The 121896-nt window shown below is 45.8% G+C and overlaps 5 protein-coding genes across 9 annotated transcripts; 1 reads left to right on the forward strand and 4 right to left on the reverse strand.

Annotated features, from left to right (window-relative positions):
• The first annotated feature begins 8020 nt into the window (after positions 1–8020).
• On the forward strand, positions 8021–20920 carry Akip1 (A-kinase interacting protein 1). Of its 3 annotated transcripts, none has more exons than XM_045146553.1 (7): positions 8021–8372; positions 9354–9434; positions 13882–13989; positions 17161–17220; positions 17459–17539; positions 17790–17916; positions 20495–20632. In XM_045146553.1, exons 1-6 carry the CDS (start codon positions 8151–8153, stop codon positions 17892–17894), a joined length of 657 nt encoding a protein of 218 aa, XP_045002488.1. In that variant the 5' UTR covers positions 8021–8150; the 3' UTR covers positions 17895–17916; positions 20495–20632. The 3 variants fall into 3 exon arrangements, with proteins under 3 accessions (XP_045002488.1, XP_045002489.1, XP_045002487.1); XM_045146552.1 differs by lacking the exon at positions 17790–17916 and adding an exon at positions 20741–20920 and having other exon boundaries at positions 8029–8372; positions 20495–20639; XM_045146554.1 differs by lacking the exon at positions 20495–20632 and having other exon boundaries at positions 17720–17856.
• A 2015-nt stretch (positions 20921–22935) lies between these two features.
• Positions 22936–38287, reverse strand: C3H11orf16 (chromosome 3 C11orf16 homolog). The gene is made up of 5 exons (XM_045146483.1): positions 38161–38287; positions 35434–35590; positions 31679–31976; positions 29465–30121; positions 22936–23236 (listed from the first exon to the last, which is right to left on the reverse strand). The coding sequence occupies exons 1-5, from the start codon at positions 38247–38249 to the stop codon at positions 23043–23045; spliced, it is 1395 nt and encodes a 464-aa protein (XP_045002418.1). The 5' UTR covers positions 38250–38287; the 3' UTR covers positions 22936–23042.
• A 4608-nt stretch (positions 38288–42895) lies between these two features.
• Positions 42896–43426, reverse strand: Ascl3 (achaete-scute family bHLH transcription factor 3). Its single transcript, XM_004650686.2, has one exon. The coding sequence runs from the start codon at positions 43424–43426 to the stop codon at positions 42896–42898; it is 531 nt and encodes a 176-aa protein (XP_004650743.2).
• Positions 43427–58167: 14741 nt separating this feature from the next.
• On the reverse strand, positions 58168–79303 carry Tmem9b (TMEM9 domain family member B). Of its 2 annotated transcripts, none has more exons than XM_045146593.1 (5): positions 79171–79303; positions 75971–76062; positions 65753–65861; positions 64722–64856; positions 58168–59301 (listed from the first exon to the last, which is right to left on the reverse strand). In XM_045146593.1, exons 3-5 carry the CDS (start codon positions 65834–65836, stop codon positions 59146–59148), a joined length of 375 nt encoding a protein of 124 aa, XP_045002528.1. In that variant the 5' UTR covers positions 65837–65861; positions 75971–76062; positions 79171–79303; the 3' UTR covers positions 58168–59145. The 2 variants fall into 2 exon arrangements, with proteins under 2 accessions (XP_045002528.1, XP_004650936.2); XM_004650879.2 differs by lacking the exon at positions 79171–79303 and adding an exon at positions 78696–78803.
• Positions 79304–89996: 10693 nt separating this feature from the next.
• Nrip3 (nuclear receptor interacting protein 3) lies at positions 89997–117393 on the reverse strand. Of its 2 annotated transcripts, none has more exons than XM_045146471.1 (7): positions 117159–117393; positions 98868–99008; positions 97897–97979; positions 94940–95079; positions 94272–94324; positions 93740–93834; positions 89997–93115 (listed from the first exon to the last, which is right to left on the reverse strand). In XM_045146471.1, exons 1-7 carry the CDS (start codon positions 117330–117332, stop codon positions 93100–93102), a joined length of 702 nt encoding a protein of 233 aa, XP_045002406.1. In that variant the 5' UTR covers positions 117333–117393; the 3' UTR covers positions 89997–93099. The 2 variants fall into 2 exon arrangements, with proteins under 2 accessions (XP_045002406.1, XP_045002405.1); XM_045146470.1 differs by having other exon boundaries at positions 98868–99029.
• Between the last annotated feature and the right edge of the window lie 4503 nt (positions 117394–121896).

Raw genomic sequence — 121896 nt, forward strand, 5'->3', positions numbered from 1 at the left:
CGTGCCTCAAAAACACAGTGAGGGGCAAGGTCTGACCCCCAAGGTTGTCCTCTGACCTCCACAAGCATACCTGGCATGGGTGCACTTGTACTTACACACCAGACCACACGTGCAGACACACACACCGTGCACGAGAGAGAGTAAACTTCTTTCAAATCATTCCTGCACTGAAAGTGATGTTTTTAACTTACAGTTTTATCAGGTTATGAAAGTTAATCCTCAGGTTTGCTTTTCTTTAATCTACATAAGCAGGATGACGTTTCTGATAGTGAGTTTCTTTCATTCCTCAGTAACCCAGTGAGTTGATGTAACCAGGGAACATGAATGGCCTGATGACTCAGACTTTACACTGCTTTCCAAAGCAGCAATGACTTTAAATCCCCTAAGTCGGCTAAAGAAATAAAAATACCACCTGTCACATAAAATGATTTATACATTCTCTGGTATGTACGATATAAATCATTGTCTAACTCTGGCATGGTACCCACCTGTGACTCCTGGATTTTTAACCCTTGTTCGTCTCCCGTCACATAAAGAAAAAGATTTTACATTGATTGGTCTTGATTTTACATTGATTGGATTTGTTTTCTTTTCCTCATCAAAAACTCCCAAAAGGAGAGATGGCTCAGAGGTTAGAGGCCCTTGTTAGCAAAGCTTGTCAGCCGAGGGTTCAATTCTCCAGTCACCTGGCCAGGTATCTGCTTGCAGCAGCAAGAGGCCCTAGCGCACCCATACACACATACAAATAAATTTAAAAAATTTTTTAATCCCAAGCAAATCAATATAGTACCAATCTTTTTCCTTATTCCTCAACAATAGAGATTTCTTCTAAATCTTCTACCTAGACAAATGACTTTTATTCTTGGCAGTGAGTGTTCTCTTGGGAAGAGACTCATACTGGCAGATCCTGGTGTTGTAGCCAGGCATCTTCCCAATGAGCTGCTCTTCCAACATTTCCAAGATTCAAACAGTGGTTTTCACAAGTACCTGGCTTGGGCTGATAGCAGGTCATCTTCCAATCAGTCTTGAAAAAAAGAAAAAGAAGTCTCTCAAGTCTTGGCTTACAGGACGAACCTTGAAATTATAAATATCTAAATATGTTTACAAATAGAAAAATAGATATTTCAGGATCAGTTTTATTCTACATACTTTTTTTTTGAAGTAGGGTCTCATTCTAGCCTAGACTGACCTGGAACTCATTCCATAGCATAGGCTGGCCTCAAACTCACAGTGATCCTATCTCAGCCTCCCAAGTGCTGGGATTAAAGACATAAGCCATGCCTACCTTTCAGCCTTCTTCCTCATGTATTTATAAATGTTAAATTCTGGGGAAATAGCTGGTCTTGGTGACGTACACCTTTAATCCCAGCATTTGGGAGGCAGAGGTAGAAGGATCTCCGTGAGTTCGAGGCTACCCTGAGACTACATAGTGAGACTCTACCTTGAAAAAAAAAAAGAAAGAAAAAAAAATCTAGCCATTACATTCATTAAAGCAAAATAGACAGTTTTTGTTTGTTTGTTTGTTTGTTTTTTGAGGCAGGGTCTTGCTTTAGCCCTGGTTGACATGGAATTCACTATGTAGTCCCAGGCTGGCCTTGAATTCAGGGTAGTCCTCCTACCTCTGCCTCCCAAGTGCTGGAATTAAAGGCATGTGCTACCACACCTGGCTAAATAGGCAGATTTCCCCCACCCCCTAGGTAGGATCTCACTCTAGCCCACACTGACCTGGAATTCACTATGTAGTCTCAGGGACTATTGCAGGTGGAAAAAAAGGAGCCAAGGGAAGGGGAAGAGTGATTTACAATACTGTCTTCCAGACATTCAGTGGCTGTTGCATTCATTACTCCACAGTGGCTAACTATTTACACAAGACCTGCATAATATGAAGGCAAAAACAAAACAAAACAACAACAACAACAAAAGCATCAAAATGGAAGAGGAACTAGATGGAAAGAAGGGTTTGGTGGAGGGCGGATGAGGGGACAAAAGAGAGTGGTGGGAGAAGATTATGGTCAGGGTATATTGTGTATAGGAATGGATGTGTCAATAAAAATGAGTTTTTTGTTGTTTTTTGTTTTTTTAAAGGAGCAACTGGCCGAGCATGGTGGTGCGCGCCTTTAATCCCAGCATTCAGGCGGCAGAGGTAGGAGGATCGCTGTGAGTTTGAGGCCACCCTGAGACTCCATAGTGAATTCCAGGAGAGCCTGAGCTAGAGTGAGACCCTACCTCGAAAAACATAAAAAAAGGAGCAACTGGAGAGACGGCTTAGCAGTTGAGGTGCTTACCTGCGAAGCCTAAGGACCCAGGTTTGATTCCCCAGTACCCATGTAAGCCAGATGCACAGGTGGTGTATGCTTTTGGAGTTCGTTTGCAGTGAGTGGCTAGAGGCCCCGGCGTGCCCATTCTCTCTCTGCCTCTCTCCCTCCCTCTCTCCCTCTCTAATAAATGTATAAATAAATAAAAATAATTTGAAAAGTAGCAACAGTAATTTGTTGAACAAGTTCCTGACCTCAAAGAGCTGACAGAAAAGAGCCATATGAGGTGAGTGTGGCTACAGGGCTGGGTGAAGTGAGGATGGAAGGAGAGACCAGACTGACGTTTGATTACGATGATAATTCTGCCAGCTGTGGTGGCACATGCCTTTAATCCTAGCACTCAGGTGGCAGAGGATTTCTGTGAGTTTGAGGCCAGCCTGGGATTACAGAGTGAGTCCCAGGACAGCCTGGGCTAGAGTGAGACCTTACCTTTAAAAACAACAACAACAGGGCTGGAGAGATGGCTTAGCGGTTAAGCGCTTGCCTGTGAAGCCTAAGGACCCCGGTTTGAGGCTCGGTTCCCCAGGACCCACGTTAGCCAGATGCACAAGGGGGCGCACGCGTCTGGAGTTCGTTTGCAGAGGCTGGAAGCCCTGGCGCGCCCATTCTCTCTCTCTCCCTCTATCTTTCTCTCTGTGTCTGTCGCTCTCAAATAAATAAATAAATAAATAAAAGAATTCCTTTCAAAGTATTTATAAAAACAACAACAACAACAACAACAACAAAAGATAAATGATAATACTGGCTAATACTTATTAGGTGCCAGTTCCACTAAATCACTTCACAGGAACTGTCTTACCTGACTTACAACAACCCTACAAGGAATGCGCTATTATTATTCTCATGATGAGAAGATTGAGGTGCAGAAAAATTAAGCAACCTGTTCCTGGTTACAGGCAGAGCTAGAAGTTATGAGATGAGGATTTTGAAATCAGTAAGTAACAAAGGAGCCAGGCATGGTGGCACATGCCTTTAATCCCAACACTCGGGAGGCAGAGGTAGGAAGATCTCTGTGAGTTCGAGGCCACCCTGAGAATACACAGTGAATTCCAGGTCAGCCTGAGCTAGAGTGAGACCCTGCCTTGAAAAACCAAAATAAATAAATAAATAATAAAGAAGTCCAAATTCGGTGTTGGCTTTGTTGCAGTTTCCTTCACATTGCTGGCAAAAGCAGCTTGTGGGAGGAAGGGGTTTATTTTGGCTCAAGGGGAAGCTTCATGGCGGCAGGGAAAAGGATGGTATGAGCAGAGGCTGGACGTCACCTCCTGGCCAACACCAGATGAGCAGCAGCAGCAGCCTGCACCCCCCCCCCCCGCCCCAATACCACACATGCTCCCGTAAGGCTCTAATTCCCAAATTGCTAGCAGCTGGGGACCTAGCATTCAGAACATGTGAGTTTATGGGGGACACCTAATTCAAACCACACAACCCTCAAATGCATGTACTGTAAGAGCAGTCACCAGATTTCTTACTCATCTTTTCTTTCATTAATTTCCAGGCCACTTTTTAAATATTTTTAGTTATTTATTTGACAGAAAAAGAGGAAGAGAGAGAGAGAGAGAGAGAATGGGCTTGCCAGGGCCTCTAGCCACTGCAAATAAACTCCAGACGCGTGTGCCCCCTTGTGCATCAGGCTAACATGTATCCTGGGAAATTGAACCTTGGTCTTTTGGCATTGTAGGCAAATGCCTTAATCGCTAAGCCAGCCCAATTTCTAGGCCAGTTTTCAAGGTCTAGCTCAAATAATACCTTCTCTGCAAAGCCTTTCTTCATCCTCCCAGATGATTCCCCAAGCTTCACAGAATTTTATCTGTATTGTTGTATGTTGTATTTTGTTCCTGGCATCCCATGCAGCACTTTTAAAAAAATTATTTATTTATTTGAGAGAGAAAGGCAGATAGAGATAGATAGAGAGAGAATGGGCATGCCAGTGCTTCTAGCCATTGCAAACAAACTCTAGACACATGTGCCACCTTGTACATCTGGCTTACGTGGGGTCTTGGGGAACTGAACATAGCTTTGCAGGCAAGTGCCGTAACCACTAAGCCATCTCTCCATTCCTCACTTATTTTTTTTAAATTTCTCTTTAGTGTGATCAACTTTTTACTCTCCCTAACTCCCAAGACAGTACAGCCACAAATTCTGCTAGCTAAATTTATGGAACACTTACTCTGTGTTTTTTTTTTTCTTTTCAAATTTTTTTAACAACTTCCATGATCTTAAAAAATATCCCATGGTAGCTGGGCGTGGTGGCGCACGCCTTTAATCCCAGCACTCGGGAGGTAGAGGTAGGAGGATTGCCATGAGCTCGAGGCCACCCTGAAACTACATAGTGAATTCCAGGTCAGCCTGAACTCCAGTGAGACCCTACCTCGAAATTTTGAAAAACAAACAAATCAAAAAAATATCCCATAGTAATGCCCTCCCCCGCCCCACTTTCCCCTTTGAAACTCCATTCTCCATCATATCCCCTCCCCTCTCAGTCTCCCTTTTATTTTGATGTCATGATCTTTTCCTCCTATTATGATGGTCTTGTGTAGGTAGTGTCAGGCACTGTGAGGTCATGGATATCCAGGCCATTTTGTGTCTGGGCGGAGCACGTTGTAAGGAGTCCTACCCTTCCTTTGGCTCTTACATTGTTTCCACCACCTCTTCCGCAATGGACCCTGAGCCTTGGAGCCCTGCAATAGAGATATTGCAATACTGAGCACTCCAGTCACTTTTTTCCAGCACCATGATGCCTTCTGAGTCATCCCAAGGTCATTGCCATCTGAAAAGAGAAGATTCTCTACCAAACGTGAGAGTAGCATTAATATAAGGGTATGAACATTAGGAGAAGTGCTTATTGGGCAGTTTGATAAGCATAGTATATACATTTAGCCAGACAGCAGCAGCAGTTACACCCCTAGAGCTCATGACTACCCCTGTTTTAAGTTTTCAGTATCAGGGATGTATTCCCCCCCATGGTGGAACACTTATTCTTTACAGGACATTGTGTTAGTTTTTTTTTTTTTCTTTTGAAATAGGGTCTCACTGTAGCCCAGGCTGACCTGGAATTCACTATGGAGTCTCAGGGTGGCCTCGAACTCACTATGATCCTTCTACCTCTGCCTCCCGAGTGCTGGGATTAAAGGCGTGCGCCACCACACCCAGCATGTTGGGCATTTTAAAGAAATTATCCCACAAAGCCTTACAGAGATCCAACTCCATAGCTATTTCCAGCTGCTACTGTGACAGATAAAATAGCAGATGCTCCTTAAGCTGGGTAAATAAGAAAAACATGGCTCCAAACCTCTAGAAGCAGACAATCTAGGGATGTGAGTAAATCAGCATGTGTCATCTTTATACCATGTGTAAAGATGAATAAAAATGAATCCCAAAAGTGTTTGTCTAGAATCACAGGGAAAAAAAAACAAAAGCCCATGAAAGAGCCAGAATTCAAACCAGCTATCCAGGGCTGGAGAAATGGCTCAGTGGGTAAGAGTATTTTACTCGCATGAGGGAGGTCAGAGGGTCTGAGTTTGATCCCCAGATCGAGTGAAAAGCTGGACACGGCCTGGTCCACCTGTAACCCTAGTGCTGTGCGGCATCCAGTCTGACTGACACAGCAGCTTCAGGTTGGTTGCAAAACCTTGTCTCTTGAGGAAGCAGAAGAGTGACAACTCTCCATGTTGTCCCCTGGCTTCTGTGCATGTAAACCCACACATCTGCACACAGGCAAAAAACAAAAACAAACAAACAAACAAAAAACCTCACAGTGGGCGGGCGTGGGTGTGGTGGCGCACGCCTTTAATCCCAGCACTCGGGAGGCAGAGGTAGGAGGATCACTATGAGTTCGAGGCCAGCCCGGGACTAACTACATAGTGAATTCCAGGTCAGCCTGAGCTAGAGCAAAACCCTACCTCGGGAAAAAACAAGCAAACAAAAACAAACAAGCAAACAAACAAAAAAACCCCACAGCTATCCAGACTGGATATTCAGAACTTTATACACATAACATCTATGTTTTAAAGGCTGCACCTGATGCACACTTATGGGAAGGAAAATTTTGGGGATGCTACTAAAATGAAATGTCACCTCAAGGATAATGGCTTCCCTAGGGTTTTAGGCAAGTGCCGGCCAAGCAGGACATGAGCCAAAGTAGAGCTGGAAGTTATAGTTTTAATAGTTGCCTGGTAGATTACCAATGCCCACCTGTGGATACTAAGGCTTGAGTTTTTCCTTGTGCCCTCTAAGTGCCCCCCATTGGGCAGTGTCCCTTTAAGAGGCCCCTCTGAAGCCCCCCCTTTGATGCTGGTGGGAGGCGCAGCTGAGGCACTAATTAGCGCAGAGACTTTGGGTTTTTCTCTCCCACAGCCGAGGGGCAGAGGTGCAAGGTAGCTAGCTTACTTAAAAATGATGCAATTCTTGAAAAAAATGAGGCAAATCCCAAGAGAAAGAGGTCTCCAGAAATGCGTGGATCCGACCTCCCCGTGGAGCGAAGAGAGGATGAGGACAGCTTCCAACTCCTGGGACGGGGGTGCAGGTGGGGGAGAGGGGGCGGGGGAACTCCAGCCTGGGGTTGGAGAGACCTGCTTTCTGCTGACAGCCGGGCCCCTGTCTCTCCTCCATCCCCAACTGCTCCAAAGGCCACCTAGGCGGCCTCATAGTTCAACCCACGCGGTCACTTCAAACAAACGTTGTTAGCCGGGGTGGCGCACGCCTTTAATCCCAGCATTTGGGAGGCAGAGGTAGGAGGATCGTCGTGAGTTCGAAGCCACCCGGAGACTATTCAAGGTCATATTCCAGGTCAGTCTAGGCTAGAGCCAGACCCTACCTCGAAAAACAAACAAACAAACGAGTTGTAGTAGTTTAGAGGGGCTGGAGCGGTGGTTTAGCGGTTAAGGCGCTTCCCTGAGAAGCCTAAGGACCCAGGTTCGATAACCCAGATGCATCTGGAGTTTGTTTGCAGTGGCTTAGAGGCCCTGGCGCGCCCATTCTCTTTCTGCCTCTCTCTGTCTCTCAAATAAATAAAGTAAAATATTTAAAAAGTGGTCCTTAGTAGCAGTACCCCAAAATGTGGAATGAAATGGGCGCTGGAGGCACTTAGCTCTCGCAATTTTAATTTTTAAAAATTTATTTAAGAGAGACAGACAGAAAGAAAGGCAGAGAGAGAGAGAGAGAAAAAATGGGCACACCAGGGCCTCCAGCCACTGCAAATGAATTCCAGATGCGTGCGCCCCCTTGCGCACCTGGCTTACGTGGGTCCTGGGGAATTGAGCCTTGAGCTGGGGTCCTTAGGCTTCACAGACAAGCGCTAAAGCCATCTCTCCGACGCAACCCTCGCAATTTTGGAGCCACACCGGTGACTTTACGCTGGGTTCTTCAAGCTAACAGACGGAGACCTCTAACCACCTGTCCCACTGAAGGGGCTCCATCCGGGACCTGATGTTGGGTGTGCCTGGCCCCGCCCACCACGGGACCACGCCCACCGCCGGGTCCCGCCCCCCCGCGCTCAACAGTCAGCCTGGCAATCCCCGCGCAGGCGCCGCGCGCCGTCGCCCCGCCCCTTTCCGTCTCCAGCCAATGGCCTGCTTGCTGCGCCGGCGCGGAGGGGGGGGGGAATCACTGGGTCGGCCTCCCGCCGCCGGGCGCATGCGCCTGGAGGGCCGGGCCGGGTGAGGGCTTCCGTACCCTGGGCGGGGAGGCGGGAATGGAATCGGCCCGGCTCTCGCTGGGGGCGCCCACGGCGGGCGGGGGGAGAGCGGCGGTCCCCGGGGAGACGGCTGCAGAGCGGGGTCTGGGTCGGCGGGCTGACGCGCCCGTGTCCGTGTGTGTGTGCGCGCCCAGGGACACATGGAGAGCTGTTGGGCGGCGGCGGTGCTGAACGGGGTGGACCGGCGTGCCCTGCAGCGCTCGGCCCGGCTGGGGCGAGAAGTGCTGGAGCGGGCCAGGAGGAGGGCAGTGAACTGGCATGCGCAGGAGCACCCCCGAGGCAGCGTGGGGGTCCTGTACCGGGAAGGGCCCTGCCAGGGAAGCCGGTCTGTCCCGGGTCCCCAGCGCCTCCTCCCGGCAGAGGTGAGGGCCGCGATTCTGCCGGCGGTGACCTGCAGGGGCCGGGGCAGGCCCCATGGAAGCCCCCGAGGGTACCTGCCCTTGGCTGAAAGATGGAAGGTGCCAGGGCCATGGATGGGAAATCCTTCGAAAACTGCTTTTTTGATGGATGGAGTCTTGTGGAGTAGCTGTGGATTAATGACAGCGCTGGGGACTAGGCTACTAAAAAAAAAAAAAATTCTTCGTGGTCCGTGCACGGTGACCTGTCACCATACCCTTTGGGAGGTGGAGGACAGGGATCATGGTCATTGTTAGCTACATATCCAGTACGAGGCCGCCTGTACCCTGTATCAAATCATTTTTAAGTTCTTACATACTACCAACTGTTGCTAAGACAAACCAGGAAGTATGTATTTTACGTCTGAATAAATTATATGCCTGTCACATTCAGTTAGAAGTCCTAGGAAGACCCATCTTACCTGAACCTGCAACTTGCAGAGGGCTTTACAAAGTAAAGAAAGGCTGTTTCTTTTTTCTCTTTTTTTTTAAAAAAAAAAATTGAGAATTTTAATACAGCAGCATACTACAATTTGGTCATAATCCTTTCCCATTACTGTACCCCAAAGGCTATTTCCAAAATGATGTGGGCTGGGTTGATGCCTCAGTAAGGTAAGGTACTTGCTTTCAAAATCTGCCCACCCAGGTTCAGTTCCCTAGTTCCCACGTAAAGTCAGATGTACAGAGTGGTGCATGTATCTGGAGTTCTTTTATAGCAGCAAGAGGCCCTGGTGTGCCCATTCTCATTCTCTCTCCCCTCTCATATATGAAAATATTTTTTTTTTTGGAGAAAGAGATTTTTTAAATAACTTTCATGATTGTAAACAATATCCCATGGTAATGCCCTCCCTCCTCCCCCCCCATGAAAACATTTTTAAAAAGTTAAGTGGCATCGTTCTCAGTGGGGAATCCTAGATCTTACCTGTGACCTGTCATTTATTCAAATAGAGAGAAGAAAGGCTCCCAACCCTTAGTGCTTCCTTCCAAACAATGGCTGAATTCATGGACTATACTTCAAGTCAGTGTGGGGTAAGTTGGTGTGAACTGAAGCTGTGTCCCTGACCACTTGTATTTGGGGAGAATCTGTCTCCTGTATACCCTGCCCCACAGGCCTTCATGATAATTAAACCAGGCAGTAAGACTAAGTTAGGATTCATCCAAAAAATTTGTTGAATTCTTAATTATTGAAAAGCTGCCCGCATTGAGTTTTCAGTTGGAGGTGAGAAAGTAGTGGGGGGTAGCTTATTCGCTGAATTCCACAAGTGGAATTTGAGGGTGTTTTTTCCTTTAAGCTTCAAACTGAAGTTACAATCTTCAGGATCACTCTAAAGGAAACTTGAGTTTCTTTGTTTTCAAAATATATTAAATCAGAGCTGGAGAGATGGTTCAGCAGTTAAGGTACTTGCCTGCAAAGCCTAAGGACGTGGCTTCTATTCCCCAATACCTATGTAAAGCCAGATGCACAAGGTCGCACAAGCGTCTGGAGTTCATTTGCAGTGGCTAAAAGCCCTGGCATGCCCCTCCCCATCTTCCCCTTTCTCATAAATAAGTAAAATAAAAAAACAAGTCAAAAGCTGAAGTTTACACAGTAGATCTAATAATCTTTAATGTTTGTTTCAAGTTCCTGGTGACATAGCTTTTAAGTATGTCTCAGTGGTTGTTGGTGACAGGAGATAGTCATGTGAAACAGAGTATGTCCCTGGTCAAGAGTGTGAGTTTTTTTTTTTTTTTGTTTTGTTTTTTGTTTTGTTTTCTAAGGTAGGGTCTCATTCTAGCTCAGGCTGACCTGGAATTCACTATGTATTCTCAGGGTGGCCTTGAACTCTTAGCGATCCTCCTACATCTGCCTCCCGAGCGCTGGGATTAAAGGCGTGCGCCACCACGCCCGGCAAGTTTTTTTTTTAAATACTTTTTATTTATTTATTTATGAGAGAGAAAGAGAAAGAGACAGAAAGAGAGAATGGGCACGCAAGGAGGGCGAACTCCAGAAACATGTGCCACCTTGTGCATCTGGCTTACGTGAATCCTGGGGAATAGAACCTGGGTCCTTAGGCTTTGCAGGCAAATGCTGTAACTGCTAAGTCATTTCCCCAATCCCTGAAATTTTTTTTTCAGGCAAGCCCAATAATCTGGCCTTTTTTTAAATGCAAGAAAGTGAGAGTGAAGGGGAGGGATGAACAGAGAGGGAGAAAATTGGTGAGCCAGGGCCTCCAGATACTGTAATCGAATTCCAGACATGAGCACCATCTTGTGCGCATGTGCAACGTTGCACACTTGTATCACCTTGTGTGTCTGGTTTATGTGGGATCTGAAGAGTCGAACATGGGTCCTTAGGCTTTGCAGTCAAGTGCCTTAACCACTAAGCCATCTTTCTAGCCCAAGAGTGTGTTTTTTTTTTTGTTTTTTTTTTTGGTCTTTTGAGGTAGGGTCGCAATCTAGCTCAGGCTGACCTGGCACTCACTATATAGTCTTAGGGTGGCCTTGAGCTTACAGCAATCCTCCTACCTCTGCCTCCCAAGTGCTGGGATTAAATGCATGTGCCACCACACCCGGCTTGAGTGTGTGATTTTTTTGTTTGTTTGATTTTTGTTTTTCGAGGTAGGGTTTCACTCTAGCTCAGGCTGTCCTGGAATGATTTTTAATGGCATGGGCTACTTCTTAGACGTCCATATCCAGCCAGCCTGTTGGTCTCACTAGGCCTTACCTAAAGCCTATGACCAGAGCAGTGACAAATGGGAAATGTGCTCTTGGGCATGAAGCTTCATAATGTATTTTAGCTTCTCATTGTAAAATGAGGATTGAGCTGGGCATGGTGGCACACGCCTTTAATCCCAGCACTCAGAAGGCAGAGGTAGGAGGATTGACATGAGTTTGAGGCCACCCTGAAACTACATAGTGAATTCCAGGTCAGCCTGGGCTAGAGTGAGACCCTACCTCGAAAAACCAAAAAAAAAAAAAAAAAAAAAAAAAAAAGTGAGGATTGATCTCTCTCTCTCCCCCTCTCTCCTCTCTCTGGTTTTTTTGAGGTAGGGTCTCACTCTAGCCCAGGCTGACCTAGAATTCACTATGTAGCCCCAGGCTAGACTCAAACTCCTGGGCCATCTTCTTACCTTAGCTTCTCGATTGCTAGGATTTATAGGTGTGAGCCACCATGCCTGGCTAAAATGAGGATTTCAAAAGCCCCATTCCATATAGTCTATTTCTTTGGTTTCCACTGAGGGAAGATTAACAGGTTAATCAAAAATTAAAACATGAAAGATTTAAATGAGGTTTTTGATAGAATTCATTGAAATGGGTAAACGAGAGTGTTAAGTCCTTCACACATGCTTAGGTCATCTTTAATTCAAGTTTCATATATGAAGATCTCCAAAAATGGTGGTCTGTGTTTTCTTTTGCTTTGCTTTGAGATAGGGTTTTATGTAGCCCAGACTGGCCTTGAACTTGCTATATGTCCAAGGCTAGCTCTGAACTTTTCATCTTCCTGCCTCTGCCTTTCCATATGCTGGAATTATATGTGTGCCCTGCCATGCCCAAACTCTACATTTATAAAAAATCCCTGTGGCTCCAATAATAAGATTCTAGCCAATGAGATATATGACTCAGACATTTTTTAAAAATTATTTATTTATTTATTTATTTGAGAGCGACAGACACAGAGAGAAAGACAGATAGAGGGAGAGAGAGAGAATGGGCGTGCCAGGGCTTCCAGCCACTGCAAACGAACTCCAGATGCGTGTGCCCCCTTGTGCATCTGGCTAACGTGGGACCTGGGGAACCGAGCCTTGAACCAGGGTCCTTAGGCTTCACAGGCAAGCACTTAACTGCTAAGCCATCTCTCCAGCCCACATTTTTTTTTTTTTAAGGTAGGGTCTCACTGTAGCACAGGCTGACCTGAAATTCACTATGTAGTCTCACAGTGGCAATCTCATGGCAGTCCTCCTACCTCTGCCCCCTGAGTGCTGGGATTAAAGGCGTGCACCACCACACCCAGCTCAGAAAATATTTTTAATGTTCTTCCTTGTCCTAAACTGGTTGTAGAAAATCTGTAACTTCAGCTCTGCTGTGAAGTGATTAACCTCAGCACTTGGTTCATGGTTCAGTAAAAGGAATAATATCTGTGGTTTGGGGTTTAGCAAACTGGTGTTCTTCACCGTGGTCTTCAGTTCATGCTTCAAGTCTGCTATGGAATGGAGCCTCGACCTTCTAAAGACTGAGAATAGTGTTCTGGGTTTGCCTCCACAAATTTGAGGAAGCCCCTAGAATGTACCATTAGATCCCTATGCTGAGTGCTTTCCTGGCCTCTCGGCCTTCTAGTCACATGCTTTTGACACTGCCCCTTCAGTGTGTCCCAAACCAGCAGGCTTGCAATGTCTTCATCATTACTCATAATCAAGGGCCAACCTAAGGTTAACTTGGAAGGAGGAGGGGGAAACACAAGGGAAAAAAAGTAACTTTTCTGTTACACTGAAGACCATTCCTTCCACTCCCAGGCCTGGGGCCCCTGAGGAGCAGGGCTGCGCAGCTCTTGGGCTTACGTTTCATCTCCTGCTGTCTTTCTAAATCTCAAGGAAATGTTCCCCTTGCTTCCCACGTCTCTGTCTAAGACCTTGGCAAGTAAACATGGAACTGTTGATCCCTATTTGTCAGGGAGGAAATGAAAGGGCATGTGTACTTGACACTGGGGCAAAGATGTGAAAAGTGTTTAACCTGGCAAAGAATGCCATCCGGCCCACCTCTAGCTGGCTGGGCTTCTTGCCCCACAGAGGCAGTAGATGGCAGCAAAGCCATGCCAAATGCAATGTCTGTGCCCACTCTGCTTCAGCTTAGCCCTGTCCTCTGGTTTCAGACACCTGTCAAAAGGAAAGGTCATTTAGCTTTATACTCTTGCCTCCCTCCTATCTCATGTTCCCTATTAGTGGGTGAACAATCCAACCTTTGGTGAATTCTGCTTCACAGTGATAGGAAGAGCTGACATGGAAGGATCAAAAAGCGACGTTGCTGTGAACACTTGGCTGCTACAAGGCAGTTGTCCCTGTGGTAACTTTTCTGACACTTCCTGCTTAAAACCCCAAAGGCCAGAAGGATCGTGAGGCCCTGCTTTCACAGTCTGTATTTATACTGAAAGTCAAGATCAAGCGAGCTTTTGCCCTGCTTCACAGGAGGTTTCTGTCCTCCCTGAACTAGCCTTAGGACAGAGGGTATATTCAAAAAAAGGTGTTTTTTTTTTAACATTTATTTATTGGGGAGAGAGGAAGAGAGGGGCAGATAGAGAGGAAGGATGCACCAGGACCTCCAGCCCCTGCAAATGTACTTCAGCTGCATGCGCCACCTTGTGCATCTGGCTTACGTGGATACTGGGGAATTGAACCTGGGTGCTAGGTTTCACAGGCAAGCGCCTTAACCACTAAGCCGTCTAACCCTAACTAAGTCCCCAACCCAAATTGGTTACGCGGTGTCTTCCCCGTTACTTCTCTAGAAATACTACTCATCTGTGCTGGAAGAAGGAGGGGCAACCCATGTCTATCGTTACCACAGAAGGAGGCTGCCCGAGCGGCATGCATCCTCCGACGCGGACTGGGGCCAGGTGCGTATCTGCAGCTGTCCCGCGCTGTGCCTGCCACCGTGCGTGCCTGCACCCCACGGACGCGTCAGCCCCCAGCCCTAGAGAACTCCCAGCAGCGAGCACGCGCTGCGGGTCTGTCCAGAACACAAGGGTGTAGGCTCTTTACTTGAACCGGTAAGGATTCCCGGACATGCTGAAGAACCACATATCCTCTTCTGTAAGTAGGGATTGATTGGAGGGCTTTGTAATCATTACATCTTACTGAGATAGTGATAACTATCATGTCTTTGGGAAGTTTTTTTAAATTTTTTTTGTTTACTTATATTTATTTGAGAGAGATAGAGAAAGAGGCAGAGAGAGAGAGAGAAAGGGCGCACCAGGGCCTCCAGCCGCTGCAAACGAACTCCAGACGCATGCGCCTCCTTGTGCATCTGGCTAACGTGGGTCCTGGAGAATCGAGCCTCAAACCGGGGTCCTTAGGCTTCACAGACAAGCGCTTAACCACGGGTTGAGGGATTGGTCTCATAACAACAACAAAAAAAAAAATGTGCTTTTGAGACAGAATCTTGCTGTGCTGTCTAGGCTGGTCTTGAATTCCTGCACTCAGATTCAAGTGATCTTTCCATCTCAGTCTTCAGAGTACCTGGGACTTCATGCCCTCTCACAGAATCCTTCCCTAAAGATAATACCAGGTGCAGGCCTCATCTCATCGACATGTCATGGGGAAGCCCAAGGCTCTGCTTACTCAGTGGGAGTTGTCAGTGGTGGCAGTTTTTGAGAAAAGTAGGTTTTTTGTTTTGTTTTGTTTTTTGATTATTCGTTTATCTTTGAGAGAGAGAGTGGGGGTGTGCCAGGGCCTATAGCCACTGCAGACGAATTCCAGATGCATGTGCCACCTTGTTCATCTGGCTTATGTGGATACTGGGGAATTGAACCTGGGTCCTCAAGCTTCAGAGGCAAGTGCCTTAATCACTAAGCCACCATCTCTCCAAGCCCAGTTTTTGGCTTTGATATTTCTTAAACTCTCCTAGTTGCACCCAAAGATGGCAAACTTAGGTCCAAGGCCTAATCTCCAAGTTGAACTTCTGACTTCTCTGGCATATGGGTGGTTCTTCTTCCTCCTCCTCTTCTTCCTCTTCCTTCTTCTTCCTCCTTCCTTCCTCCTCCTCCTCCTTTTTCCTTCTTCCTCCTTTCTTCTCCTCCTCCTCCTTCCTACTTCTTCCTTCTTCTTCTTTCTCCTTCCTTCTTCCTCTTCCTCCTTCCTTCCTCCTGACAGGGTCTCACTCTAATGAAAATTCACTCTGTATCCCAGGATTACCCCACTATTTATTTATTTATTTATTTGACAGAGAATGAGGGAGAGAGAGAGTGAGAGGATGGGTGTGCCAGGGCCTCCAGCCACTGCATACAAACTCTAGATACATGTGCCCTCTTGTGCATCTGTCTAACGTGGGTCCTAGGGAATTGAACCTGGGTCTTTTAGCTTTGCAGGCAGATGCCTTAACCACTAAGCCATCCCTCCAACCCATTTTTTTGTTTGTTTGTTTTTGTTTTCTGAGGTAGGGTCTCACTCTAGCTCAGGCTAACCTGGAATATACTCTGTAGTCTCAGGGTGGTCTTGAACTCACAGCGATCCTCCTACCTTTGCCTCCTGAGCACTGGGATTAAAGGTGTGTGCCACCATATCTGACTCACATATGGGTCGTTTTAAGAGATTAGCATAAAGAGGTTTAAGAAAAATGTTGGGTGGGCACAGGGCTGAGAGGGAATGGACTAAAAAAGCCCCCTACAGTATTTTCTGGGATGTGAAGGGCCACCAGATTCTGTACCCTGGATTCCTCTTCAGACATGGCCTGAGTGCCCCTTAAGAAAGTATGTGGTGGGCTGGAGAGGAGGCTTAGTGGTTAAGGCATTTGTTTGCCTATGAAGCCAAAGGACCCAGATTCAATTCCCCAGGACCCACATAAACCAGATGCATAAGGTGGCACATGTATCTGGAATTCATTTGCAGCGGCTAAAGGCCCTGGTGCACCCATTCTCTCCCTGTCTCTCTCAAATAATAAATGATAAAACTAAAAAAAAGAAAGTGTATGTAGTGATGGAGAGATAGCTCAGTGGTTAAGACATTTGCCTGTAAAGCCAAAGGTCCCAGGTTTGATTTCCCAGGACCTGGCACATACAGCAGCTGAAGCCCTGGTGTGCTCATTCTCTCTCTCACTCCATCCCTCTCTCTCAAATATTTTTATTTCATTTTATTTTTTTTTTTAATTTTTTTATTTATTTATTTGAGAGCGACAGACACAGAGAGAAAGACAGATAGAGGGAGAGAGAGAGAGAATGGGCGTGCCAGGGCTTCCAGTCTCTGCAAACGAACTCCAGACGCGTGCGCCCCCTTGTGCATCTGGCTAACGTGGGACCTGGAACCGAGCCTCAAACCAGGGTCCGTAGGCTTCACAGGCAAGCGCTTAACCGCTAAGCCATCTCTCCAGCCCTATTTTTTGTTTTTTTGAGGTAGGGTCTCACTCTAGCCCAGGCTAACCTGGAATTCACTATGGAGTCTCAGGGTGGCCTCAAACTCATGGCGATCCTCCTACCTCTGCCTCCTGAGTGCTGGGATTAAAGGTCACCATGCCCAGCAATAAAGTATTTTTAAAAAGAAAGAAAGAGGGCTGGAGAGATGGCTTAGTGGTTAAGCGCTTGCCTGTGAAGCCTAAGGACCCTGGTTCGAGGTTCAGTTCCCCAGGACCCACGTTAGCCAGATGCACAAGGGGGTGCATGCGTCTGGAGTTCGTTTGCAGTGGCTGGAAGCCCTAGCACACCCATTCTCTCTCTCTCTCTTTCTGCCTCTTTCTCTCTCTGTCTGTAACTGTCAAATAAATAAATAAACAAAAGAAAGAAAGAAAGAGTATGTGGCAGGCATGGTAGCACATGCCTTTAAATCCCAGTAGGAGGATTGCAGTGAGTTCAAGGCCAGCCTGAAACTCCATAGTGAATTCCAGGTCAGCCTGGGCTAGAGCAAGACCCTGCCTCCAAAAAAAAAAGGAAGGGAAGGATATGTGTGCCTGACCTTCAGGGGCACATGTGGTAAAAAGTGGTTGTTCTCCTTCCCTATAAAATGATGTAAGTTGGTACCCTGAAGGGACACTGGTCTTATTAGAAGTACTAATGGGCATTTTTACTTTTCTTTCCCAGAATCCAGGAGTCCCTGGTTACACTCTAGGAAGCCAAGTCTCAGAGAAGTCGTCTCTGTTAGTAAGTAACAGGAACTAGGATTTAAACTCAGCTTCATCAGACCCCGAAACCCATAAGGATAAAAGTTATGGTGACAAACACATGGTGTAAAATATTTCTAAATGCATCAGAAAGAACCTAGTAATTTATATGGTAACTGAGAAAAAGCATACAAAACAATTCTAATGAAGAGGACATTTCTTTACACTCCAGAAGTCAAAGTGTGGGTCCTTACCAATATCTCTACTTGTCTTGTCAGGGAAAAGACAGAGAAAAGGCGTCCCTTGGCCTAGGAAGCGTCTGTGAAACATCAGAGTCTGCACAAGAGGCATCCCAGCCCGTGAGTACGGGGTGCTGGGCTTCACTGTCTCTCTGGACAGTTGACCTTTCAAGCATAGGGGCTATTTGTATGCAACATGTAGCACTCTTAAACTGCGGTGTTCTTACACTTGGTGAGAATACACACAATTTTGGCTCAGTGTAAAATTGTGCTTTCTTGGTATCTTTCCTTCACTTGAAGCTTCAAGGATGCTCTTTGTGCCTCAGCTCATAGTTGTGGTTGGAAAGAATTTGAAGTATTCATATCTCAGTTCCTCCAGCTCAGCTGGGCTGCCCTGGGTCCTGCTGGAATTCCACCATCTGTTCAGGCAGCAGGGAGGCCTGACCACCCGCTTACGAAACGCGACCACTGCTGAGATTCTGAAACATATACATTTGGTGAGATATCAGGTTCCAAAACATTTGAAGGCATGTGTTCCCATTTTCTACAAGTGTTTTTCTAGTTTATATACATATATACACACATAACGGTGCATTTTTTCATTTTTAGGATATAATACGTACTAGTTCATGGGCCCAGGGAATGCTTTCAAAACTTGGAAGGGTTAGAATTCTGAGGAAAGGAATTTTAGCATGTCACCCCAATAAATTCCTTACTTTTAAAAATATTTTATTGAGCCGGGCGTGGTGGCGCACGCCTTTAATCCCAGCACTCGGGAGGCAGAGGTAGGAGGATCGCTGTGAGTTCAAGGCCACCCTGAGACTCCATAGTGAATTCCAGGTCAGCCTGGGCTAGAGTGAGACCCTACCTCGAAAAACAAAAAAAAAAAAAAAAAAAAAAAAAAAAAATATTTTATTTCTTTTTATTTATTTGACAGAGAAGAGAGAGACAAAGAGAGAGAATGGGTGTGCCAGGGCCTCTAGCCAGTGCAAACAAACTCCAGATGCATGTGCCCCCTTGTGCATCTGGCTAACATGGGTGCTAGAGAATCGAACCAGGGTCCTTTGGGTTTGCAGGCAAATGCCTTAACCACTAAGCCATCCCTCCAGTCCAGTTCCTTTTTATTTGTATGCAGTCTTTTCCTCACCGGGATTTGGATTATGCCACAGTGAGTAGCAACCACACAATTCTGCTTCTGGCACAAACACAAGTTGTTGGGCTTAGACGCCACCTCGCTGCTGACTCTGGTCCTGTTCCTCTTCCCGGTGCTCCAGGGTCAGTCACAGAGGCGCGTCTCTCCTCAGTGTCACCTTGCACGCAGACCCGTGGGGCGTCCCTGGCTGCGATTCGGATGCAGCTGTATTTTCTTAACGTCACTGTTTACACAGCTGACAACCAGCACGTAGCGGTGGCATTGCCAGGTTCGTGGTATCCATTAGATGGTGACAGACCTTAAGTTTGTCAGAAGTGACACAAGAGAATGTCACATAAAGCAGCTTTTGAAAAGCTTGGCTTCACATCTATCCTAAAAGTACAGATATTATCAATTATTTCTGCTCATAGAAGTTGCAGGCTGGGAGTTTGTTTGTCCACGCGTGGTGTTAGAAAGGACAACTTCTGTCTGTGGCTCTTGAGCAGTGAACACATTGTGGTCGTACCCCATTTGTCACTGTCTCACTTAGCCCAGGCTGACCTGGAATTCACTATATAGTCTCAGGGTGGCCTTGAACTCATGGCGATCCTCCTACCTCTGCCTCTTGAGTGCTGGAATTAAAGGCGTGCACCACCTCGCCTAGCCACTTTACTCTTACTTGCTTTCTCCTGGCTTGTGACTTTGTCCTTTTGCCTTATGAACTGAGACCCGTCCTCTGCCTGCATACCTACCAAGACCCTCTTCCCAGTCAAGTCTGAAGTCCAGCCTTGGACGGTAGCTTGCGCTCATTTCACTGTGAACACCAGCCTCCCCGTACTTGGCTCCCAGGGCTTTACTGTGTAGGAAAACCAGTCTTCCAAGGGAAGGGCTTTGCCAGCAGCTGACTTGCTGCTTCACGACAAATGGTGTCCATTCCTATTGTTTTTAGCTTTAGGAGGAAGTAGTACTTCACCTTTTCTGATAAGGAATCCCACAGAGTGCACTTAAGGACGTGGTTGTTGGGGCTGGAGAGATGGCTCAGTGGTTGAGGTGCTTGCTTGCAAAGCTTAATAGCCTGTTTTTAGTTCCTGGGTACCTCCATAAAGCCAGATGCACAAAGGGCACATGCATCTGGAGTTCATTTGCAGCGGCAAGAGGCCCTGGTGCTCCCGTTCTCTCTGTCTCTGCTTGCAAATAATTAAAAAAGAACATGGTTCTTGGGCTGGAGAGAGAACTTAACTGTGCAAAGCCAAAGGACCCAGACTCGATTCCCCAAGAGCCCCAAAGGCCGGAGGCACAAGATGGCGCATGTGTCTGGAATTCATTTGTAGGGTCGGGAGGCCCTGGCACACCCATTCTCTATCTGCTTTGCCCCCCCTTTAAATAAATAAATTTAAAACAAAAACAAAATGAAAATTTGTTTTGGGGGGTTTCTTTTTCAAATTTTTATTAACAACTTACATGATTATAAAAAATATCCCATGGCAATACCCTCCCTCCCCCACAAAATGAGTTTTTTAAAAAACATGGTTTTCTATTTCAGAGGACCTTGCCATTACTACCCATCTCTGCTCACAAGTGCCCTTGTCTGCTTTGATCCCCAAAACAACAGCCCTCAGGCTTTCACTCTGCTTTGTTCTCCATCCAACTGGGGTTCTTTTTATAGCCTTCCATGTTCCTGTAATGAAAGCGTCCCCGCGTGCTTACTTGTGAGGTAGGTACTAGGGCCGATTAGAAGCAAGGCCGCCCACACGACGGAGTGCTGCGAGTTATTGAAAGGACAGCACTGTTATGTGACCAAGTGAGCCTTGTGAGGAGGACCCCCATGCCCCATCTTGGAACCTCACTCCTTCCCACCTGTGGCACACAGAGTAGCCGGTGGGCATGCTGTGGTGGCACTGAGATGAGGCATCTCTAAACTGCTCTGCTGCTTTTCCTTCCAGGCTGAGGACACTGCCAAGGACCTCTACATAGAAGTCTATCCAGGGACCTATTCTGTCACTGTGGGCTCCAGTGCCTTAACCAAGAAGACTCACGTGGTTGCTGTTGACTCAGGACAAAGTGTGGACTTGGTCTTCCCCGTCTGAGGTCAACATCGCTGCCATTACATTGCTTTTTTTCAGTAGTGAGAAGAATAAAGCCACGATATAATTTTCTTAACGGCACGTTGATTCCGTTTTGCCTTCTAGCTGGGGAGGACCAGCCTTTTTGGGAACTGGAGTCTGTCCCTTTCAGAGCCCGTTTTCACCTGAGAACCTTGAAGGCCCGCACGCCTGCAAGCAATGATGAATTGATGCCATGTACACATTTTTACTGCTGCTTTCCACGTAAAGTCAATTATGGTAATAAAGGGAAAGATTTGAAACAGAGAATTTGACTTTATTGGTACTAAAGAGAAATAAAGCACTGTCTCCTAGGTACAACTGTAGACTTGATGAGACTGGACACATTTACCCAAAGCAGATGGAGCACACCATGTCACTTCTGTATAACAGGCAGCTTTAGCAGTGTCACCAAGCCCTGGCAGGGAGTGCCAGGACAGGACGCCCAGTTCTGTGCCCCTCCCAACTGTGCCTTCCTGCTCATCTTCAGAGAGCTCTTAGTGGGGTGAAGGTGCTACTGTGAGTCACCCCTCACCTGTGACCTATGACCTATGCTATGCCTCCTTCCATCGAAGCAGGCCGTGTTGGCTGCGCTGTGTAATCCCTCAAGTATTTAACCATCATTATTCCTTAACCATCCATAAGAGATGAATAAAAATCCCAAATCTAAAAGCTGGGTGTGCTGGAGGCAGAGACAGGAGGAGCACTAGGAGTTCAGAGCCAGTCTGGGCCCGAGTGAGACTGTGCCTCAAAACAAAAATTCTGAACTTTGCCAGGTGTGGTGGCGCACGCCTTTAATCCTAGCACTTGGGAGGCAGAGGTAGGAGGATCACTGAGTTCGAGGCCACCCTGACACTACATAGTGAATTCCAGGTTAGCCTGGGCTAGAGTGAGACCCTACCTCAAAACAAACAAACACAAAAAATCCTGAACCTTATGCTGAGTATAATTTTAATGATCAAAAATCATTGATTTGAGGGGGCTGGAGAAATGGCTCAGTGGTGAAAGCACTTGTCAGCAAAGCCTAACGGGGCTTGATTCCCCAGCACCCAGGTAAAGCCAGTTGCACAAAGTGGCACATGCATCTGGAATTTCTTTGTAGTGGCTGGAGGCCCTGGCTTGCCCATTCTCTCTGTCTCTGCTTATAAATAAATACACACATAAACTAGTTTCTAAAAATCACTGACTTTACAAAGTCACTGAGAGCTGGGGATAGAACTCAGCAGAGTGCTTGCCTGGGATGCACCACGGGAACCCCAGCACTCAGTAGGTAAAACAGGGGAATCAAGTTCTAGGACACCCTTGGCTACATAGCTTGAGGCCAACCTAGAAGGAAACTGATATATCCCAAACTTTTGACGGTGTTGAAATGGGCTCACACTATAGCTCAGCCTAGCCCAGACCTCACTATATGTCAACCAGGCTGGCCTCAAGCTTGCAGCAAGCCTGCTTCAGCCGCCCAGATACTAAGATTGCAGGCATAAGCCACCACACTCCAAATTTTTTACAGCCAACCCACCAAGTGCTGTTGTAACCTCCTAGTTCAGTTGCCTAGTATATCACTGCACCAAACACAGCAAGCCTTTCCTCAGGAAAAAAAACCAGTAGGCCATGAAAACTGTTTGAGCTATAGTAGTATTCCTATGAGGAATGGATGCCCACAGGCAAAGCTTAGTAAAGCAGACCTGCGCCTATTGAAGGAATAGCATATATCTAATATCTATATCTGATATCTACTGTTTCCAGCTTGTATTAGATTAGATGGAACTTAATCAGTGTATCCATATGAAATATAAATATGCGACAGATGTCGCACTTCCCTCCTCTGAAGCTGCAGCAGGGGAGATTCCTCTGATGGTAGCGAACAAGAATTCTGTGACTCTGAGTCCGACCCCTTTGGACAATATGTAACTACCTTATCTCAGGAGACAGCTGCCTGTACTTAATCTTATTTGACAGAACCCTACACTCACAAATGTAAATCTCTCTCCTCTCCAAACGCGGGAAAATTCAAACAAAATATTGTAAAAAAAAAAAAATATATATATATATAAGTCTAACACAGTCCGAGTTCAGGGCCTCTGTCAGTTTTTGACATTAGCCAACGAAGGCCCGTGTGTAAATAAAGGCTCTCTCTCTCTCTCTGCAGTGGATTTTGCCTGATTATTCTCAACTCACTTATTCCTATAACACACCTAGATCATTTAAACCGGGATCTTCTCAGGAGTCCTGGACTGTATAAGCTTTCAGAAATGATAGAAAAAAATGTGGGTTGTGGTTTAACCATTCTCAATGGAAATGTGACCCCAGAAAGAGCCTCTTAAGGAGTCTCTCAGAAACCCCTTCCCAGACATTTTGCTTTACCTAGTAGACCTTTGGGGCTTTTAATTTAAGAAGAATTCCTGCTCCTCTGATGTGTGGCGATGCCCCAACTTGGGGTTCTGTGATGAGCTCCCTGCAGCGTCTGTTGTGGCTTCTTGGTTGCTTTCTGGGCTGGCTCCTGGGTTGTCCCTGCAGGTGCCCTCTGTACTCTGTCCTGTTCTCTGTCCTTTTCCTTTTCCTGGATGTGGAAGCATCTTGTTCCTAAATTCAAGATCAGTTAGTTATGTTGGCTATATGTCACCAATCATGAGATTTGTCCTGATGACAAGCAGAATTATAGCAAGGATAATCAACTCTCAAGTATCTGTTTTTAAAAAAAAATGCACACACAGTGATCCTGAACTCACGGTGATCCTCCTCTGCCTCCCAAGTGCTAAAGGCATGTACCATCATGCCTGGCTAATGGCTTAGTGGTTAAGCACTTGCCTGTGAAGCCTAAGGACCCCGCTTCAAGGCTCGATTCCCCAGGACCCACGTTACCCAGATGCACAAGGGGGTGCACGCGTCTGGAGTTTGTTTGCAGTGGCTGGAGGCCCTGGCATACTCATTCTCTCTCTCTCTCTATCTGCCTCTTTTTCTCTCTCTCTATCACTCTCAAATAAATAAACAAAAATGAACAAAAGAATTTTTTTAAAAGAAAGTTGTGCTAGGCCTGGTGGTGCACACCTTTAATCCCAGCACTTGGGAAGCAGAGGTAGGAGGATTGCCATGAGTTTGAGGCCAGCCTAAGACTAGAGAGAGAATTCCCTATCAGCCTGGGCTAGAGCGAGACCCTGCCTCAAAAAAAAAGAAGAAAACTGTTGGGCTGGTGAGATGGTGCAGTGGATCAAGTGCTTATCACACATAAGTCCCTGAGTTTGAATCCCCAGTACCCACACACATGTCAGAAGCTGTGGTAGCATCTTTAATCCCAGCGTGTCCACAGCAAGAAGGGAGGCAGAGACAGGACAGTCCTGCCTCAAAGGTAGAAGGCAGACCACCTGAAGTTGCCCTCTGACCTCTGCCACACGCCATGGCTCGCGCATACCCGCTTCCACACATGTACACACATTTTCTTAAAGTTCATTAGTCACTGCTGACCATTATGCTTTGGGGAAAGGTTATTTTTCTAATAGCCAGATTTAGAGTTGGAGGAATTATCAGCATGTTTTCCAAACGCTCAGTCGGAGGACCAAACGTGACTAAGTGCCGCCCTGTTGAAGGAGCTTCCGGGACTTGTAATCAGCATTCTGCACACAGAAGAGAGAACAGGCTGATGGAAAAACCAAGTTTTAGCAAATTGAGGCAGCCAGGCATAGTGTCTCCTGCCTATAATCTTAGCACTTGAGAGGATGAGGCAAGAGGAGGGCTATGAGTGTGAAGCTAGCTTGGCTACATGGTGAGATCCTGGCCAAAAATTAAAAAAAAAAAAAAAATTAAAAAAAGGCAAAATAATTTCTGAGGAATAGGGGAAATATTTTAAATATTTTATTTTTATTTATTTCAGAGGGGGAGAAGCAGATGGAGAATGGGTGCACCAGGACCTCCAGCCACTGTAAACAAACTCCACAACATGTGCCACTTTGTGCATCTGGCTTTACATGGGTACTGGGGAATTGAACCTGGGTCATTAGGCATTACAGGCAAGGGCCTTAACCACGGAGCCATCTCTCCAGACTGAAGAAAAGTTTTAAAAGGAAGAAATAAGTTGGGCATGATGGCACACATCTGTGATCTCGCCACTTGGGGACTGAAGCAGGAGAATCAGGAGTTTGAAGCCAGAACCTGTCTCAAATAGGCAGAACCTGTCTCAAAGTGGGAAGCAGTGCTGGGGAGATGGCTTGTTGGTTTGATTCACCAAGTACCCACGTAAAACCAGACACAAAGTGGCACATACATCTGGAGTTTGTTTGCAGTGGCAAGGTCCTGGCATGCTCACTCTCTTTTCTCCCTCTGCTCATAAATTGTGTGTGTGTGTGTGTGTGATGATGCTTTCTTTTTTGTTTTTTTCGAGGCAGGTTCTCACTCTAGCACAGGCTGACCTGGAATTCACTATGTAGACTCAGGATGGCCTCGAATTCATGGTGATCCTCCTACTTCTGACTCCCAAGTGCTGGGATTAGAGGCATGTGCCACCACGCCTGGTTATAAAAAAATATTTTTTAAATTTTATTTATTTGGTAGAGAATGGACACGCCAGGGCCTTTAGCCACTGCAAATCAACTCCAGATGCATGCACTCCCTTGTGCATCTGGATTACATGTATCCTGGGGAATCGAACCAGGGTCCTTAGGCTTCTCAGGCAAATGCCTTAACCTCTAAGCCATCTCTCCAGCCCTATAAAAATATTTTTTAAAGGAGCAGATATATATCTAGGGAGATGATTCAGCAGTTAAATGCTCTTGCTTGCAAACCTGTCAGCCAGACTTCGTTTTCCCAGCACCTGCGTAAAGCTGGATACAAAGTGGTCTATGCATTAATGACAGTAAGAGCCAGAGCCCGGAGAATCCCTACATGAGACTTGTGCACATTCAGGGGCAAAATCAAGGGAGACCTTGTCTCCAAAGAAGGCAGAAGCCAGGTGTGGTGGTGCACGCCTTTAATCCCAACACTCAGGAGGCAGAAGTAGGAAGATCAAGGAGTTCAAGGTCAGCCTGGGACTACAGATGGAGTTTGAGGTCAGCCTGGGCTAGAGTGATACACTACTTCAAAAGAAAAAAAAGCCACGCATGGTGGCGCATGCCTTTAATCCCAGCACTCGGGAGGCAGAGGTAGGAAGATTGCTGCGATTTCGAGGCCATCCTGAGACTACATAGTGAATTCCAGGTCAGCCTGAGCTACAGTAAAACCCTAACTCAAAAAAAAAAAAAAAAAAGGGCAGACAAAGAGGGCAAACACCTAAGGTTGTCCTCTGGCCTCCACATATACACTGGTGCACCCCCACACACATACATAAATTTAAACAACTAAAAAGGAAGACATTGAATCTTGCCTTAGTCTCAAGCAAGGGAGAGGAGCAGCCTGAGAGCTGGCAGCCCACATCCCGGCATCCCTAGAATTGTTAGGAGCAAACAGTACACTCACTGCCTGTCTCTGAAAGCATGCAGGGCAGAGGACCCACATACAATAGGTTTCTTAACAGTCAGATCACAAGACTAAAAGAGTCAAGCATCAGTACTTGACAACTGATATCAAGTACTGTCTGATCAAGTACTGACATTTAGTGCTGATTAAATACCAATCATTTTTAGGAGAAGCAAAACAGCACATTTCCTTAAAAGGACACAAAAACTGGAAGGAAAGGAAAAGCACTGTTATTTGCCATTGTCTCCAGCTCTGGCCCACACTTGGTTTAGTCCTTGCCATTTAACTTTGCCAGGCAGTGGCATCCGTACCAAGGGCTGAACAGCCCCTTCCAGCACGCCTCGTCTCAGGCAGGTGGTGTGTAGATTCAGAGCACGTCCGATGGTGCTCCATGGGTCAGGGCTAGAAATTAAGCTTTTCCTGGAGTGTAACCAAAGATCCAGAACCCAAATTTACTATATTTCTCTTTTTAAATTAAATTAAATTATTTATTTATTTATTTATTTATTTATTAGAGAGATAGAAAGAGTCAGATAGAGAGAACGGGTGCACCAGGGCCTCTAACCTCTGCAAACAAACTTCAGACACATGTGCCACCTTGTGCATCTGGCTTATGTGGGTATAGGGAATCAAACCTGGGTCCTTAAGCTTTACAGGCAAGCCCCTTAACCTCTAAGCCATCTGTCCACCCCATATATTTCTCTTCTTTATATTTAATTGTTGGAATTTATTTTAAGGGGAAAAAATGGGTTCTAGCTGTTTAAATATAGTGACAGGGAGGCGAAGATAAGTGTGTAGATTTGGACAGCAGAGGCATGCATAGTATATGCATAGTGTATGCACAGGGCCAGGGAGAATTTGTTTGTACTTAGTTGCATTGGGAGTCAGTCTGGAGACTTCAATGGAGCAAACCATAGCAGAGGGATGTGGGACTAGGGCATGCTGATCACATGGCCCTCTGATCCTCCCCCTGCTGCTTTAATTTCTCCAGGCTGTGCTGAAGTAGGAAGCAGTGGAGGCTGAGGAGCAGTCAGCATGAACATGACTTCAGAACCAGGCTCTTCAGGTCCCTTTCCCAGTACTTGTGACTGAGGTTTGCCATTATGAAAGCCAAAGGACCATTTATAGCAGACACCTCAGACATTCCCCCCCGCCCCATCAATACAAATTACTTCTTGGAGAGGGGAGGACGGGTTCAGCTGGCCACACATGGGCCCTTGTCCTTCTGATGATTTCCCTGCCAGAGGTGTGGCAAAGACATCCTGTGTTGGAAGCCAGAGAATCCCTGTAACCCTTGTGTGAAGTACAACTCCATGAGACTTATATAAAACCCCCACTTGTGCCAAAATCCCAGGATCCAGAGGAGTCACTCAAGAAAGTTTTTCCCTATAGAAAAATTTCTCAACTTCTCAGAACTAAAGACTGATAAAATTCTTACTCCTGGGCTGGAGAGATGGTTTAGCGGTTAAGTGCTTGCCTGCGCAGCCTAAGGACCCTGGTTCAAGGCTCAATTCCCCAAGACCCACAATAGCCAGATGCACAAGGGGGCACATGAGTCTGGAGTTCGTTTGCAGTGGCTGGAGACCCTGGTGTGCCCATTCTCTCCCTCTCTCTCCCTCTTTCTCTATCTGTCACTTTCAAATAAATAAATAAACATTAAAAAAATTCTTACTCCTGTGACAAGAGTGAAATCTTCATGGGCTGTGTAGTCCTAGCTAAGCATCTGTCCCCAAAACATGGCAATGGCTTCAAACAAGGACTTGCAGTGGGTCCCAGTGCGCACAGCGCCTAGTGATCCTTATGCCCTTAATTCTGGTATTCCTGAGCACTCAGTTATAGTACGCCTGTCACAGATACCGTACCCTGTGATGGTTAATGTTATCAACTTCACGTGATCTAGAATCATCTAAGAGACAAAACTCTGGTCATGTCTATGTGAGGGAGTCCAGAGGAGCACCATCAATTGTGGAAGAAGCTGCCTCCCTTTCATACATCCAAGCAGGGAGACACCACCCACAGCCAGCACCACAAAACACAAGCAGAGTTCAAACTGCTCCTCACACACCTTAGAGCTGGACCCCAAGATTCACCCCCAGTGACACAACCCCTAAGCAGGGATCTGTCTGCTGGGGACTTGAATAGGAAGTCAACTTGTTTGTTTGTTTTGTTTTTTGAGGTGGGGTCTCATACCTCTAGCCCAGACTGGCCTCAAGCTACTACCTCTGCCTCTCAAGTCTCGAGTGCTGGGATTCAAGGTGTGTGTCACTATGCCTGACAGAAGTTCTATTTGTTTTGGTTTTTCAAGGTAGGGTCTCACTCTGGCTCAGGCTGACCTGGAATTCACTATTTAGTCTCAGGGTGGCCTTGAACTCACCGTGATCTTCCTACCTCTGCCTCCCAAGTGCTGGGATTAAAGGCATGCGCCACCATGCCCGGCATTGAAGTTCATTGTTAATAAAACACCTGAGTCTCTGGGGCCATACCTTAAAACTACCATACCTACCAAGATGTGTCGTCAGCTCCAGGTGTACCTAGGGGCAGCTGCAGACTACCAGTTATAGCTTGACCCACATAAAGCCAGATGTACAAAGTGGCAAATGCATCTGGCATTCATTGGCAGCAGCTACAGGCCCTGGCATACCCATTCTCATTCTCTCTATCTGTATATCTATCTCTCTGCTTGCAAATAAATAAATAAAAATAAAAGTTAGCCAGGGATGGCACATGCCTTTAATCCCACTACTTGGGAGGCAAAGGTAGAGGATCGCAATGAGTTCAAGGCCACTCTGAGAGTACATAGTAAATTCCAGGTCAGGCTAGAGTGAGACCCTATCTTGAAGAAAAAAAATAATAAAACTTTAAAAAGATAGGTATCAGGGCTGGAGAGATGGCTTAGCAGTTAAGTGCTTGCCTGTGAAGCCTAAGGGTCCCAGTTTGAGGCTCAATTCCCCAGGACACATGAAAGCCAGATGCACAAGGGGGAGCATGCATCTGGAGTTCATTTGCAGTGGCTGAAGGACTTGGTGTGCCATTCTCTCTCTCTCTCTCTCTCTCTCTCTCTCTCTCTCTCTCTCTCTGTCACTCCCAAATAAATAAATAAATATAAACAACAACAACAAAAAAGGCTATTAAGTAGGGGTGGCAAAGCAGATTACAAAGGTCAGTCCATCCTCCCTCTCTTATCCATACCTTCAATGGAAGCTTGCCACTTCCCTCTGTCAAGGGTCTCCTTTCCCACTGCCTACCTCTCAAGTATTACTTCCAAGCCCTGCACAGGGCACAGGTATGCCAGATTCCCAAGAGACCCAGGAAAGGCAGCCAGTAGCCCGGCCGTGGAAGACCACCCCTGCCCCGCCCTTGGTGTACCTGGCTTTCCAGGACGTGGCTCAGCCCCATTTCTCCTCCAGTATCTCCAACCGGGCCGGCGGGCGCCACTCTGCCTTGGCGATGTCTCTGGAAGGATGGGCTCAGTGTTGACTGCTCTGCTCACCATTTGTCGTGGGAAAAGTTCCATCTCCAGATCATTCTCCAAATTGTCTTCTTCACAGGAAGAAGAGGAGGAGGAGGAGGAAGAGGCCATGGGAGGGAGTGCTGCCAATGCCTCCTCTTCAGGACCCTTTAGGGGCAGAGGCTGGGGGGCCGTGGGCTTCTCCTCTGACTCTGGGAGTTCTCTGCCTGCGACCTCTGAGGGGCTAGCTACAGGCCACCATGTGGGACCCACCAAGGGGCAGCAGCAGAGGCAGCCCTGGCATGGCAGCTGGCAGCAGGCATGGGGGCGGCAGGGAGGGCACAGGAACGAAGTGTCCAGAGGAGGCCTGTGTGTGGTGCATCCAGTGACAGGTCTCAGCGGGGAACAGCACGGGCGCCCGGGGAGAGGACTGGGGCACTCCCTGGCATGGAGCGTCTGCAGTCTCTGCACGGCCTTCTTCCAGACGGTGGGGGACACCCACCTGACCCTGCTTAGGGGCACATTAGCTGTCTTGCCATTCCAGAAGTAAATGGTGATTTCTTTCTCCTTTGATGCTGTGAACAGATTCGGGCAACGTTTTGTTATAAATACCTTTTCGCCGGGCGTGGTGGCTCACGCCTTTAATCCCAGCACTCGGGAGGCAGAGGTAGGAGGATTGCCATGAGTTCAAGGCCACCCTGAGATGACAGAGTTAATTCCAGGTCAGCCTGGACCAGAGTGAGACCCTACCTCGACAAACCAAAAAAAAAAAAAAAAAAAAAACCTTTTCTTCATAGTGGGGTAAGGGTCCTTCTATCCCCAAAGGCAAAGCCTGAGTCCCATCTCACTGGTCTACTTGGCTCCTCACATGCCCCTGGGCGTGTTGGAACAGCCCCCTCTCCTGCTCCACACAGACAGCATTTCCTGGTGGATTTGCTCTGTCCTCCCTGCTTCTTGGGCTACCTAATAACCTGGAGGAACCATTCTTCATGCAAAACCAAAGAGCATTGCAGGAGAAGCCTGCTTCTATTCTCTGGATGGCTGTCAGTCCCCGGAGAACTTGGTGACAGATGGAAGGTGATTAATTCCTCCTGTGACTCTCAAATAACCCTAACACACTATGGGTTTTTTTATTTGTTTGTTTGTTTTCTATTTGAGATAGGCCTTCTTATATAGCCCAGGCTGTCCTCAAACCCATGATCCTCATGTGCTGAGTTTATAGACACACAGCACCACACCACACCTGACCTGCAGTTTGGTCTTTCTTTTTATTTATTTACTTATTTATTTATTGGTTTTTTTGAGGTAGAGTCTTGCTCTAGCTCAGGCTGACCTGGAATTCACTATGTAGTCTCAGGGTGGCCTCAAACTCACGGAGATCCTCCCACCTCTGCCTCCCAAGTGCTGGGATTAAAGGCATGTGTCACCATGCCTGGCTTCAGTATGAACTTTCTAATCAACATAGACGTGGTAGTTTTAGATTGTTGCCCTCGTTTTAGTTTATTCTTTTCAGTGTTTTGAGATATTCTCACTCTATAGCCCAGGTTGGCTTCATGACAAACTCATGACCATCCTCCTGGCTCAACCTCTACATGCTGACTCTACAAACATGAACCACCACACGTGGCTTCTATTTCCTCTGATTTAAAAAGAAGTATCACCTGGAAGACACAGTCGCTTATCTGCTGCCACTCCAGAGTTAAGTGCAAGAAAAGGCGTGAGACAGTCAAGTGCCTCAACCACTGAGCCATCGCTCCAGCCCAGAAATGCGGACATTTAAATAAAATACTTAGATGCGTAAGAGCCAACTTAAGAAAACACTACATGGATAAATGAAGCCTTTAAGTTCTGGTTGGGGTTTTGGCGCTGTGAACTGGAATCTACACTGATTTTCACTCAAACTACTGATGGTCCTTGACTTACAATGGTTTAATTTATGATTTTTCTGACTTTACAGTGACGAGAATGTGATATGTGTTCAGTCAAAATTACCACTTAACACACTTAGCTGTAATGAGTACTCACACATCTATTCTGGTTTTTAGTTTTGCCAATTAATAAATCATAGGATACTCACTTAAAAAAAAAAAAGGCGTGAGGATTCTTTTATCCATGGCTCTAAGGCCACTAACCTCTGGCCTGATCGCCAGCCATGCTCTTTCTGGTGGGCTCCTGGTTCAGAGCAGCTTCCTTACCCCTCTGGGGATGTTTTGTCTTCAAGCCCAAGAGAACAGTGCCAGGCCCATACTGCTGCTGCTCCGGGCCCCAGGGCGCCAGCACCTTGTCCCCCGGCTGCAGTGAGTGTTCCACAGACGGGGAGAGCTGAAGGACGTCTTCTTTGAAGACCACACTCTGCTGCTGGGCCGGCAGACTTGGCCTTGAGATAAGGGGTGCCTCAAATTCTACTACCAAGGCCCCCTTTCTCTCCAGCTGTGGGAAAGAAAGTAGAATCTGATTTGACATTGGAAGGTACAATGGGACGGGGGTGTGGCGGTACTTGCCTGTAACCCCAGTAAGAGGGACCCCCCACTTGCCATGTGTCTAAAGTCAGTGAGTTTCAGGCCATGTTGGCTGCCTAGCAAGTATCACCAGGGCATTCGGGGCTACAGAATGAGTCTCAGTTTCAAAAAAAACAAACAACACAGGCCTGGAGAGATGGCTTAGTGGTTAAGGCACTTGCCTGCAAAGCCAAAGGACTCAGGTTCGATTCCCCAGGACCCACATAAGCCAGATGCACAAGGTGGTACATGCATCTGGAGTTCATTTGCAGCAGCTGGCAGCCCTGGTGTGCCCATTCTCTCCCTCCCACCTCTCTCTCTCTCTCATATAAATAATAAAAAAAATAGCTGGGTGTGGTGGCACATGCCTTTAATCCCAGCACTAGGGAGGCAGAGGTAGGAGGATTGCTGTGAGTTCAAGGCCACCCTGAGACTACATAGTGAGTTCCAGGTTGGCCTGGGCTAGAGTGAAACCATGCCTTAAAAAAACCCAAAAAAACTTTTTTTTTTTTCAAAGAAAAAAGAGGGGCTGGAGAGATGGCTTAGCGGTTAAGCGCTTGCCTGTGAAGCCTGAGTTCCCCAGGTCCCACGTTAGCCAGATGCACAAGGGGGCGCACGCGTCTGGAGTTTGTTTGCAGTGGCTGGAAGCCCTGGTGCGCCCATTCTCTCTTTCTCCCTCTATCTGTCTTTCTCTCTGTGTCTGTCGCTCTCAAATAAATAAAAATTAAAAAAAAATTAAAGAAAAAAGAGGCCATCCTTGGGTGCATTCCTTTAATTCTAACACTCGGGGGGCAGAGGTAGGAGGATTGCTGAGAGTTAAGGGCTACCCAAAGACTACAAAGTGCATTCCAGGTCAGCCTGGGCTAGAGTAAAACCCTACCTTGAAAAAACAAACAAAATCAAGTACAATAGGGAATACCTAGCCCTGGGTCTTCCTTACAAATAACAAAGACTCTCCAGTGAAGTCCAGAGACAAGGGTCTGGGTATGGGTACATAGCTCGTTTGGGAGAGTGGTCGCCTAGTATGCAGGAAACCCTGGGGTTCGTCCCCAGCACCATCAATACCAGAAGTGATAGTGCATGCCTGTAATTCCAGAACTCAGAAGGTGGAGGCAGGAGGATACGAATTTCAAGTTCATCCTTGGTTACATAGAAAGTTCAAGGCCAGCCTGGGATACAAGAGATTTTATCTCACAAAAAGTAAAAGAGAAGAAGAAAACAGGAGAAAGGAGAGGAGAGAGGAGGGGAGAAGAGTGGAGGAGAAGGGAGGAGAGGAGAGAGGAGGGGAGGAGAGGAGAGGAGAAGGGAGGAGAGAGGAGAAGTCAAATCCAGGTGCTGCACAGAGCTCACTAAGCCGAGATGCACAGGCTACAGGACTGGTCTCTTCCTTCCACCTCTTCTTATCAACATCTTACCACTTCCTAACTTTCCCTGTCCATTCACTTCCGTTTCCTGTTTTTCTTTCCTCTGACCAAGTTTCTCTGGCTTAATTCCAGGAGTAACCTGGGTTTTTCTGTATTTTCCCCAGTTCACTCCCTTTCTCTCAACACAACTGATCAACGTGTTCCTATATTCAACACCAGCCAGGGATGGCTTGCTGTTTGTCTGTGAGGCTCCGTGGGCAAGGAGTGACTGCATCCACACGTGGCCCTAACACGCCTGCAGCCCACGAGGGAAGGTTTTACCAAAGTACTTAAGCTAATTAAAACGAGAAGCTGGGTTGGAGAGATGGCTTAGCGGTTAAGCGCTTGCCTGTGAAGCCTAAGGACCCTGGTTCTAGGCTCGATTCCCCAGGACCCACGTTAGCCAATGCACAAAGGGGTGCATGCATCTAGAGTTCGTTTGCAGGGACTGGAGGCCCTGGTGTGCCCATTCTCTCTCTCTATCTGCCTCTTCCTTTGGTTAAAAAATGCTTACTATGTAAGTGTGGGAAACTGAGTTGGATTCCCAGAGCGCACGTAAAGCCGGGCACGGGAGTGCAGTCATCTGTAGACCTAGAGCTGCCACAGCCAGATGGGCCGCGGAGACAGGAGGCCCCAGCAGCAGGGGCCAGCAGCAGGAACCCCCAAGACACGCTTCCTCAAACAAAGAGCAAGGCAAGGACCGGTACCCAAGATTCCTCTGGCTCTCCACACATCCTTTGTGGCAGGCACATCTGACTCCAAAAAGAACAGTGCCCAGGAGGTTGCCACTCTGCTTGAGTTTACTGAACCCCAGGCCTGGCTCCTGGCAGGCCAGGAACACACTCCTATGTACGTGCATGTGCAAAACCTCCTGTTGCTTTTGCTCTCACACTTGTACCCATAAGTTAGCATGCTGAATTTTTCTGAGCACGGTACTTTTTTGTTTTTTGTTTTTGAGACTGGGCCTCACTCATAAAGCCCTCAAACTCACAATGTAGCTGAGGATAACTGGGAATTTTTGATCCTCCTGCCTTTATCTCCCCCATGGTGGGATTACAGGAATATGCTAACACACCCAGTTTATGTGGTACTGGTGTGTGTGTGGGGGGGAACCCAGGGTTTCATGCATTCTAGGCAAGCATTCTACCAACTGAGCTACATCCAAAGCCATTTTAAAAAAAAATTTTTTTTTCTTGGTTTTATCAAGGTAGGGTCTTGCTGTAGCTAAGACTGACCTGGAACTCACTCCGTAGTCTCAGCGTGGCCTCGAACTCACTGTGGTCCTCCTACCTCTGCCTCCCAAGTGCTGGGATTAAAGGCACGTGTCACCACTCCTGGCAGAGCTTTTTTTTTCTAGTATGGAACATGTCATGAGCTGACTTGGCATGCCATCCTCGCACGGGGGCCATCCTGATCCCGACATACTTCCAATGTTAATATTTGTGCTGCCATAATGAACACCAGAGCAGTTTTGATGTGCATTTTATTCACTGTTATAGACTGGATTATATTTTACTTTCCTAATTCATATTTTGAAATCCTGGGAGTATCTTGGAATCTTATCTGGGAATAGGATCACTGCAATTAGTTAAGATGAAGTTGTCATGAGCATAGCAGGCCCCCTAACCTAGCATGATCGGTCTCCCTTCCGCAGGGGCAATTTGGACACATTCAGGGAGCATTCCATGTGAAGTTGAAGTCGGAGGTCAGGCAGATGCTTCCATAAGCCAGGAGATAGCTGTGATTGACAGGAAACACTAGAAGCTGAGAGAGGGCCATGGGATGGATTCTTCCTCACAGCCCGCAGCAAGAACCAACCTTGCCAGCAGCGCCAGCGCCAGCTTACGTCCTCGGTCTCACGATGAAAGACCTGTGCTTACCAAGAAACTAAGATGCCAGGCACACGCAGCTCAGCCTGGTCAGATCGGTTACAACAAGGCCACCCAGGGGAGCATGTCAGAGAGCTGCTGGGGAAGAGAGACTTGCCTCTGGAGCCACCTTTATCTGCGCCCGATAATAAAATCCATCCGGTTCCCTTCTTGCCAGGACCCAGGTACCCGCAGCACCCTCAGCTCCTTCCAGCCTGCCAGGACCCTGCCAAGCTGGGTCCTTAACATGGAGACATGGGTGAGCAGAGCCATACCTGGAAAGAAGTCCAGTGAAATTAGGGGAGGGGGACACCAAGTCCCCCAAACAGCAAGAAACACAATTCACAGATCTGAGAAGTATCACGGCATGAGAATGGTATACGAGGGGATTCGTGCTGGATGTGGCAGTTTGTAAACAGACAAATTTTGGGGAGGAGGAAGGCAAAAAAACTATAAAGGGTACATCATGTTTTTGGACTAGGTATTATTTCAAAGAAACCAAAACGAGCCTTGCATATCTAAGTTAATGCTTAAAGGGCGACCTGGGAGGTGGATCCCAAAGTCACGTTCAGGATTCCAGAATGAAACATAGAAGTGTGGATAAAAGGAAGCCGGGCATGGTGGCACACGCCTTTAATCCCAGCACTCAGGAGGCAGAGGTGGGAGGATTGCCATGCGTTCAAGACCATGTGAGACTATAGAGTAAATTCCAGGTCAGCTTGGGCTAGTGTGAGACCCTACCTCGAAAAACCAAAAAATAAAAAATAAAAATAAAGTGACAAAGGAGCAAAACTTTAAGGGAGTTGGTGCTGAGGGGTCAGAAGGATGCGAAGTGCTGGAATGGGGGAGGGGCAGCACCAAGGAGCTGACGGAGGGCTGAAGAGCAGCCAAAAGGAGGTTCCGTTCTGGGGAATGTGCAGGCAGGACCTGCTGGTCTGGGGGCTACAGAGTGAGGGGTCTGGGTTTTGGAAGAAGCGGTTTTGGGGACAAGGCTAAATACAAAGTTGTTTAACTGAGCCGGGCGTGGTGGCGCACGCCTTTAATCGCAGCACTCAGGAGGCAGAGATAGGAGGATCGCCGTGAGTTCAAGGCCAGCCTGAGACTCCATAGTGAATTCCAGGTCAGCCTGGGCTAGAGTGAGACCCTACCTCGAAAACAAAACAAAACAAAACAAAACAAAACAAAAAAACAAAGGTGTTTAACTGGGCCTTGAACAGAAGGGTCTAAACAGATGAATGAGGAACACAAGCAAGAATTTAAGGCCATGCAGGCTGGCACGTCCCTCACTTAGGTACACAGATCCCTGGAACTTACACAGCTTATGTTTGCCCTCTTGTAGTCACACTTGGACAGCCGACTGAGGACACTGTTCTGGAAAACCCTGGACAGTTGAGGACTCTCAACTGTCAATGTGCGGATAGGATTTGTGAAGGAAACTTGTTGGCCTGTGTGTTTTCTTAAAATCTGCCCCTCAGTTTCCACTCAGCACATAGACATGGAAAGCACCTGGCATGGTAATTGCTCAATACAGGTCACTTTTCCCTTCCTCCTCCTCAGTGTCATAGGCTCCTGAGGGAAACCCATCCTTCCCTTCACATACAAGGGTACGGACAACAGAATCCATATTGAATATGGATTCCTGTAAGACAGACCAATTTTTGGGAGGGGTAGAAGGCGAATACCATAAAAGGAGCATTATTTTTGGGACTGGATATAACATGTTTTAAGGTAACCAAACCAAGCCTTGTCTATTTAAGTATCTTAAACCATGAAGGGGAACCCAGGAGGTGGACCCTCTCTTGATGACAGTTGTTGAACTTCATGTACAATAAATACTGAGGGAACCTGAGAGACATGGAGAATCCACATTAGTTGATGGCTTCAGAACCCTAATTTCTCATATGTGACACAGCAAGGCTCACAGCTGATGGCAGAATATGCCAGAAAGTATAATTGATCAACCCTGACTGCCTTCTCCCACACCTTGCTACCATGATAGCCACAACTCTGCTACAAAAAGCCAGGCCAGGGCTGGAGAGATGGCTTAGCAGTTAAAGTGTGTTGCAGTCAGGTTCGCATTGCTGGTAGAAATCACCCAACCAGGAGCAGGGAAAACGGCAACATGAGCAGAGGGTGGACATCACCCCTTAGCCAACATCAGGTGGACCATAGCAACAGGAGAGTGTACCCAACACTGGCAAGGGGACACTGGCTGTAACACCCATAAGCCTGCCCCCAACAATACACTGCCTCCATGAGGTGTTAATTCTCAAATCTCCATCAGCTGGGAACCTAGCATTCAGAACACCTGAGTTTATGGGGGACAGCTGACTCAAACCACCACACTGTGCTTGCCTAAGAAGCCTAAGGATCCATGTTAGAGTCTCCAGATCCCATGTGAGCCAGATGCACAAGGTGATACACGCTTGCACATGTGCGCCCTGGAGTTCCACTGCAGTGGCTGGAGGCCCTGACATGCCAATCCTCTCTCTCTCTCCCTCCCCCCACTCCTTGCTCTCTCTCTCTCGCTCTCTCTCTCATAAAAGCAAAATTACAAAACGCCAGGCCATAGCTCTGTCAGTAAAGTGCTTGCCTTGACATGAGGTCCTGAGTTAGAGCCCAAGAACCCAGTAGGAGGCGGGCATGAGGACACAGGTCACCAAGGAGGACACGGGGAGCACAGGGTAGGATGGGGTAAGAGGCAGGCCCCACGCAAATCATCAGTAAGGAAAGAACCCTGCCGGCCTTCCCAGGAAGCAAGATCTCTCTCTCCCCATGGGACACCAGATAGGACCAGGAACAGAGGAGACAGAGGGCTGGTGGGGGAGGGGGGAGAAGCCAGTACCTGGTGAGCGTGTGGTGCCAGGGCAGCCAGGGCTCTCGCAAGACAAAGGGACAGAGTGATGCAGCCCCGTCCCGGGGTGGGTTCTTCATGGTTTCGGTCACACTGCAGTATTTGGGCCCCGTGGAGGGTTCCATGGACTTCGCAGAACTCCCCTGGAAGAGGCGCCCCGCATGACCCGAGCTGCAGCCTCCGCCCAGCAGAGGGCGCCTGGGCGGCGGGCCACCGCCCCTCCGCGGCTCCCGCAGACACCGGCTCGCTCTGGATCATCCGCTTCAGGGGCTGCCTTGGGGGTCCTCAGCTCAGGAAAGGCGAGGGCTGCTGCGATCCTAGAGAATTCACTTTTTTTTGTTTGTTTGTTTGTTTTTGTTTTTTCGAGGTAGGGGCAGGCGGACCTGGAATTCACCAGGTAGTCTCAGGGTGGCTTCGAACTCACGGCGACCCTGCTACCTCTGCCTCCCCGATGCTGGGATCACCACGCCCGCCCGGCGAGAATTCACTTTATGTCTATCTTGAACTCCTTCAGCGCTGCGCGCTCACGTCCTGTTGCCGCTCATGGAAAGGATCCAGCCCTCTCCTCCCTCCTCCTCCCCAGCGCCAGGGACTCCTGGAGTCAGCCCACGCTTCCCTTTCACCCCCAGCCCAGACCAAGTGACCCCCTAACCGAAGCCACAGACTCCACACCTAACCTGCTCACACCTGCAGGCAACTCTGGCCCCAGGTGGAGCTGAGATCTGGAGGGGCCATCCCCTCCCCAGGCGTCTTCAGATCTGACCCCAGAGGGACTTACCCACAGCCCCAAGCCTGGCCCGGACCTCAGCCTGGTCCCAACTTCAGTTTCATCTGAGCTCAGGGACTTGGCCCAACAGAGTCCTGGTTGCCAAGCAGGTTGCCAGGGATGTGAGACAGCAGGGACACAGCTGGGCATGACAGAACTGAGCATGCGCAGAGGGGTCAGTGTGGGAGACCTAGGGTTGGTGCAGAGAGAGAGAAAGGCGCGTTCTGTCCCCTCCCTTTGAGAGTTGTCTCCTCCTGATGCAAAGCCCTCGGGGATCTAAGTGGAGCCCCATGAGAGGTAGCTAAAGGCTAGAACTCCGGCTCCCTTCTGTCTTGAACCTGTGTAGGCAGGAGCCTGGGTTGGGGAGCCACTAGGATGGCCTGGGGACGAGAGATGCTGTCATGGTTTAAAATAAAACGAGCAGGGCTGGAGAGATGGCTTAGCGGTTAAGCGCTTGCCTGTGAAGCTTAAGGACCCCGGTTCGAGGCTCGGTTCCCCAGGTCCCACGTTAGCCAGATGCACAAGGGGGCGCACGCGTCTGGAGTTCGTTTGCAGAGGCTGGAAGCCCTGGCGCGCCCATTCTCTCTCTCTCCCTCTATCTGTCTTTCTCTCTGTGTCTGTCACTCTCAAATAAATAAATTAATTAAAAAAATTAAAAAAAAATAAAACGAGCAGACTCATGAACACGTCTGTCTGTACTTTACACAGCTCTCCTGAGGTGTTAGTGGGAGCGTGAGGAATTCACGCTGTGATCGAGGGCACAGAAGTCTACAGTCCGCTCTCCACTGGAGGAAACTGGTATTTTGAGACCTCTGACAGTCACTGGGCCCTGAGTAAGTGTGGTACTGCCTTCAAAGGAAAATAACAAAAATACCGTGCAGGGACATTGGGTTGTGGATCCAGGTACATCGATGCTGACTGTGCTCCAGTTCCTAGGGTGAAACTGCCAACCAGCACCCCCATTCTCCTGGCCACTGGGGTTCATTATGTCCCCAAGTCCCTCCAGTCAGGAATCTTGGGTTATAGACTTTCTCTTTCTTCCTACCTGTGAGTAGGGAGGCATATACCTGAGAGACTCTGATAGCCTTTTTGTGATACCAAAGCTATTTCCCCAAGAAAGTCACAGAGGAAAGATCTAGAGAAGACAGGGTGTTTCTGACAGTTATGTGAACAAATAAAATTCCTTTTTTGAGGTAAGGCCTTGCTCTGGTCCAGGCTGACCTGGAATTGGCTATGTAGTCTCAGCCTCAAACTCATGGTGATTCCTCCTACCTCTGCCTCCTGAGTGCTGGGATTAAAGGTGTGCGCCACCACACCTGGCTACGTAAATTATTATTATTATTATTATTATTTTAGTTTTTCGAGGTAAGGTCTCACACTGGTCCAGTCTGACCTGGAATTAACTCTGTCATCTCAGGGTGGCCTCAAACTCATGGCGATCCTCCTACCTCTGCCTCCTGAGTGCTGGGATTAAGGGTGTGTGCCACCACGCTCGGCACGTAAGTTATTTTTATTGGTTATGCCAACTTGGGTTTTTCTCTTACTTGCAACCCAAAGCATCCTAATGATTCTCTCATGAGCATAACTACAGGCAGGAGAACAGCTACGGCCTGCACCCACACCTTAAAGGATGAGTTATTTCGTTATTTGGCACACAAGGTTAGAGTCTAAGAAAGGCTCATGATGGCCTCCGTCAGAGGATCACTGGAGAGGACAGTGGGATTTCAGCAGTTGTGAGGAAGAGAGAGTGCTCTAAGTAGGAAGTGAGAGTAAAGAGAGAAGGGGGCATCTGTAAGTCTGTGATTTCTCCCTTTTTGGGGAATGGGTGTCCTTGGAAAATCAAGATGTAGATGTTTGGGATGGAGACAGATTGTAGGAAGTTTTGAAAACTAAGTGACTCCATTTAAACAGCACTGTAGTCAAAACAAAGACATCAGGCAGTTTGAGCAACCAAGTGACCTGAAATCAGAGTGTCAGTGAGGGAAGAACCAGCTGAGGGGGTCAGAAATGAGATGGTCAACAATGGTCCTGATCCAGGTGACAGGAACCCGGTGAACAAATATTCCCTGACAGCTGCTGAGTGGAGGCTCTTTGCAGGATTTGAGGAAGATGCGAGGAACGAGACTGGTAATTCGTTGCTTAAAAGACAGCAGATAGGGCTGGGGAGATGGCTCGGCAGTTAACGGAGCTTGTTTGCAAAGCCTGCAGGCCTGTCGGAAGCCAAACATACAAAGGAGCACATGCATCTAGTTTGTTTACAGCCACCAGAGGCCCTGGGGTGTCCATATTCATTCATATGTCCTTGTTCTCGCTCTCTCCCTCCGTTTCTTCGCTCTCTCTCCCACAGGTACATAAATATCTTCATAAAAGAGAGAGAGAGATATAAAGATACAGGATAGGAGAAACATAAGCAAAATAAAGGTACAGTGATGGCTGGGATAAGAAGTTGGAAAAGATGTCATGAGACACACAGCAGCACAGGTGAGTGTCACGGATGGCGTGTGGGAAGTCCTGACTGGGCTTGGTGACAGACGCCCCTGGGAGTTGAGAGGAGGGAGGGGCTAAAGTGGCAGACTCTGTGAGGCGGGCTCCAGGGTGGAGGGTGGGGACTCTCCTTGCAGGGTGGAAGGAAAGGCCTGCCACCTGGAGTCCCCTGGCACCCTAGTGGCTAGAGGAGGGGCACAGCACAGCACAAGACAGGGTTAGGAGAGTGATGGTAACACAAAGCAGTGCTTGTGGACCCTCACCAGGTGCCAGGCATGGTTAATCCTCATCATGAACACATGGGAACGTTCTAGGCTTTTTTTTTTTTTTTTAGGTAGCTTCTCACTCTAGTCCAGGCTGACCTGGAATTCACTATGTAGTCTCACGATGGCCTCGAACTCATGGAGATCCTCCTACCTCTACCTCCTGAGTGTTGTGATTAAAGGCGTTTGCCACCGCACCCCGCAAAACTTGCTATTATGATTACCATCTGGTGGATGAAAAGCCAGACATGGAGCGGAGAAAGAAGAGTCACTTCAAACTGAGCGAGAAGATTCCAGACTCTTAAGCCTTGTACTAAGCGAAGGAAGTCTGCATGCAGGAAACAGATAAGTCTAAAAGGATTTCAAGTGACAAGAAAGTTTTAAAAATATGTATATTTAAAATAAATATTTTAGTTTTATTTATTTGAAAGAGAAAGGGGCAGAAAGAAAATGAGAATGGGCACACGCCAGGGCCTCCGGCTGCTGCAAACGAACCCCAGACATGCACACCACCTTGCGTATCTGGTTTACATAGATCTTGGGGAATCGAACCTAAGTCTTTGCTTTGGAGGCAAGCGCCCTAACCGCTAAGCCATCTCTCCAGCCTCAAGAAGAAAGGTGTGCAAACTACTTTTGCTTTTGCTGAGATGCTGCTCATCCTGGCTTCTGGTCAACCCCAAGTCAATCCCACCTCTGCACTGTGACAGCTCAAGGGAGCTGCACTGTAATTGCCTCGCATTCCGTAATCACTTGTCAGGCTTCCCATGTTTGGAGGAGAGCCTCCCAGAGCTGAGCCTGGGCACCTGTGCGAGGATGGGATGACAGCTACATGAATCCTGGGGACCCCTGTTCCCTTAGAGTTCTCCAAAGAAACAAACAGCGCCTTCTCTCAGTCGACATAAGACAGTTTACATTCAGCGTAGCACTGGAGGGTCCATTTGCCTTCTCAGAAATGATATCAAGGGAGCCGGGCGTGGTGGCGTACGACTTTAATCCCAGCACTGGAGGGGCAGAGGTAGGAGGATCACTGTGAGTTCGAGGCCACCCTGAGACTACATAGTGAATTCCAGGTCAGCCTGGGCTAGAGTGAGACCCTACCAATAAAAAAAAAAAAAAAAAAAAAAAAAGAATTTACATCCAGGAGCAACTATTCAGCGATGCTGCAGGAGATCCCATTTTGTGAAGGACTTGTTTCTACTTGGAAAATGCTGACTCAAACGATTCTAAAAATAGGGTCAGTGGGGCGGCAGCGGGGGGCTGTCCCAGGACTCTTCTTGGTGTGGCCTTCGTCGGGGTACAGCAGAGACTGGAGGTAGTTGATGTACTTAATCGCAGCTCTCAGGGTTTCCACTTTGCTGAGCCGTTTCTCCAAATACTCCTCGGGCAGGTGATGCCGGAGCCTGGCGTAGCCTTCGTTGACACACTTGACGCGCTGCCTTTCTCGCTCATTCCTTTTCCGGATAAAGCCTGGCCCGTAGGCGTACTCACATCTCCTGTAATGTGGATAAGGCACCGGGAAGGGGAAGGGACAGGGTTCGCCATAACTTTCCATGATCAGGGCGTCACTGGGAAAAGGTAGCAAGGGCAGGTCTTCCGGGTAAGGAGATGGCACCGGGGCCTCAGGGTACAAGTGCACAGTGACCATCGGGTCCAGATAGAAGGACCTGGGCAGTGGCAAGTGGGCAGATTCAGAGAAGACAGGAAGTTGGTCTGGTGTGTTAGGGTAGCTTCTGTTGTCCATCATTTCCTCTTTAACCTAGAAATAGAACCAAGTTTATTAAGTTGGCCAGCTCAAAAGAGGACAGGCATGATTGACTTTTTGGAGATCAATGTTTTAAAGACTTGCTATTTGATAACTAGCTCGCGTGGTCATTTGGGTACGCAGATGGAGTTCTGACAGTCTGCATTCAGGAGCTGGGTGGTTCACAAGTGCAACTTCACTGCTTGGGAGGTTGAGGCAGGAGGATCAATGCAAGTGTGAGGCCAGCCTAGACTACATAATGAGTTTGACACCAGCATGAACTACATAGTGAGACACTCCAAAAGAAAATCAAGACAAGGGGCTAAGAAGATGGCTCAGCAGTTAAACATGGTTGCTTGCAAAACCTGCTGGTCATCTCTTTGGCCCCTTTTATCAATTATTTGCAAGGAGGGGGGTTGGAGGTAAAGAATGGGCATGCCATGACCTCTAGCCTCTGCAAATGAATTCCAGATGTATGCACCACTTTTGTACCTGGCTTTATGTGGGTATTGGGCAATTGAACCTGTGTTGTTAGGCTTTTCAAACAAGCACCTTTATAGCTGAGCCATCTCTGCAGCCCTTGAGAGGACTTTTTTTTTTTTTTTTTTTTTCGAGGTAGAGTCTCACTCTGGTCCAGGCTGACCTGGAATTAACTCTGTAGTCTCAGGGTGGCCTCAAACTCATGGCAATCCTCCTACCTCTGCCTCCCGAGTGCTGGGATTAAAGGCATGCGCCACCACGCCTGGTGGGAAGACTTTTTTTATGAGGGAGAGAAAGAAAAACAGAGAGGATTGGCATGGCCAGGGCCTCTAGCCACTGTAGTTGAACTCCAGACACGAGTGTGACGCTGTGAATGGGACTTCCATGGCACGTGGGTGCTTTCTAATCCCCTTCAAACAAGCAATAGTATCTTGATAGAATGTGATATATATATTTTTGAATGTGATATTTTTACTGCAAACTTTTTTTTTAAATTTTTTATTTATTTATTTGAGAGCAACAGACACAGAGAGAAAGACAGATAGAGGGAGAGAGAGAGAATGGGCGCGCCAGGGCTTCCAGCCTCTGCAAACGAACTCCAGACGCGTGCGCCCCCTTGTGCATCTGGCTAACGTGGGACCTGGGGAACCGAGCCTCGAACCGGGGTCCTTAGGCTTCACAGGCAAGCGCTTAACCGCTAAGCCATCTCTCCAGCCCCAAACTTTTATTTATTGTGAACTATGCTTGTTTCACATTTGCAGTGTGATTATAAAAGTCCATTTAAAACTAATCCAGGCATGGTGGCACACACCTTTAATCCCAGCACTCGGGAGGCAGAGGTAGGAGGATCGCTGTGAGTTCAAGGCTACTCTGGGACTACATAGTGAATTACAGGTCAGTCTGGGCTAGAGTGAGACCCTACCTTGAAAAATAAAACAAAACAAAAAACTAAATCTAAGTTGGGTGTGGTGGTACATGCCTGTAATCCCAGTATTTGGGAGCTAGAGACAGGAAGATCAGGAGTTCAAAACCAGCCTTGACTATATATCAAGTTCAAGACCAACCTAGGCATCATGAGACTGTCTCTGATAACCAAAACTGAGTCAGAACTAAACAAAAATCTCAATCTACTTTATGTGTGTATATCATGAAGGCAGAAGTGAAACTCTGGGGGATGAAAGGCACTAGTAGGAATGGGGAGAGGGGAAGAGGGAAGGTGGGGGTGAATATGGTGGAAATATATGATATATGAAAACGCCTGACGAGCCAGGTGTGGGGGCGCAGGCCTTGAATCCAAGCGCTCGGGAGGCAGAGGCAGGAGGATCACCTTGAGTTAAAGGCCACCTGAGACTACATAGTGAATTCCAGGTCAGCCTAAGCTGGAGTGAGAACCTTGAAAAGGAAAAAAAAAAAAGAAAGAAAGAAAATACCTGATGAAAGCCATTACTATGTACAATGAACACATGCCAATAAAAATAAATAAAACCGAATCTACTTCAGTAAAAAATAGAAAATGCAGGCTGGGAAGATGGCTTAAAGGTGCTTGCTTGCAAAGTCTTTTGGCCCAGGTTCTATTCCCAGAACCTATGTAAAGCCAGACACAAAAAGTGGTACATGGAGCTGGAGAGATTGCTCAGTGGCTAAGGCACTTGCCTGCAAAGCCTAAGGACCCAAGTTTGATTCCCCAGGACCCATGTAACTCCAGATGCACATGATGGTACTTGCGTCTGGGTTCAATTGCAGTGGCTGGAGGCCCTGGAGTGGTCATTGTCAATCTCTCTCTTACTCTTTCTCAAATGAATAAATAAATAGATAAAATTTTTTTAATGTTTTTGAAAGTGGCACATGCATCTGGTATCCATTGCAGTGACAGGAGGCCCTGACACTCTCCTCCCCCCTAAATAAATAAAAAAAAATTTAAAGAATAGGAACTGCTTTAAATAAAAACAGTAGGCAGCACAGGAAGAACAGATGCATGGATGATCATGAGGGCACACACAAATAACCGAATGGGGCAACACTTAAACCCATCGTGAACCAGCTGCTGACTGTAGCCTGGGCGGCATGGGCTTCTGAAACAGTGCTTGGCAGACAAACAAAGTCCAAAATCAGAACAGGGTCTCCTGTAGGGCAGGCTGGCCTTGAACTCTCTGTGTAGCTGAGGATGTCCTTGAACTCCTGAGTTGTTAGGATGATTGGCGTGCACCACCACGTGCGGCTTATGCAGTGCTGGGGATGGAAGCCAGGACTTCATCCATGCTAGGCAAGTACTCTACCCACTGGGCTACATCGCCAGCACCCCCATTCCCTTTTTGAGACAAAGTCTCTCTATGTAGACAAGGTTGACCTTGAACTCACGTTCTTCTGGCCTTAGCTACCTGAGCTTTGGAATTACAGGAATGAGCCATCATTTGCTTTTTTTGTTGTTGTTGTTTGTTTGTTTGTTTTGTTTTTTGAGGTAGGGTCTCACTCTGGTCCAGGCTGACCTGGAATTAACTCTGTAGTCTCAGGGTGGCCTTGAACTCACAGCGATCTTCCTAACTCTGCCTCCCGAGTGCTGGGATTAAAGGCGTGCACCACCACGCCCAGCTCCATCATTTGCTCTTGAATAGTCACTGTAAAATTCATTTAAATGAGAAACTCACCAATACATGTTTTGTTTATTTTTTAATTATTTATTTGAGAGCAACAGAGACAGAGAGAGAAAGAGGCAGATAGAGAGAGAATGGGTGCACCAGGGCCTCCAGCCACTGCAAATGAACTCCAGACGCATGTGTCACCTTGTGCATCTGGTTTACGTGGGTCCTGGGGAATCGAGCCTCAAATGGGGGTCCTTAGGCTTCACAGGCAAGCGCTTAACCGCTAAGCCATCTCTCCAGCCCCTCACACTAACACATTTAAAACAAAGTCAAAGGACTGGAGAGATGGCTGAGTGGTTAAGTGCACCTGCTTGCAAAGTCTGCAGGCCTGGGTTTAACTCCCCAGCACCATGTAAAGCCACATGCACCGAGTTCATGCTTGCTTGTGGAGTTCCAGGTGCTGCGGAGGGAGGCTCTAGCATGCTCATTTTTCTCTCTTCCCCTTTCTCTTTCTCTCTCTGCTTGCAAATAAATGAAAATATTTCAAGCAAAGTCAATCCACACATTCTTACTTGCACAGAGCTTTAAATATATTGAGTAATGTGCAGCTAAGTTTAGGTTCTGGTGTGTTCCTTTCTACCCCTCCCCTTGGAGCTAGGCTACCTCAGGAGGACCAACACCAGCATATCCCCTCCCTCTGATCAAACCGGCATCCATCTCGTTTTAATTGTGTATGGATGGTCTGCTGGGGAGGGGCTGAATCCGGGGCCCTGCTATGCCAGGCAAACATTACCACGGAGCTACGTGACCATTACTTTTCTGCCTTTCACTATAATAAAGTAGCCACGGCAGGTTTTTTTTGTAAGGACACTGTGGCTTACTGAGTTAGCTAGGAGGCACATCTTTTAGTCACATCTCCAGGGGTTTCAATTTTGGCCTTACTCTTTCCTTAGGCAAGTTTCTTAACCTCCTTGAGCCTCAGCTGTGTCTGTTGGCTCACCTGAGATTTTAACTATCCTACAGGTGGTTGTGAGGATGCAATCATCAAAAAATTAAAAATAAAAAAATGCGCCGGGCGTGGTGGTGCACGCCTTTAATCCCAGCACTCGGCAGGCAGAGGTAGGAGGATCACTGAGAGTTCGAGGCCACACTGAGACTACATAGTGAATTCCAGGTCAGCCTGAGCCAGAGTGAGAACCTACCTCGAAAAACCAAAAAAAAAAAAAAAAAAAAAAAAAAAAAGCGGCAGGTGCATGCAGTTTTCCACCTTCTTTTCTTCATGGGGTACTGGGATAACCTCCCTTTCTCTGCACTTCATAGAAAACGTAATTTGTAATTTTCCTGACACCAGGGAATCAAAACATTGATCTACCCAAAGCACATTTGCTGAGATCTGAACACCCCCAAAAGCGCAAGCAAAAGCCCCTTATCTAACGGCGGACCTCTCGGCTGCCGCCGCCGTCTCAGCGGTCGGTTTTCAATAGCTTTAGGAGCGACAACTTGTTCCCAGAGCTCCACACGTAAAAAGAGGAAGAGGCAGAAGGGACACCCCCAAAACAGCGCGGAACGCTTACAGGCAAGATTAGATAACGCTGGGACTCTCCCTCTCTCTCTCTCTCTCTCTCTCTCTCTCTCTCGCTCAGTTAGGGTCTCACCCTGTAGCCGAGGCTGGCCTTCAGCTCACAGGGATCCTCCTGCAGGCCTTGGCCTCCCAAGAGCTGAAATTACTGTCTGGTTTATGCAGTGCTGGGAACTGAACCCAAGGATTTATACACGCTAGGCAAGCACTCTACCAACTGAGTTACATCCTTGCCCTCTTCCATTTTTCTTGAGACAGAAACCTTGCCGTGTCCTGGACTAGCTTGGCACTTAGGCTAGCCTTGAATTTACGTCAATCCTCCTGCCTCAGGTTCCCAAGCAAGGGAATTACAGGAGTCACCACCACACCCAGCTTGGGGCTGGTTTTTACCAGCATTTGAGAGGCATGACCTTCAAAACCAGATTAGAGGATCCTTTAGTTCTCGGGACAAGGCCTGCCTAGTAGGGCTTCAGAAAAGATAAAACTGGAAACTGAAAGGGCTGCAAGGGGAGGGGGCAGGGTGAGGAATGGGAAGGGTGATAACCAGTCCTAGTGAAACTGACTGGAAAAGGAATCACTGTCAGAACAGCTTGTCCTGAAAGGGAATGAGTAGGGGAGGATCGGTGAAACAGGAAGTGAAAGATTCCAAATCCCTGATCACATGACCTAAAATAACTAACACCAAACAAAAGTCTCTGGAAGATTAAAAAGTAATTCTGTGGAAAAGAAGAGGTTGCTGAGGACGAGGGCGAGCAGCCGGAACACTGCTGATGGCGCCTTCTCTGCACCGCCGACATGTCAAGATGTGGTGTGATTATGTCGAGTTCCCTAAAAGTACTAAGTATTTGTAAACAAAGCCACTTAGACAAAAGTTTACATTGGAGTATGGTTTATTTATGTATTTATTTGAGGGGGACAGACTCAGAGAAAGAGGCAGAGAGAGAGAGAGAGAGAAAGAGAGACAGAGAGAATGGGCGCGCCAGGGCTTCCAGCCACTGCAAACGAACTCCAGACGTGTGCGCCCCCTTGTGCATCTGGCTAACTTGGGTCCTCGGGGAATCAAGGCTCGAACCGGGGTCCTTAGACTTCACAGGCAAGCGTTTAACCGCTAAACCATCTCTCCAGCCCTGGAGTATGGTTTTTACCCCAAAAGATAAACAATACCTGGAATCTTGTCCTTGATGAAATCTGAGTGACCTGCATAGGCCACACACAGGTCATTTGGTTGCCAGGGTTCCCCACCCCCGGGTAGGGTCTTGCTCCAGCCCAGGCTGACCTGGAATTCACACTGTAGTCTCAGGCTGGCCTAGAACTCACTGTGATTCTCTTACCTCTGCCTCTGGGATTAAAGGTGTGCGCCACCATGACTGGCTCAGGTGCTAGGTTTTAACCAGACTTGCATAATTCTTAGACAAAGACCATAGTGTGCCTGGAGACACAAGGATGTTCTGAGCATTTCCCCTGATCAATGCAGTAACACTTAAGTGTGATCACTTTTCATGTATGCACGAAAATTTAACCATGAGACAACAGTAAGAAATGAAAAACAAAACTGCAGCAATCAAGAGAATCAAAACAAAGAACTTCCGGGGATGTGGTTGGATGGAGGAATTGAGTGCGGGGTTATTTTAGAAGAAAGCAACGTGGGCTCTTGGTGCCAGGACGCCCCGTTTCCAGACACATGCATAGCTACTAAACATACCGAGGCTGGGGGCAAGAAAATCCCAGTTTTCTATCTTAAAGCTCTTCTGGGAAATAAATGAGGTCTTAGTGATAAAAATTAAGAGATTCTTTTTGTTTGTGTGTTTGTTTTTCAAGGTAGGGTCTCACTCTAGCCCAGGCTGACTTGGAATTAACTATGTAGTCTCAGGGTGGCCTCGAACTCACGAAGATCCTCCTACCCTGCCTCCCAGGTGCTGGGATTAAAGGTGTGCACCACCACACTCGGCAAATTAAGAGATTCTTGATGCTCTACAAAGCATAAAAACTTCAGTCTTGGGCTGGAGAGATGGCTTAGCAGTTAAGCGCTTGCCTGTGAAGCCTAAGGACCCCGGTTCGAGGCTCGGTTCCCCAGGTCCCACGTTAGCCAGATGCACAAGGGGGCGTCTGGAGTTCGTTTGCAGAGGCTGGAAGCCCTGGCGCGCCCATTCTCTCTCTCTCCCTCTATCTGTCTTTCTCTCTATGTCCGTCGCTCTCAAATAAATTAAAAAAAAAAAAACAAAAAAAAACTTCAGTCTTCACAGAGTAAATAAAAGCTGGCATATGAACAGTTACAAAGCTACCCTTGCTCATATAACTGACTTGTGGACTGTGAGAGCTGGAAGGAAGCTTAGAAGTGCATTTCCCCCATCCCTCCTCACAGGTTAAGGTAAAGTTCTAAGGTTACAAAGCAAGCAGCAGGTAGAGCCAGAGCCAGGGGGCCCTGACCTCCACAGCAAACCCCTTTCTCCTACCGGTGATTTCATCACTAGTAGCATCTGGACCTTCCATTAAATATGTAACAACTGATCTTTTAAGATAATAGAATAGTCATATAGACGAGAAAGTTTATCATGTAATCAACTGTGCCCACAGTTTTGCTCCAAAATCATGTCCCTTTGTCCCCCCTGTGGGTGGGCCACTGTGGAGAAGTGTCTCTTACCTGAGTTCTGTCGTTCAGGATGCAGGGTTTGAGCTGGTCAGATTGAAGGTGGTTTATAGGTGGTCACTTAGTCAAGCATGCAAAGTAGCTTACAGTTAAACAGAAGGGCCTGGCTCTGGCGCAGCCACCTTATTCTACCTATGCAGACCTGCGACACATAACAATGCTAATCAGCAAGGTTTGCTTACACAACTAGACACTTGTAACACATTCTTTTGTTTAAAGAACATCCCCATTCATCCAGATTATAGGCTTTATATCAAAACTATTTAGGGAAAATACAATTTGGAGTCCTAGAATACGCAAATATTGGGTCAATATTCTTTTTTTAAATTTGTTTTTTAATTTTTTTGTTTAAATTATTTATTTATTTTAGAGGGACAGAGCGAGAAAGAGGGAGGGGGAGAGAGAGAAAATGGGTGTGCCAGGGCTTCCAGCCACTGCAAATGAACTCCAGACGCGTGCATCCCCTTGTGCATCTGGCTAACGTGCATCCTGGGGAATCAAGCCTTGAACTGGGGTCCTTAGGCTTCACAGGCGAGTGCTTAACCGCTAAGCCATCTCTCCAGCCCAAGGGTCAATATTCTTTTTTGTTGTTGTTTATTTTTGTGTTTTTTGAGGTAGGGTCTCACTCTGGTCCAGGCTGACCTGGAATTAACTATGTAGTCTCAGGGTGGCCTCGAACTCTAGACAATCTTCCCACCTCTGCCTCCCAAGTGCTAGGATTAAAGGCGTGCACCACCACGCCCGGCTCAATATTCTTTTAGAAAGTAAAGTCAAAACTAAGAAGGTCAATATGATCTTGCATTCTTTCTTTTTAAAAATATTTTATTTATTTACTTACTTTGAAAGAGAGAAAGACAGGTAGAGAGAATGGGCACACCAGGAACTCCAGCCACTATAAACAAATTCCAGACACATGTGCCACCTTGTGCATCTGGCTCACATGAGTCCTGGGGAATCAAACCTGAGTCCTTAGGCTTCATAGGTAAGTGCCTTAACCACTAAGCCCTCTCTCCAGTCCACATTTTCCTCTTTATTTGAAAAGCTACAAGGCTGGAGAGGTTGCTTGTTGGCTAAAAGTACTTGCTTGCAAAACCTGCCTGCCAGGGTTCATGCCCACGTTAAAGCCAGACCCACAAAGTGGCACATGAGTCTGGAGTTTATGCAATAGTGAGAGGCCCTGGTGTGCCCATTCTCTTTCTCTCTCTTGTACATAATTTTTTTTTTTTCCAGTGCTGGAGAGATGGCTTAGTGGTTAAGGTGCTTGCCTGCGAAGCCTTATGGATCCAGGTTTGATTCCCCATTACCCATGAAAGCCAGACGCACAAGTAGTACATTCATCTGGAGTTTGTTGGCAGTAGCTACAGGCCCTGGTGTGCCCATTTTCTCTATCCGCATCTTTCTCTTTCTTTCCCTCTCCCTTTTTCTCTCAAATACATCCATAAAATATTTAATTTTTTTTTTTTTTTAAGTTACGAGGGACATGGTGGTGCATGCCTGTGTTCCCAGCATTTGGAAGGTAGAGGCAGGAGGATCAGGAGTCCTCAACTCCAAGCCCCAAGAGAAAAAAAAAAACAAAACACATTTAATTATTTTGAGCAGTACAAGAGAGCTGATGGTTTTCTTTTCTTTCTTTCTTTATTTTTTTAGTTTTAGTTTTAGGAGGTAGGGTCTCTCTCTAGCCCAGGCTGACCTGGAATTCACTCTGTAGTCTCAGGGTGGCCTCAAACTCATTGTGATCCTCCTATCTCTGCCTCCCAAATTCTAGGATTAAAGATGTGTGCCATCACGCCTGGTGTGATTTCCTTTAAAAAAAAAAACAAATTAGAAATTGGAATGCTATAAGGATTTATTTTGATATATGGTGGAAAATTCCAACTGATTAATGTCATAAATGAAGAGAAACCGGAGATTCACAAACAAATAATATTTTATGATATAGTTATGATCATGTTTTAAAATGTGCTTGAGGGGGATGGAGAGATGGCTCAGCAGTTAAAAGACACTTGTTTGCAAAGCCTGATGGCTCAGGTTCAATTCCCCAGGACCCACATAAAGACAGATGCACAAAGTGGTGCATGTATCTGGATTTCGTTTGCAGTGGCAGAAGGCCCTGGCGTGCCCATACTTCTCTCTCTCTCTCACCCTTTCTTTCTGCTTGCAAATAAATAAACAAAAATATAATTTTTAAAATGTACTTGAGGGACATTACCTGAAAAAACCTATGCCCTTCTTTTCCAGATTGTTTTACTTTGAAATACTTCATAACTTCCACCCAACTTGTGGAACCACTTTGTTATGAGTTTACTAACTAATTTGTTAGTAAACTTTAACCACTTAAAAAATAGCTGGCATTTCCAAAAATGTTTATTAAAATACATAGGAAAAGTCATTATAACTAAAAATGCCCAAATATGTGCCATGCTATAATTATAATTATTTCCAGTATATGTTCAGAAAAAAGTGAGTGTTCAGATTAAAAACAAAAATGAAAACAATATTTTTTAAAAATTTTTATTAGCATTTTCCATGATTATAAAAAAAATATCCCATGGTAATTCCCTCCTTCCCCTCCCCCCATACTTTCCCCTTTGAAATTCCATTCTCCATCATATGAAAACAATATTTTAAACACTTGATATTTCCAGTGATTCTTCATAGTCTGCAATTAGAAGCTAATTTCACATGTTTAATTTCCTACCTATTCCAGATGATTTTTTTTCTTTTCTTCCATTTTATTTTTATTTACTTATTCATAGGCAGAGAGAGGAGAAAGAATGCAAATGAGAGCTCCATGGCCTCTTGCCACTGCAAATGAGCTCCTGATGCATGCACTGCATCTTGCATTCGACTTTACGTGAATACTGGGGAATTGACCCTGGCCAGTAAGCTTTGTAAACAAGTGCCTTTAACTACTGAGCAATTTCCCCAGCCCTACTCCAGGAGATTTATGTTGACTTTTTTCCCACCATTAGAAAATTTTTAGCTTTGCATATTAATTTGGATCTGTATCTGGATCCTGTCTTTATCTAGTTCAATTTTTGGGGGGATGGGTTTGAGGTAGGGTCTCATTGTCAATGTAGCCCATGCTGACCTCAAATTCACTATGTAGTCTCGGGATGGCCTGGAACTCATAGCAATCATTCTACCTCTACCTTCTGAGTGCTGGGATTAAAGGTGTGTGCCACCATGCCTGGCTTAGGTTCAATTTTTTCTTTTCTTTTTTTTTTTTTTTTGAGGTAGGGTCTCACTCGAGCCCAGGCTGACCCAGAATTCACTATGGAGTCTCAGGGTGGCCTCGAACTCACAGCAATCCTCCTACCTCTGCCTCCCAAGTGCTGGGATTAAAGGCGTGTGCCACCACGCCCAGCTTTAGGTTCAATTTTTGAGCTAAGTCTTCTCTGATATCAATGCCAGGATAGCAGTGTACTCAAAAGATATTTTCCAGGCTGGGGAGATGGCTTAGCCGTTAAGGTGCTTGCCTGCAAAGCCAAAGAACCTCAGTTTGATTCCCCAGGACCCACATAAGCCAGATGTGCAATGTGGCACATGCGTCTGGAGTTTGTTTGCAGAGGCTGCCCAGGTGCGCCCATTCTCTCTCTCTCTCTGTGTCACTCTCAAAAATAATAACCGAATACATTTTATAATACTTCAACTTGGTCTTGATTCTTGGTCTCTGGCCTCTAAATCAACTCAACTCTTTTTTTTTTCTTAATATTTAACTTTCATTTATTTATTTGAGAGAGGGAAAGAGGCAGAGAGAGAATGTGCAGGCCAGGGCTTCCAGCCACTGCAAACAAACTCCAGACGCATGTGCCACATTGCACATCTGGCTTACATAGGTCCTGGGGAATCAAACTGAGGTTCTTTGGCTTTGCAGGCAAGCACCTTAACGGCTAAGCCATCTCTCCAGCCCCCCAAACTCAACTCTTTTCAGAGTCTTTCAAAAGCTCTTCTGATACTGGCTGATCCACTGCAAGAAGAAATGAGGTCCCACTGGGAAGACTCAGGATATGGTTACCATCTTTCCCTGAGGAACTACACATGTCTGTCTGCCAGGACCTGTAGAGTTTCACTGATGGAATCCAGTCTTTTAGCTGGTCCAGGCCTAAGATGTTCTCAATTGAGAAGGAGCAGGCTGAGGGCTTGTTTTCCTGAAGACTGGGAAACACCCTCTTCTAGGTTGCACAGAGTAGGAGCTGTGGCCTTTTGCTGGCTCTAGCCCATTACGTACCTGGACTTAAATTTCATTTTCAGTACTGTAACAGTCACCTGCTCATTGCTGGGACAAAACACCAGGCCAGAAGCAGCAGATGGAAGGAAAGGATTTATTTTGGCTTACAGTTTCTAGGGGGAAATTATATGACAGGGAAAGTTTGATAAAAACAGACAGCTAGGCTGGGCTTGGTGGTGCTCACCTTTAATCCTAGCACTAAGGAGGCAGAGGTAGGAAGATAGCCAAGAGTTCAAGGCCACCCTGAGACTACATAGTGAATTCTGGGTCAGCCTGTACTAAAGTGAGACCTTACCTCTAAAAACAAAAAGAATAATCAGATTCAGGGCTGGAGGGATAGCTTAGTGGTTAAGGCATTTGCCTGCAAAGCCAAAGGACCCAGGTTCGATTCCCCAGGATCCATGTTAGCCAGATGCACAAGGGGGTGCACGCATCTAGAGTTTGTTTGAAGTGGCTGAAGTGCCCATTTTCTCTCTTTCTCTCTCTCTCCCCTCTTTCTCTGTCAAATGAAAATTAAGAAAAAAAAAAAAAAAAAAAGAATAGACAGCTAGCTGGGAATCACATTTCCATAGCAGCAGGAAGGAAGTAGTCTAAATACTGGGCTTGGAGCTAGTGATGCAGGAGTTTGGGTACAAGGAGGGATTGCATTCCATAAATCAGTTTAGTTTCACAGCCCTAATAAACTACTTCCTCTGTTCATCCCTCCCACTGATCTTTTTACTGTCTGTGGTTTTGTCTTCTAAGAAGGTCAGGTAATTGGACCCATTCACTATGTAGTCTTTTCAGATGGGCTTCATCCCCTAGTGACCAACATCTGGTGTTCTTCCATGTCTTTTCAATGGCTTGAAAGTTCACTTCTTTCTAGCACTGAATAATATATTCCATTGTGTGGATGTATCCATTTATCCATTCATCTATTCAAAGACTTCTTAGTTGCTTTCAAATTTTGGATTGTCAGGAAAGCTGCTATAAACATCCATTTTTTCCAGTGCAAGTATATGTATATCTATCTATCTATCTATCTATCTATCTATCTATCTATCATCTATCTATATAATTTTTACTTGAGAGAGAGAGAGGGAGAGAGCATGAGCATGCCAGGACCTCCAGCCACTGCAAATGAACTCCAGACACATGTGCTTATGTGGGTCTTGGGGAATGGAACTTAGGTTTGTAGGCATCACAGGCAAGTGCCTTAACCTTTGCACCATCTCTCCAGCCCCATGTGCAAATTGTTTGTGTGGACGTAGGTGTCAACTCATTTGCAAAGTTACCAGGAAAGAAGCACAATTGCTAGACCAGATGATGTATTCAGTTCTGTAAGAAACTGCCAAACAGTCACTGTTTAACTTTTCCTCCCCACCAGCAGCGAGTTCCTGTTGCTCTCCATCCTTCCTTCATGAACATCAGAAGTCATCAGTGTCTGGATTTTGACTGAATTAATAAACATGTAGTGTTATCTCATTTTAATATGCATTTCCTAATGACATAGGGTGTAGAATGTCTTTTTCCTTTTTTTTTTTTTCGAGGTAGGGTCTCACTCTAGCCCAGGCTGATCTGGAATTCACTATGGAGTCTCAGGGTGGCCTCAAACTCACGACAATCCTCCTACCTCTGCCTCCCAAGTGTTGGGATTAAAGGCGTGCGCCACCATGCCTGGCTAAAAAATTTTGGAGAGGAACAGGCAGATGAGAGGAAAAAAATGAGCATTGCCAGGGCCTCCAGCCCCTGCAAATGAACTCCAGAGGCATGTGCCACCTTGTGCAGCTCACTTATGTGGGTCCTGGGGAACTGAACCTGGGTCCTTTAGCTTTGTAAGCAAGGGCCTTAACCACTAAGCCATCTCTCCAGCTCAAGAATGTATTTTTTAGCTGGGCGTGGTGATGCACACCTTTAATCCCAGCACTTGGCAGACAGACAGAGGTAGGAGGACTGTCGTGAGTTCAAGCCACCCTGAGACTACTGAGTGAATTCCAGGTCAGCCTGGTTTAGGACGAGACCCTACCTCAAAAAAGCAAAAGCAAGAAACAAACAAACAGAAAAACCAAGTCTTTTTAAAATTTTAATGTTTATGAGAGTGGACATGACAAGAGCCCCTAGCCACTGCAAACAACTCCAGATGCACGTGCCACCATGTGCATCTGGCTTATATGGGTTCTGGGGAATCGAACCTGGGTCCTAAGGCTTTGCAGGCATGTGTCTTAACCGATCTCTCTCTAGCCCTAGAATGTCTTTTAATAAGCTCATTTGCCATCTACATGCCTTGCCTGATAAGATGTCCTGAATTAAAAAAAAAATTGGTGTGTGTGCATGTGAGGACAACTTTGAGGTGTGTGTGCAACATCTTCATGACAGGGTCTCTTGCTGGTGCAAATGCACTGCCATACTGCAAGGGAACATCAGCCTAGTTGGCCCACAATCTTCGGATTCTCCTGGCTGTGCCTCTCATTGTTGCAGGTGGATCGGAATCACCGATGCCTGTGTCAGTTTGCATGTGGCTTATGTGGATGCTGGGAAATTGAACCCAGGCCAGAGGCCTTTCACACAAACACCTTTTGTGATTGGTATATGCACGTGTACGTGTTGATGCAATGTCATGTGCTGGCCTGCTGTGGCTAGAGGGGAATGTCACCTGTTCAGCTCCGTCACTCTTTCACCCATTCTGCTTTCTCGAGCCTGTCTTTATTTATTTGATTTTTTTCAAGGTAGGCTCTCACTCTAGCCCAGGCTGACCTAGAATTCTCCATGTAGTCTCAGGGTGGCCTCGAACTCACGGTGATCCTCCTACCTCTGCCTTCAGAGTGCTGGGATTAAAGGCGTGCGCCACCACGCCTGGCTTGAGCCAGTCTTTAATGGATCCAATTACTGTCATCCCCCCACCAATACCCACAAGCCTCTGCAATTCTTGTCTCTGCTCCACTGTGGAACTGGGGTGTGGGGACTCGGGTTACAGGCATGCATGACCATGTCCAGCTGTGTATGTGGGTCCTGGGGATTGAAATGAAGTGGTCTCAGGCCTTCTCAGGGGCTCATGCTTGCACAGGAAGGACTCTTAACCACATCTCTTCAGCCTCATGAATACACACCTAGATATCATTGTGCAAACGTCTTATGATTAGAATGATATAACACACCCTCACAACAGAGTACCGAATGTCTCTGTGTCACCAAGCTTGTCACACCACAAGAAAGGGAGGAGAAATAAGCCAGGTGACAGACACATACTGATAGTTGTTCCAAAAATTACTTTTATTATTACATTCCAAAGAGGACATTAGAAAGAAAAAAGCCAGTTACCCAATAACTACTGTGCTTCTCAGAGTGAGGCAACCAGAACCCAGTCGGGTTAGGGCTCAAAGAGCTGCCTCTCAACACAGCCGGATATGCTGACCAATACGTGCATGTCATCCACCCAGGGAAGCTTCAGTATAAGAGAAATTTCTTTATTGGAGGTTCCAAGTCCTTAAAGACACTAGGAGGAGGTGAGGAAGCCCACACACGAGACTGGGTTTGGTCGTGAGAGTAAACCAGCCTTGGCTGGTTTGCTGTGGGATGCGCTGATCAGACGTCACGGTGCATGAGCTACACTTGCCGCCTGTGAAGAGCCAGCAGGCGTTCCAGATCCACTGGCTACGACATGCAGCCACAGGCCACCAGACACCGAAGTCAGAGTCAGTGCCAAAGTCGAATGCTAAGTCAGCACTTGGATGAGGCTAGCTACACCGGAAAATATTCACAAGTTTGAAAATAGAAGGTATGGTCTATTTACAAAGTTCATTTAGTAAAACAACTCATGAAAAGTGTCAAGCACTTACCTGGCATTTTTCCATTTCTCTCACTACAACAAAACACCACAAAACACCTGAAAATTATCTTGAAAATAAAGTTAACTGTGTGGTGAAAAGAAATGCTTGTTCTGGGTAAAGGAATTCAAGATAATTCACAGGCAGATTTAATTTTATTAGTAAAAGTCACAAGTAGGAAAAGGCTCATTGGCTAACTTTGAATGGTGTGCTTTTAAAAATGTCTCTATTAATACATTAACAAGGAACAAACCCCAAGCATTTGTGTTTGCTTCCAACCGTGAGTCTTCCAGCAGGAGTTGGTAAAAACAACAGGGTATCAAATAAAACCTAGGAAAACTCGGTCAGTTCTTCCCATCTGTCTGGCTCGTTTTTTTCTGGTCACCTTGAATTTGATTACCAGTTAGCTGAGGACAACGTGTCGGTCAAAGACAGACTTGCGCTGTTCTTGAACTTGAAGCTTCCAGCGCTGCTGCGCGTACTCGACCTTGTTCAGGACGTTGGCCCGACTGCGGGAGCGGGCCAGCACATCGTGGGCATTTGCAAAAGGCTGGTGATCCTGAAAGTCCAGACGGAGCGCATCAGAGATGGCAAGTCAGTGTAAAACACCTACACCAAGCAGCCCGCACGTGCACCCATCCACACGCACACACACCAGCACAGGACTGAGCATTCACGTGACTCAGCACTCCGAGCCACCAGAAGTAGGATGAACTCAACTGCAGAAACAGGTGATTTGGGAGACACAACAAACCGTGGGCCCCCATTTCCAAAGGGGCAGAGACCAAGGCAAGGACAGTGACCACTCAAGGCAGAGAGAGGTCTTCCCTGACTAGTATGGGAAAGAAAGTCTGTTTTCTTGTGCTTCTCTCACTCTCTCTCTCATGAAATAGAGACGTGCTATGCTATCCAGGCTGGTCTCAAATTAGTGATCCTCCTGTTTCCATCTCCCAAGTGCTGGGGTTACAGGCCTGTGCCACCCACGCCAGCTGAAGGAAGTCTATTTTCACATTAATATGTCCATGTTATAAATATAGAAGGTAGGACTTTTCATTGTATTGATCAGTGTAATGGTCAATCCGTGGCAGAGGAAAAATCGGTCTTTTGATCTCCTGACTCTTATCCCACAAGAACTATTTGCTTAACCGCTTGGGGTCACATCTAATAGCAGATGAGCTGACAGCATCTTGTTTTGGTTTGTTCTAATCTCTCTCTGTGACCTCAACACACACACCGAATGGACTAGTTCCTGAAGTTTTCTTGTTTTTCTACTTTTCTAATCTGCAGTCTGTAGGTTGAGTGTCACAATTGGCCTCTGGTACAAGGACAGTGAGGAATGGTTTACTTTAGCATTTCTTTAGGACAAAAACTTGAATCTTTTATCGCTGAGTGTCCAATGGCTTCCACATTAATTACTGTCTTAGGAAAGAGTCTACCGAAGGGTCACCCTGCTGTATGCACAGAAAGCCAACCTCTCCTCGTTCAAGTCAACTAACGCAGTCGGGTGTTTGTAGTCATTACACAGGAAACCACCATGCTAATCTGTCCATGAATGAGACACAAACACAGCTGCCTAAATGACAAAAACGCATCCAATAGTAATTTATTGTTTTTGTTTTGCCTTTCCTTTCCTTGATCTCTTTTTCCTTAACCCCAGGTTAGTAAGGGTTCTAAATGCTCCAACACAAGATGAATTAGACTTCTTGTTTTAAAAATTATTTTTGTTTATTTTTACTTATTTATTTGAAAGTGACAGAGGGAGAGGGAGAGAGAGAGAATGGGCACGCCAGGGCCTCCAGCCACTGCAAACGAACTCCAGACGCGTGCGCCCCCTTGTGAATCAGGCTAACGTGGGTCCTGGGGAATCAAGCCTCGAACCGGGGTCCTTAGGCTTCACAAGCAAGTGCTTGACCACTAAGCCATCTCTCCAGCCCGAATTAGACCTCTTTAAGTAAGTTGTGAAGGAGATGACACTGTCCTGCTGTGCATGGGCTATGGACCCCACAGGGGCAGGTGCAGTGCTGAAGGACACTGTAGCTGTATGGTCCTACAGCACCTGGCCTTCTTTCTGTAACAAGACATTTATTTACACATGTTGACATATCTAAAAACTTCCATAAAGAACCTTTCCTTGCCTCCTTCATCAAAATGTCCTCCACTATTCACTTAAGTTAGGGAATAGCTTGTGCAATCTCAATTTATTTAAAGTTCTAGAGATGATAAGTCCAAAATGTTTCCAAGTTGTAAGAAGGGAGGTAAAGTAGGTGGGAAGTAGCCAGGTATGGTGGTATACACCTGTAATCTCAGCACCTGGGAGGCGGAGGCAGAGGCAGAGGCAGCATGACTGTTGCAAGGGAGAGGCCAGCCTGGTCTAGGGCCACAAAAAGACCCTCTCTTAAAAAACTAGAAAAGGGGGCTGGAGAGATGGCTTAGCGGTTAAACGCTTGCCTGTGAAGCCTAAGGACCCCGGTTCGAGGCTCAGTTCCCCAGGTCCCACGTTAGCCAGATGCACAAGGGGGCGCACGCGTCTGGAGTTCGTTTGCAGAGGCTGGAAGCCCTGGCGCGCCCATTCTCTCTCTCTCCCTCTATCTGTCCTTCTCTCTGTGTCTGTCACTCTCAAATAAATAAATAAATAAAAATTAAAAAAAAAAACTAGAAGGGGGGGGTGGGGTGACAGAAAAGAAAAAGCAAGTGGAAGCCTAAAGTTATATGATTACTTGATTCCCAATACTGAAAAACTGACCCAAGGTCATTTAACAACAAGCACAAACACCACAACAGTTTGCCTAACCCTAACTTGTGTCATATCTTTTCCAACACTGCTTTTGTTCAGATAAATTAAAATGGCACCAGGAACACCTCGGAGAACTTGCATATAAAACATTATTACATTGATCTGCTTTGACATAAACAGTACTGGGAAAGAGGATGTGCTTTATCAGAGAGCACCTCTCAGTTTCGCAATCCTGTCATCTACTCTTCAAGGTGGGGGAGAAAGCAGTCTTCTTAAGGGACAAACTCCAAAGACTAAACAAACCAGTTAATCCTTCTGTTCTGTTCTCCACCTAACAGAACAAGACTGAGCTAGCTGTGCACGCTCATGGGTGCTGGAAGAATACAAACAAGAGATTTATCCCTTTAAGATGTTTGTTCTTCTTACACCTGATAAAATTACAATGAAAACAAAACCTGTTTTAATGGACTGCTTTGGTAATAGTGGCGATCTGTCATGGATGTATGATATAGCAAATACTGTGACTCGTGGCGGTGATGAACTTAAGTGTTTGAACTACTTTGGTTTGTCTTAAAATGTTCTACACACTGAACAAAAATTGAAAAAATAAAAATTATTTAAAAAGAACATTTAAGGGTTGGTGATACAGCTCAGTGGTTGGAGTTCTTGCCTAGCATGTGTAAGACCCTGAGTATGATCCCTGGCACCACATAAGCCAGGCACAGTGGAGCACACCTGTAAATTCACGAAAGTTCAAAGGCATTCTCTACTATATAGTGAGTCCAAAGTCAGTCAGGGATACAAAAGACTCTGTCTCAAAAGAAAAAAAAATTTTTTTAAACAAAATAAAAAGAACATTTAAGGGCTGGAGAGATGGCTCAGCAGTTAAGCGCTTGCCTATGAAGCCTAAGGACCCAGGTTCGAGGCTCGATTCCCCAGGACCCACGTTAGCCAGATGCACAAGGGGGTGCACGCGTCTGGAGTTCATTTGCAGTGGCTGGAGGCCCTGGCGCGCCCATTCTCTCTCTCTCTGCCTTTCTCTCTGTGTCTGTCTCTCTCAAATAAATAAATAAAAAGTAAACAAAAACAATTTTTTAAAAAAAGAACATTTAAAAAAGTACATAGGGAAGGATTCCATCACAGATATGCAACCACTATATGGATTTCAATTTAAATTCTATGCTGGGCGTGGTGGTGCACGCCTTTAATCCCAGCACTTGGGAAGAAGAGGTAGGAGAATTGCCATGAGTTCAAGGCCACCCTGAGACTAGATAGTGAATCCCAGGTCAGCCTGAGCTAGAGTGAGACACTACCTTGAAAAACCAAAAAGAAAAAAAAATTAGTTTCTGCTGTACAGGGTTTTATCATAACTTCACAGCTTTAGATAGAAAGTCTTTTCCTTCCTACAATCAGTTTAACAAGTGCCCAAGACTCTCAGTGACAGTGATCTCTGGTACTCAACGTGAGGCACAATAGTTACACAACATGCGACCCCGTCAATCATAGCCTGCCCTACATGTTTCATCTACACACGTGTATACCAATGTCTTTTATGTTCTCTGTGTATCATATTAATACTGTGTATTGCTGAAATCAGCAACAGATAATGCTGTAAAGGATGTAGGTGAAGTCAGACATGTGCAGATAATGAAAATAGTTAATGTAGCCTTTGCTATATAATATTTTCATGTCAGCAGTTACAACAAAGGGTAATTCTGTTCCCTCTGCCAGGAACATTTGGTAGTATCTCTCTGCCACAAAGACTGATTCAGCCTTAAGAATCCATGTCAGTGTTGAGAACCTAAGAATGAAAATTAACTTGGAAACCATACTTAAGATTCTAATACTTTTGATATACAACCTCCTGCTCTTTGAGTTCTCTAGGTATAAACCCAATTATGCTTGCTGACCTTGAACTCATGTGTCATCACCCTTCGCCCCCAAATAAGTTTCTTAAATAATTAAAAATAAAATAGCAGGGCATGATGGCGTATGCCTTTGATCCCAGCTCTCGGGAGGCAGAGGTAGGAGGATTGCCATGAGTTCAAGGCCACCCTGAGACTACAGAGTGAATTCTAGATCAGCCTGTGCTAGGGTGAGACCCTACCTTGAAAAAATAAAACAAAAAAATAAGCAAAATTAAATTTAAAAAAATAGTTCCCCTAACACACTACTGCTAGACATTTCTTTTACATTATATTTCTGTTTCATTCATCTCTTTTCTTCTAGTACCCAGCACAGTTCTCAACATTAAAAAAAAAACTTAACTCATTATGTGTTGCTAAACTAATAAAAGAAAGAGGGAAAAGTGGCAAATGGGGGCTTCTATGAAAGCTCTGTATAAGACGTAAAATTTAGTCCAAATAAGTTGAGTATTCCTAAGTGACATTCAAGAAATAATAGTGTCAGGGTTGGGGAGGTGGCTCAGTGGTTAAAGGTGCTTGCAAACCTTGATGGCCTGGGTTAAATTCCCTAGTACCCACCAAGTGTGTATGCATCTGGAGTTCATCTGCAGTGGCAGGAGGTCCCTAGCATGCCCAGGCTCTCTCAAATCAATAAAGCTATTTTAAAAAGTGAAATGATGAAAATTTCAAAAATAATCCCAAATAGCATACTGGTAAAAGCTAACAATATAAACTTCTAAGCTACACTAAATAACAAGCTTCTGGACAATGTCAATTTCCAGACAGTTTCTAATAATGCTAAAACAAAAGGAAACCATGTAACGGTTTATGCACCGATCCTGTCAACTACATGTACAAATGTAAGCATACCTGGAGTGATGGCTTTATTATCCTTTTTTTCAAAATAAAGAAAAAAAAAATCAGCTGCTTTTTAAAAGCAGGAGGCTAAAAAGAAATATAAAATAATAGTGAGCTATCAACACACAAATAAAAGAATTAGTCATAGTCTTCATGCTTCCCTTCAGTAAAGCCCTTTGCCTTCTAAAATATTAGCTGGTAAAGGAAAAGTATTTGGAAGGAGCCTGGGGAGAAAACGATCTCGGATACGTCTGTCAGTGTTAGCAGGGCAAGGTCTTAAGAGAGCACCCTCACCAAGCGTCATCCACTCACACTGCCACCGGTATGGCTGCCTGGAACAGTCTCAGCAGACATAGTTACTCTCCTCGGCTTCCCCGGCTGAGGATCTGCTCAGCACGTGCGCGTCTTCTCTGTGACCGCTTTTCACTTGCGTTTCTGTCAGACGAGGACAGACAGCAGCCAGGCGGCGCACGCAGCACTTACCCCGACGTCGTCATCGCTCTGTATCAACTGTGAGTGTCCGAAGAGGCGCCTCTTCAGTATGGGCTCGACGAGGGTGAGATACACCATGTACAGAAGCAGAAGGCCCAAAATGGACAGATAAATGATGATGGTAACCTAAAGGAAATTGAAAACAAGTTACACCTTTGATCAAGCTGCGAAATCAAAGGTTGTAAGCTAGAAAAGGACGGGGACGACTGACATCGAAGCATTCAGGATTTCTACACCAGCCAGATTCCAGCAGAAACCAACTCAACTCTTCACCAAGCAGTTACTTAAGGACAGAGTGGAAAGAAAACACTTTGCCTTTGGATCTTTTTGTGGGGTTTTCAAACTCCACCTTCACGGCTGCACCACTGCTGCTTCCTGAAGGAATCCCCGCAGAATGTGGGATTCAGGTGAATTCCCCCAAAACCCTCTTAGATCAGTGTAGGTCTACTAAATAAGACAGGTAGTACCAACTGCTGGCAAGGCCACAGAGAAGTGTAAGTCTCACTTTTTTGTTGTTGTTGTTGTTTGTTTTTTCGAGGTGGGGTCTTGCTCTAGCCCAGGCTGACTCTGTAGTCTCAGGCTGGCCTCAAGCTCGGCAATCCTCCTACCTCTGCCTCCTGAGTGCTGGGATTAAAGACGTGCGCCACCACGCCCCGCTGGGAAGTCTCACAAATGGCAAAATGGTGTATGCACTTTAAAAGACAATCTGGCCATCTCTTAAGTAAATATAAACTTACACTCTAAGGAACTTTCCACAGAGAAAGAGAAATATTTCCCCACACAGACATTCATAAGGGAAGGAAGAAGAGGTTAACAATGCTGTCTCCTATCCTTTGGCATACATGGTCTGGGGAGAAACTGGGACACATTTCCAGCATAAGCTAATTAAACACAGCACATTTTTGTGCTATTTCACCTATATGCCTAACATAAATTAATCCAGAAAGCATCTCAACTAAGCAAGCAGAGAGCAGGGGCGGGGCTCACGCTGTCCCGCGTTATCTGGGGCGTGGGGGCTTCACCTTGATGGTGACGGAGCTTCTCTCTTCGTATTTGCATTCGCAGCGCAAGCAGTACGCTTCTACGTCAGGCCCCAGCACCGGCATGGGCTCCACGACGTGCAGGCAGTCGCTGCAAAACAAGATGCCGCTTAGGCCTGGCTGGCCGGTGTGATGTCACCAGTCACAAGCTCCCTGACATCCACAGTAAATGCTGGGATCACCCAAAGAAAGAGTATCAGGAACAAATGTCACTCAAGAAGTCATTTCTTCTCCCATATTAGCGTTCTGGTAAGAGTTAAGTTTACCTGCAGGTTGTTATTATAAACAGCTACAGATGCACCAGAGGGGGAAAAAAAATCCCAAGTGGGTCTAAAAAAAAAAAAAAGAAGAAAAGAAATCTCTTCCAGGCTACAGAGATGGCTTAGTGGCTAAGGCGCTTGCCTGTGAGGCTTAAGGACCCAGGTTTGATTCCCTAGAACACCCATAAGCCAGATGCACAAAGTGGCTCATGCTTCTGGAGTTCGTTTGCAGTGGCCAGAGGCCCTGGTGCGCCCATTCTTTCCCTCTCTTCTGCTGCTTTCTCTTCCCCCTCAAATAAATAAACAAATAAAATATTTTAAAAATCTTTCTCATCTTTGCCAGCTATACCACTGACAGAAGCCTAATACCTCGAATCTACAAAGAATTCAAAAAACTAAACAAGAAACGATCAAACAACCCACTCCAAAAGTGGGGAAAAGAACCGAATAGGGAGTTCTCGGAGGAAGAAATACAAATGGCAAACACACACATAAGAAAATGCTCAAAAACAGGTCTAAGGAACTCCTTTAGCAGTAAGAGATAAGGCGAAGCCAGATTCTTCTCTAATCTATAGCAAAGTTATTCCTAGGTATCTTTTAAACATATTTTATTTATTTATTTATTTATTTATTTATTTATTTATATTTGCAAGGAGACAAAGAGAAGTGGAGTGCTAGAGCCCCTAGCCACTGAAAACGAGCTCCAGATGCATGCAACACCTTGTGCATCTGGCTTACGTGAGTACTGGGGAATTGAACCTGGGTCTCAAGGCTTTGCAGGCAAGTGCCTTAACCGCTAAACCATCTCTCCAGCCCTCGGGGATTTTTGTTTGTTTTGATTTTGCAGTTCTGGGGATTGAATACGTTCTAGGTAAGTACTACCTCTAAGCCATGCTCCCATTCCAGGATTTTTTTTTTTTCTTCATTACAACCCAAGATCCGGTGATATCTGTCCTTTAAATTATTGATGTGATACTACATTTACTGATTTTCATGTTTGAATCATCTGTACATTATTGGAAGGAATCCTGCTTGATCATGATGAATAACCATTCTGATGTATAGTTGAATTTGTTTGCAAGTGTTTTATTGAGAAGTTTTGCATCTATGCTCATGGAGATTGATGATTGACCTGTGTGTGTGTGTGTGTGTGTGTGTGTGTGTGTGTCCTTGTCCAGTTTCAGAATCTGTGTAATGCTGGCTTTGTAAGATGAGCTTGGCAGTTTCCCTTTCTACTTTTATGGAATGGTTTGAGAAGCATTAGTGTTAGTTAGTCTTGAAAGGTCTGGCAGGATTCAACCATGATCTCTCTGGCTCTGGGCTTTCTTTAGTTAGGGAATTTTAGTACTGCTTCAATCTCCCTGCTTGCTATCGCTTTATTGACGTTGTCTATGTCCTTTGGATTTACTTTTGGGAGGTTATGTGTGTCTAGAAATTAATCAATTTCTTCTATATTTTCCAATTTCACATAATATAGTTTTGTTTTTCTGTTTTTTTTCTTTAAGTATGTCTTGGGGGCTAGAGAGATGGCTTAGCAGTTAAGGTGCTTGCCTGTAAAGCCAAAGGGCTCAGGTTTGATTCTCCAGGACCCATGTAAGCCAAATGCACAAGGTGGTGCATGAAATCTGGGGTTCATTTCCAGAGGCTGGAGGCCATGGTATGCCCTTTCTCTCACCGCCTCCCCTCCCTCTTTCTTTCTTTCTTTTCTTTTCTTTCTTTCTTTTTTTTTTTTTTTTTTTTTGGTTTTTCGAGGTAGGGTCTCACTCTGGTCCAGGCTGACCTGGAATTAACTCTGTAGTCTCAGGGTGGCCTTGAACTCATGGCGATCCTCCTACCTCTGCCTCCTGAGTGCTGGGATTAAAGGCGTGCGCCACCACGCCCGGCTTCCTCTTTCTTTCTTTCTTTCTTTCTTTTTTTTTTTTTTTGTTTTGGTTTTTCATCTCACTCTGGTCCAGGCTAACCAGGAATTAACTATGTAGTCTCAAGTGGCCTTGAACTCATGGCAATCCTCCTACTTTTGCCTCCCAAGTGCTAGGATTAAAGGTGTGCACTACCATGCCCAGATCTCTCTTTCCCTCTTTCAAGTAAATTTAAAAAATTTTTTTTTAAGTATGCCTTGGACTGGAGAAATGGCTTGGTGTTTAAGGTTCTTGCCTGTAAAGTCAAAGGACTCAGGTTTGAATTTGAATCCCCCGTACCCACATAAGCCAGATGCACAGGGTGGCACATGTGTCTGGAGTTCATTTGTAGTGGCTAGAAGTCCTAGTGTGCCAATTCATTCTCTGTTTCTCAAATAAAACAAACAAAAATAAAAATAAATTATGCCTTAATAATCCTCCATATTTCACTGATGTCCATTGTAACATTTCTTTCTCCATCTATAACTTTATTAATTTGGGTCTCCTCTTTGTTTAGCAAAAGGTGTGATAATCTTATTTCTTTTTTCAAAGAACCAACTCTTTATTTCTTTATTCTAAGAACAAGCTCCAATTCTTTGTATTGTTCTTTTCATTTCAATTGCATTAAGTCATGCTCTGATTTTTATTATTTATTTTTATCTACTAAGTTGGGGTTTGGAAGCTTATTTTTAGCAGATCTTCAGATGCATCATTAAATTATTTGTTTGAAATGTCCCTGATTTTTTTAAAATATAGGCATTTACTATAAAATTCCTTTTTAGAACTATTTGCATTGTATTCTGGATGTTGCGTTTTCATTTTCATTTGATTCTAGGACATAAAATTTTTTTCCTTGTTGATTTCAATGGTTATTTATCATTCATTAGTGTGTTGTGCAATCTCTGTGAGTTTGTGTATGTTGTGTAGTTCCCTTTGCTGTTGATTTCTAGTTTTATGCCATTGTGATCATATAGAAAAAAATTATTTGATTTTTTCCCATTTATTTAAGACTTATTTTTATTTTAAAATATGGCATATTTAGAGAATGTCCAAGCACTGTTGAGAAGGATGTGTATTCTGCAGTATTTGGGTGGAATAGTATGCGAATATCTGTGATGTCATTAAATTTATAGTGTCATTTAAAAAAAAGAAAATGCTCAACATCTCTAACCATTAGGGAAATGCAAATTAAAACAACTATGAGATTCCACCTTATCCCAGCAAGGATAGCAAACATTAAAAAATCAAAAGAGGGCTGGAGAGATGGCTTGGTGGTTACGGTGCTTGCCTGCAAAGCCAAAGGACCCATTCTCTCTTTCTCTCTCTTACATACACACACACTCTCTCTGCCTCTTTACCTCTCTCAAGCAAATAAATAAAAATCAAATGAGGGGCTGAAGGGATGGCTTAGTGGCTAAGGCACTTGCCTGTGAAGCCTAAGGACTCAGGTTTGATTCCCCAGCACCCACGTAAGCCGGGTGCATGCATCTGAAGTTTGTTTGCAGTGGCTAGAGGCCCTGGTGCACCCATTCTCCCTCTATCTGCCTCTCTCTCTCTCTCAAATAAATAAATAAACTTCAAAAAATATCAAATGAAAACAAATGTTGGTGAGGACGTGGAGAAATAGGAACATTTATGCACTGTTGGTGGGAATGTAAGCTGGTACAACCACTGTGGAAATCGATATGGAGACCCATGAAAAAGATGAATATAGAGTTATCAACAGACCCTGTTATTCCCTTACTGGGCATTTATCCTAAGAGCTCCACACCTCAGCTCAGAGAGGTTTGCTCAATTACAACAGCTAAGAGCTGAAACCAACCCAGGTGCTCATCACTGAGATGTGGAATATCTACATAATGGAATTCTACTCAGCAGTAAGAATGACACACTGAAATTGGTAGAAAAATGGTCAAACTTGGAACAGATCCTACTAAGTGAACTCACATAATCACAGAAAGATAGCTATCACATGGTCTCACTCATCTGCGGTTCCCAAACTGGATCAGCCCAAGTAGCCGACACACCTGAGCAGCATCTTGAGGCTAGGGAGGGTAGGGCTTGGGGGAAGGGAAAGGGGTAGGGGGCAAAAAAACTGAACCCAAATTGAACTGGTACCATAGAACCCTATATTCTGGAGGTTAATCTAAAAGGTTGAACCCTCAACGGGACCTTAGGGGGAGCACCTGAATTGAAGGGCCCTGGAGAGAGTAAGATGAAGCCTAACCTTAAATTTCTGTTTCTCTCTCTTTTTCTTTTTACTTTTCCCTTGGTGCTGGCCTGTAATTCCCTGTACCAGGGCATGGTTAACATCTACAACGAGTTGTTGATTAGAGAAACCTAAAAGATTTCCCAAAACAAACAAGACAGACTTCTGTCAGAGCAGTTGATTTCCCACCAGAGGTTAATGGTAAGACCCTACTGCTGAAGACACCACACACCGTCAGCACAGACCATGGAGAGACCTGGTTGGAATCTAGGAGAGAGCCAGTCCCCAGACAGTTAGCGCATCTACTGCTAGAAGGCGCTACCCGAGCTACCGGGATTAAGTGGCCAACATTGTCTAAGCAACTCAAAGTTTAAGCAATTCAGAAACAATAACCTGATATGTGCAATAGTGGCACACAGCCATGGTGGATTAGTAACCTACTGCTCTTGGATTGGCTAACAGATCCGCTCAGTGGAAAGGAAACCATATCTGGAACTGGAAAACAAATCAGGATCATATCCAGATAATGGTTTTGCTTTCCAATGTTAAGCTCCTACTAATCTTGGGTTATAAGAGGGTCTACACGCTTTAAACTCTCTCTAAATTAATAATGGCTATCCCATTTAATGGGTGCTGACCATTGGAAATTCTGCTTCTCTTTTTCAGCTCGGAGCTGGACCTGAGGAGATAAACGACCCAGCGCACTCCATCCCGGCCCCAGCTGAAACCACGGAGGAATTAGGAAATAAGCAAGAGTGAAGCTTTCTCAGTGAAGCTGGCATCAGCACAAGGGGGAAGGAGACAGATACTGAGGACACTTAACATCTACCAAACCTGAGATCCGGTGACACTTAAGTGCCCATCACTGAAGTGACTTAAAATGCTCCCAGAATGGCTCAGGGGATTTTGTGGAAGAGGGGGTGGAAAAATTGTTAGAGCCACAAGTTGGGACATTATGCACAGAGACATTGCCTCTCCCCATATCTGACTGCTGCTCCCACAATGCATGACCCACAATCCCCATGGGGTTGACCTGCATCCCCAGTGAGGAAGGCCTCTTCGGAAATGGGACAGGGAGGAGGGACAGGATGGTACCAACATGTGTTGTTTATATACTAAGTATGTCCTTATCTAATAAAAATAAATTTTAAAAATCTTTTCTCAGAAATATGTTACTGTAAGAAATGTTATTATTCTCCTCACCTATTTATAATCAAAGCCTTCCTGTCCTCTTGCTAGATGCTGGATGCCTTGCTCCCCTTTGGGTATGCTCTGTCATGCATTTTGGCTGCCTCAAGAGTTCTAGGGCGGCACTCTACTTTAGCGCACCCACTCTTCCTGAGGCACTCAGTGTTCTAGGTTGATTCCTTCTTTGTCCTATCAAAACGTACTTTTTCATGTTCTGTTGTCTCTGAACTATGGCATTAGGAATAACAGAAAAATGGTATAAATAATAAAATGCAGTTATCTATAACAGTAATTAAATTTGAACAAAGATAGTAATATTAAAAAAATCAAGTTTCCACTGAGTATGTTGGTGAGTGCCTTTAAATCCCAGCACTTGGGAGGCCAAAGGAGGAAGATTGAAAGTTCAAGGCCACATCGCAAGATTTTATCTTATAAGTAAAACAGAACAAAATAAAATTTAAATCTCCATTGGTAGAATTCATATAAAGGTACAGTCCCACAAGCTATACCACAAAAGCATGCAATGTATATCCCAAATATATAGAAGACCAGGCGTGTACCCAGCTAATGCGGGCATAAAATGGGCAGGGGAAAAGGAGCTCCACAACAGAAGGAGGTAGGTGGTCCAGCCCAACACTCAGAGTGGTCACCTGTCCAAGGCCACAGAGTAAATCAGTAGCCGGGAAAAGACATGGATCCAGGACTCTTCCTCCTCGGTGAGCCCTTCTTATCTCGCTGAAGCTTAGGAAAATAAAACTTTATCTCATGTTAGTTGTTTATTTCTAGTCCATAAACCACAGCAGCAACCTGAGGATTACTTGAGCAAGTGAGTGTTGAGTACTAAATTTATTTTGAAGGAAAAATACATTTTGGTAATCAAAAAAGTGTTGAGTGGGGGAAAAGTGCAGGAAGTTGACGGAGGAGGATTGAGAGTCCAGGCAGGTGTAGGCTACAAGGGAGAAAATGTCTCCAAACAGAAAGGAAGAAGAAGGGAGGGGGTAGGAGGGAAGAGAAAGTTGTGCAAGGCCGAAGAAGCCAGAAGGTTGGTTCCAACTCATCTAAGCAGTCACACATACAGCTAGACAGCTCACCCACTCTCAGAACTAGGAAACACCTCCCCCTGGTGCCAAAAGGAAGAAATGACCAGTTTCGGATCACACCACCAACCACATCCTACATCAAAATAACTTTTCTTTTTTAAAAAAATCAATCAGCCTAAGTTATTAAAGAATTAAAGCTGAGCTGGGTGTGGTGGTGCACGCCTTTAGTCCCAGCTGGGGGGCGGGGGGTAGGCTGAGGTAGGAGGAATGCTGTGAATTCAAGGCCAGCCTGGGGCTACAGAATGAGTTCCAGGTCAGCCTAGGCTACAGTGAGACCCTGCCTCAAAAAAACAAAAACACAGCAGGGCATGTGGGCTAGAGTGAAACTCTGCCTCGAGGAAAAAAGAAAAAAAGAAAAAAAAACAATCAAGCAAAAAACCCCACAAAAATAAAACCAAAACCAAAACCAAAACAACAAAAAAAGAAGTACAGCTAACAACTGGACAAAATGACAGTCCTAGAAAACAGAAGGCAAAATATATTTAGAGATTCACAGATATTAGGGGCCTCAGGAAGCCATAACATCCTGGTTGATCATAGCTGCCTGCCTTTCCAAAGCCAGTTAAAAATTTCCATTGTGGGCTGGAGAGATGTCTTAACGGTTAAGGCACTTGCCTGCAAAGCCAAAGGACCTTGGTTCGATTCACCAGGACCCATGCAAGCCAGATGCACAAGGTGATACATGCATTTGGAGTTTGTTTGCAGTGGCTGGAAGCCCTGGTGTGCCTATTCTCTCTTTCTTTTTCTCTCTCTGTCTCTTTCCCTCTCTCAAATAAATAAATACAGTATTAAAATTTTCCATTGTCAGACTGGAGAGATGACTTAATGGTTAAGGTGCTTTCCTGCAAAGTCTAAGGACTGAGGTTCAGTTTCCCAGTGCCCACATAAAGCCAGATGCACAAAGTGGTGCATGCGTCTGAAGTTCATTTGTAGCGGTGAGAGGCCCTGGTATGCCCATTCTGTCTATCTCTCTGCTATCTCTCTCTGCTTGCAAATAAATAAAATATTTTTTTAAAATTTCCACTGTTGGGGTTGGAGAGATGGCTTAGTGGTTAAGGCACTTGCCAACAAAGCCTAAGGACTCAAGTTAGATTCTCCAGTACCCAAGTAAAGGCAGATGCACAAGGTGGTGCATGCATCTGGTATTCATCTGCAATGGCTTAAGGCCCTAGCACACTCATTCTCTCTCTTTCAAATAAATAAAATGTAAGAACAAAAATGTCCAGTGTCAATTGGGAATGTATCCTAGGAAAAGGATAAGTTGTAGGAAAGCAAGGGAAAATGGGAGAGGGGAGAAAAATCCCAAATAAGCCTTGTTTCCAACTGCACTTTCAAAGCTCCCAATTTTAACTAATAAATAAGGATGAACAACTTACTTCAGTCTAGAGCAACATTAGTGAAAAGATTAGTGTTAAATGCTTGAAATAGTGAGTTCATTTGCCATTTATCACATTCTATTATGGATAATAAATTGTAAGTGTTCATTATTTTTGGAAAATTTATAGAAAATAATTACAAAAAAGCAAAAAAAAAAAAACAGATTTACTCGAGGAGGCTGGGAAGATGGCTCAGCAGTTAATGACACTTGATTGCAAAGCCTGCCAGCCCAGATTTGATTCCCCAGTACCCATGTGGAGCTGGAGGCACAAAGTAGCTCATGTGCTTGGAGTTCATTTGCAGCAGCAGCGGCTTCCTCCTGTTACACCCATTCTCTCTTTCTCAAATAAATAAATAATTTTTAAGGAACGTTTATCTGAGAGCTGGGGTTGCAGCTCAGTTGGCTAGCATTTATTTATAAGGCCCTGGATCTGAAGATCTGGCCCCCCTCAAGATCTGAGCTTCCTTGTATCCTATAAAGCAACTTGCTGGTATAAGACCTGTATTAGCAAACCCAAATCACTCTGCAATAGGGATTCTTTTAGAGAGGAATACACAAGGCCACGCGAAGGTCACCAGAATGCTGCGTAGACCGAACTAAGCGCTATGATGAAAGCAAACAATGGCATCTGAGGCTGAACAGACTCAAAGACTGCCTTGTCTTTAAAGTCAGTTTGAATTTTAACTTGCTTCAAATCCTGCTGACTACTGAGCTGTGAAATCTGGTCCATAGGAAAGGGTTTAGAGCTGTTCCCCTTAGATTCCTATCCCATCAATTGTCCATTGTGGTTACAAACTATAAAACATCACGATTCCATGGGAAGGAGCATTCACCCCCACACACACAGCTGCCTGCCAACGGTTTCACAGCACATGACAGGAACAGCTACCATTTGTAAGGTCTGTTGGGATAAACCAAGGCTGCTGGTGACCAGCTGGTTAGTTAAGATTCCAGTCATGACAGGCCTGCCTGAGGCCTAAGGGCTGAAGGGATCACTATGAAGCATTATCTGTAACCAGTTTACACATACCAAGTGGGAGATTCTGCCATTCACAGTTCATTCCCATTCTTTCCTGGCTGGTATGACATTTGCAAACACAGCCTCTCATATTTGCCAGTATGTCATCAAAACTTACAAATTGTAGCTGGGCCGTAAAGGCAAGAGGATCAAGCACTTGGGCCAGCCTGACTACACAGCAAGTTCCACGTCAATCTTGGCTACATAGTGATACCCTGTCTCAAAACAAAAAACAAACAAACTAACAACAACAACAACAAAAAACAGCCAGGCATGGTGGCACAGGCCTTTAATCCCAGCACTCGGGAGGCAGAGGTAGGAGGATCACTGTGAGTTCGAGGCCACCTTGAGACTCCACAGTGAATTCCAGGTCAGCCTGGACTAGAGCAAAACCCTACCTTGAAAAACCAATCAACCAAACAAAACAAAACAAAACAACAACAAATCCTCCTAGCCCCCACAACCTTACAAGTTGTAAAAATTGTAACCCAGACCAGGCAGGCGCGCTCATTTTTCACTAAGAAGCACGAGGAACAAGGGCATGGGCGTAAGAAAACAGCTAAGAGCACTTCAGACACCATCAACCCAGTCTCATTCCCATATGAAAATGTCCAACCTAGGGCTTGCTATTTTGGGCTAGAGTTCCTTTAGGTTTTATGCCTTATTCTCACTTTCTCAAACAGAAACAGTATTTGACAGTTTTGCTTGAAAACTAACCTTTCTTGCCGGGCGTGGTGGTGCACGCCTTTAATCCCAGCATCCGGGAGACAGAGGTAGGAGGATTGACGTGAGTTCGAGACCACCCTGAGACTCCATAATGAATTCCAGGTCAGCCTGGGCTAGAGTGAGATCCTACCTCGAAAAACCAAAACAACAACAACAACAAAAACCTAACATTTCTTAAAAAGAAAATGATACCAGCACTTGGGAGGCGGAGGTAGGAGGATCACTGTGAGTTCGAGGCCACCCTGAGACTCCATAGTGAATCTCAGGTCTGCCTGGGCTAGAGTGAGACCCTACCTCAAAAAACAAAAACAAAAACAAAAAAACAAAAAAACAAACAAAAAAAAAGAAAATGATAAATTGTGCACTAACAGTGACAATCGTAGAAGAAATTTGATAGGCAATCCATTGATCCACTATACTTACCAATCTTTTTGAGAGATGTTTTTATTATAAATATGCCCAGGCTTTTCTTTATAGGGAGGACAGATACATTTGCATCTGACATCCTCAAAATTCTGCAAGCAAACAAGAAACAGCATAAATTGTTTATAGTTTTCACCAATATTTTTTAAAAACGACACATATACATTTCATTAAGCATGTCCTGCGAAATGATGCTAAAACCATTCTCAAACCTTAATTTTGAGACACATGTTTCTAAAATCCATAAGCCCCAAGCTGTGGTTTATGAATGGATCATGTGATCATCTTTTGTGGTAACACTATCAGCTACTTGCCAATAGAAAGATGCACTGTTAACAGATAATTATGCCTGTCAATGAAAATGCAGATTTGGGGAGATGGCTCAGTGGTTAAAGGTGCTTTCTTAAACAGCCTGCTGGCCCACGTTCAATTCCACAGTACCCACATAAAACCAGACATACAAAGTGGTGCATGCATCTAAAGTTCATCTGCAATGGCCAGAAGCCCTGGTGTGCTGATTCATTTTCATTCTCTTTCTCTCTGTTTGCAAATAAATAATTTTTTTTTCTTAAAAAATGCTGATTACATGCAGGGTGTGGTGGTGCACACCTTTAGTCCCAGCACTCAGGAGGCTGAAGTAGGACTGTTTGAGTTTAAGTCCGGCCTGGGGCTACAGAGTGAGTTCCAGGTCAGCCTGGACTAGAATGAGACCCTGCCTTAAAAAAAAAAAAAAAAAAAAAAAAAGAATTGGGGCTGGAGAGATCACTTAGTGGTTAAGGCATTTGCCTGCAAAGCCAAAGGATCCCGATTTGATTCTCTAGGACCCACGTAAGCCAGATGCACAAGGTATCATGCATCTGAAGTTCATCTGCTGTGGCTGGAGGCCCTGGTGTGCCCATTCTCTCTCTTACTCTCTCACTCTCTGCCTCTTTCTCTCTCTCAAATAAATAAATAAAATATATTTTAAAAAAGAATTGCTGATTACAAAAGGCTGGGAGGATAATCAAACTAAAACCTCTTCTCAAGCAAGTCACAATTCTAGGCTGGGATGTAGCTCAGTGGTAAAGGATGTGCTTGCGTTGATTCGATCCTCCACCCTTGACCCAACAAAAGAGGAAAAAGAAGTCACAGTTCTAACTACCATCCTTTGGGAAGAGGGCACAGACGACAATAAAAGCAGCAACGTCACAATACTGTGGAAAGAACGAAGATCAAGGGGCACTTCTGCAACCAGAAAGGCCGCACACAGCGGAAGCAGCTTCATTTTTGCTGAGACGTCGAGTCTCAGGGAACTTTGCTTCTGATCCCTAGTTGACAGAAAGGATAGCTAATAGTGAAACAGGTTTCACCAGGCAGAGAAAGAGGTGACTAAATACTGCAGAGAAACAATAGGAGATGTTTCCTCAGCAAAAGTAAATCTACTTGGGAAGGCAGTGGCTCATTTGTCCCCAGAGAGCCATGCCCACTGGCAGAGCTGTTGACAACTGATAAACTTATCCAGCAACCACTTAGTATGCGTCTGCGCTGGGCCACACCTTCCGTTCCAGTCTAGCCGGACATACCGGATCAAGGGGAGAATGATTAATAAATATGTATATCATGTTACATTACATAAAATGATGTGTGTGGCATGCAGAGGGTGTCAGCAATGTTTTGAAAGTCAGGAGACTTGCTGCTGTCCCTGTTTCTGGTGACGTCAGTTAAAAAGAAACAAAACCTCAGAGCAAAAACATCTGGCTGTCTGAGACCTGTCTTTCTAGCCCTTACTATTTACAAATATTACAAAGCTCTTCTTTATTTTTATTTATTTATTTGAGAGAGAGAAAGAAAGAGGCAGAGAGAGAGAGAGAGAGAGAGAGAGAGAGAGAGAATGGGCATGCCAGGGTCCTTAGCTGCTCCCAATGAACTCCAGACACATGTGCCACCTGTGCATCTGGCTTAAATGAGTCCTGGGGAATCGAACCCAGGTCCTTTGGCTTTAAAGGCAAATGCCTTAACCACTCACTAGGTCACCTCTCCAGGCCAAAGCTCGTTTTATTTTTATTTATTTTTAACAAGAACCCAGGGTCACCGTGCTTTCCCATCACGCTGTGGATTCCTTCTATTTTGTCCATTCAAAAGGTCCATCAAGAAGGAAGCCCAGGGGGCTCCCGGCCATCAGAAATCAGCACGAGGGGCCCAGAAGGGTGAAGACACTGAATGGGGGAAAGGCCACCGCCTGTCCTCTCCAGTAGGGGGGCTTTCCCTTACCCACTAAATTCCGAGGGAGAGGGCGCACCAGACGGAGGGTGGGAGGAGAGAGTATGAAGCCAGTGAAACGCTCTTAGGTCCTATGGGGAAGGGCGCCTACGGGGAGCGGGGGGAAGAAAAATCTGCTTAGGAAAGCACAGAAGGGAGCTAGTTCCCTCCAGGGAAGATGAGGGTTTCCTAACATTCGATTCTGGAATTGGGGGGCTGGGTGGAGGGCAGGGGTGGGCTACCGGGGCCTCGGGGTGGAAAGTTCGAGGCCCCGGTGCTGGCAAGGGTGCAAAGTCTGCGGGCGCTGGGAAGGCTACCCGGGCTCGGCGCACGGTCCGGGCGGAGGGCGGGGCGCTCCCTGGCCCTAGGGCGAGGGGCTGCCGGGGCGCAGGCTGGCAGCCGGGGCGCAGGCTGGCAGCCCCCCGTTTCCGCCAGGCCGGAGGCAGGGGAGGAGCTCCTGTCAGCGGCGGGGCGGGGCGGGACTCACCTTGGCGGCGGCGGTCAGCGGCAGCAGCAGCAGCACGGAGAGCGCCAGGCCCGGCAGGCTGCGGCCCGAGCCCAGCCGACCGACGCGGCCGCGCCACGGGCTCGCCATGCCGGGGGCCCAGCCGCCGCCGCGGGCGCGGAGCCGCAGAGCTGCTCCCGGCTCGGGCTCCTCCGCCCGCCCGCACTTCCGCCCGGCCCCGCGCGTCACCGGCCGCGCCGGCTCAGCTGCGAGGACAGCATCCGCCCCGGAAACGGTTCCCGGGGCGGAGGGGCCGGAGGCTGCGCGGTCCCGGCGCTGAAGGCGGCCCCGGCCCGGCGGGACCCCAGGGAGATCGGGAGGGCTGGCGGGGCGGGAGCCTCTAGGGCCCGGGTCCCGGAGGCTGGGGACAGCCCGCCGCGGCCCAGGCCTGGCCGAGCATCCTTTCGGGCCGCCCCCGCGCAGGCCGAGGGTCGGGGTCGGCACTTTGCCTACTAACCTGCGGCTCCCCGCCGGGCTTCCAGCCGTGGGTGCGACCCCCCGCTCGGGCTTCACCGCCGGGGTCCAGTCCGCGGAGCTGGGCGGGGGAGATGGGCTGGCTCCGGAAGATGTGCAGTTGGCCAAAGAACCGCCCCAGCGGCATCCTCCGCCCAGAATTCCAGGAGGTGGGGAAAATCGGGGCGCTTGGATCCCGTGAGGCAAGCCTGTTCAGGCCGGCTGCGCCCCTAAATCAAAACTTCTTGGGGGGTGTGTGTGTCATCCTCTGCGGGAACCTTAGGGGCGCCCTGCAGAGGCCGCCGGCTTGCATTAAAATAGTTTTTAGTTCGTGGAGAGTCTGGGGTTATTGGAAGGGATGTAGTGCACATCGCCACATCCTAGGGATCTGCTGAATGCCAATAGGGAAATCACATCCTTTTTCTGGATCTCTGGTTCTTGGTTTTGAACTAAGATGGGATTGGATTCCAGGAATTTCAAAATCTGCTCTCAGGACACCCATCTGTTTTTTTTACCCCTCAAAACAAGTTTAAAGTGGTCCTTTCCTAGTTGGCGAAAATGTATTGATAGGTAGAATTTTCTCAGTATTTTCCTGCCAGGCGATTCTTGCTGAAACTCTGCTTAGAATCTAATACACAGTGTCTGCTATTGTGCCAAAATACATTTAAGCTCCTTTTGGGCCCAAATTATAGGTGACACTCAACCTCAGCTAGAGCCAAATCAGTAGGGCAAGATACCACCTTACCAATGCTGACCCTGTGTCCTGCTGACCAGAAGACTATCTGGAGAAACTCTGTGTCACATATCTTAATGAGACTCTGTGGATCTGATTGCTAAAAACTGATTTCAGAAACATTTGGGATTAAGGGTTGTGAGATGTGACATCTAGAAGGAATGCTTGTTCTTTTGATGAGACCTCATACGCCTCCCTTCAAAACTGTGTTAGGCTCACCTCGGCTGTTTAGTGGAGAAGTGCCAAGCACACTGCACTGTTCAGATGTTTCATGTGGCACTTGAACAGCTGAAATGTGGCTGAGCTGTACTGCACATGTGAAGTACACACTGGATCACAAGGAGAAATACACGTAAATATCTTCATTTTGAAATACTAACTAAAAAGCTTAAATACTTTGTATATATTTCATTAAAAAATTAAATTTCACTTTTTTTCATTTTTACTTCTCAAACGTGGCTACTAGAAAAGTTCATGTTGGGCAATTATGTTCTAGAATACACAGTGTGGCTACCACAAGTGCAGTGTAATTTTATGGTTGCCTGGCCACAGATTACAGATAAAGGCTACACTAAAAAGAGTAGCGATGGAAAAGCTGATGCACAGGTAGAGTTGAGGGCCTGGGTGGAGTATATCTGCCAAAACAATGAACATTGAGCTGGTAGAGGAGGGCCTAAGTTTGATCCCCAGAAAATGCCAGGCTTATTGGCCCAGCTAGTCCAATCTAATTGGAGAATTCTAGGCCAGTGAGAGGTCCTGTCTTTATGTAGGTGGACAGTGCTCCTGAGATTGTCCTTTGGTCTCCACACACATGCCATACACAAACATACATGTGTATGCACACACACCTATTTATAAAATGAGTATTAGGCTGGAGAGATGGCTTAGCAGTTAAGGTGTTTGCCTGCAAAGCCAAAGGATCCAGGTTTGAGTTTCCAGTACCCACGTAAAGCCAGATGACCCCCCCACACACACATAAAAATGTTAAAAAATTATTTACAAAGTGAATGACACTTCAGATGACTCTAAAATTGGAAGACCTGGTGCCTCTTGTTCTGCCCTTATACCTTAGTAACTCCTTTAAGGTTAGGGATCTTTTACACCAGAAAGCCCTCCTTGACAAGTGTAGAGTTCTTTGTCTTTGCAAATCTCTTTCCAAACTTCATCATGGTAAAATTGTTTTCACATACGCCTTTATGCTCCCAACCTCCATCAAAATATTGTGAGGTTTTTTTTTTTTTTTTTTTTTTTTTTTGAGTGTAAGGACCATTTTCTTATTTTATTGTCTTTGTACCTGCAGACTAAGATCAACGTGGGGACCAGGGAACGAGAACAAGGGAGTAGGAGAAGCTCCCCTATTCGGCTGTACCAATAGGTACTTGAGCCCTTGCTGAGTTTTCTGAACATTGAGGGCAGGCTTAGATGTTCAGGCAGCACATGGTGGAATCTGGGGCACCATGGTGGGCAGGAAAGACTTCTGTGATCACTTGAGAGCTCTCCAAGAACTCGCCTTAATGCCCACTGTCCTCCCGTGCTTCTTCCTCCCTGTAACTAGGCTACCTACTCCAGTCCTTATTTTCTTCAGTCATACCAGGGATTGAGCCCAGGGCCCACAAATCTAGGTGTACCCTCCTACCTGGTCTGGGTTCTCGCATTTCTCTGTGCGAAGCCTGAAAAATGTCCTTGTTGGGGTTGGTTAGGAAAGCACCAGGAGCTTGTCTAAATTTAAGCAAGTCAGATGGTTGGGAAGCAGAAGTGACTACGTATGTATGTGTGTTCACATGCATGTGTACTGTGGAACAAATGTCTTTTGGACCAAAGCTTTACATCAGCTATCTTAAGCCCCTCCCTCACTCCCATCTCTCTCTTGAAATTAGCTCTCTGTATGCCCTTCCTTCCTCCTCCACCCCATCCTTTCTGATCCACGTTCAGAGCAAACGGAGTTTCGTACAGCATCAGTGATAATGATTTCACCGGATTTTGCCTCCAGCGTTTGTAGCACTATGTAGACACACAGAAGTTGCTCTGATTCTTGCAAACCCTGGCACTGCCCTAAATAAGCTGTGCTTTGTCACGTGCACCTTCTACAGCCTGCTAAGCCATGTCAGACCTCCTGGCACGACTTGGTCATGGCCATCTTGAAATCCGTGAGATTGGGGCCTATTAGTATTTCCTCTTGTAGGAGGTTGAGGAGGGTCATCGGACCTCACCTGAGATTCCAGCCACTCATCCTCCCCTCCCCCACATCCCGCTGCAAGTAATCCTGCCCCAACTACCCAGGGCCTTGGGAGCTGGAGAACATAGAAGGCGGATGGTTGAGTGGAGCTGGGACTTCGGTGATGCAGTTTCTGTGAGTTGTTATCCAGGGTGAGGAGGGGCTTTTCAGTGGTACAGCTGCCTGCAAGTTCCCCTGTTCTTATAAGTAATAAACTCATTGGTCCACCAAGCTGGACTTGAATGCAATTGTTTCTTTAGGCTGTTGTGTCTTATCGGGTGAACAGGTATTTCTGTGAGTCTTCTCAGTAAAAGCTGCACATTAATTCATTTTTACCAATACATTACATTTTATTTTTATTTTTTAAAAACTTTTCATTGCCAGGCGTGGTGGCACACGCCTTTAATCCCAGCACTCGAGAGGCAGAGGTAGGAGGATCGCTGTCAGTTCAAGGCCACCCTGAGACTACATAGTGAATTCCAGGTCAGCCTGGGCTAGAGTGAGACTCTACTTTAAAAAAATAAAAAGTCTTTATTTTTAAAAACTTATTTTTAAAGTTTTACTTGCAAGCAAAGTGAGGCAGGGGTTGGGGAATGGGTGCACCAGGACCTTCTACCACTGCAAATGAACTCCAGGTGCATGAGCCACTTTTGCATCTGGCTTTACATAGAGGTTCTGGGTACTTGAAACCAGGCTGTTGGGCTTTGCAAGCAAGTGCCTTCAACCATTGAGCCATCTCTCCAGTCCTAACAAATTATATTTTAAAATCAAATAACATCATTAGACTTATAATGAAAACTAGCAGGACCTATCTCAGCCCTCTACACCTTAATTTCTTTGTTTTTGTTGTTGTTCATTTTTTTAATTTGAGAGCCACAGAGAGAGGAGGAGGCAGAGAAAAAGAGAGAGAGAGAGAAAGAGAGAGAGATAGAATGGGTGCACCAGGGCCTCCGGCCACTGCAAGTGAACTCCAGATGCATGTGCTCCCTTGTGCATCTGGCTAACGTGGGTCCTGTGGAATCGAGCCTTGAACTGGGATCCTTAGGCTTTACAGGCAAGCACTTAACTGCTAAGCCATCTCTCCAGCCCTACACCTCAATTTCTAATACCCAGGGGTAATTAAAAATATTTTAGCTATTTCTGTGGGATTTACCTTCTTTTTTAAAATATTTTTTTTATTAAGGTAGGGTCTCACTGTAGCTCAGGCTGACCTGGAACTCAATCTGTAGTCTCAGAGTAGCCTTGAACTCTCAACAGTAACTGCTGAACCATCGGTAAAGCCCCATCTTCATATTTTAAAATAGCGTGTTCTTATTTGTTTTATTTCATTTATTTATTATTTATTTATTTTTGATTTTTCGAGGTAGGGTCTCACTCTAGCCCAGGCTGACCTGGAATTCACTATGGAGTCTCAGGGTGGCTTCAAACTCATGGCAATCCTCCTACCTCTGCCTCCCGAGTGCTGGGATTAAAGGCGTGCGCCACCACGCCCGGCTGCGTGTTATTATTATTAGGCTCGTTGTTGTGTGTATGTGTTTACATAGGAGTGAAGCTAGGACCTTGTGTATGCTAGGCACTAAGTTATTCCAGTTGTAATCTGCCTGCTTTACCATCTCCTGAGTAGCTGTGTTCACAGACTTTTGCTATGAGGCCTGGCACTATTAACCTTGTAGTTTACGCCATTATTTAACTTCTTGATGTAAGAAACTACATTTATGGGAGCTGGGGAGATGCTCAGTCAGTCAAGTGCTTGATGCGCAGCACGAGCCCCTGAGTTCAGACCTCCAGCACCCACATCAGAGCCAGGAGTGGCGGCACGTACCTGGGATCCCAGCACTGGGAGGCAGAGACGGGAGGATCCCTGGGGCTTGCAGACTAGCGAGTCCAGCCTAATTGGCAAGCTCTACCTTTAGTGAGACCCTGGCTCCATTAGGTGGAGAGAATCTGAGGAAGACACCGATTGTTGGTTTATGGCCTCCACTCCGTGAACTTGCACACGTACAAAGCAGATTTATACTCTAAAGCCTGCTCATAAGTGTGTATTACAGGGCTGAAGATGGCTCAGCGGTTAAGAGCACCTGCTTGCAAAGCCTGACAGCCTGGGTTCAAGTCCCCAGTACCTACCTAAAGCCAGATGGCGCATGTGTCTGAATTTGTTTGCAACAGCAGGAGGCCCTGGCATGCCCATTCTCTCTCTCTCAAACAAATAAAGTGTGGCTGGGCATGGTGGTTCATGCCTTTAACCCAGCACGTGGGAGGCTGAGGTTGTTTGAAGCCAGCCTGAGACTGCATAGTAAATTCCAGGTCAGCCTGGGCTACAGAAGAGCCTACTTTGAAAAAAAAAAAAAAAAAAACCAAAAAAAAAAAGTATATTATTTTTATATCCTCCTCTATATATTTAGATCATCCTAATATTAAAAGGTTGTATATATTACTATTCATAATTAATCCAATTAGCATATGATTGCCTTTTCTTGGATGCTATTGGCCATTGTCTCTTTCTCTATGCAAAATTTCTTAAGCTCCTATCATTCAAGTATAATGAAATTTATCCAGAATTCTCTCAGAATATTTGAACACACTAATCTATATGAGTGTGTCTCAGTTTTGTTTTGTTTTTTTAATTTTGTTTGTTTTTTGAGGTAGGGTTTCACTCTACTCCAGGCTGACCTGGAATTCACTATGGAGTCTCAGGGTGGCCTCAAACTCACAGTGATCTCCTACCTCTGCCTCCCAAGTGCTGGGATTAAAGGCACGAGCCACCACGCCCAGCTCATTTTTTGTTTGTTTGTGAGGTAGGGTCTTGTTGGAGCCCAGACTGACTTGGAATTCACTATGTAGTTTCAGGCTTGCTTTGTATTCACAGTGATCCTTCTACCTCTGCCTCCCGAGTGCTGAGATTAAAGGCACACCACTCCCAACTTCAAAATTTTTTAAAAATATTTTATTTATTTATTTGTTAGAGCAGGGAGAGGGTGCACTCTAGCCAATACAATGAACTCCAGATGCATGTGCTACCTTGTGCATCCAGCTTTATTTGGGTACTGAGGACTCCAACCTGGGTCCTTTGGCTTTACTGGCAAGTGCCTTAGCTGCTAAGCCATCTCTTCAGCCCTCAAAAATACTTTTTAAGGCTGTTAGAAAAGGGAGTATCGCTGTAGCTCAGTGGCAAAGGGTTTCTCTAGCATGCACAAGCCCCTTAGTCTCCCCAGCACTGCAAGGAAGAAGACAGGAGCTGGGAGATGGTGCCATGGCAAAGTGCATGCACGCAAGCCTGAGGACCTGAGTTCACATCCTCATTACATAAGACGCCAGGCTGGTGAAACACCTGTAATCTCAACGCCAGGGGCGCAGAGACAGAACAGTGCCAGGCATGCTAGCTAGGTTCTATTGCTGAATCCATGAGCTCAAAATATAAGGGGATTCCAGGCATGGCGGCTCACTCCTATAATCCCAGCACTTATAAATGCTGAAATAGGATTGTGGTGAGTTTGAGGCCAGCCTGGGTTACAGAATGAGTTCCAGGTCAGCCTGAGCTAGAGACCCTGTCTCTCAAGCGAGAAACAGAGGTGGGGGTTGCTGGATTAATGCATTTGTCTGCAAAGCCTGACCACCCCAATTCAATTCCCCAGTTCTCACGCATGCGTCTAGAGTTCATTTGTAGCAACTGAAGGCCTTGGCACACCTATTTTCTCTCTTCTCTGTGCCTCGCTCTCTCTACTTACAAATAAATAAAAATATTTAAAGAGAGAGAGAGAAAGGAAGAAAGAAAGAAAGAAAAGTGGAGAGCAACAGGAAGACGCCCAGTGTCAAACTCTGGCCTCCACATGCATGCGTGCGTGTACCTGCACACCGCACACACATGTGAAGAGAAAGAAAAGGACGCTCTGCATGTTACACGCGAGGATTATAATCAGTAGGACATCTTGTAATATACTCATTTTTTTTGAAAAGACAGCGTATCGCTACATGTTCTTGACTGGCCTGGAACTGGCTCTGTAGACGGGGATGACCTCAAACTTGTAGCAGTCCCCTGCCTCTGACTGAGGGCTGGGGTCACAGACTTGCATCACCATCCTCTGCTAGCTTTTTTTTCCTCAAGACCCATTCCTGGTTTGTGTCTCTCAAATGACAGAAAGCACTGTATCAGAATACATCACTTATAAAAAGGTAATTATTCTGTGACACGTTGGCTTCTCACATATACAACCTAAGTCCACATTATGGATTGATTACATAAAACAAGAAAAAGAGTTCTCTAGAAGTCTGGTTGCTCGTCTGGTAGCCAGTATTCTTTAAATATTTGTTAAGCATCTATTTTGTGTCAAATGCTGTTCTGGCTACAGGGTGTGTTTCAATGAACAAAACAAATAAAAACTCTGTGAAGACCAGACAATAAGTTACAGTGTTTAGCTATTGTACTAGGTGATGGTCATGATGGGAAACTAAATGTGCAGGTGTTGCTAAGACATAGGATGTAGTAGAGTGGTAGGTATTTCCATCACTTTATGAATAAAGTAGAAAACAAGATTTTCTCAGCGAGAATAAGGAGGGAGGTATTAAAATTCTAGAAGAGATAAGTCTGAAATAATTTAGGACATAGCACAGCCTATAAGCAAATCCTGTTTATGGACCATCCACAAGGTAAGGATGGGTTCTGGACTTTTAAATGGCTAAGAAAAATATATAATATCGTGCCAGGTAAAATTATACAATATCCAGATGTCATTCACTTATACATTGTCTGTGGCTTTCATGCTACAATGCCAGTATGGAGCAGAAGCAAAAGACTGACCCACAAAGACAAAAATATTTATATGGCTTCTCACAGAAAAAGTTGACCCCTGATCTAGGAAAGTGAAGTAGGGAAGTAGGATTGTTTGCTCTTTAACCACTGATAATGAACCTTGCAGTTTAGATAATTATGGAAGCTGGGCGTGGTGGTGCATGCCTTTAATCCCAGCGCTTGGGAGGCAGAGATAAGTGGATTGCCATGTAGTCTCAAGGCCACCCTGAGACTACATAGTGAATTCCAAGTCAGCCTGGGCTAGAGGGAGACCCTACCTCAAAACAAACAAACAAACACAACAACAACAACAACAAAAGATAATTATGAAGCATACCCAGCTAGATCCTCCCATTCCTCAGACATGGAAGAGGTCCCTTCATATTCTCTTACATTTCAAATGGTCTTTTTTTTTCTTTTAATTTTTTTCAAAATTTATTTATTTGAGAGCGACAGACACAGAGAGAAAGACAAAGGGAGAGAAAGAGAATGGGTGCGCCAGGGCTTCCAGCCTCTGCAAACGAACTCCAGACGCGTGCGCCCCCTTGTGCATCTGGCTAACGTGGGACCTGTAGAACCGAGCCTCGAACCGGGGTCTTTAGGCTTCACAGGCAAGCGCTTAACCGCTAAGCCATCTCTCCAGCCCTCAAATGGTGTTAATGAAACCTGTTAACTTTAATATGCTGTCTGTTTCCCATCTCTCTCTGTACAACACAGAGAAAGTGTCAACAGGACTTTCAAAACAGGGCAATTGCTTCTGCATGCCATCTGCCCCAGCACCAATTCTCATGTACTTACCCATTTCTAGAATGTGCAAGATGAGAATCCATACAACACTTCACCCCCAAGTACAAGGTCACCCAGTTTATCCAAGGACTCTAGTGATAAACAGAGTCCCCAGACTTTACAAAACTGAGTTCTATTCCTATTATCCAGGCTTATACAAAAGACTATATATGCCCTACCATCCCCCTTCAAGTCTCTCCCCTGACAAACACAAGAACCTCTGTGGGTCAAACAGACTCTTTCCAACTGATTTTCCTTATTCAAGTCAACTGGCAATGTTTGAGAATGTTAGCATGGGAGCATCTGGATTCTTTTGAAAGTTTCCTGTATTAATCACAAATTTGTAGGCCACTCTGGTTCCAGTAAAAGCAATAGTGAGACTGAAATACCTTCTATTTTGTGGGGCCTGGGACTTGCTGGAAAGAAGCATGGGTCCAAGAAAGAATGTGAAAAGGCTGCTGTAACACAAGAAGGAGGTCTGGAGCCAGAAGGCCATTGCAACCTTTGGACAAGTCATACTTGGACAGGCAAAGACCTAGCCTTTTTCTAGTCTGGCCAGGAATCTGGTAGTCCCAGCCTTTTTATTTTATAGTGCCAGGGATGGAACTCATGAATGCCAGACAGGCACGTTACCACTAAATTACATTCTTAGCACTAGTCTTTTTTACTTTTTTGAAAACAGGACCTCCCTATATAGGCCAGGCTAGCTTCAAACTTACCGTCCTCCTGTCTCAGTCTCCCAAGTGCTGGAATTTGTACCAGCATGCTAGCTTTCCAGCCTAGGCCTTTTAGTGTTTTAGAACATACCACACCCTAATAAAAGGTCAGATAAAAATAATAAAATAATAATAAATAATTAATAATAAAATAAAAATAATAAAAGATAAGTTATTTAAAATAACTTTGTTCATTCTTTGGAAGTGGTTATGAATATTGATTCTGTCACCTATTGTTTAAAAGCCTGGTCAGCCAGGGTTGGTAGCACACACCTTTAATCCCAGCACTTGGGAGACAGAAAGAGGTAGGAGGATGGGCATGGGTTCGAGGCCAACCTGAGACTAGTAAATTCTAGGTCAGTCTGGACTAGAGCGAAACCCTACCTGGGAGTAGGGGGGAGCCTGGTCATGTAAATCTTTTGACAGAATTACTTACAAACATGAGAAAACCTGGTTTAGGGAGAGAGCTCATAGTTAAGTTGCTGCTTGAGCATGAGGCCTCCACCAAGTTCAACTCCTCAGAATCCATGTGAAAACATGAGGGCCTCCACCAAGTTCAACTCCTCAGAATCCGTGTTGAAAACGTGAGCACAGCCACGCATGTCTGTAACCCTAGTGTGGGGCGTGGACACCAGAGCATTGATGGGACTTGGTAGACAGCACCTCTGGGTTGAAGGGGAGATCCCAGCTCAAGGAAAGAAACATGGGATAAGGACACCTGACATTCTCCTCTGGCCTTCACACACATGTGCACGGGGTACATGCATCTGCACACACACCACACTACACACGTGCAAAAAAGAAAACCTTTTAAGGTGGAATGGCAGTATAGTCTGAGAGGCAGAACCAAAGTTCTAGACTTTACTAGTCACTTCCATAGGTAAAACATACTGCTTATGGACTTCTTAACAGTTTAAGTAATGAAAATGTTAACACTTAAAGGATGATTTTTTTAATTTTAAAAATATTTTATTTATTTATTTATTGGAGAAAGAGAGACGGGGAGGGTAGAGGATAGCCAAGGTCTCTAGCCACTGCAAATGAACTCCAGATGCATGCACTGCCTTGTGTATCTGACTCATGTGGGTTCTAGGGAATTGAGCCTGGGTCCTTAGGCTTTGCAGGCAAGCAGCTTAACTGCTAGGCCATCTCTCTAGCCCAGAAGGTGAGTTTCTATTATCTGTAAAATGCATTTATTTGAGGCTGGAAAGATGCCTCAGCCACTAACCATTTCCCTTCTTGTTAGAGCTAAATATTTCCTTTTCTGGAAGTGTTCACTTACACACTGCTAACTGACCCAACATAAAAGACAATTATAAATGAACCTTTGGCAACTACCAGAGGCAAACCATTTGATGTGAATTATCTCATTTGACACTGTGAGTTCAGTTCAGTTCTAACTTCTGTCTTACAGAAACAGTGAGGTTCACTAATCTGGACAGGCTATAAAAGAAACGAAAGCTCGAGCCACAATCAAGGAACTGAGAATCACAGAACCTGTGTTCAGAAGACCCTAAAAGAAAAATCACCATGTCATTAGGCTGGGCCCCGCCACAGGTAGGGAGACTGACACAGAGATTGTCAGACAAGTGCATAGAGGGGAAGATTTCATTTTATTGTTACATCAGTGTCACAAAAAAACAAAAACCCAACACAGCCGGAAACACTGAGCAGATAAAGTGCCGATGCAGGAGAGGTCTGGCAACAGGAAGAGGGAGGAATCCAGTTCGTCTCTTCCATGTCCCCAGCCCGAAAAGATATTTATACTACACAGGAGTGAGGGCGGCTGGCATACCAGGTAATCCATTCCATAGATACTTTGAGCTAAGGAATAGAAAATCATACTGGGTGGGGCCCATGTAGGCCAAGGAAGTAAAAAAGTCAGAAAACAGTCATTCCTCAAATCAAGCATTGGAATACCAAATGATAAAAAATATTTTTCAAACTTTTTGCCTGTGAGATGGGCATCAGATAAGGAAGGATATAGATCTGGTATTACTACTGCCTCTTCTCAGAACTGGGGAGACACTAGAATTTTCCTGCTCTAGAAAAAACTGATTCTCCTTACTCTGCTGCCCCCCCAAGTAGCCTCAGTGAATACTAGGGAGACAGAGGCAATCCGAATAGTCAACCTGGCAGCATTTAAAAGAGGTTACTGAGCCTCAAGACTTCCCTATAATGATCTTTAGCCTTTGTCAAGCCTGGGGGCTTATACAATTATTTGGCCAGAGAATGCAAATGACTTGAATGCACAGAATGAGACTGTGATGTTCGAGGTTCTGCTAACGCAGCTGTTATTTCTGAACTAGGAAATCACTGATCGATTTTCAGAGACTAGAAGGAACACTAAAAGCCAACCACTGACTTGATGCTATATACTCCCAAACGCTGGGCTAGCATCCTATGTATCTTTCAGAACCTCAGAATTTCCTGGTCTCACTTGGCCCACAGGAAATCCCAACAGTAAACTAGAAGGAACCTACAATGTGCCTCATTTGTGGCCAGAGTCAAGGCTTGCTTGGAGTAGAACTTTCAAGTAGGGAGGCAAAGGGTGAGGTATTTTAGCTCTACCCTATGAAGCAGGCCAATGTACTGCCATGATACACAGAGGAGTATGGAGCATGAAGCATGGAGAGGCCTCGGTGGAAAGGAGCAAGGAAATGGGAATAGCTTATGGGCAGGCTAGTGGCTGGCAGCCCCGGCATCACCTCTGCTAAGCTTCAGGCGGAGCCTCCTCTATGATGGTCACGCTTTGCTTTCCCTCTAGCTTCCCATGCAGAGGCTATTAGGAAAGGAACCTAGAGAATGGCCCAGTGAGAACCGAGTACAAAGTTGTTCAAACAGGGGTCACCAGATTCCTGGTCTTTACAGAGTATTTGTGAGGCCCAAAATTCAGGGTTCCCAAGAGTTGTTCGGTTGAGGCAGTAACTGAACACTAGACAAGATAACTGATGGCACACGATACTCTTGAGAACTGCTGCTATGAACCAGAGGTGCCTGATAGGATTAATACACTGACTGAACTGAAGTTTCCATTATAGTTATCTTTGTGCCTGAGCTGACACCTTAGCAAAAAAGCTTCTAAGCCCCCTCCCCTCCCGTGATTTCCCCAGTCCACTGAGAGGGTCCAGGAAACACTGGTAGTTTAAAAAGTGTCAGCACTAGCAGCTGCTCCGCTTCTTTCCTTGTGCCAGAACAGAGCCAAGGGCTTTCCCAACGTCAATTCCTGGCATGGAAGTTTCACTCCCTGTTTCTAACCCAGAAAGGTGTCTCCAGGTGGGCCTCCCCATTGATTGATCGTACTCAGTGTACTCCTGGGATTTTTAATTTCCTTTCTCTGGCCCTAGTTCCAGCTACTTGAGTCTGTCAGACAAAAGGGCCAGGCAGAATTCTGACTTAATTTGGAGGCAATCAGTGACTTATAATGATTTAGTGTGGGGGATGGTTGAATGAGTTGTTCCTCATAGTCTCATGTGTTTTCAATATTCAGTCTCTGGCTGGGGTCAGTATGGGAAGTGGAGCCTTGCTGGAGGTGGTGCATCACTGGGTTAGTTAGCCCAGCTCCAAACCCAGTACTCAGACCTCTTCCAGCCAGATATGCAGCAAGATCCTGCTTGTGCCTCTGATTTCCCAGCTGTGCTGAAGCTTCCCCTCAAGACTTTCTTCTCACAAGCTTCTGGTCAGGTATTTTGCCCCAGCAATGAGAAGCTCACAACAGTACTTAGGGAGCAATTCTGTGGTTTTTTCTTCTTTCTCTTGTTGAGAAGTTCACAGTGAAAGACTATTCTCATTCATCTTTCTACCCTGTTTTTCTTTATTTGGAGGGATGCAGGAGGGTTGCCAGGGTTGAATGCAAGGCCTATCCTCAGCCCTGGTGCCCCTCATTTTTAGGCACCAAGATAAGGGCCTAAATGTTAATCTGGGGTAGGAAACTTTCGGTGGGCTGAGCACACAGGGAAGGACACTTATATTTTTCTGGCATCTACCTCTAACGCATATTCTTCCACCACCCTGTCCTTCTGCATGTTCTCATCCTGCCTTCCTGTTATGGCTGTGGATAAGTGAGGCAGCACAAAAGCCTTGGCTTGGGAGTCAGGTCTGAATTCTAAGTCCCTTCTGCCACTTAACATATGGTTTTAGACCATTCACTTGCCTCTCTAAATGTTTAAATGAAAGATTTGGACTAGCTGATCTATCTGAGCTCTTTCAGACCATGCCATACTGTAGAGATATCAATGGCTTTGTTTTCTTAGAAGAGGTTTTAATTTTAAGACATAAGTTTCTATTCCTCTCTGAAACATCACAAAGGAGGTAAAAGATTCCTATTTATTATATGTTTAGCTATCAGAAAAGAAGCAAGTGTATCTATGGAGTCAATGAACCTAGTAGCCCCTACACTTGACTAGTAAAAGCAAATCTTGGAAGAAGCAGAAAAATAGGCCACAAGTGAGACCTGGCAGTGTCAAAAAAGTTTCTATAAATGAAATGATCAAAGGAGTAAAAATTAATGGCTATAACCTGACAAGATCTCTAAGCACAGACTATAGAAAGATCTGAGTGGGAAGGAGGCCCTGGAGGATTACTGGAGGGAGGGACTTGGTCCACAGAAAGGTGCCACTGCATTTGGTTCAAACCGAGTTTTCTTAATCTGTCAACCTGGTGTGTGTGCACACGTGCAGACATGCTGCAGGCTGTGGTTAGGCTTCTGAAGTGCTGAAATGAGAAAGAAACACCAGAAGAAATGATAACCAAAGGGAGGTAGGCTAGAGGCAAGTAAAACCTTGATTTAAAAGCTACTCATGCACACACCTATAACCCAGCACTTGGCTGAGGCTGAGGCAGGAGGGTCGTGTACACAACTGTAACCCAGCACTTGGCTGAGGCTGAGGCAGGAGGGTCATGTACACAACTATAACCCCAGCATTTGGCTGAGGCTGAGGCAGGAGGGTCATGTGCACAACTGTAACCCAGCACTTATCTGGGGCTGAGGCAGGAGGGTCATGGACACACCTATAACCCCAGTAATTAACTGGGGCTGAGGCAGGAGGATCACGAATTAAAGGCTAGCCTGGGCTACAGAGTGAAATGTGATCTTAAAAAAAAAACTAGACACACAAAAATTTTTTTAAAAAAGATTCTTAAAAAGCTGCTCATTTTCCCCACCACTCTATGTTATCACCCTTCTTATTCTAAAGTATACAGGCTGTGGGTGTGGGGAAGGGTAGATTTTTGGTATGATTGACAACCAAAGGCAGGATATAACCCCCCATATTATCTAAGAATCCACCAACTCATGAAAAATAGATTTGATGTCACCTGATCAGTTTCAGTACTCACTTGTCCTCACTCAAAGATACTGTCTCCACAAAAGGGATCTCTTCCTTGTCTGTCTTGCCCACGATCAGCCGGTGCTTATCCAAGTTTATGACACACTGAAACAAAGGAGACTCAGTCCATGATCCTGTTCTGGGTTCCTGTGGTGGTTTGAATGTAAAATGCCCTCCATGGCTTATGAATTTCAAGACTTGGTGCCTACCTGATGGTGCTGTTTGGGAAGGCTGTGGGGCCTTAAGGAGGAAGCTCTCCAGAAGTGAGTTACTGGGGCAGGCTTGCCTGGTCCCACTTCCTGTTCACCCTCTGCTTCCTGCCTACCAATATGATGACCAACTTCGCTCCTTGCCATTATGGAGTAGATCCTCTGGAACTGTGAACTAAAATAAACTCTTCCCTTCACTAAGTTGCTTCTGGGCATATTTGTCCAGCAAATTTTCCCAGCAACAAGAAAGTAACTATTGCAGTTCCCCATGTAAGAGGGCCCCTGCCTTTGAAAGGAGCGAGCAATAAAACAAGAAAGTGGAGTCCACTCTACCTTCAAGGATCGGAGTGTCTGGAGACCAAGAGACAAGTTTTTCTCATTATCTTCTAATAAAAAACAAAAACAAGGTTCAGCCATTTCCATTCTGGCTAACAAGTCAGTCTAAGCACCCTTAGGTTCATTCAACCCACCCAACCAGCCAGCCAGATAGCCAACCAGACAATAAACATCTGTTAAGTAATTTTTTCAGATTATTACAGTTAAAAGATAGTAAGAGTCAGAATTCAAACCCACATTTTCTTCACTCTGAAGGACAGTCGTTTAGTAAAGCTTCAGGTACTTAGAGTCAGCTAACAGAGGTACAGAGAATAAAAGACAGGTGGGAAAGCAGCCAGAGATTTATGACAATAAAGTAAGAGGATCTTGCCCTTACTGGTAACAGATCCATGAGAATGTGCAGGGGACATTTTCACCTGCACATAAAAAGGTTTGATTTCTTGCTCCATGAGTAGTTTTATTTGAGTTCCAAATTCCTTTTTTTCTGACTGATTCTCAGCACGTCTTGAATGCAACTCATCAGACACATGAGAGGACAAAAATAGGACAAGGTGCACAGCGTCGGAACACAGAACCCGCGATTTGGAAGAAGTCGTCATGATGAGCATGAAACTTCATGAGGATTTACATTAGTGTCCATAGGTCAAGCCCCTAATTTTACTTACCAACCACAGCTGCTGGACAGTCCAGGCGGAGGGAGCCCACTGTGATAAGGAGGTGCTCAATCTGGCCTACTACTTTGAGATGCCGGGGTAGAGAAAGCCTTTCTCCTTCATGCTTGTGAGATTTGACGTGCTCCTTGAGTCTGCACAGAGAGAAACGTCAGAATCCCCTTGGAAAAGGTTTCTAACCCGTAGTTAGAATTCTGTAAGGAGTTTCTAGCATTGAATTGTGTTTAAAATAGAGCCACACCCACACTTGTTTTAGCACATTGTCCTAAGTATGTCAGGGGAATACAAAACAAGACAAAGGCTGGAGAGATGGCTTAGTGGTTAAGGTGCTTGCCTGCAAAGGCTAGGGACCCACGTGCTACTCTCCAGATCCCACGTTAGCCAGACGCACATCACGGTGCAGGCATCTGGAGTTCGTTTGCAGTGGCTAGAGGCCTTGGCACATTCATTCTCTCTCTCTCCCTCCCTCTAATAAATAAATTTAAAAAAATAAAAACTGTTTTCAGGCTGAAGAGATTACTAGGTGGTTAGGGCAATTGCTCACAAAGCTAAAGGACCCAGGTTCAATTCCCCAGGAACTCATGTAAGCCAGATGCACAAGGTGGCACATGTGTCTGGAGTCGTTTGCAGTGGCTGGAGGTCCTTGTGCGCCCATTCTCTATCCGTCTCTATCTGCCTCTCTCTTGTTCTCAAGTAAGTAAGTTTCTTTTTTCAAGACAGGGTCTCACTTTAGCCCAGGCTGACCTGGAATTCACTCTGTAGTCTCAGGGTGGCCTCGAGCTCACAGCAATCCTACCTTTGCCTCCTGAGTGCTGGGATTAAAGGCATATGCCACCACACCTGGCATCAAATAAATAAATTTTTTAAAAATCTGTTTTCAAAAAGCTTACATCACTAATTGCATTTGTGAAAGGGGGAGTTGACACACTTGAGAATTCTTTTCTGTGCCCTAACATCCCCACGTATGTGAGGCAGTTTAATTAACATGTATTTTTACCCATCTGTGGGTAACAGATATCAGAGGGGGCAAGTTAATCCTAATTTTAGAAGATGTGTTGCTGAATGCCTAATTTTCTCCTCCTTCCAGTCTAGCCTCATCATTTTGTTCTAAGCTATAAGGCCAGTTAGTGGGCGCAAGTTCCCATTTGGTAAATGCATAGATATTGGTATCAGCAAGGAATGGCATGGAAAAAGTCCTCGTTAATTTGACTTGCCTTTGTAGGGCAGGAAGGAAAGGAATAGTACCAAGATGCCACACAATTATATAAACTGGTTGGAATGGTTAGCGCCCAAGCTATTAGGGGTTGGTGGGTAAATACTTAATTATGGACTTTCTAAGCTGACACTTCTGCTTCCCTCCACTTCTGCTTCCCTCCACTTCCTCTCTTTTGTGTGAAGAAAAATAATTGCAGTTTTACAGATGGTTATTAGTTCCTCCAAAATCATGGCAGTCTGCTGCCTAATTATGCACCAGGACACTATTAGTCTTTCTGGAACCATCATATTGTACCACATTAAAATATTCAAAATTCTTCCCACAAGAGCACTTGAGTCCTAGAACACTCTTTATTCCCACCTTAAACAGCAACATGTAAAACCTAGAGAACCAACATCAAGGAGTCCCAGTTGTGGTGAGGGATGAGGACAAGGAACAGGTCATGTACTGGAATCATTGGTGCCACAAATGAAGGCATGTGTAAGTCCTACTTGAAAATATAGATGCCCCAGGGAAGGCCAGTATGTCCATTTCAGTGACTGTTCGATTACAGAGACCTGGTCTGGGTATGACTATCATGGTTAGGGCTAGAAATATGAAAAATGATGTTGACTTGATCCTACTGATTCTGAGCTAGACTCCAGGGTCTACCTGGTACTTTAGGAGAAAGAGAACAGTAGACAATGAGTGACAAGGAGGTAGCACACAGAATTGCTTTCTCAGACTCAACAGGGAGAATTCAGTTCCAGCTGCCAGAAGCATTAAAAAAAAAACAAAAAACCCTCAAATCCCAACACTTGGGAGGCAGAGGTAGGAGGATCATCGTGAGTTCGAGGTCACCCTGAGACTACATAGTTAATTCCGGGTCAGCCTGGACCAGAGTGAGACCCTCCCTCAAAAACAAACAAAGAAAAGGCAAAACAAACAACAGCAACAAAAACCTCAATATACCAGACATCTGCCTCACACTCTAGCTCCAGTAGGGGCAATAATAGGATATGATTTTCTTCTCTTCTTTCTCTCTCTCTCTCTCTTTTTTTTTTTGAGGTAGGATCTCACTCTAACCCAGACTGACTTGGAATTCACTATGTAGTCAGGTGATCCTCACTGCATGATCCTCTTACCTCTGCTTCCCGAGTGCTAGGAGTAAAGGCATGCACCACCCCTCCTTTCCTCCCTCCCTCTCTTCCTTTCTTCCACATTGGATCTCATGTGTTCCAGGCTGGCCTTGAACTCCTAGGGAGGATGACCTGAAGGATCAGAATATCCTCCTGTCTCCAGCTCCCTGGGATTAATGGTATTTGCCTCCTCGCCCAGTTTATAAGGTGCTAGGGATCAAGCCAGGACTTCATACAAGCTAGGCAGACAGTCTACCAACTGAGCCACATCCCTAGCCCCTGACTTCATATTTCAGAGAGCACAGGCACTAAGAAACTCCTAAGTTAATTACCTCTATGATGGCCTAGGCCCAGAAACAACAGTAGTCTTACTATTTTCGGTGTAATATTTCTTGGGCCTAGGCAGTGTGTCCTCTAGAAGTATCCTGAGTAAACCACATCCCTGCTTTTACTCATCAAGTGTACAACAGGACACTTACTCAGCAGGGCATATGGTAAGCCAGGAAATCTCTCATTCCAGAGTTAGTATGTCTGCTCAAAACTTAGATGGGAGTTAACTAAATTCAGAGCACAGTCACATCACATCTGACTTCCACGTAGCACAAATGGCTACTTACCCAAGTCTGTCCACACAGGCTGAAGAGATGAGATTATATTGACAGCCTGTGTCAACCAAGGTTTTCACATCTTTTCCAGCACACTGTGAGAAGGAAAAATACTGTTCAATAGAAGCCAGAGAAGCAAAAGGGACATGAGTTAACAAGGAGAGGCAGCAGATATCCAATGAGAGGAACCTCCCAACTAGTTAGTACTGTACCATCTTTACCTAGTAGTATTCTGCCCTAGGCCAGTTTCCTGCTAAATGGAAGGCCAACAGAATACTCTGAAGGATTTTGGGCATTTATTCTATATAATAATACCATACACATAATTTTTTTTGTGGTGCTAAGGGTCAAACCCAGGGCCTTAAACATGCTAGGCAAGTGCTCTTCTGAGATATATCCCAACCCTTAATACATTTTTTTAAAAATCACATACCCCTTTCTTCCAGAGAGATGTACATGTATACAAAATATTATATGTACTTTCAATGTATACAACTTGACAGCTCACTTACAAATTCCATGATAACCTCCACTGTCTAAAGTTTGGAGACCAAATAAATAAAAATAAAAAAATTTAAAAAGGGCTGGAGAGCTGGGCATGGTGGCACACATCTTTAATCCCACAACTCCATAGGCAGAGGTAGGAGGATCACCATGAGTTTGAGGCCACCCAAAGTCTACATAGTGAATTCCAGGCCAACCGTGGCTACAGTAAAACCCCACCTCAAAATCCAAAAAAGAAATTAAAAAGGCAGGGGTGCTGGAGAGATGGCTTTGCCATTAAATTAAGGCATTTGCCTGTGAAAGGACCCAGGTTTGATTGCTCAGGACCCACATAAGCCAGATGCACAAAGTGGTGCATGCATCTGGAGTTTAGCATGTCCATTCTCCACCCCCACCTGCCTCTTTCTCAATAAATAAAAAATAAAGTTTGGAGACCATAAAGAACCCAAGTCCTACTTCCTAGGAAAAACTGTTCTTACCTGGCAAGACACCCAAATCATGTCATCATCTTCAGGCTTCTTTAGACCCTCAGACTTAGTCTGATTGAGTTTATTGGTCTTGGAAGCCCAAGGGACACGACTGCTTCGGAGCTTAGACAGGTTGGTTTCCATAAGGCGCCTCTGCAGAATATTATGAGGTTGCTTAAGGAACAGAAAGTAAAGACTTTTTAGTGCCAAGACACTTCCTCCTCTCTTACTGTCCCCCATGTACCACAGAAACAATGAAGGAGTCAGGATACCTAATGTTAGGAAAGAGAGATAGGAGCCCAAGTTCAAGTCCAAGCTTTGAGGGAACTTAGGAGAGTTTCTAGGGCAGACATATTCATGCTCCTCTCTTGCTACTCAAAGTGGCCTTAGAAAACTTGAAACATCTCTCTCTCTCTCTCTCTTTTTTTTTTTTTTGAGAGTGACAGACACAGAGAGAAAGACAGATAGAGGGAGAGAGAGAGAATGGGCGCACCAGGGCTTCCAGCCTCTGCAAACGAACTCCAGACGCGTGCGCCCCCTTGTGCATCTGGCTAACGTGGGACCTGGGGAACTGAGCCTCGAACCGGGGTCCTTAGGCTTCACAGGCAAGCGCTTAACCGCTAAGCCATCTCTCCAGCTCATCTCTCTCTTTTTTTGTTTTAGGCATTTCTTTTTTTAATTTTTTGTTTTTATTTTTACTTACTTATTTGAAAGTGACAGATAGGGAGAAAAAGAGGCAGACATACAGAAAGAATGGGTGCACCAGGGTCTCCAGCCACTGCAAATGAATTTCAGACATGTGTGCCCTTGTGCATCTGGCTTACGTGTGTATTGGGGAATCGAGCCTTGATCCAGGGTCCTCAGGCTTCACAGGCAAGCACTTAACTGCTAAGCCATCTCTCCAGCCCTAGTTTTAGGCATTTCTTAAAAATAACTCATGCTATAATGAGTCTGGGCATGATGGTGCACACCTTTAATCCCAGCACTCAGGAAGCAGGGGTAGGAGGGTCACTGAGAGTTCAAGGCCAGCCTGGGATACGGAGTGAGTTCCAGGTCAGCCTGGGCTAGAATGAAACCCTACCTTGAAAAAAAAAAAAACTATTTAACCTGAGAAACTTCTATACACAAATATGCCAGGCCCCATTCACAGTAACACTTAACTTTTAAAGGACAGACTTTAGCCCCAAGATTCGAACTAACAAATCATATTCCTCCTCCAATTCTAGGAGGAAAGGAGTCACTCTTAGAAGATTCTTGGGAAAGGAGATAGCGCTGAAGGTCTTCATTTTCTGCCATGTTACACGGTGCTAAGGAAGGCAGTCAAGAGTCATGACTCACTGTAACCCTAGCGAGGCGAAAGATTCCCAAAATACATTCTTGGCAAAGCAGGCTCTAAATTAGTGTCCTTGGGAAAAGGGGAGGGAGCAGCACTCATAAAGAAAATGAGTTTCCTAGCTTAATAAGGCTTGCTGAAGGAAGCGCTAACTCTGTCAGATTTTATGACGCAATGCTGGAAGAACACTTTGCTCCTCAACAGAAAAATGAATTCTTTATTCTAATCTCTATTGCCTGAATTTGCAGGGCGTCTGTCCCTGTCAAATCCATACTTAGGATTGGGAGAAATTAGAAGGGGCTTCAAAAGTCATCTAATCTACAGCTCACTCCTTCTACTTTAGTCTTGCTGAACACAGTTTTATTTGGCTGCTGTTGATCTTGCAGAGGAGCCTAATCACTAATGGACAGATAAATGAGAGAAGTTCTGAAATCATTCTGATTATAGGGACCTGTGATGGTTAATATTGTGAACCTGATAGAGTCTAAGATCACCCAGAAGACAAACCCCTCCCTGGTCATGTCTGTGAAGGAGTTCCTATACTGGGTTAACTGAGGTGGGGAAACACCCTTAATGTGGGTGCCACCGTCTCATGGGCTAGGGGCCCCAACTGAATAAAAAGGAAACAGCTAGTGGAGCACCAGCATTCTCTCCCTGCTTCCTGACTCTGAATGCAATGTGACCAGCCATCTCCCTTTCCAGCCATCAGATGGACTATACCCCTCAAACTTTAAGCCAAAACAAGCCTTTAAGTATGCTTTTTGTTGGGCATTAAATGGCCACAGCAATAAGAAAAGTAATACGTTGACCCTCTGGTGTATTTTCTTTCTGATTCCTGGATCCTTTTCCCATAGCTAAAGAATATACTCAAAATGGCTAGATAATGGGGAGATAAAGAGCCCACAAAACCTCAGATCCTGCCTCTTGAACTCTCATAAGCATGCCCTATCTGGAATGGTCTTTAAAAAAAAAAAAAAGCCTAGACCATTATATCTCTTTTCTTAAGTTAAAAAAATTTTTTTTATTTCTTTATTTTTTGATTTGGAGGGGGGTCAAGATATATAGAGAGTGGTACTTGGAATTGGTATATACTTTATTAAAGCTTGGAAATACGTAGCATTTGAATGGTAACTTTCATCACCAACCACATCTTTTGCCTCTTTTGTTACCCAGGTTCAATCAAAGAGACTGGATGCTATAGTGGTTTTCTTTAGTAGGTGATTTGGAACTTAATTTTAAGGTGTTTTCAATGTGATTTTAGTATTTACAGTAACAAATAAAATTTATACAAGTTTCAGAGAAAAAAAAAGATATATAGAGAGATGTATCAAGGCCTCTAGCCAATGCAAATGAAAAGCCTAAGCTTTATCCACAAGAATAAAAAGGTAGTAAAGGAAATGGAAAAAAGAAGATGTTGACAAGATTCCGGAGTCCGAACCGCAGGCAGCCAAGCGAGCTGGAGTGCCTTGTTTCGCTTCACATGCAGGAAAGGCAGCGCCAGTGGCAACCCTGGCTGTGGGGCTGGAGCGGAGGCTCGGCAGTTAAGAGAATTCTGTGCAAGTATGAGGACCTGAGGAGGCCTGAGAGACTGCTCCAGCTTGATTTTTGAGATCCACATAAACAGCTGGGTGTGGCCACATGTCTATAACCCCAGTCCTGGAAGGAACAGAGACCCGAGAATAACGGGAACTTGAGAAAACAACTGTAAGAGACTCCAGCTCAAGTAAGAATGGGCCAAAGAATGATGGAGGAAGACACCTGATGTACACCTCTGGCCACTGCAGGAGAATGCACCGTGCTGCAGGCCAGCGCACAGGGTGCTTCATGGGCACAGTGACCTGGGCATGTGTGCACGCACCCACAAATATGCACATATGCCAAAAACGTCCTAGTTCTGCTTATAGCTTCCTCTCTTTCCTTATAGTTAGGCATAAAGAGGCCCTGCACTTGAGAAAGACACTTGAATTCTGGCCTCCACATGCACCTGTACACACATACATCTGCACACACACATGTGCGTACACATATACAAGCATGCATGCACAATGCATATACACAGAACAATTTTCATATTGAAAATTAAGGAAAGGAAAACTTCAAGGAAATTAACGTTGTGAAAAACAAATGCGTGAGTAAGGACACATCACAGTAACTGAGCTGGAAATATGTGAACGTAGTCATTATAATACAAATAGAAAAAAATAATGTGAACAGTAAATGTTGATTTGACCCAAAATAATTATTTATCAGAATATTAGTATAATAGAGAATATGATGGTGTGGTGGTTTAAATAGATGTACCCCCAATAGATTCAGAAGTTTATTAGAGCTTCTTAGATTTCCAGATACCTGGCTGAAGGAGGGGTCACTGTGAGGATCCTGGGGTTCAGCCCTAAGGTGTGGTGGTGGATTTGGAATTCCAGTCTAAAATATGCAAAGTGCCTTAGTTTAAACTGGCATTCTTAAAGTGTGCTGTGCTGTGTTGCTTTTGGATTTTGGCTTGTAGCTTTTCTCTCTCTCTGCTTGGACCTATGAGAACAATCCAGCTTCTTCTGCCATTATGGACCTTCCCCTGATCTGTAAGCTTCAATAATCATCCCTTCTTCCATAACTGTGCCTGGTTTGGAAATTCATCTCAGCAACCTGAAGATGTATAGTACAGAATTTGGCACCAGGAGAAGGGCAGAGTGCTGAGATAAATCTGACCATATGGATATTGTTTTTCTGGAACTTGTGTGCTGGAGAAATGGGAAACTTAGTGCTTACAACTGAAGACACCTTCTGGAGTGGTAAGCTAAGTCTTGTGGACTATTACGACGACAGCTTGAGAATACTAAGTACAGAGAGAATTTAACTTGAAGGCTTGGCTTATGAACTTTCTCAGGGAAAGGAAAGGTGGCAGAAAACCTTGCTGGAACTGGGCTACTGACATAAGGGCTGGCTGCATGTTGCTGCCCATGCCCACAGAGTTTGATCGAGGTTAAATCTGTAATAAACTGATGTGCTTGGCTAAAGATATGGGACTGAGAGATTAAAGATTTTAAGTTAGAAAAGCTCAAGCAACTTTAAGATTACTAACACGGAGACTGGTTGCTGAAGCTGCTTTTGTCAAACACATTAACGGTCTTAAGGAAGATGGCCCAACTGCTTTACATTAAAATAGTGAAAAGGGGCTGGAGAGATGGTTTAGCGGTTAAGCGCTTGCCTGTGAAGCCTAAGGACCCCGGTTCGAGGCTCGGTTCCCCAGGACCCACGTTAGCCAGATGCACAAGGGGGCGCACACGTCTGGAGTTCATTTGCAGAGGCTGGAGGCCCTGGCGCGCCCATTCTCTCTCTCTCTCCCTCTATCTGTCTTTCTCTCTGTGTCTGTCGCTCTCAAATAAATAAATAAATAAATTAAAAAAAATAGTGAAAAGATTGCCCGAGGAAAGACTCTGATAGTAAAGAGATGAGTAGAAAAGGAACCTGTTCTTTAAAAATATAAATAAAAGCCGGACATGGTGGCACATGCCTTTAATCCCAGCACTCAGGAAGCAGAGGATCACTGAGAGTTCGAGGCCACCCTGAGACTACATAGTAAATTCCAGGTCAGCCTGAGCCAGAGTGAGACCCTACCTTGAAAAAACAACAATAATAATATATATATATATAGATAGATAGATAGATAGATAGATACACACACACACACATACATACATATACACTATTGTGTATATATATAGTGTGTGTGTGTATATATATATATACACATATATATAGTGTGTGTGTGTATATCTATATATCTATATATATATTAATATAAAAAATAAATGAAGACTGTGGGGACCTTTGAAATTAGACTAAGTACAGTTTACAATGTGAGATGGTTTTGAATCTACTGGGGGCCAGGGGTGGAATGTGGTAGTTTGAATAGATGCTCCCCAATAGATTCAGGGATTTATTAAAGCCTCTTAGAGTTCTAGCTACCTGGCTGGAAGAGGTGTCACTGGGCGGAACCTGAGGTTCGGCCCTAAGGTGTGCTGGTGCGTTTGGAACTCCAGTGTAAAGATCTATAAAGTACCTGAGTTCTGCCTGGAGTTCCTGAAGTGTGCTGTGTGGCTGGCTTTTGGGATCTGGCTTGTGGCTTTTCTCTTTCCTATGAAAGCAGCCATTGTGGAACTTCCCCTGGATCTGTAAGTTTCAATAAATATCCCTTCTTTTGTAACAGTGCCTGATTTGGAAGTTCATCTCAGCAACCTAAAGCTGTCTACTACCCATCTCGATAACTAACAGCCAGAAATGCAGAAACTAAAGGATCTGTCTATGTACATGTGCACTGCATGCCATGCACACAAATGTAATTTAGACAGGTAAAAGGCCAAGTTACCCTGTAACCAACTGTGACGTTGTTCCTTACTGCTCGATCTTTGATCTTTTCTCATTCTATGTATTTGTCATGAGCATTTTTTTTAATCTGCTTTCATTATATAAATTGCTACCCTTATAATGACTGTACCTCAAGTTCGGATGTCACTCTCAAGTTTTAGGCCCAAATATCCAACTACGTTTGTGTACGAGCTCCTCTCCTTAGATGTTCCACACGCACACTTCAAACTTAACTTGTCCCATGGGTCTTCCCCATAAAACCTGTACTTTCTTTTTTCAATGTTTTTCTTGCTCATCCATGCATTGTGTATTTCTTGTTCCTGTTTTAATTTTTCTTAATTTAATTTTTTGGTTTTTCAAGGTAGGGTCTTACTCTAACCCAGGCTGACCTAGAATCCACTATGTAGTTAGTCTCAGGCTGGTCTCAAACTTACAGCGATCCTCCTACCTCTGCCTCCTAAGTGGGATAAAAGGTGTGTGTCACAACACCCAGGTTTTTTCCTCTTTTGTAATTTGCTCAACAAATATATATTTTGATCTTAAATACCCCCTCATTACCCTCTTTTATCTCTCTCACACTGAACTCCTTCTTCTCCCCTCCACTGCCCCATATACTAGTGGGTACAGCATTGAAGAGACTCACTCTCCTTCCTCCAGCAACCATGAGCTGCCAATAGTGCCCTAAGAAGGGGTGGGGCCTCATAAGCTCCTCTCCCCCCATGACGGGATGTTTGCTGCCTCTGTCTTGAGCATGCTTTGTACAGGTAACCACAGCTGCTATGAGTATATGAATGCAGTGAAAACTTGTGCTTTCTCCATTATCTGCTTCTGCTTCCTCAACACCTTATACATTCCTCGTTTTTTCATGTTTATTTATTTGAGAGTGACAGACAGAGAGAGAAAGAGGCAGTTAGAGAGAGAGAGAGAATGGGTGCGCCAGGGCTTCCAGCACTGCAAATGAACTCCAGATGCATGTGCCCCCTTGTGTATCTGGCTAACATGGGTCCTGGGGAATGGAGTCTTGAACCAGGGTCATTAGGCTTCACAGGCAAGCACTTAACCACTAAGCCATCTCTCCAGCCCACATTCCTCTTTTTTCTATTACTGATAAATCAAACAGCTGTAACCCTAAAACATTACTTTCACAATCCCCTTTTCTTACAGGAGTTCTCTAGCCAACTGGATCAAACAAAAATCCTCAATTTAGCATTCAAGATCTTCTACTAACTACCACTCATCCTCCTCCTAATGTCATCTGTTTAATTATCCCTCCATGAAGGCTTTCTACTTTCAGCAAATTACCACTTGTCACATATTACCTTGGGCAAATCACTAATTTCCCTGGGTATTATTACTTCTAAGCCTTACTTTATTCATCAGTAACATGGAGGTCTAAGCTCCAAGTTTGGTCATTTTTAGCATTTGGAGTTACTTCTTCCTTCCAACCTTAGCAAATGGCACCACCATCTATGTGTTTTGTTTTGCTGGAGATGAGTCTTGCCATGCTGCCCAGGCAGGTTTTCAGTGATCCTCTCCTAACAACTTCCCAAATAGCTGGTATTATAGGTATGTCCCTAAATCATATATATACGATGCACACCCACCCACATATATATTTGGGTTTTTTGAGGTAGGGTCTCGCTCTAGCCTAGGCTGACCCATAATTCACTCTGTAGTCTCAGGCTTGTCTCAAACTGACAGTGTTCTTCCTACTTCTGCCTCCCAAGTGCTGGGACTAAAGGCATGTACCACTATGCCCAGCCGAAAAAATATATATATTGAGAGAGAGAAAGAAAGAGAATTTTTTTTCCAAGGTAGGGTCTCACTGTAGCCCAGGCTCACTTGGAACTCACTCTGTAGCTCAGGTGGCCTTGAACTCAGTGATCCACCTATCTCAGTCTCCCCGAGTGCTGGTATTAAAGGCATGTGCAACCACACCCTGCAGAGAGATTTTTTGAGGCACAGTCTTATGTATCCCAGGCTGGCTTCAGGGCTTCAGACTCTGTAGCCAAAGATGACTTTGAATTTCTGGATTCTCCTGCCTCTACCTCTCTAGTGCTGGGATTTTAGATATACATCACCGCACTCAGTTTTTACAGGGCCTGGGATCAAACCCAGAGCTTCTTGCATGCTAAGCAGTATTTTACCAACTCACCTATATTCCCAGTCATTCATACTCTTGATCTTTTCTTTTGACGACTCTCCCATTCCGAGTACTCTTGCTCCTTCCTCCAAACTGTATCTGGCATCAATCGGCTTTTCCATATTGTTACTACCTCCAATCTAACTAAACACAACCATCTTTTTTTTTTTTTCCAGTTTTACCAGGAAAAGTTGATTTAGTTCACAGTTCTGGAGATTCGAGGGCATGGTGCCGGCATTGGTTCAGCTTCACTGAGGACCCATGGTGGGTAGCATCAGAATGGGGGGAGCATGTGGGAGTAGAGATCACATCACCAGACAGGATCTGGTAAGAGATCCAGGTCTCACAGTTCCTTTTGAGGAACTGTCCTCCACCGACCTAAGGCCCTCCCACTAGGCCCTATTTCTTTTTTTTTTTTAATTTTTTTTTGTTCATTTTTTATTTATTTATTTGAGAGCGGCAGACACAGAGAGAAAGACAGATAGAGGGAGAGAGAGAGAATGGGCGCGCCAGGGCTTCCAGCCTCTGCAAATGAACTCCAGACCCGTGCGCCCCCTTGTGCATCTGGCTAACGTGGGACCTGGGGAACTGAGCCTCGAACCGGGGTCCTTAGGCTTCACAGGCAAGCGCTTAACCACTAAGCCATCTCTCCAGCCCTAGGCTCTATTTCTTAAAAGTCTCAGTACAGGAACTGGGAAGAAGGAAACGATGGCTGTGGCCAGGGCAGGGCCCTTGGGCGTCCAGTGGCTGCAAAGGGCAATGAGCAGCATGGTGCCATTAGGGGTATGGACAGCCTCCCACTTTACCAAGGACATGCTGTCCCCCAGACCCTACCCTAGGACCCCAGAAGAACGACCTGCCACCGCCAAGTGGTACAGTATGTGTGTGGAGGACGACAAGCCTTTCCCAGATGATGACGAAGGGTTTGGTGACTACCCAAAGCTCCCTGACCTCCCACAGCATGAGAGGGATCCATGGTATAAATGGGACCACTCAGACTTGAGGTCATCATTTTTATCTATATTGCAATAGCTTCATAATTTGTCTTCTGCCTTTCTTTTATCCTTCAATTCATTTCCTATTTATTTGAGAGAGAGAAAGTAAGAATGGGCATGCCAGGGCCTCTAGCCACTGCAAACGAACTCCAGACACATGTGCCACCTTGTGCATCTGGTTTACATGGGACCTGGAGAATCAAACGTGGATCCTTCGGCTTCTTTCTTTCAATGTTTTTTTTTCGAGGTAGGGTCTCACTCTATCCCAGGCTGACCTAGAATTCACTATGTAGTCTCAGGGTGGCCTGAAACACACAGTGATCCTCCTACCTCTGTCTCCCAAGTGTTGGAATTAAAGGTATGTGTCACTGTACCCGGCTTAAAACCATTTTCTTAACCACTTTACTTATGCTATACTGAAAGGAACTGATGGATTTCTATAGTCCTCCAAACAGAAAAAAAAAAAAACCAAAAACAACCAAAAAACTGGAAAATAGAAGAAATGGAAAGTGGAAAGCTTTCTTTGTAGCATCTACTACTATGAGGAGAAATTCAAGGTCTCTAGTGAGCAATAAAACAACTAGAGCTACTTAGAAGAGGAATCAGCAAATATATCGTACATGCCAAGTCCAACCTGCTGCCTGTTTCTATAAAATTTTATTGGACTATGATAGCCCAACTCATTTGCTGTCTGCGTCTACTTTTGCATGAGAAGAACAGAATTAAACAGTTGAGATAGGACTGGGGAGATTGCCTTTCAAGCTGAGGACCTGAGTGAGTTCAGTCCCCAGTACCCATATAAAATGCCTGGTGTGGCAGTGTGTGTCTGTAATCCCAGCCCCAGGAAGACAGAGATGGCTGGATTCCTGGAGCTCCCTGGCCAGCTAGTCTGGCCTAATTGGTGAACTGCTGGCCAATGAGAAACCCTGTTTAAAAAAGCGGTAGAAGGTACACCTGAGGACCTGCTCTTCACATTCCCACACATCCTGGTGCATAGTCCCCCCATCACACACATAACATTAAGCATATATCACATATTCACAACACACAAATAGTTAAGACAGAGGCTTTTCAGTCTGTAAAGGTGAAAATATTTGCTTTATAGAAAAAGTTGTCCCCTTCTCCTAAGTGCATTTTTATGTTTTTATTTTATTTTATTTATTTGCCGGGTGTGGTGGCACTTGCCTTTAATCCTAGAACTTGGGAGGCAGAGGTAGGAGGATCGCCATGAATTTGAGGCCACCCTGAGATTATGCAGTGAATTTCAGGTCAGCCTGGGCTAGAGCGAGACCCTACCTCGAAAAACCAAAACAAAATTTTTTTATTTTATTTATTTGAAAAAGAGAGAGAAAAAAAAATGGGGTCGCCAGGGCCTCTAGCCACTGCAAACGAACTCCAGACACATGCACCACCTTGTACATTTGGCTTATGTGGTTCCTGGGGAATAGAACCTAGGTCCTTTGGCTGTATAAGCAAGTGCCTTCACTGCAAAGCCAACTCTCTAGCCCTTTTTGTTGTTCTTGTTGTTTTGAGGTAGGGTCTTGTTCTAGCCCAGGCTGACCTGGAAGTCACTATATTGTCTCATGGTAACCATGAACTCACAGCAATCCTCCTACCTGTTGCTCCCAAGTACTGAGATTAAAGGCATGTGACACTAAATCTGGCAGTAAGTGCTTTATTGAGGATTAAGTAAAATTATCCAATATCCTATATCAAAGATAGAATAAGCATATATGTATGTGTACATATATTTTAATTTTTAATACTAGTCTAAAATTGAAAGCTGTATGCCATTCCATTTTTTCCTCCTGACAAAGCCTGAAACCATGATACTCCACTTAGGTCTCAAACAGTGTATGGATATTATGAATTTCTGACTACAGCCCAATAAACATATCTCTGTCTCTGACCTTGGATGTCTGAAAGGGCATTAATATCCATGCCTTTTCTTGTTTGATGGCTGAATCCATAAAACGCAACCCAACCTACCCAATGGGAACAAAGACAGATGGTTTTTGGGTATACGGTTGCTCAAAACAGATGGGAATCTACCTAAGGCAGGCTGTCACATTGCCCAAGACCTTTCGTGTTCTGTCTCTTTGTTTTTGCCTCTTAAACAACAGACATGCTATTTCAAAGAAAAGTCTTTTCCGGATTGTTTTCTGCTTTGTGGTCTGGTCTGAGATGGAGGTTTCTTAGCTGCATGTGAAGGCTACTTTTCTGCCAGAAAAACTCACAAGTGGGCAAGGAACTGGAATAGATGACCTGTAAAATTCTTCTTACTCTGAGATTTTATAGAGTAGACTCTGGAGGTAGCCTTCTCCCATACCATCTCACACTCAGCTGCTCACAGGCAACAGTGAAGCAGTAATCAGATGTAGGTTTCCATTCCTATCAATACACCAGCCAAAGTAATGACTTCTTCCAGTGAAATCCTCTAGCACTTACTTAGGGTAACAGCAATGAACAAAGGCTGCCTGATGTGCTATTTATCTTCTTGTGCAATGTCTCTTCAACATCCACATTTGAATAAGACATCCCCAGCTTAACTTGTTCAATTTGATGTCTGTGTGTTTGCAGTGTATGTACATTTGTGTGCAGATATGAGCACTCTGTGTGCTACAATGCAGGGACTGAAAGACTTTGCACCGTGTCTTCCACCTTATATCCCTGAGAAAGTGTTACTGAATCTTGATGTCTCTTAGTCAAAATGTCTGACCAGGCTAGGCATGGTAGCACACGCCTTCAGTCCCAGCACTCAGGAGACAGAGGCGGGAGGATTGCTGTGAGTTTGAGGCCACCCTGAGACTATTTAGTGAATTCCAGGTCAGCCTCGGCTAGAGTGAAACTCTACCTCAAAAAAGGGGGGTGGTTGGAGAGATGGCTTAGCAGTTAAGGTACTTGCCTGTGAAACCTAAGTACTCATATTCAAAGACCCAGGTCCCACATAAGCCAGACACTCACTGCTACGAGTGCACAATATCACACATGCGCACAAGGGGGCTCATGAGTTTGGAGTTCATTCGCATTGGCTGAAGGCCCTGGCATGCCCATTCTCTCTCTATCTCTTTGCCTCTTTTTCTGTCTCTCTCTCAAAATAAATTAAAAAATAATGTCTGACCAGGGAATCCCAATGATGCTCCTGACTCCACTACCCTCAGCACTTGGACTTACAAACATTGCAGTTACATGTGAGGGTCTCTCTCTCACCCAGATTGACCTGAAACTTGCTCTGTAGTTTAAACTCATAGTGACCCACTTACCTTTGTCTCCAGAGTGCTGTGATTAAAGGCATCCATCACCACGTCCACTTCCATGTCCACCTTTTTATGTGGGTGCCGGGGATTGAACACAGGTCCTCATGCTTGTGCAACAAGCACATTCTTATCTGCTAAGCCATCTCTCCAGTCCCTCAGACTTTTGATTTTTATTCTCTATCCTCAACCTATCCTACCTGTTTTCCTACCCATTTTAGTATATGACAACTTAGATTCTTCTAAATGCCAGGCCAAAAGTCTTGAGGCTGGGCTGGAGAGATGGCTTAGCAGTTAAGGCACTTGCCTGCAAAGCCTAAGAACACATGTTCAAATCTCCAGGTCCCACATAGCCAGATGCACAGTGATGCAAGCATGCAACATTGCACACATGCACAAGGGGAGTGCATGCATCTGGAGTTCGTTCACAGGGCTGAAATGCCCTGGTGTGCCCATTCTCTCTCTCTCTCTCTCTCTCTCTCCTTTCTCTCTGACTCTTTCCTCAAAAATGAAAAAGAAAAAAATCTTGAGGTCATTCTTGACTACTCTTTTTCAGGCTCTATATTCAACCCATCAAGTAAACTGGTAAACTCTGCCTTCAAAATATATCTAGAACCTGATTTTTGACCTGCCCCATTTCTGACCTGGGCCAGTTCACTCCGCCTTAGGCAACCTGGTGGTCCCCAGCTCCTGGGAGATCACCATATTGATGCCGAACTTAGTGTGGGCGCGATTGGCATAGCGCACTACAGCCCAGAACTCCTGGACTCAAGCGATCCTCCTGTCTCAGCCTACCGAGTAGCTGGGACTACAGGCATGCACCACTGTGCCTGGCTAGAACCTGAGTTTTTTTTTTTTTAATTTCAGAGCCGACAGAGAGAAAAAGGGGGGGGGGGGAAGAATGGGCACACCAGGGCCTCCAGACGCTGCACATGAACTCCAAATGCAAGCAGCCCCTCGTGCATCTGGCTAACGTGGGTGCTGGGGAATCGAGCCTCCAACTGGGGTCCTTAGGCTTCACAGACAAGCGCTTAACCTCTAAGCCACCTCTCCAGCCCTTAGAACCTGATTTTTAAAAACTTTTTAACAGCTTCCATAGGTATATATAATATGCCATAATCATAATCCCTTCCCACACCCACCCCCTTCCACTGAATCTCTTCTTTCCAATTAGTCTCTCTTCCATTTTTAAAAAATTTTTTATTTATTTATTTGAGAGTGACAGACACAGAGAGAAAGACAGATAGAGGGAGAGAGAGAGAATGGGCGCGCCAGGGCTTCCAGCCTCTGCAAGTGAACTCCAGACGCATGCGCCCCCTTGTGCATCTGGCTAACGTGGGACCTGGGGAACCGAGCCTTGAACTGGGGTCCTTAGGCTTCACAGGCAAGTGCTTAACCGCTAAGCCATCTCTCCAGCCCTCTCTCTTCCATTTTGATTTCACCATCTTTTTCCTCCTAGTATGCACGTCATATACAAGTAGCATACTTCGAGGTCATGAGTATGTGGGCTACTTTGTATCTGGATGACAGCATTGTAAGCACTTCTTCGCTTCCCTTGGCTCTTACAATCTTTCTGCTACCTCTTCCATAATGCTCCCTGAGCCTTGGAAAGTAAAATAGAGATGTCTCACTTAGTGCTGAAAAGAACCTGATGTTTTAAAATTATTTCTTTATTTGAGTCAGAAAGAGGCAGGCACAGAGAGAGTATGGACATGCAAGGGCCTCCTGCTACTGCAAACGAACTCCCAACACATGCATCACCTTGTGCATCTGGCTTTATGTAGGTCCTGGGATACTGAAACCAGGCTGTCCGGCTTTGCAAACAAGTACCCTTAACCATCTCCCCAGCCCCCAAGAACCTAACCTTTTTATTGCCCCCCTCAGTTACCACACTGCCCTGAAGCGCACCACCACCTCGCTCATCCAGATTACTATATAATAGCCTTCTAGTCAGTTTCCCTGATTCTAGACCCTGTACTCTAATCCACACAGTAGTCTGGTGTTCTTGTTTGTTGAGACAGGTTCTTGCTATCTGGCACTGGATGAGCTGGAACTTATTAGGTAGACCAGGCTTACCTTAAACTCATGGGCAGCCCTCCTACCTCTGCTTCGCAAGTTCTGGGATAACAACTGTATGCCACCGTGCCCAGATTTGGTAGTCTTTTTATAAAGTCAGGTCACATCAGCCCTCTTATGTAAAATCTTCCACAGGTTTCTCATCTCGGATAAAAGCCCAATGAGTCTCAAGTAGTCTAGCCTCCCGCTGGGTGTCTAATACGATCTTCTATCGCTATTGTCACTGTTCATTTTGCTCTAGCTTCACTATAGCCCTCTCACAATTCTCTATACGGAGCATCCTGATGCCCAGGCCATTGCACCTGCTGTGTCCTTCTGCCCAGAACACTCTTTCCTGACACACTTTACCCCACCCCCACTTCCTTCAGTACCTCTACAAATATAATGAAAACCACCCTGAAAAAATATTAAAGCTCTACATATCCCTCTGGCCCCTATCTATTCCCATTGCCCAGATTTATTTTTTCTATAGCACTAGTTACTTACTAATATGTTACATATTTACTTGATTTTATCTTCTGCTTTTTTTTTTCCATAAGAACTTAAGTTTCATGAGGTCAAGAACTCAGTTTTGTTTTGTCTTTATTTTGTTTTTTCAAGGAAGGATGTCACTCTAGCCCAGTCTGACCTGGGATTCACTATGTAGTCTCAGGGTGATCTTGAATCCACGGCAATACTCCTACCTCTGCCTCCCAAGTGCACACCTTTAAACCTAGCACTCAACAGGCTGAAGTATTACGATCACTGTGAGTTTGAGTCCAGTCTGGACTACACAGGGAGTTCCAGATCAGCCAGAGTGAGACCCTGCTTTAAGAAACATTTAGAGAAAAAAGAAAGAAAAAATAAATGTTTAGAGAGCTGGAAAGATGGCTTAATCATTAAGACACTTGCCTGAGAAGCTTAAGGATCCAGGTTCTATTCCCCAGTACCCATGTAAGCCAGATGCACAAGGTGGTACATGTATCTTGATTTCATTTGCAGTGGCTAAAAGCCCTACCCTGCTCTCACTCTCTCAAGTAAATAGATAAATAAAATGTTAAAAATGTTCTCCCTCATATGTGGATCCTAGCTACAGATGATTGGGCTTCTGCATGAGAAGGAAAATACTTAGTAGCAGAGGCCAGTAAATTAAAAAGGAGATATAAAGGGAAGAGAAAGGAAGGGAGGGGGGTGCTTAATAGGTTGGTATTGTATATATGTAAGTAAAATGATTGAGATGGGGAGGTAATATGATGGAGAATGGAATTTCAAAGGGGAAAGTGGGGGGGTGAGGGTATTACCATGAGATATTTTTTATAATCATGGAAATGTTAATAAAAATTGTGAAAAGATAAAAAAAAAAGTTTGGAAAGGTCAGCAGCGTAACTAAAATATAGATTGCTACTATGAGGAAAAACAACCCACAATCGTCACACTGTTTAAACCCCACAGTTAATGAAAACTACTTTGTCTCCTTTCCCTCCTACACTCCCTTTCGTTGTCCTCTTTCTTAAAGCTGATAAACTTTTGTTTTTTTCAAGGTAGTGTCTCACTCTAGCCCAGGCTGACCTGGAATTCACTCTGTAGTCTCAGGGTGTCCTCACAGCGATCCTCCTACCTCTGCCTCCCAAGTACTGGGATTAAAAGCATGTGCCATCACACCTGGCTTGATAAGCTATTTTTTAGAAGTATTCTGTTAATTTTAACATCCTCCAAATTTCTCTTCGTAAGCAAAAAAAATAGAGTCAATACTGTTCCGTACCACTAGATGTATTGTCAAGTGAAGTGGTAACAATGCACTTCTAAGGTCATTTCTAAGACTGAACTGAGGCTGCAACGTCAGTTCCAAGAGCGCTTCAAGCCTGCTGCCTCGCCCAGCACTTGTAGGTCTTCTAGCCCTTCCTTAGTCTGAGCCTCGGTTTGTTACGTGGGCTGGTTCCTCTGTACCGTCACATGCACATTAAAGGTGTGAAAACAGTGGCAGAGGGAAATCAACTCCATGAAAATGAGAGACAGCAAGTGTGAACACAGCTCAGGTCTTCAAGGTCAATTGTCCCACGCTCCTCCAGGAGCTTCATCTTTGCAATCCACTGCTGTGTTCTATGATCTGAGCCCTTAGTGGTTCAACTGTGACACACTGAAGTCAAAGTAAGCAGATGGAATTATTTTTACTTTATGTGAAACAGTGTAAGTAACCTTAGGAAGAAGGTGCTGCAGGACTCATCAGGGACTCCTTAACCCCCCAGACTGACCACGTGTCAACATCTTAAATCCAGCATTCAAAAAGTCCACATTTTAATTCTTCTCCAAATGCTTCCTGCCTTATAGATTACTGAGGACTAGGATTACTTTGGTCTAAGAAGAGACTCGATTTGGATGTAGTGTGCTAAAGTGAATCTGATTGCTTTAAAGAAGGAAAGAGCGAGCTATCTCTTGTAGGAGTATATTTTCATCACTCTAGGTTAGTGTGATCAGTCCAACTATCACCTGGGTTATGGGAAAAACAGCTTTTTAAAGAAACAGAGCAATGGGGCTGGAAAGATGGCTTAGCCATTAAAGACACTTGCTTGCAAAGCCTGCTGGCAGGAGTTCACTTCCCAATCACCCACATAAACCCAGACAGGCATTCATGTGCAGTGGCAAGAGAACCTGGTGCATGTGTGCATGTACTAAACCAACCAACAAACAAACAGCAAAGTAACTGGGTAACTCTCTCCTGCATGGACTTAACTGCATGGCAGTCAGGGAAGTCTGGTGTTGGTACTGATGTGTCATTAGAACTGTTTTGTTTTTAAAGGAAGGTAGACATGCTAACCTTCATTGCCATCCCCAGGCTAGAAAATGCAATTTTGGTGAACCAGGGCCAATAGCCATATCCAAAATTAAGCATTCCAAAAGCTTAAAATATAAAAATACTAGAAAGATTATGCAATAAGCACTTATTTGTAAAAGACAATTACTGTTTCATAAATCCCTCTCACAGAAGAATAAAGTGATTTGTGAATTCAAGAGAACAGTCAAAGTTGGGAGTGGTGGCACATGCCTGTCATCCCACTAGCGAGGAGGCTGAGGCAGAAGGATCAAGAGTTAGAGGCCAATTTGGGCTACATAGTGAGGTCCAAGCCAGCCCTGGCTCTGTAGAAAGACCCTGCTGTCTCATTAGAAAAGCAAAATCAAAATGCAAGAAAACTCCAGATGAAACTACAAAGTTAAACATAAATTCATGACGAAGAGACAAGAATCAAATATAGTTCTTTGGTAACCCCTTAGCCATTGGTCCTCATTCAATATATAGAAGACGGCATGGTCTTTGAACTCAGGCCTGTGTTCTGGGCTTCTGCTACTTAATGCTAAGAATAGTCCTGTCAGAAATGATTACACACAGATCCAATTCCAACTATGTACAACCATTAGCTGCTGGTCTGTCAGATGGAGCAGCCATCTCTGCCTCCACCCACTCCTGGGTGGGGGTGGGGGGCCTGGAGAAAGGGAAGAGATGCTAAAGATGAAGAGATGTTTGGGGTCCAGGGCATCATCATGCTCGACCCTTTTCCCCCCTCCCCACTAGAGATGGAAAATCAAAGGTAGGTTAAGACCAAAACCAAACAGAGAAGTAGACGTTGCAGAGGGGTGCAGTGGAGTCAACAAAAGTCATCTGGATATGGCGACTGTCAAGAAACCTTCCTTTCCATTGTTTTTCTTCCCTCGGTCACCCATTAGGAGTCACCTCTGTCTGGGTCACAGTATTAGAGGGCAGTGGGACCTGCCCTCGCGGCGAGGCTAAATTCCGTATTGCGAATAAACGGGAGGGAAGGAAATCTGAGGGCAAGAGGGCAGGGTAGGGTCAGTTCCTGGCACCGAGGAGGAAGGGCAGCAGAGGGAGGAGGCAGCACGCGGGGAGGGAGGGAGAGAGGACTCCCGAGAGACCCCTGCAGCCCTCGGGGGTGCTGGATGGGTCAGGATCCCGCATGAGCACCCGCCGGGCAGTGGACAGCGGCGGGCCGGGCCGGTGACTCAGTGAAAGCGGCGGCCCCGGTGAGGCCGGCGCGGAGGTGACGAGGGTCGGGCGAGAAGGGCGGCGGGTGGTCGGCGGGGTTGGGGGGGATGCCCGGGATCCCGAGGCGGGCGCGGCCGGCGGGGGTTGGGGGCGGCGCTCACCGTGTCCTTGGACGAGCCCAGCTTTTTGAGTCCGTCCAGGGGCAGCAGGTCGGCGGAGTCCTTGTGGATGAATTGCACCGCCTGTTTCATCCGGCGCTGCTGCCGCAGGGACGCCGCTTCCCTCAGCTCGGTCTCCTTGCGGCCACCCTCGGTGAGGAGCCCTGAGTAAAACATCGCTGTGGCGCCCCGCGGCCCCGCCGCCGCCCCGCCGCCAGCGCCCTCAAGCCTCGAGCTCCTCCTCGGGCGCTGCAACAGCCGCGCGCCCAGCCGCGCCTTTTATAGCCGAGCGTGACGTCACGGGGAGCAGCCAGTGCGCGCGCGGGGTGGGCGGGGCCAGGACAGCGCCACGCCCCTCCCTCCCGGAGTGCGCTGAGTGGGCGGGGCCAGGGCATCGCCACGCCCCTCCCTCCCTCCCGGGGCGCGGCTCCCGGGAGATCTCTGAGCCACCCACGTCCACGCCGTCCGCCCCGGGGGAGGAGAAGCCCGCTAGGAGCGCCTCACTGCCCTTCTCCCGGGTGAGTGCCCCGCATACACCGGCCTGGCATGGGCGGTGCGGTGGAGGCCAGTGCTGAGGCGGCCTCGTTCACCCCATCACCGGTCCCCGGGTCCACCCCCACCTCACCTGTCCACGCCGTGGCCGACCCGGGGATCACGGACAGCTGGGCCATGCCCGAGTCCCCCGTACATTCGCACCGGGGCTTCCCCCTTCCCGGAGTCCCCCTTCCGCGCCCGCCCCGGCTCCGAAAGGAGGGCGGCGCTCTCCTCTCCGAAGTTGGGAGAGCTCGGGATTTCTCCAACTTCAGGTTGGTCCCCACCCACAGGGCCACGTGACTGCAGAGGGGGGCAGCTGCTGCTGCTGATGCTGCAGACCGGGTGGAACGGGCCTTCCGGGGACCCCTCCTCCTCCCCCTGGCATCCTCTACCCTGAGCCCAGCACCCAGCGCTGCTGAGCCAAAGAGGCAGGTCTGATGAGAAGCCCCGAGGATCCGTGTGGGGAGGAGTGGAGAGGGTCCGGTCCCCTTCTCCCTGACACCCCCACCACCACCATCACCCCACAGCAAGCTGCTCTTGAATGAACACCGACAAGAAAACACGCGTTTTTCTCAGCAAACGCTAGGTCTTACCATCGAGAGATGGGGAATTGTCCAATTTCACCTTTTCCAGCCTTCTCGTGGGAACAGCTGGGGCCCGTTTTTCTTTGAGACCCGTTTATACTTTGTAGTTGTTCTAAAGATGCCTTCCCAGATTCCGGGTTCTGGTTTTGACTTTGCGACTTGGTACTAATGGCATTTCTACCCTGGGGATCATTGCAGTGACACTCCATCTCACAGAAGCAAGCATGAATCGGGAAGATCTGCACTGACAAGAACTAACAATAAAAGTAACAGTAATAGGGCCGGAGAGATGGCTCAGCGGCTAAGGTGCTTGCCTGCAAAGCCTGAAGACTCATGTTAGACTCCCCAGGTCCCACATAAACCAGATGCACAAGGGCTGGAGGCCCTGGCCTGCCAGTTCTCTCTCTCATAAAAAAAAAAAAGTAACAGTATTAGGGCTGGAGAGATGGTTAAGGCACTTGCTTGCAAAGCTCGAGGTACTGGGTTCGATTTCCTGGTTCCCAGTAAAGCCAGATGCACAAGGTGGTACATGCATCTGGAGTTCGTTTATAGTGGCTAGAGACCCTAGCATGCCCATTCTTTCTCATACCCTCTCTCTCTCTCATAAATAAATAAGTAAAATATTTTTTAAAAGTAACAGTAAGCCGGGCGTGGTGGCGCATGCCTTTAATCCCAGTACTTGGGAGGGAGGCAGAAGTGGGAGGATTGCCATGAGTTCGAGGCCACCCTGAGACTCCACAGTGAATTCCAGGTCAGCCTGGGCTAGAGTGAGACCCTACCTCGAAAAACCAAAAAAAAAAAAAAAAAAAAAAAAGTAACAGTAACAGTAAAAGCACTTATTGAGCCCTTGTTATTGCAGTATCTTCTAAATCCTGGCAGTAGCTTATGGGAGTATTGTCCCCCTTTCTACAAATACCCGAAACCACCCACTTATCTCTTGAATGTCTCTGACCTCCGTCCTATCTCCCACTGCTTATTGTGCTGCCAGAGTTATTTCAAGCAAGCGCCTTTAACTGCTGAGGCATCTCTCTAGCACTACCCAGAGTTATTTCCAACTGCAAGTACCATCGTCTCAAGACGCACCCTACTGCCTTGAGAGTAAGACCCACATTCTTTTGCGATTGCCCCGCTTGTCTCTCCACTCGGCGTGTCCACCTGCATTCTTCCAGATCCACATAGAAGTCTCCCTGTCTTGCCAAATGGCTTGCCTTCAAGATTCCTTTTGTGTGGGATGCCCGCTCCCTCTCTCTTCTGTGATCTGTGCTTCTTGCAGCCCTCCGCTCAACTGTTGTTTCCTTAATAGTGCTCTCTCTGACTTAGATGCTATATGCTCCTAATATGTAGTATGTATCTTTCCTGGGCACTTCACTGCATGTGTTCCTTGTTTGATCAGTAATAATCGCCATTGATTGAAAAGTCTAAGAAGGTGACTGAGTCCCTGACATAGAAGGCTATCCATAAATACTAGTAGAGGGTTGGCAAAAAGTTAAGCTTGTAGCCGGGCGTGGTGGTGCACGCTTTTAATCCCAGCACTCGGGAGGCAGAGGTAGGAGGATCTCCATGAGTTCAAAGCCCCCCTGAGACTCTATAGTGAATTCCAGGTCAGCCTGGGCTACAGTGAGACCCTACCTTGAAAAACCAAAAAAAAAAAAAAAAAAAAAAAGTTAGGCTCGTGTCTCAGGAAAGCAAACTCTGGGTCTGCCCTTAGTACCTGAGCTGGAGTTCCCAGACCTGGAAGGCGTGGCTTTGGACCTCATGAGCCTGTTTTCTGTCCTGTTCTCCATTCAACATCTGCCCTAGTTTTGGAGGGCACAGACTGCTTGCAGGGAAACAAATCCAAAAGGTTGTTCACCTAGCTTCAGGGAAGTCCGGGCCTGCAGTCCTCCTCCATTCTCTCCCACGTACAGAGGACAGGATCTCCAGAAGGTGGGTGAGATTGCTTATCTTCTAGCCTCCTGGCACACTGCCACAGTGGCTGTCCTGTTTCCCTCTGACCCCACTGCCTGGATCCCTGCCTGGTTTCTCCTCCACCAGGAGGGTCACCTAGGAAACTGGGAACCTTGTCTGTCTAGGACAGGTGCCTCTGAGCTTGGCAAAGTGTCAAGACAAGCCCAACAGTTGGGCCCATGTAGCTTGGACTGAGGTGACTTCTTTCCTTAGGGAGGAAGCCACCAGCAGAAGCTCTGGGGGGGAGTTAGAGTCCTGAGACAGCTCAGCTCAGTGGGCAGCCTTTTTTTTTTTTTTTTTTTTTTTTTTTTTTGCTGAGGATGTTCCAACAGAAGAAAGGGGCTCTTGTCATAGCTCAACCCCCTTGGGAAACACCAGGAAGCTGAATCTCTCTTCTCTGAACTGGAATTTAGCCATATCAAATGTTGCTGAAAACTCAATGGGGCCTGGTCAGAGCTGGGAACCTTTGTGTGAATTCAGAGCATTTGGCCGTAAGTGCGGTTTGTATTCTGCAATTAGATTGGTGGCCACAATATTCAGTGGTCCCTTCACCTGTCCGAAATTTTCCTTGCCATACTGATCCATCTTTGGCCAGATGCGTGGGTCTGTGTGCAAGGGTGGCTCCCCTACGTCTCCACACACACTGCAGACTGGCTCCTCCGTTTGAGGAGGATCACTTCGGAGTGTTGTATTCACTCGGCCCAAATGAGTGGGCAAGTTGCTTCCTACTTCTCAGCCTTGGTTTGCATATGTGCAAAAAGGATGTCGTGGTTAAAAGCACATGTTTTTTTTTTTGGGGGGATCTAATGTACTAAGTTTAAAGCCTTGTTACCCTCTTACCAGCTATGTAGCTCCACCACTGTGAGAGTTTAGTTCATCTAGAAAATGGAAACAATAGAAAAATAAAAAAAATAGAAAACATCTATTTATCAGGGCTGCTGTTTAGGCTAAATGAAATTATCTACATCACACACTAGCAGGTAACACAGGCTCTGTGGAAGGTAGCTACCATCATGTCTTGGATCAACCTCAAGAAAACCTTTAGTTTGCTGTGATCTCAGAGTAGGTCTGACGTATGCTTCGTGGTGGTGGCGCACGCTTTTAATCCCAGCAGTTGGGAAGCAGAGGTAGGAGGATCACCGTGAGTTCAAGGCCACCCTGCGACTCCATAGTGAATTCCAGGTCAGTCTGGGCTAGAGTGAAACCGTACCTTAAAAAAAAGAAAAGACAGAAAAACGAACCCCAGGCACGCAGGTTAGACCTGAGCATCTTCCTCACTCCTTAGGGCTGAAGCCTCCCGAGAAAGGGGCTGGCCAGCCTTCTTCTCTTGATATCTTCAGGTCCTAGATTTACTGTGTTAGGTTGGCTCTCTTCTAAAGTGCTCTGCCTCCTAACTTTGACCATGGTAGATCTGTACTTGAAGTCATACTAGAGAGGCCAGTGCTCTTAAGACATTCTTCATGTTATTCTTTTTTATTTATTGTTCATTTTTACTTATTTATTTGAGAACAACAGACAGAGAGAAAAAGAGGCAGAGAGAGAGAGAGAGAGAATGGCTGCACCAGGGCCTCCAGCCACTGCAAACGAACTCCAGACGCGTGCACCCCCTTGTGCATCTGGCTAACGTGGGTCCTGGGGAACCGAGCCTTGAACAGGGTCCTTAGGCTTCACAGGCA

The sequence above is a fragment of the Jaculus jaculus genome, chromosome 3 (assembly GCF_020740685.1).
Source record: "Jaculus jaculus isolate mJacJac1 chromosome 3, mJacJac1.mat.Y.cur, whole genome shotgun sequence".
NCBI classification, from domain to species: domain Eukaryota; kingdom Metazoa; phylum Chordata; class Mammalia; order Rodentia; family Dipodidae; genus Jaculus; species Jaculus jaculus.

Bases quoted from the DNA above. Each gene is read 5' to 3' on its own strand.
- Akip1 (XM_045146552.1), top strand. From the start codon at position 8,151: ATGGAGAGCTGTTGGGCGGCGGCGGTGCTGAACGGGGTGGACCGGCGT. The intron at 8,373-9,353 runs GTGAGGGCCGCG...TTATTCAAATAG, and splicing joins AGCGCCTCCTCCCGGCAGAG to AGAGAAGAAAGGCTCCCAAC. The intron at 17,221-17,458 runs GTAAGTAACAGG...TTGTCTTGTCAG, and splicing joins CAGAGAAGTCGTCTCTGTTA to GGAAAAGACAGAGAAAAGGC.
- C3H11orf16 (XM_045146483.1), bottom strand. From the start codon at position 38,249: ATGAAGAACCCACCCCGGGACGGGGCTGCATCACTCTGTCCCTTTGTC. The intron at 35,591-38,160 runs GTACTGGCTTCT...ACTTCTTTCCAG, and splicing joins TGGCACCACACGCTCACCAG to GTATGGCTCTGCTCACCCAT. The intron at 23,237-29,464 runs GTACACCAAGGG...TCTTGAATTTAG, and splicing joins GCCACGTCCTGGAAAGCCAG to GAACAAGATGCTTCCACATC.
- Ascl3 (XM_004650686.2), bottom strand. From the start codon at position 43,426: ATGATGGACAACAGAAGCTACCCTAACACACCAGACCAACTTCCTGTC.
- Tmem9b (XM_004650879.2), bottom strand. From the start codon at position 78,803: ATGGCGAGCCCGTGGCGCGGCCGCGTCGGTCGGCTGGGCTCGGGCCGC. The intron at 65,862-75,970 runs GTAAGTATAGTG...CTTGTTTTGCAG, and splicing joins AACATCTCTCAAAAAGATTG to CGACTGCCTGCACGTCGTGG. The intron at 64,857-65,752 runs GTGAAGCCCCCA...AATTTCCTTTAG, and splicing joins GAAGCTCCGTCACCATCAAG to GTTACCATCATCATTTATCT.
- Nrip3 (XM_045146470.1), bottom strand. From the start codon at position 117,332: ATGTTTTACTCAGGGCTCCTCACCGAGGGTGGCCGCAAGGAGACCGAG. The intron at 95,080-97,896 runs GTAAGTAGCCAT...CTCTCTGTGCAG, and splicing joins GCCTGTGTGGACAGACTTGG to ACTCAAGGAGCACGTCAAAT. The intron at 94,325-94,939 runs GTAAGTAAAATT...GTTTTTTATTAG, and splicing joins CTGTCCAGCAGCTGTGGTTG to AAGATAATGAGAAAAACTTG.